Source organism: Salmo salar, chromosome 12 (genome assembly GCF_965601325.2).
Source record: "Salmo salar chromosome 12, fSalSal1, whole genome shotgun sequence".
Taxonomy (NCBI): Eukaryota; Metazoa; Chordata; class Actinopteri; order Salmoniformes; family Salmonidae; genus Salmo; species Salmo salar.
The window spans coordinates 33,200,619-33,312,500 of NC_138302.1; the positions used below are offsets into that span (position 1 = coordinate 33,200,619).

General features: G+C 44.0%; 2 protein-coding genes across 6 annotated transcripts; both read right to left on the reverse strand.

Annotated features, from left to right (window-relative positions):
• Window positions 1-3,857: 3,857 nt before the first annotated feature.
• On the reverse strand, window positions 3,858-71,476 carry LOC106564923 (SEC14-like protein 1). 5 transcript variants are annotated; one of them, XM_014131451.3, is made up of 21 exons: window positions 71,295-71,476; window positions 70,315-70,444; window positions 69,466-69,641; window positions 68,429-68,598; window positions 67,604-67,770; window positions 53,944-54,033; window positions 17,944-18,093; window positions 17,006-17,137; window positions 14,831-14,959; window positions 13,821-14,139; window positions 13,550-13,659; window positions 13,151-13,340; window positions 11,476-11,564; window positions 11,297-11,367; window positions 10,439-10,610; window positions 10,145-10,279; window positions 9,792-9,926; window positions 8,867-9,124; window positions 8,302-8,480; window positions 7,975-8,001; window positions 3,858-6,859 (listed from the first exon to the last, which is right to left on the reverse strand). In XM_014131451.3, exons 6-21 carry the CDS (start codon window positions 54,004-54,006, stop codon window positions 6,754-6,756), a joined length of 2,265 nt encoding a protein of 754 aa, XP_013986926.3. In that variant the 5' UTR covers window positions 54,007-54,033; window positions 67,604-67,770; window positions 68,429-68,598; window positions 69,466-69,641; window positions 70,315-70,444; window positions 71,295-71,476; the 3' UTR covers window positions 3,858-6,753. The 5 variants fall into 5 exon arrangements, with proteins under 5 accessions (XP_013986926.3, XP_013986922.3, XP_013986927.3 ...); XM_014131447.3 differs by having other exon boundaries at window positions 13,151-13,385; XM_014131452.3 differs by lacking the exon at window positions 7,975-8,001.
• Window positions 71,477-78,703: 7,227 nt separating this feature from the next.
• LOC106564927 (immunoglobulin lambda-1 light chain) lies at window positions 78,704-80,865 on the reverse strand. The gene is made up of 3 exons (XM_045692112.2): window positions 80,729-80,865; window positions 80,180-80,526; window positions 78,704-79,460 (listed from the first exon to the last, which is right to left on the reverse strand). The coding sequence occupies exons 1-3, from the start codon at window positions 80,775-80,777 to the stop codon at window positions 79,011-79,013; spliced, it is 846 nt and encodes a 281-aa protein (XP_045548068.1). The 5' UTR covers window positions 80,778-80,865; the 3' UTR covers window positions 78,704-79,010.
• Window positions 80,866-111,882: the final 31,017 nt, after the last annotated feature.

Consider the following 111,882-nt stretch of genomic DNA (forward strand, 5'->3'; position numbering starts at 1 on the left):
GCAATCGCAACAAATAATCTTCTCAGACCCAAAGGAGCATCAAAAGTCATGCTATAAATTCTAAGACAACCCAAAGATTCCTTGATGCCCTTCCAGACTCCCTCTGCCTACCCAAGGACATCAGAGGACAAAAATCAGTTAACCACCTAACTGAGGAACATTTCCGTTCCAGAAAATTGGAACGGAAATGGCGCCACACCAAACTGGAAGTCTTCCGACTAGTTTGGAAAGACAGTACCGTGCAGTATCGAAGAGCCCTCACTGCTGCTCGATCATCCTATTTTTCCAACTTAATTGAGGAAAATAAGAACAATCCTAAATTTATTTTTGATACTGTCGCAAAGCTAACTAAAAAGCACAATTCCCCAAGAGAGGATGGCTTTCACGAACTTCTTTGAGGAAAAGATCATGATCATTAGAAAGCAAATTACGGACTCCTCTTTAAATCTGCGTATTCCTCCAAAGCTCCGTTGTCTTGAGTCTGCACAACTCTGCCAGGACCTAGGATCAAGGGAGACACTAAAGTGTTTTAGTACTATATCTCTTGACACAATGATGAAAATAATCATGGCCTCTAAACCTTCAAGCTGCATACTGGACCCTATTCCAACTAAACTACTGAAAGAGCTGCTTCCTGTTCTTGGCCCTCCTATGTTTAACATAATAAATGGCTCTCTATCCACCGGATGTGTACCAAACTCACTAAAAGTGGCAGTAATAAAGCCTCTCTTGAAAAAGCCAAACCTTGACCCAGAAAATATAAAAAAACTAATCGGCCTATATCGAATCTTCCATTCCTCTCAATTTTTTGGGGAAAAAGCTGTTGCTCAGCAACTCACTGCCTTCCTGAAGACAAACAATGTATATGAAACGCTTCAGTCTGGTTTTAGACCCCATCATAGCACTGAGACTGCGCTTGTGAAGGTGGTAAATGACCTTTTAATGATGTCAGACCGAGGCTCTGCATTTGTCCTCGTGCTCCTAGATCTTAGTGCTGCTTTTGATACCATCGATCACCACATTCTTTTGGAGAGATTGGAAACCCAAATTGCTCTACACGGAAAAGTTCTGGCCTGGTTTAGATCTTATCTGTCGGAAAGATATCAGTTTGTCTCTGTGAATGGTTTGTCCTCTGACAAATCAACTGTAAATTTCGGTGTTCCTCAAGGTTCCGTTTTAGGACCACTATTGTTTTCACTACATATTTTACCTCTTGGGGATGTCATTCGAAAACATAATGTTAAATTTCACTGCTATGCGGATGTCACACAGCTGTACATTTCAATGAAACATGGTGAAGCCCCAAAATTGCCCTCGCTAGAAGCCTGTGTTTCAGACATAAGGAAGTGGATGGCTGCAAACTTTCTACTTTTAAACTCGGACAAAACAGAGATGCTTGTTCTAGGTCCCAAGAAACAAAGACATCTTCTGTTAAATCTGACAATTAATCTTGATGGTTGTACAGTCGTCTCAAATAAAACTGAAGGATCTCGGCGTTACTCTGGACCCTGATCTTTCTTTTGAAGAACATATCAAGACTGTTTCAAGGGCAGCTTTTTTCCATCTACGTAACATTGCAAAAATCAGAAACTTTCTGTCCACAAATGATGCAGAAAAATTAATCCATGCTTTTGTTACTTCTAGGTTGGACTACTGCAATGCTCTACTTTCCGGCTACCCGGATAAAGCACAAAATAAACTTCAGTTAGTGCTAAATACGGCTGCTAGAATCCTGACTAGAACCCCAAAATTTTATCATATTACTCCAGTGCTAGCCTCCCTACACTGGCTTCCTGTTAAGGCAAGGGCTGATTAAGGTTTTACTGCTAACCCACAAAGTATTACATGGGCTTGCTCCTACCTATCTTTACGATTTGGTCCTGCCGTACATACCTACACGTACGCTACGGTCACAAGACGCAGGCCTCCTAATTGTCCCTAGAATTTCTAAGCAAACAGCTGGAGGCAGGGCTTTCTCCTATAGAGCTCCATTTTTATGGAATGGTCTGCCTACCCATGTGAGAGATGCAGACTCGGTCTCAACCGTTGTCTTTACTGAAGACTCATCTCTTCAGTGGGTCCTATGATTGAGTGTAGTCTGGCCCAGGAGTGTGAAGGTGAACGGAAAGGCTCTGGAGCAACGAACCGCCCTTGCTGTCTCTGCCTGGCCGGTTCCCCTCTCTCCACTGGGATTCTCTGCCTCTAACCCTATTACAGGGGCTGAGTCACTGGCTTATTGGTGTTCTTCCATGCCGTCCCTAGGAGGGGTGCGTCACTTGAGTGGGTCGAGTCACTGACGTGGTCTTCCTGTCTGGGTTGGCGCCCTCCCTTGGGTTGTGCCGTGGCGGAGATCTTTGTGGGCTATACTCGGCCTTGTCTCAGGATGGTAAGTTGGTGGTTGAAGATATCCCTCTAGTGGTGTGGGGTCTGTGCTTTGGCAAAGTGGGTGGGGTTATATCCTTCCTGTTTGGCCCTGTCCGGGGGTATCGTCGGATGGGACCACAGTGTCTCCTGACCCCTCCCGTCTCAGCCTCCAGTATTTATGCTGCAGTAGTTTGTGTCGGGGGGCTAGGGTCAGTCTGTTATATCTGGAGTATTTCTCCTGTCTTATCCGGTGTCCTGTGTGAATTTAAGTATGCTCTCTCTCTTGGAGGACCTGAGCCCTAGGACCATGCCTCAGGACTACCTGACATGACTCCTTGCTGTCCACAGTCCATCTGGCTGTGCTGCTGCTCCAGTTTCAACTGTTCTGCCTGCGGCTATGGAACCCTGACCTGTTCACCGGACGTGCTACCTGTCCCAGACCTGCTGTTTTCAACTCTAGAGACAGCAGGAGCAGTAGAGATACTCTCAATGATCGGTTATGAAAAGCCAACTGACATTTACTCTTGAGGTGCTGACTTGTTGCACCCTCGACAACTGTGATTATTATTATTTGACCATGCTGGTCATTTATGAACATTGGAACATCTTGGCCATGTTCTGTTATAATCTCCACCCGTCACAGCCAGAAGAGGACTGGCCACCCCTCATAGCCTGGTTCCTCTCTAGGTTTCTTCCTAGGTTTTGGCCTTTCTAGGGAGTTTTTCCTAGCCACCGTGCTTCTACACCTGCATTGCTTGCTGTTTGGGGTTTTAGGCTGGGTTTCTGTACAGCACTTTGATATATCAGCTGATGTAAGAAGGGCTATATAAATACATTTGATTTGATATGCATAATCACTTTAACTCTACCTACATGTACATATTACCCTGACTAACATGTACCCCACACATTGACTCTGTACCGGTACCCCCTGTATATAGCCTCGCTATTGTTATTTTACTGCTGCTCTTTATTTGTCATTTGTATTTTTTGCTTAAGTAAGCATGTCACTAAGGTCTACTACACCGGTTGTATTCGGCACATGTAACAAATAAAATGTTGATTTGACTGTGCATATTCTGTTTGATTGCCACCTAGTGGGCATTAGGCAGTAGTACCTTGGACAGCTCCTCAATACCCATACAGTAATTAACTATTTTCTTGTTGCCAAGAAAGCACTTTCAAATGAGATTTTAGGCTCCAAACTGTCCCTCAGTGCATACTATCTGCTTGTAATTCAGAGACCATCTTCCATTTCAGTCTAAAAACCCCAGCTTGCATGTAATTCCATCCATCGGTTCACCTATTCATCCACTCAATGTTCAACTCTTTCTGATGATCATTTTGCCTGAGATATCTGTATGTCGGTGACTTGAGCTAACAAAATGTATCCACATTGACACAGTCAAATTGAGTTTAAACTAAGATTGCTGCGTGCATTGCAGTTGAAGCCGGATCAAAAGTAGAAAGATATGTTACACAAACAGGACAACTTTTAATTCTCATAATTCAAGTTTAATGGTTTGAAAAATTGGAAAGGCGCTATTTTATATTAATTCGAAGTTCTCTCTTTAAACATAATTATGAATTTCACGGGAAATAAAGATATGCAACATTATCGTTGTCTTACAGGGAGGCTAGATGAGAGAAATGGAGAAATCAGGATATGGTTGGTGACAAACAAGACAGAAATAGCCCTCATATGTAAATGAGATAAGTAAAAGTGAAGGTTGACAAGTAGAGCAAAGCAGGTTACATAGCAGATACATTTCTGTAGTTGCAGTGACATTATGTTGAGGTCAGTTGATGAAACCGAAAGGTAACTGAAGACATCGGTCTCTGGTTTAAAACAACAGTGAGCCACTTCTAAAGCAGTGTTCCAACTCAGCTAAAGGAAAAACGAACATTGTCTCCTCTCACACGCATGTCGTGTTCAAAGAGATATCCAGGACTGGAACCGTTCTCTAAAGCTTGGTGAACCATTGAGCACGTTACACATTGTGTTGATATTATGTTACACATTGTGGACATTGTGAGTTTCCTTCGATAGAGAGCTGGAAAGTAGGAAACTACACTAGTCTATCTCTAGACATGCTTCAAGGTTAAAATTAGTACAGAAGACAAGTACAACTATACATCCTCAGACCTGATATGGGTGACACCCTTACAGACATTTACTCATTCCATTCATCCATCAACTTAATAAATGAGTTAATTCTGAACAGCTCTCATTCTGAGCGGGTCCTTTCCTCAGTGAGCAAAGCATTTCATGTCATTCCAGTTAGACACACACACACACACACACACTGTACATTATAGACTGTTCACTTTGACCTTGGGTTTCGTTATCATCGTTAAAAAAGTAGCATCTCAAAAAGCTGTTAAAAACAGACATGTGCTGCTAGCCTGATTGGCCGATAATCCTTGGAGTGAGATCCGACGCCCCGTCAACAAACACGTCTTTGGCCCTCTGTAACACCAAGCAGCAGCATGGTGACACTGACCAGGCTGGATGGGCTTACTTGTCTTGAGAGAGACTCAGCTTGTAACGCAAGGCAAATGCTTACCAAACCTTTGAAAATAGCCCGACAGTAATCTGTAGAGAAGTTCAATATCTCTTCCCTGAGCTTGAAGCTCACAAAATATCCCCTAAAACACTCAACTAGTTTGACAAAAAAACAAACATGGAAACTATAAGACGGAACACAGTTTTTTGTTGTTGTCTTTGGTGCTTCAGAAGCACAAGGTGGCTGTCCAGAACATTATTTGCATGGGTACGTTGCATTACAATGGAAACATCGTCCACGTCGCTCAGCCGAGGCAAAGGGGGTGTCCCCTAACCAAGCAGATATATTTCTTATATACATGGTTATTTACAAAGGCTAAAATGGTCCTAACAAATGGCTCATGAGTAGTTACTATGGTAACTCCTAAACTAAAATCATCAAATCAACCATATCCCAATATGAACATGCAGCAACCCACTTCACTTTCACTGAAAACTAACAATCCAACCAGCACTAGCCCCAAGTGCATTTATGCATCAATAATAAGCTTCACCACAAAAAAACATTCACTTCCTCCCTCTCTATATCTAACCCTCTATAAAGAATAGCAGTTTGACCTAAACCTGTGACCCTGACAGTTCGGGGCATTCTATTGGCTAGTAAAAGCTCACCTGACCATCAGTAGCACATTCAAATCAATGACCACCACCACACCTAGCTCTGGGTCGGGTTAATTCCTGCAGACAGGGACAGATGGGAAACACTCATTTTGGGGTGGAATCCATTCAAATTCAAGTCAGAGTAATTGAAATTCAAGAATTTAAAAGTAAATCACTGGTTAAGTGTCTCGTGCCAAAAAGAGACTAGTAGATGTGTAGATGAATTTGCGAACACATTCAAAATGTCTCAAATCAAATTCCATTTGTGAATTCAAATGTAAAAAATAACTGGCAATTTCTTCTGGCTATTTCTCCAAATGAAAGTTTAGCTAAATGAAATGTCTGTCCGTCCATCTAGTCACCCGGGAACTGGAAGGTCACCTATACATTGCACATAGCACCCATGAGGACAAACCTCCATACATAACATTTTCATGATAGAAATGTAATTATTTCAATAATCGATATTCGAACTCTGCTTATTGCTTCTAAACGATACCTCGCTACGACATTACCCCAATCCTGACCTATAAACAATTCACCAGGTAGAGCCAAACCCCACTGGTAATATGGCAAATACTGTGTTTTTCTGCAAGTCATTGCACGTGTGTTTATGGTTTGTGTCAATACAGTATGTGAGTTTGTGTGTCTTCCTATGTTTGAGCGTGTTTGTCTGCAGGTAACAGCACATCCCGTTTCTTCAACCTATAAACAGTGTCCATGTTCTTATGTAACAGCACATCCAGTATCACCAATACCTTGGAAGTGTGCATGTGTGTAAAGTGTTCTAATGCACATAAGTATCAACGCATCCCGTTTTTATCCAGTCCCACAGCTCCTTAAATGAGTGCGACAATTGCTTGATCTGGCATTGCGCTCCGTGGGTGCGACACTTCCCACACCTACCAAAGTCACAGCAAGCACAAAACGTTCTGCCAACGTTCTGTTCAGCAGCCCAGGAGGAAGCTGGGAAGAAATATACATGGCCTACTGCAAGAAAAAAGGAGCCCTTTAAATCACAAATCTTTGTTTTCAGTTTTTCAACCGCCGACATTTTCTTTATCCTCTGTTGTGCAAGCATGCTTCAGTTCCACATTGTGACTGACTAATAGTAGTACAGGTTTGAGGTGGTTAGGGCGGAAAGTGTGGACTGTGAAGGCTGGAGGAGCTGGGACTTGTAGTTCAGCAGAGGGAGAATTGTCCTTGGCAGGAGTTGTAGTCCTCTACCTGGAGATCATGGAGCTGGACTGGGAGTGGTTAGAGGAGGAGGTGGCGTGGCTGAGCTGGGAGAAACCACTGTGACTTGACTCCAAACTGGTCATAGAGCCCCTGAGAGAGAGAAAAAAGGTTAGATTATTTTATTTAAACGTATTGTTGGCCTAACTAAGGTTTTAGAACGACATACTAAATGGGCTTAAAAATCAGACCTCGGTGCAAATACTATTTGAAATCTTTCAATTACTTTGAGCGTTTGCATTAGGAGTGACCAGTGGGAGGGGTTTGCACTTGTGGGACTCTTTTATTGGTTATATTGCAGCAGGAAAGCTCAATCAAGCACAGCTTAAGTATAAACAAAAAATGTTTTCTTGTCACATAGGAAATTATTTCAAATAGTATTTGATCCCTGGTCTGGAATTAATGATGCCCAGCTCAAGCTCAATGCTTTGTCAAGTCTGGTGCCGAATACTGTAGATCATGCAGCAAGTCAAACCAAACGGAGGTGGAGCCACTCTGTGCGACATTCATTCAGCATACTGCACTAAATAGGTGGTCCTTCCAACCCACGGTGACTAAAACATGGCCTCTCATGCTTCAGTGATAGTTTTGAGGGGCATGAATGAAAGACTTCTTATCCTTATCAACCAATTTGCAGAGGCAGAAAAACACAGCAGGGATCATCAGCTACATTCAGCTGTGTGCTGATTTGGTCTGGAGCAGATGGTCAGGGGGCCGGAACATAATTACAAATAATTTGTAGACTGCAAATTGACCGCAAGAAGCCCAAACAGATATCATATTTGGATTAAAACCTATTAATTTTAAATGTACTTCGATTTGTATGACATCACGTGCCTTTTATGTCCAACAGTCTTTTATGTCCAACAGTAAAAAAGAAATAAAACCACCCTCGAGCTGACAGTTGGGGAAACCCTGAAATACAGGTAGCCCTTTGTGGCAAATGAGGAAGGCAACACAAACTAAAAAGGCATGTGTCTGTTAGTCATTCATGCAAGGGTGAGACTAGCTAGCTTAGTGAGTGAGTGGCTTTTCTCTAGCTGAAGCACACAGAGAAAGCCTAGCATTGCTGGTGAGGTAATGCTCAAATAAAGCCATAAGCAAGGGGTCAAGATGCTAGCATATTAGAGCTGTCGCTAACTGCTAAATGGGAGTTCTCATAAGCAACCAAACGCAATGCAAAGCTAAGGGAACACAGGTCCACTTACAAACTTTGAACATCAAAGCAAGCCGTTCTTCACAGGAAGAGACAGAAAGAAGTGGAAGAGGGGTTGGTGAGCGATAAGAGGACAGGAGCGCATTGAAAAGAAAGAGTGGAGGGTAAAAATCTCTCTTTAGGAGGGGACAGACTACACTTGGCACGTCATAATGGATACAATGGACAATGTTAATGTCAATATTGTATACAAAAAATATCAAATGGAAAAAAGTGATGATACAATACAATCATAACACAAAATACAGTATGATTTAAAACAAAATGACATTTACTTTGATGACCCATTAGATATCAGCTCACACACACACACACAAACCTGAAGTCCTCGGAGCCAATGACCTCTGTGTAGTACATGACTTTGCACTTGTGTGAGGAGACCTGCAGGGAGGCGAGGACGTCGTCCACGCGGGGCAGGTTGGTGGAGGCGCTGCCCGGCATGGTGTGGAACTTCCACTGCAGGATGTAGAACCCGGGCCACCTGGTCACGTGGGAACCCTGGGAGAGGGACGGCGAGAGGGGGAGGAGAGGGACGGCGAGAGGGGGAGGAGAGGGACGGCGAGAGGGGGAGGAGAGGGACGGCGAGAGGAGGAGGAGAGGGACGGCGAGAAAGAGAGATGGGGAAGAGAGAGGTGCATTAGATGAGAGGTCTTAATCATTGTCAATCTGAATGTTCTTAACATTAGATTTATTAAGTATCGAAAAGGCATTTAAAATCACACTTAACACTAAACAACTGGTCTCAACATTGGTGTTATACGCAAACCTGTATATTTTAATGAGTCAATCTTAATTCATTAATTCAGGCACTGACAAAGAGCCACCTGCATGTCTCATGTCTTTCTCAATACTATGAACAACTAGTGTGCTGCTCCAGTGCTGACCTGAACACTCTCCCCCTCCTTGCAGGTGAGTGGTGACTCCACCATGCTGTAGTCCAGGCCTAAGGTCCAGGACTTGTCTATGAGCTGGACGTTGTTCCCCCCGGGGGTGGTGATGCTGCTGTGTTGCCCCACTAGGGGGTCCTTGCGGGGGGTTTGAGGGGCGCGCTTGGAGTGGTAGAGGTGGAAGACCACGTCGCCCTTACACACGTCAAAGTCCCAGGTGATCACGGAGGAGGCGTCGATGATCTCGATCACCACCTGGGAGGGAAAGCAGGGAGGAGGGAGAGAAAAAGTAGTGTGTTGAAGAAGAGGGGAGAGAAAAGGAGAAAGCGAGGGAGGGATGAGAAAGGGAAGGATGGGAAAATCAGAAGTGAGAAAAAGAGATGAGAAGAGTAGAAGTAAAAGAGAGATTGAGAAAGAATTAAAGCGAAAAGAACAGATGACAGAGGCAGGTGAGACAGCAGATTTCTACCGAATAGTATCCACATGGCTTCTTTTATAACAGATTATATAATCTATCTACTTTCCTGTAACAGAAACAAAAGAACAAAAGGGTGCAGATTCCTCTCGAAACAACGTTCAAGTTCAATTTGTGACAGAACCGTGGCTAAATGTCTGAAGATCAGTTTCAATGCACTTTCAAGATTTCTCCAGTGGGTGGCAGTGTTGGTCAAGTAACTTCAGCAGACCAACGTTTGGCTTGTTAATTATTTTCCTCTCTCTATCCACATCTTTCTCTCATTCTTCCCATACCTCTATCCCCATCTCTCTCTTTCTCTCCTCCCGCCTATCTGCCCTTCTCGCTCTTTCTTATTTCTCCTTCTCCACAAACGACTTCAAAGCTCCAGCTAAGGCCACAGTCGCCCCGCTCTCCTCGAGTCCTCTCTGCTTGGCCCCACCCGAGGTGCACTGTATTGGGGCTCACCTCGTGGGGCGCTCCCTTGAAGACGCTGGCACTCTGGTAGATAGTCTCTGTCCACAGGCTGATGTCTTCGTTCTCCAGCTCCTCTGCAGTACGGTACAGAGACTTGGGCACCAGGCCTCCCTCTGGGACTTCACACTGCACACAGACACACAAAGAACTAGGCCATAGGAGAACGAAAACTGCGTAGAAAGTACATGTTTGCTAGGATCTTAAATTCAAATTCATAATATCATTTATACGCACGCACAGACATGAAAAAGGGATACAAACGTTATCGTGGCAACCACACGACAATGTGACTATGTTGGGTCATGACACCACACACACACGCGCGCCCCCACACAGTGACTCACCATACACTCTCCTCCCAGGAAGTCAGGGATGACCTCCTTGTCTATGTAGTCCAGCAGGCCGCCGGGGCCCTGGTAGTCATTTCCAGCGTAGATCAGGAACTTCTTACGGGTGTTCTCGTCGATGAACGGGCTCACCTGAACACAGGACAGAGAAGGTGGGACGAGTCAACACCCTACTGCTCCCACCTAAATACATCATGCCTAACTGCAGCTTATCTAGTGCCATATGAGCACTATATAGGGAATAGGGTGCCGTTTAGGAGTCTCCAGCCATAGTATTTCATAGTGTCTCACCAGGGTCCAGAGCACAGGGAAGACTCTAGGAGCCCTCAGTATGAGCAGACGTCCCAGGGTCTCCGGGTAGTTGGCCTCCACCACCTCAATGATTCTCAGAAGGGCCTTAACCCCCGGTCGCCACAGGTGGCGCATGTTTAACCCTTCGAGGTCCACCAGACACGTCCAACAACTAGAGGGAGGAGAGAGAGAGGAGGTAGGAGGGTGAGATGTTAAGTACTCTACACAGATTGTAAGTACAATACACATTACATTTCCAAATACGACCTTATGACGGAAACGGACAGATTCCTCCCACTCTCTCAATCGGGGGCTCTCGCTCCCTGTCTTACGTGAGGGAACTCCATGGCTTTCCACCCTAGCACACTTGAGATAGACTGCTGCATGGCTTCTCTCAACAGTCACGTCCATCTGATAAGCCTGACAGCTGCCAGGTAACACCCCCCATTCTCACCTCTCTTTTTTTCCTTCTCTCCCCTCTCTTTTCCGTTTCTCCTCTCACTCGCTCCATTTCTGTCACTTAATCCATTTCCCTCTCCCTCTCTCTCCCACACCCTTCAGAGAGGAACCCTCCACATTCTTTCCATCTTGCCTAGAGATAACTTTAAAGAGCATCCCCAACACTCAGCACTGTGTTAATAACCCCACTGCACCAAGGCAATTCCCATGATACACATTAGCTTAGCAACAGCTACAGAGGTCCCATAGGACTCATTACTGTTTAGTCCCCCTTCTCCCAGGAACTCGTGTCCTGTAGATCTGAGAGGCCTAGATAGGTGTATGCAATATGGCTTAAACTCCACTTGACCTATCAGAGGGAGTGGTGGAGCTACTACCAAATAGCAACGGTGTGTGTACCTGATTGGTCGGCCAAAGACTTTGGTGTTCTCCTCACAGCGCCTTAAGCCCTCCTCGTTTATGGATAGAACCTGAAGGGTTAAAAAAAAACACCCACACTTAATGTAGGTATGTTTACACACACACACACACACTTTAGTTACCACATGTGTGACTGACAGCAGAAGAGGTCCACTCACGTGTCTGAGTAGAGACTCCTCTCCCAGGGCTCGGACCAGCCCCTTGGTGTCCATCTGTCCCAGACGCAGGATATAGAGAGGACGACCCTCTGGAAGGACACACAGACGCATCATTTGAATAGTCTAGGGATGCAAATTTCGGTCCATTTTTCTGCCAACTAACCAACCCTCATTAACCAGTCAACAAACAAAAAATAAAATATTATGCATGCATACAAGGAATAGACATTTTTCATTATGAGAAACATGCAACAATAGCAAGTCTATCGTTTTCCAGTCAAAAGGCTACATATAATCTATTATTGAACATTCAACTCCTGTAATTAAGCAGCTAATAAAGCATACTTTTCAAACATTTACCAAAATGCAATCTGTGGGGAAAACAGTTATAAAACAGTGCACCTAATGCAAGTGGCTCCATATATGACAGAGATTAAAATCTCTGCTAGAAACGTAGAGGGGGAATCGAATAGCAACAACTAGGATGGGTTGGGTCTTTGGCTTCTGGACAACAAAATAAAGTTGATATGAAAACCAATAGAACAGGTGAGAAATGCTGGTTAAATGGGATGTGTAAGTCTTTATAAAATCATACTGGTTAAAGGGTATGAGGAAGTCTTTATAAAATCATGCTGGTTAAACGGTATGAGGAAGTCTTTATAAAGTCATACTGGTTAAATGGTATGAGGAAGTCTTTATAAAGTCATACTGGTTAAAGGGTATGAGGAAGTCTTTATAAAATCATGCTGGTTAAACGGTATGAGGAAGTCTTTATAAAATAATTGGTTGCACATTTCTATGGATGGATTTTGGCTACGCTAATTTGAAGCAAGGTAAGACATGCCTCATTATTTGAAGTAAAACGTTCAGGTTTCAAACAATTCTGCTGCCTCACGCTCACATTGCAAAGTGGTGTGTGACGCGCTGATAGCCTGCCTACCGCTGACTTTAGCCCATGCACTCGAACGGCGAATGGGAGGGGCGCTTTAATTACGAGTTGAGATTGAGAAATAAACAAAAACAGTAGCTCTTTTTCCAATCGTGGCCATCAAAACAGTTTACACACGATTGCATTTAGAATTGTTATTTGTTGCTTAGAAAAGCACGGAGCTGCTCTCGCGCTGTCTAACAGGTGATAGGCCATTCTGCTCCTCAAACTAGGCTCTTATACATTTAATTGTGTGATGAGGGCAATGCCTTGGGACTGCCGTGAAGACAAGCAATAAACCAGAGCATGCAAATACCCAGGGCAAGTATGAAGTATCAACAATGTATTTGAAATTGGGACTGGTGAATGGCAATGTCAATTCTAAGTTGTATTCCCTCATTGGACGAATATGGTGTATGACAGGAAGTTGTGGCTTAGACTTCTTTTTCTATTACAGTGAAACACAAAGTGATGTTTTGGGAAGTTAGTTCTGTTAACTTCCAAAGAAATAGGACACACACGTTTTTTTTACCATGTGTAAATAATACGAGTACAACAGTGTTTGTGCGGTGTGTGTCTGAGTGAGTAATTCTGAGTGACTACTGTATTTTGTGAACATCATATGACTACCGCTCTACATCAAATCAAGACTTCATGACAATTATTGGCGACTAATTGTGTGTGTGTGTGTGTGTGTGTGTGTGTGTATGCGTGTGCATGCCTGAGCATCTCTCTCGGTGTCCATACCTTTATCATGGTGGTGCCACCCTCCAGTGTAGTAGTCATTGAGGACCTGTGGTGAGGTCCACGTCTCTAACAGATAGTCCACCTGGTGCTGTTTCCTCCATGTTAAGGACTGACACAGGATCTCCCTGGCCTTCTCCATGTTAAAGTCCCTGGCCCGCAGGAAACGAAGGATGTGCTCGTCCTTAGGGATCTGGAAAGGTGGCGAGGAGGGAGAGGAGGGAGTGAGGGTAAGGGTCTCCAAGGGGGGAGGGGTTCAGAGGGGGCAGGGTAAGAGCGTGCGTGTGTGAGCATGTCACGCATGCCTCTATGTTTGTCTCAAGTAGCAGAGTATGATTTTAAAGATAGAATATGCTTTAGTATGTGTGTGTTGAAAGCTGTAAGGGTGTGTGTGTGTCTCACCTTGCCCTTATGGCTCTCCTGCAGCCACTGTCGCAGTCTGATCAGACAGCTCTCCTGCAGAGGCGTCAGGTCTCCCAAGTAGCGCTTGATGTAGTCTGCATCCAACTTGTCTACAACACACACGCACACAATTTAGGGAATTCTCAAGTCAGTCAATTCAATCTCATTCAAAATCAATCACACAGCTAAACGCCACTTAAAAATATTGTTTCCCATTTTCCTAATGTATTGAAACTTTTGAACAGTGTCTAAATCATTCATTAGTACTAACCATCAGGAGTGCCCGTCTGGTTCTCCATCTGGTTCTCAGGTTGGCTAGTGGCATCGTTGCTGGTGGCATCACTTTGGGTGGCATCATTATTGACGGCAGTGGCAATCTCATGGTCATTGGCATCAGTGGACACGGGGATTGAGACGGCGGGCGTGACAGGCAGCTCCAGCTGGAGGAGCTTTGGGGTGGCACAGACAGGTTTGGTGGTGACGGAGGAAGAGGAGGAGGAGGGAGCATCCAGGGAGGGAGTCCAGCGGGGCACGTGGCTTATCCCCTCTTCCTCTAGCTGGTTTAGGTAGAACTCAATTATCTCCTTACCCTGAAGACGAGGGAGGGAGGGAGGGAGGGAGGGAGGGAGGGAGGGAGGGAGGGAGGGAGGGAGGGAGGGAGGGAGGGAGGGAGGGAGGGAGAGCAAGAGAGATGGAGAGAGGGGGGAGGTGGGAGTATGGGGGAGGAGAGAAAGAACGACAGAGTGAGAAAAAGAAGACCGAGTTAGAGTTATTAATATGGAAGGAGGCTAAATAGGGACTAGGAGCTTACCTTTGTTTACATTGGCTCGGCAAATTGGCTTACATTACATAATAAGAGCCACTTAGCACTAGAACTTACCACTCACGGCCCAATGGTATGTCTGCTGTATCAACACTGAATTCCATGGTTGGGCCGGTTCCTTTTCATTTAACTCAATGCAGGAGATGAACTCAATTCCCAATACAATTAGGTTATTTTTTAATTGGAATTTCAATTCACTTATTGAGTTGAAATGAAACCTAGTTGGATTAATAATTTTTTGCATGAGGGGAATGTTTGACCTCTGGTGAATTCTCTAAATATGATACATCTGGGTTGTATTCATTAGGGCGCAACGTACCAACGGTAAACGAAAAGCAACATTTCTTATTGGACAAGGTTCAGGTAGTCCTGCCACCTTTCAGTCTGTTTCTTACTGTTAGTGTCTAATGAATATGACCCTGATCAGATCTGGCTCTCTCGCATACACACACACACACCTTCTTGATACTGCTGGCGTACTGCTTCATGGCCATCTTCTCCACCGTGCTCTCGAAGCCAAAGAACGATTTGATGTCCAGGCTGGCCGACTGCTCGAAACACGTCCAGTCCTCATTCTCAGGGTGGGCCTGCGCACACACAAAAGAGAATATACATGTGTTACCGTGGCAACCACACACACCAATATGACTGCTGACGCACACTACAAGCTACACATCCTCAGCTATGTGTGGGAGTGCGTACCGATGACACACTGTCCACTGGCATTATACCAATACTGACAGGTTGTGCCGTTATATGCCAACAAATATTGATAGGAGGGAATTTTGTGGCGGTATCAAGCACAGACAGCACATTCACACACATCCCGAGATTGTATCAAAATATATTTTGTTGAATGTCAGTGAGTGGAGTGTGTTAGATAGGACTGGGAGTGAGAGTGTTGAATGTCAGTGAGTGGAGTGCGTTAGACAGGACTGGGAGTGAGAGTGTTGAATGTCAGTGAGTGGAGTGCGTTAGACTGGACTGGGAGTGAGAGTGTTGAATGTCAGTGAGTGGAGTGCGTTAGACTGGACTGGGAGTGAGAGTGTTGAATGTCAGTGAGTGGAGTGCGTTAGACTGGAGTGAGAGTGTTGAATGTCAGTGAGTGGAGTGCGTTAGACTGGAGTGAGAGTGTTGAATGTCAGTGAGTGGAGTGCGTTAGACTGGAGTGAGAGTGTTGAATGTCAGTGAGTGGAGTGCGTTAGACTGGAGTGAGAGTGTTGAATGTCAGTGAGTGGAGTGCGTTAGACTGGAGTGAGAGTGTTGAATGTCAGTGAGTGGAGTGCGTTAGACTGGAGTGAGAGTGTTGAATGTCAGTGAGTGGAGTGCGTTAGACTGGAGTGAGAGTGTTGAATGTCAGTGAGTGGAGTGGGTTAGACTGGAGTGAGAGTGTTGAATGTCAGTGAGTGGAGTGTGTTAGACAGGACTGGGAGTGAGAGTGTCGAATGTCAGTGAGTGGAGTGTGTTAGACAGGACTGGGAGTGAGAGTGTTGAATGTCAGTGAGTGGAGTGTGTTAGACTGGAGTGAGAGTGTTGAATGTCAGTGAGTGGAGTGTGTTAGACTGGAGTGAGAGTGTTGAATGTCAGTGAGTGGAGTGTGTTAGACAGGACTGGGAGTGAGAGTGTTGAATGTCAGTGAGTGGAGTGTGTTAGACAGGACTGGGAGTGAGAGTGTTGAATGTCAGTGATTGGAGTGTGTTAGACTGGAGTGAGAGTGTTGAATGTCAGTGAGTGGAGTGTGTTAGACTGGACTGGGAGTGAGAGTGTTGAATGTCAGACACCGCTAGGCAAACCGAGGCAAGTCATACAGTGATCCCTCCGTGACACACGACTTCTGAAAGTGTAGCTCTTCGACTAGCTCTGGCGTTGGATACCTGTTATCTCTGGCTACCAAAATATGTCTGCTTTAGCCGTCTAATTGAGCTACCTAGCCTTGTTAGCATCCACTAGCTAACTGTAACTTTTCTTCATAAGGAAAGCTGCATAACGGACCTAAAATAGGCCCGCTAGCCTCGTTAGACGCTAATGCAATGTGCTTGACCTCATTAACTGAGAGCGCATTCATTCACCACGGGAGCCTGGTGAGAGTAGCACTGAGGTCAGAGTAGGGAGTGCCGCAACACACTGCAGTAGGCCTGGGAGGTGTGAAAGAACTGACTCCAGAACAGTGCGTGAGTGTATTGAGGCGGAGTGCTGCAGGGAACAATGGGAGGTCTGAATTATTCAGTGGGAAGGAAGCAGCATATGAGAGGCTGGTTGGAACACAGCTTTCTCTGCATTGTGACTGCATTGGAGGGAAGGGCTTTCAGACACAAGTGTGCCGTCTACAAATTGCTTTTACAGGGCTGTGTGCGTGTCAGTGTCGTGTGAGGTGATATAAAACTCAGACTGAAGTGACGTGTGTGTAGCTCCATATCAGGAGCTGGTTGGAACACCGCTTGATCCGTCCATTTGAAGAGACATTGTGAATGCACAGGTGTACTGCCGGCAGCTGGCTTCAAAGTGGTTTAACAGGGCTTTGTGAGTGTGTGATTGAGTGCGAGTGTGTGTGCATAAGTTTGACACAATAAAGCCAAGGCTTGAATGTGTATTAGCGAATAGACAGGTAGCTTGTGTGTGTGTGTGTAACACACCGAGTAGCTGCAGAGTTCGTGGATGATGACTCTGTTGGAGAAGGTCTCGTTGTGGGACTCGATATGGAGCGTCCTCTCTCTCTTGTTCAGAGTGTTCTCCTGGCTGAAGTACACATAGTCCACCCCCGCAATCTGCACACAAAGGACACTCATGAAACCAGTTGCAGCAAAACTAAAATGGTCAAAAAGGAAAAACCGATACACTGATTACAAAATGGCCAATGCCTGATTTGCGTGTTACCTAAGGTTTTTTGATTTGTTTTTATTTGTCATGTCAGCTTCGCTTAGAATACAAGCTACGGATGTTTCAAATGCAACTTTATTTAAACTGTCCCCTGAAAATCTCACTTAACAGAATATTAATTTTAACTCGGATACAAATAATGTTGCTGACTCGTCCTCTACTCGTATTTGTGGCCAAAGCATAAATTGGAGAAAAACACCTCAAACTTGTATCTCAAACAGACCGTTAAAAAAATAAATGCTGGCTATTTCCTCATAGAAAATATCATCTTCAATATTTTTAATGACCAGTATACAGCAACACCACTCTTTGGTTGGGGTAAGCCAACACCATTCCAACACAGAAAAGCTAATTTTTAACATACTTAATTAACATTTTTGGAAGGAAAACTATTTCACTCATATTTGAAGTAATTATAGGTCATATTTCACAGAAGTCTGGAAACATTGAGCGGAAACTTTAAACAATACTCAAACACTCATATGGCTTCTGCTTGGCCTTTGGGGTCTAGGCTGTGTTACTGTAAAGCCCTTTGACAAACCCTGACGTACAAAAAGGGCTTTATAAATACATTGGATTGGTTGATTGACTTCAAGTACAAGACTCACATTGACTGACAATTTTTTAAAATAATTACATTTGATTGATTGACTGACAAGACGCAAGAGAGAAGTTGGCGACAAGTTAGCCGTACCCGTTTGAGGAGACGAGGGGCGTCCACGTCCAGTTTGCAGCGGCGCTGGACCTGGTGTATGGCTCCGTCCTCGCTCTCAGTTTCCTCCAACACCTCGCTATCCACAAACATGGGAATCAGGTGACACGTGGGGAATCGCCTCTCGTAGGCCTGCGAGAGAGATGGAAAGAGAAAGGGTTATTAGTGTGGGACTCCTTCATTTTAACAATGCAAACTCCTTCACCTTCCATGTTAATAAACTTGATTCAATTGAGAGAGCGTGAGATGCATCAGACAAGATAGTCTAGCCATTGTATATCCAACAATGACATTTAATTGTTGGATATTCCAGTTCCCAAAATCAATTTTTTTCTGCTGTTTTCATATCTCAAAAAAGTGAGTAAGAGAGAAAGAGATAAAGGTGGGCATGAGAGGTTAGGATAGACAGCGAGAGACAAAACACCCTTCAGGTCTATTCAACTCCCTGACCCGCACATCCCCTCACTATGGTTCTATCGTTGACTCGTATCCAATCATCTCAGCAGCTGGCACACATGCCAACATTACACAATGCATTGTTTCATTATCTAGGATGCAAAATAATAGGCCTTAGTAATAATAGGCCCATTAATGGCACCCCAGGCACAATATATCAGTAGAATTCTGCTCATAAAACACATACCAACTAGGTCGCGACCAAAATGGCACCCTATGGGCCCTGGTCAAAAGTAGTGCACGATGTAGGGAATAGGGTATAATTTCAGACACAGGCCTCGATTTATTGTGCTGCTGAAGGCAGCTGTTACACAACGTAAGGTCCTTGGCACACAATGGGCCTGCATTGCTTTCATAATGTTTGATTACTGATCCTGGACCTGATTGGCAGGGTTACGTAAGCAGCTAGGGGACATGAATCGACAGGTCCCCGATCAGTTTGGAGGTGTGGGAGACAAGGTGATGCTCCAGCCCACCTAAGTGACACTGCGCTCAGTACAGTTAAGAGACTTGTACATTATGACAGTGTCTTTGCTAATTCTAGGCCAAGTCTGTGCCCTGTGTTGTAATGAAGGAACTCATTTTGTCTACTTCTTCCTGGCTGCTCTAGATACCATTATTTATTTCATTTTGTGCTGAATGGGCAGATTCTTATCCTGGCCCAGCTGGAGTATGCAGGAGTATGCGCGAGAGGAAGGAGAGAGCAAGAAAAAGGAGGGAAGTTGCATTGGGGCAATGAGAGGCCACCACCGGGCACAAATCCACCACTTAGTCAAGATGGCTCAGACCGAAAACATACATGTAAAAGAACTCGCTAAAAGTAAGAGAGCGAGAAAGAACAAGCTTCTTTTTTTTTAACTCAAGGTTGGCAGTGTTCACAGCTCGACCATCAGTTATACTGGAGCAAGATGTTCCTGTCCTCTGAAAAGGCTTTGGGTTCAGCTCAGGTCCTCTAAAACCAGTGTTTTGCAATCCTTTTCATACCAGGGATTCGCAAGCTATGGCTTTTTCCTTTTTGGGGCCACGGACTGGAGGTTGAGAAACACCCCTGTAGCCTAGACAACTACCTCATCCCATACTGTATTTATCTATCTTGCACCCCAGTATCTCTACTTGCACATTCATCTTCTGCACATCTACCGGTGTCCTGGGTGAATTCTCTCTCTCTTGACCTCTCTCGACCTCCCTCCCTCTCTCGACCTCCCTCCCTCTCTCGACCTCTCCCTCTCGACCCCTCCCTCTCGACCCCTCCCTCTCGACCTCTCTTGACCTCTCTCTCGACCTCTCTCTCGACCTCTCTCTCGACCTCTCTCGACCTCTCTCTCGATCTCTCTCGACCTCTCTCTCGATCTCTCTCGACCTCTCTCCACCTCTCTCTCTCGACCTCTCCACCTCTCTCTCTCTCGACCTCTCTCCACCTCTCTCTCTCCCCCACCTCTCTCTCTCTCTCCCCACCTCTCTCTCTCCACCTCTCTCTCTCTCTCCACCTCTCTCTCTCTCTCCACCTCTCTCTCTCTCTCCACCTCTCTCTCTCTCTCTCACCTCTCTCTCTCTCTCTCTCCACCTCTCTCTCTCTCTCCACCTCTCTCTCTCTCTCTCTCTCTCTCTCTCTCTCTCTCTCTCTCTCTCTCTCTCTCTCTCTACTCTCTCTCTCTCTCTCTCTCTCTCTCTCTCTCTCTCTCTCTCTCTCTCTCTCCTCTCTCTCTCTCTCCACCTCTCTCTCTCTCCACCTCTCTCTCTCGCTCTCTCTCTCTCTCTCTCCACTCTCTCTCTCTCCACCTCTCTCTCTCTCTCCTCTCTCTCTCTCACCTCTCTCTCTCTCTCTCTCTCCACCTCTCTCTCTCTCTCTCCACCTCTCTCTCTCTCTCTCTCTACTCTCTCTCTCTCTCTCTCTCTCCACCTCTCTCTCTCTCTCTCTCTCTCTCTCTCTCTCTACTCTCTCTCTCTCTCTCTCTCTCTCTCCACCTCTCTCTCTCTCCACCTCTCTCTCTCGCTCCACCTCTCTCTCTCTCTCGCTCCACCTCTCTCTCTCTCGACCTCTCTCTCTCGACCTCTCTCTCTCCGACCTCTCTCTCGACTCTCTCTCGACCTCTCTCTCGACCTCTCTCTCGACCTCTCTCTCTCGACCTCTCTCGACCTCTCTCTCGACCTCTCTCTCGACCTCTCTCTCTCTCTCGACCTCTCTCTCTCGACCTCTCTCGACCTCTCTCGACCCTCTCTCTCTCGACCTCTCTCTCTCGACCTCTCTCTCTCGACCTCTCTCTCTCGTCTCTCTCTCTCGACTCTCTCTCTCGACCTCTCTCCCTCTCTCGACCTCTCTCTCTCGACCTCTCTCTCTCGACCTCTCTCTCTCTCGACCTCTCTCTCTCTCGACTCTCTCTCTCTCGACCTCTCTCTCTCTCGACTCTCTCTCTCTCTCGACTCTCTCTCTCTCTCGACTCTCTCTCTCTCTCGACTCTCTCTCTCTCTCGACCTCTCTCTCTCTCGACCTCTCTCTCTCTCGACCTCTCTCTCTCTCGACCTCTCTCTCTCTCTCGCTCTCTCTCTCTCTCTCGACCTCTCTCTCTCTCGACCTCTCTCTCTCTCGACCTCTCTCTCTCTCGACCTCTCTCTCTCTCGACCTCTCTCTCTCTCGACCTCTCTCTCTCTCGACCTCTCTCTCTCGACCTCTCTCTCTCGACCTCTCTCTCTCGACCTCTCTCGCCTCTCTCTCTCGACCTCTCTCTCTCGACCTCTCTCTCTCTCGACTCTCTCTCTCTCTCGACCTCTCTCTCTCTCTCGACCTCTCTCTCTCTCTCTCGACCTCTCTCTCTCTCGACCTCTCTCTCTCTCGACCTCTCTCTCTCTCGACCTCTCTCTCTCTCGACCTCTCTCTCTCTCTCGACCTCTCTCTCTCTCTCGACCTCTCTCTCTCTCGACCTCTCTCTCTCGACCTCTCTCGACCTCTCTCTCTCTCGACCTCTCTCTCTCTCTCTCGACCTGAGCCCTAGGACCATGCCTCAGGACTACCTGGCATGATGACTCCTTGCTGTCCCCAGTCCACCTGGCTGTGATGCTGCTCCAGTTTCAACTGTTCTGCCTGACGTGCTACCTGTCCCAGACCTACTGTTTTCAATTCTCTAGAGACAGCAGGAGCGGTAGAGATACTCTCAATGATCGGCTATGAAAAGCCAACTGACATTTACTCTTGAGGTGCTGTCTTGTTGCACCCTCGACAACTACTGTGATTATTATTATTTGACCATGCTGATCATTTGAACATCTTGGCCATGTTCTGTTATAATCTCCACCCGGCACAGCTAGAAGAGGACTGGCCACCCCTCATAGCCTGGTTGCTCTCTAGGTTTCTTCCTAGGTTTTGGCCTTTCTAGGGAGTTTTTCCTAGCCACTGTGCTTCTACACCGGCATTACTTGCTGTTTGGGGGTTTAAGGCTGGGTTTCTGTACAGCACTTTGAGATATCAGCTGATGTAAGAAGGTCTATATAAATACATTTGATGATTTACCATTCCAGTGTTTAATTGCTATATTGTAATTACTTCGCCGCCATGGCCTATTTATTGCCTTAACTCTCTTATGTTACCTCCTTTGTACTCACTGTATATAGACTTTGTTTTATTTATTTCTACTGTATTATTGACTGTATGTTTTGTTTATTCCATGTGTAACTCTGTGTTGTTGTATGTGTGGAACTGCTATGCTTCATCTTGGCCAGGTGGCAGTTGTAAATGAGAACGTGTTCTCAACGAGCCTACCTGGTTAGATAAAGGTGAAGGAAAAAAGGGGGAAAGGGCCTTGTCATATAACTGTAATCAGGGCTAGAGCTTACCCTGCTAAAATGGGACCGGTTTTCAGGCCTCGGTGAGAGTCGACGAGCAAACCAGGCTAAGCAGGGGCTTTGGAAATTGGCAATAGCTGCACCCCCCATTCTTTGTAGCTCCAGTCAGCATTGTACCAGACTGCCTAATAACATTGCCAGGGCTGTTGGCTCTGTCCCAAATGGCAACATATTCCCTAAAGTGCTAAAGTAGTGCACTATATAGGCAATAGGGTGCCATTTGGGTCGCAACCATTGAGCTGTGTCCGCTATCATCATGTTGAGTTTGGTTTTTCTCTCTGGTCTAGAACAGAGGCTCTCGGAGGAGTACAGTCAGCACTATGGCAAGAGTAAACAGCCAAAATAATGGCCTTCCCAGCATTTTAATACACGGCCCTAAGCATGACGGGATGTTAATGGCTTAATTAACTTAGGAACCACACCTGTGTGGAACCAACTACTTTTAATATATAGGCCTACTCTGTATCCCTCATTTACTCAAGTGTTTGATTTATTTTGGAGGTTAGATGTACTTAAAGAGTCAACATACACCCAATGCTAAACAAAGGTCACACGACAAGGGAAAACAAAGCCCACAATGAATAGGAAAGCAAAACAGGAAATGTAAAGGCCATGATAGTGACTATTTTTAACAGAGAAACACAACACCATTCAGGCCGGTACTCAGTGTTCTGAGTGAGGGGGGGAAGAGCTGACTCCAGATCAGTGAGGGGAAAACAATGATGGTAACTAGAAATCACATAACCCGCCAAGTGCCTTCTAAACATGGTGCAGTGTGTAATATGTAGCGGTTGTTAGCGGTAGCACAAAGACAATGTACTAGCTTGTTGAGGGTGTCACTTGATGCTCGAGATGCCCATGAGATACACGTCAAATGGATCCAGGATACCTCTTCCAAACAGGAAATGACCTACTTATTACATATTTTCAAACTCCATATCAAAGGCCTGAGTCACATCACTGAAACTCAAATACCACATTTTTAAGCATGACTCATTGCTCGGTCACAGCCGAGCACATGCTCAAACATCAGAAACTCACAAGGGAGACTGGGTCAACATTTAGGCCTTAGGCAGTCTAATATTGACACAAAGCATCATGGTCCTCTTAAAAAGTCAATTCAAGATAAGGGTGTCGGTAAAAGTCATGGAAGAAGTGTCACGCTCGGTGTTGACAGGTGACAAGAGGAAGACATGGTCTCCTTTCTCGTTTCATTCCCATCAGTAATGCTGATCGGTGAAACGGCAGGATGGTTTCCCAACATGCTGCTTTAACTTATCATATCAGAGGTTGTGTATTGTGACGGAAAAGGAAGGAAGAGGGAAACATTTAAGAATATTCAAAAGATGAACGGTAAATTGGGACAAAGGCCTAGTCAGTCACGCGAGCCACCGCCACATTGTCACATGATTCTAACAGAGCTACAGTCAGTCAAATGCAGCAGTTGATCCAACTGATGGAGCTCCACCACAGCACGGCAAATATTGATTTGATTGCCTCCAGCTCAACTCTTCCCCGGAGCAGATTAGGCTAGCTATCAAACAAAACAGAAAGAGAAAACATTTTTCTAAAATTGGCTATATGAGGTTTGCAAATAAGCACGAAAGCATGTGTGTGTGTGTGTGTTTATCTGTGTGTGTGTGTCAGCTCAGGTCTCCATAGCTACAGGATACAGTAAAGGATAGGCAGGCCAACTGTGAGTAACATTCCCAGGAATTTAGCTGGGACGTTTATAGGATCACTTTCCAGACATGCATGGGGTAATGTCAAAACAATACCTAATCCTTTCCAGGAAATAGAAAACAGGCCTTCTTCCTTAAGGAAAGGATAGTAAGACTCTGGGCATGGAAGACTGGAAGAGGAACTATTTCTTAGTGTTTTCAGGAAGGGGAACAGAGGACACTTTGGAATGGAAAGCAAGGAAGTGAAAACAGTGGGAATAAATGAGTTGGGTGGAAAAGGAACCGAAGGATATTATCACGACTATTTCCAGACTAGAGGGGACTAGATGGTGTGTGAGAGTGGCTTTGAAAGAGGCTGGTCTTTAGAAAGGGAAGGACACTGGCCAAGGTCAGGCTGCTGGAGCTGACGTGTGGGCGGGTGACTGCCTCAGTGTTGCTGACGACATTCGTCAGTAGCAGTGATAATGTTTGAGTGTGTGTGTGTGTGTGTAAATGTGTGTGTGTTGCGAAGGGAAATTGACGTGCCCTGCGATGGTCAATGACCACTGGACCGCAGTGTGTTTATGAGACCCGTTCTGCTATGTATGCCTACTGTATGTGTGAAAGAGGTTGGGTAGGGTAGAGACTCATGTAGCTTGGGGCGGAGCAGCCGGTCTGCACGGCACACACACACACACACATATCATCCTCACATCACAACAATTACATCAGCTCTAATTAAGCTAAGGTTTGCTCTGGGATCAGTTCTTCACCCTACCTGGCAATCAGCAGAGATCTAGCCGACACTGAGAACTGACGCTAGATCAGATGACAGAATCTGATTAAGAGCTTTAAAATGGACAATGCAGACAGGCCCAACGACAATCTGAGATCACAGATACCTAGTCCTACACTCTCCCTCCCCCCCCCCCCCCCCCACACACACACACACACACACACACACACACACACACACACACACACACACACACACACACAGGGAATATTGATGTAATTGCACAGTGCTGACGTAGCCTAATGGTTAAATCAATAGTAATGGGGGGGCCCATGGCTTATATCAAAACACTGTTTGTAGTGACAACACTACAGTGCTGGGGTTACACAAAGCAACTTTCACACAGTTTCAAGGGACATCATCTCAAACACAACTGAAATTGCCTGGGACTCCAGTGGACTTCCTAGATGGGTGTGAGTGTCGTCTCGTCTCCGGACTGTATCAACATTGTTGTGTAAGAACAACAGAGCTAAGAGCCAACAGGATGTCAGTCCCTATATTTATAACAGCCGTTTAACGGCGACAAGGAGGACATTTTGGCGAGGGGCCGCTTTTGAGATGAAAACATTTGATGAGGGCTTGGTTGCCACGCAACATCAAAACAAAAGCAAAAAAACAAGGCATTTAGATGTTTGTGATATGGCCGGAATGTTCTTTTTGGTTTTTATGGTTGACAAAACAATTATCTTGTTCGAAAAGACAGATGTTTACCTTAGAATTAAGCTATTTGTACAAAAGAGATTGAGGTATTTGGAGTGTTAGGTTACATACACAGCTCTTTGGTTCAACATAGACCTACACAAGTCTTCAGATGACATTTCATAGTAATATTTGAAATGAGCACAATCCCCTTTTTTACATTCCCTATATACATTATTCCATTTATCTTCTCTTTTTCCAGCACAAAGTGGATTTAATTCAGGGCAGGGCCCACACACACACGCTCACATTGTAAACAGAGGAACAAAAGGAGCATTATTGTGATTGCTTGCAGCACCATTCTGGAAAGTACTGTCCTGCCAATACCTGGCCTGGATGCCAGGGGAATGCAGTGTTGCTGACTATGATGGCAGTGATCAATGGACGCTTTGAGTGTGTCTGAAATGGTACCCTATTCCCTATATAGTGCACTACTTTTGACCAGGGCCCCTATTGAACATGGCCCAGGGTTCCATGGTGGTTCAATATGTTCTTAAGCAGGACTGTAGGGTGAAGGAATGTGTCAGAGTGCCACAGGTGAACGGTACAGGGTTGCTTGGACGTGGTGGCTGTTGATTAGAGTGACTGGGTCGTGTCTACTGACCTAGCTGGCAGAGAGGATGGTGTGTGTGTGTGTGACGTGCGTTGGTCAAATAACCACTTGACCCCAGAGTATATGTGATGCCTGTGGCTGGGTCCTCTGCAGTGGCTGGGTCCTGTGCTGCTGCTATGTAGTCCAAATGGCAATATTTTGGGCACCTCTCCCACTGGCATTTAGGCTGAAATATGAAGCATAATTCCACATCTATTCAAGAGAGATGAAGAGATCTCACACACACACACACACACACACACACACACACACACCTGCTTACACAACTTGATTACAACAAGACTGCATCCATCCTAAAAGGGTCAGGGCAGGCTTTCAGGTGTGCTGCACTCTGCACCAAATGTCATGTGGGGGGAAAAAAAATCCTCATGGTTTCTATTTTCAGAGTTTAGCCAGAAAAGCAGGTCACAGTGGAGTGAGAGAGAGAGAGAGAGAGAGAGAGAGAGAGAGAGAGAGAGAGAGAGAGAGAGAGAGACAGCTGTGTTCCAGACTGTTCTGAACGGTCAAAATGCAAAGAAAATATTGTGGTTTTGTGCAAGTCCAGACTTGGTAAGTTCCACAAAAATAGGTATTAAAAAAAAACAAAAAAAAACACTTGTCTTAATACTCCTGAGTGACTCCCTTTCCTTGTCTCCTTTCCTCAGTGAGTACTGAAAAGGGCTGGATAGATTTCAGAAATGTTAAACCTTCACATCCTTGAGGATTAGGGGATCAATGAAAGGAGATGAGGAAAGAAGCCATTACAAGCTACTGAGTAGAGGTCGACCGATTATGATTTTTCAACGCCGATACCGATTATTGGAGGACCAAAAAAACTGATTACATCGGCCGGTTTAAATTGTTTTTGTTGTAATAATGACAATTACAACAATACTGAATGAACACTTATTTTAACTTAATATAATACATCGATAAAATCTATTTAGCCTCAAATAAATAATGAAACATGTTCAATTTGGTTTAAATAATGCAAAAACAAAGTGCTGGAGAAGAAAGTAAAAGTGCAATATGTGCCATGTAAAAAAGCTAAGGTTTAAGTTCCTTGCTCAGAACATGAGAACATATGAAAGCTGGTGGTTCATTTTAACATGAGTCTTCAATATTCCCAGGTAAGAAGTTTTAGGTTGTAGTTATTATAGGAATTATAGGACTATTTCTCTTTATACGATTTGTATTTCACATACCTTAGACTATTGGATGTTCTTATAGGCACTTTAGTATTGCCAGTGTAACAGTATAGCTTCCGTCCCTCTCCTCGCTCCTAGGAACACATAGAACCAGGAACACATCGACAACAGCCACCCTCGAAGCAGCGTTACCCATGCAGAGCAAGGGGAACAACTACTCCAACTCTCAGAGCGAGTGACGTTTGAAACGCTATTAGCGCGCACCCCGCTAACTAGCTAGCCATTTCACATCAGTTACACCAGCCTAATCTTGGGAGTTGATAGGCTTGAAGTCATAAACAGAGCAATGTTTGAAACACAGTGAAGAGCTGCTGGCAAAATGCACGAAAGTGCTGTTTGAATGAATGCTTACGAGCCTGCTGCTGCCTACCACCGCTCAGTCAGACTGCTCTATCAAATCATAGACTTATTTACAATATAATAAACACAGAAATAGAGCCTTAGGTCATTAATATGGTCGAAACCGGAAACTATCATTTCGAAAACAAAAAGTTTTTCCTTTCAGTGAAATACGGAACCGTTCCGTATTTAATCTAACGGGTGGCATCCCTAAGTCTAAATATTCCTGTTACATTGCACAACCTTCAATGTTATGTCATAATTACGTAAAATTCTGGCAAATTAGTTCGCAACGAGCCAGGCGGCCCAAACTGTTGCATATACCCTGACTCGGCGTGCAATAAACACAAGAGAAGTGACACAATTTCACCTGGTTAATATTGCCTTCTAACCTGGATTTCCTTTAGCCAAATATGCAGGTTTAAAAATATATACTTCTGTGTATTGATTTTAAGAAAGGCATTGATGCTTATGGTTAGGTACAGTCGTGCCTAACGACTGTGCTTTTTTCGCAAATGCGCTTTTGTTAAATCATCCCCCGTTTGGCGAAATCGGCTGTCTTTGTTAGGAAGAAATAGTCTTGACAGTTCGCAACGAGCCAGGCGGCCCAAACTGCTGCATATACCCTGACTCTGTTGCAAGAGAAGTGACACACTTTCCCTAGTTAAAAGAAATTAATGTTAACAGGCAATATTAACTAAATATGCAGGTTTAAAAATATATATACTTGTGTATTGATTTTAAGAAAGACATTGATGTTTATGGTTAGGTACACGTTGGAGCAACGTGTACCTATGTGATTATATGCAACGCAGGACAGGCTAGATAAACTAGTAACATCATCAATCATGTGTAGTTAACAAGTGATTATGATTGATTGATTGTTTTTTATAAGGTAAGTTTAATGCTAGCTAGCAACTTACCTTGGCTTCTTACTGCATTCGAGTAACAGGCAGGCTCCTCGTGGAGTGCAATGTAAAGCAGGTGGTTAGAGCGTTGGACTAGTTAACCGTAAGGTTGCAAGATTGAATCCCCGAGCTGACAAGGTAAAAATCTGTCGTTCTGCCCCTGAACAAGGCAGTTAACCCACCGTTCCTAGACCGTCATTGAAAATAAGAATGTGTTCTTAGCTGACTTGCCTAGTTAAATAAAGGCGTAATAAATAAATACATTTATAAAAAAAAAGCCAAATCGGCATCCAAAAATACCGATTTCCGATTGTTATGAAAACTTTAAATCGGCCCTAATTAATCGTCCATTCCAATTAATCGGTCGACCTCTACTACTGAGACACAGCCTAGGGGCTTTAAGGATCCCTTTGAGTATTCCTAGTATATTTCTATGGTTTGTCCTTTCTGTAGGCAGTGTAGAATAGCCCAAATTCCCTTTAAATGGCAAACTCCTGCCAGGTGAGAACTGCAAAACCTGGACCTGTACAAAATCAGCTGGGCTAGACAATCTGGACCCTCTTTCTAAAATTATCCGCCGCCATTGTTGCAACCGCTATTACCAGTCTGTTCAACCTCTCATTTCATCCGAGATCCCTAAAGATTGGAAAGCTGCCGCGGTCATCCCCCTCTTCAAAGGGGGAGACACTCTAGACCCAAACTGTTACAGACCTATATCCATCCTGCCCTGCCTTTCTAAAGTCTTTGAAAGCCAAGTTAATAAACAGATCACTGACCATTTCAAATCCCACCGTACCTTCTCTGCTGTGCAATCCGGTTTCTGAGCCAGTCACAGGTGCACCTCAGCCACGCTCAAGGTACTAAATGATATAACCGCCATCGATAAAAGACAGTACTGTGCAGCCGTCTTCATCGACCTGGCCAAGGCTTTCGACTGTCAATCACCGTATACTTATCGGCAGACTCAATAGCCTTGGTTTCTCAAATGACTGCCTCGCCTGATTCACCAACTACTTCTCTGATAGAGTTCAGTGTGTAAAATCGGAGGGCCTGTTGTCCGGACCTCTGGCAGTCTATGGGGGTACCACAGGGTTCAATTCTCTGGCCGACTCTTTTCTCTGTATATATATATCAACGATGTCGCTCTTGCTGCGGGTGATTCCCTGATCCACCTCGACACAGACAACACCATTCTGTATACATCTGGCCCTTCTTTGGACACTGTGTTAAACTAACCTCCAAACGAGCTTCAATGCCATACAACACTCCTTCTGTGGCCTCCAACTGCTCTTAAAACGCTAGCAAAACCAAATGCATGCTTTTCAACCGTTCGCTGCCTTCACCCGCCCGCCCGACTAGCATCACTACTCTGGACGGTTCTGACCTAGAACACGTGGACAACTACAAATACCAAGGTGTCTGGCCCAGACTCATATCAAACATCTCCAATCCAAAATCAAAACTAAAATTGGCTTTCTATTTCGCAACAAAGCCTCCTTCACTCACACCGCCAAACTTACCCTAGTAAAACTGACTATCCTACCGATCCTCGACTTCGGCGATGTCATCTACAAAATAGCTTCCAATACTCTACTCAGCAAATTGGATGCAGTCTATCACAGTGCCATCTGTTTTGTTACCAAAGCGCCTTATACCTCCCACCACTGCGACCTGTATGCTCCAGTCGGCTGGCCCTCGCTACATATTCGTTGCCAGACCCACTGGCTCCAGGTCATCTATAAGTCTATGTTAGCCAAAGCTCCGCCTTAGCTCACTGGTGACGAGAACACCCACCCGTAGCACGCGCTCCAGCAGGTATATCTCACTGGTCACCCCCAAAGCCAACACCTCCTTTGGCCGCCATTCGTTCCAGTTCTCTGCTGCCAGTGACTGGAACAAATTGCAAAAATCGCTGAAGCTGGAGACTTACATCTCCCTCACTAACTTTAAACATCAGCTATCTGAGCAGCTAAACGATCATTGCAGCTGTACATAGTCCATCTGTAAATAGCCCACCCAATCTACCTACCTCATCCCAATATTGTTTTTATTTACTTTGCTGCTCTTTTGCACACCAGTATAACTACTTACACACCATCATCTGCTCATCTATCACTCCAGTGTTAACTTCTTTGGGATAGGGGGTGGTATTTTGACGTCCGGATGAAAAGCGTGCCCAAAGTAAACTGCCTGCTACTCAGGCCCAGAAGCTAGGATATGCAAAAATGGTAGATTTAGATAGAAAACACTCTAAAGTTTCTAAAACTGTTAACCTGTTAGGGCTAGGGGGCAGTATTGACACGGCCAGATAAAAAAACGTACCCGATTTAATCTGGTTACTACTCCTGCCCAGTAACTAGAATATGCATATAATTATTGGCTTTGGATAGAAAACACCCTAAAGTTTAAAACTGTTTGAATGGTGTCTGTGAGTATAACATAACTCAAATGACAGGCCAAAACCTGAGAAGATTCCATGCAGGAAGCGGCCTGTCTGACAAGTTGTGTTTCATCTTGGCACTTTTTATTGAAGACTGAGGATCTTTGCTCTAACGTGACACTTCCTACGGCTCCCATAGGCTCTCAGAGCCCGGGAAAAAGCTGAACGATATCGAGGCAGCCTCTGGCTGAAACACATTATCGCTTTTGGCAAGTGGCCGATCAGAGTACTATGGGCTTAGTGCCCGATTCGACCGAATGCTTTATTTTCTTTCGTCTGTTTACCAAACGCAGATTCCCGGTCGGAATATTATCGCTTTTTTATGAGAAAAATGGCATAAACATTTATTTTAAACAGCGGTTGACATGCTTCGAAGTACGGTAATGGAATATTTAGAATTTTTTTGTCACGAATTGCGCCATGCTCGTCACCCTTATTTACCCTTTCGGATAGTGTCTTGAACGCACGAACAAAACGCCGCTGTTTGGATATAACTATGGATTATTTTGAACCAAACCAACATTTGTTATTGAAGTAGAAGTCCTGGGAGTGCATTCTGACGAAGACAGCAAAGGTAATAACATTTTTCTTATAGTAAATCTGACTTTGGTGAGTGCTAAACTTGCTGGGTGTCTAAATAGCTAGCCCTGTGATGCCGGGCTATCTACTGAGAATATTGCAAAATGTGCTTTCACCGAAAAGCTATTTTAAAATCAGACATATCGAGTGCATAGAGGAGTTCTGTATCTATAATTGTTATGCTTTTTGTGAACGTTTATCGTGAGTAATTTAGTAAATTCACCGGCAGTGTTCGGTGGGAATGCTAGTCACATGCTAATGTAAAAAGCTGGTTTTTGATATAAATATGAACTTGATTGAACAAAACATACATGTATTGTATAACATAATGTCCTAGGGTTGTCATCTGATGAAGATCATCAAAGGTTAGTGCTGCATTTAGCTGTGGTTTGGGTTTATGTGACATTATATGCTAGCTTGAAAAATGGGTGTCTGATTATTTCTGGCTGGGTACTCTGCTGACATAATCTAATGTTTTGCTTTCGTTGTAAAGCCTTTTTGAAATCGGACAGTGTGGTTAGATTAACGAGAGTCTTGTCTTTAAAATGCTGTAAAATAGTCATACGTTTGAAAAATTGAAGTTTTTGCATTTGAGGTTTTTGAATAACGCGCCACGGAATTACACTGGCTGTTACGTAGGTGGGACGATTTGGTGCCACCTACACTAGAGACGTTAAAATTATGTCTGAGTATAACAGGACTTATTTGGCAGGCGAAATCCCAAGGACAAACCATCCAGGATTTTTGGTTGTTGTTGAGTAACTGTGTTTTCTATTTGTTTTCTATGGGGAACTAGATTTATGAGGCACTTGGATGCAGTTCCTATGGCTTCCACTAGATGTCAACAGTCTTTAGAAATTGGTTGATGTTTTTCCTTTGAGAAATTAAGAAGTACGGCTATTCAGAATGAGAGTCAAACCAAGTGTACTTTTTTTGTTTGGTGCGAGCGACCTGTAGCTCGCTCCACTTTGATTTTATCCGCTATTGAACACAGTATATTCCGTCTTAAATTTTATTGATTATTTACGTTTTAGGATACCTAAGGATGGATTAGGAAAGTTGTTTGAAATGTTTGGACAAAGTTTACAGGTAACTTATTAGATCATTTGTAGTCATGTTGGGCGAGTTGGAACCGGTGTTTTTCTGAATCAAACACACCAAATAAATGGACATTTTGGGGATATAAAAAAGGAGTTTATTGAACAAAAAGGACCATATGTGATGTTTCTGGGACATATTGGAGTGCCAACAGAAGAAGATCTTCAAAAAGGTAAGGCATGAATTATATCGTTATTTGTGACTTGTGTGTCGCCACCTGCCTGGTTGAAAATGATTGTTATGCATTTGTGTGCTGGGCGCTGTCCTCAGATAATCGCATGGTTTGCTTTCGCCGTAAAGCCTTTTTCAAATCTGACACCGTGGCTGGATTAACAAGAAATTACGTTTTATTTTCACATATTGCATGTGTATTTTCAAGATTGTTAAATATTTACAATTCTGTAGTTTGAATTTGGCGCCCTGCACTTTCACTGGATGTTGGTCAGGTGGGACGATAGGATCCTAGAGAAGTTAATCTGCTAAATTGTAATTACTTTGCTACTATGGCCTATTTATTGCCTTACCTACTCATGCCATTTGCACACATATACATATAGTCTTTATTATTATTTATTTTTTCTCCCTATTGTGTTATTGACTGTACGCTTGTTTATTCCATGTGTAACTCTGTGTTGTTGTTTCTGTCACACTGCTTTGCTTTATCTTGGCCAGGTCGCAGTTGTAAATGAGAACTTGTTCTCAACTGGCTTACCTGGTTAAATAAAAAAATTAAAAAGGTGTCATAGCCTCCATTTGAACAAGTCTTTTCACTTCTCATCAAAACCGGTTTCCTTATCCTGCCCAGTCCCTCACCTCTCCTGTTTAATAGGATAATAGCTATTGACTGAGTGTTGAACGGGGAATAGTTCATGTGGACTGGAGTAGGTGGAACCGCGCCGTTGGGAGTCCTTGGGTAACACACAGGCCTGTCACTCCTGCTCAAAACAGAGCATAGGCTAACAGGTTATACAGCTTTAAAGTGGGGCATATCAGGATGCAATGGCTTCCCTGTTATATGTTACACAGAGTACAAATCATTAGGAACACCAACATCCACTTCACATCAGTGTAGATGAAGGGGAGGAGACATGTAAAAGAAAGATTTTTAAGCCTAAAACAATTGAGATATGGATTGTGTATGCGACATTCTGAGAGTGAATGAGTAAGACAAAAGATTGAAGTGCCTTTGAACGGGGTATGGTAGTAGTTGCCAGGCGCACAGGTTTGAGTGTGTCAAGAACTGCAACGCTGCTGGGTTTTTCACGCTCAACAGTTTCCTGTGTGCATCAAGAATGGTCCACCACCCAAAGGACATCCAGCCAACTTGACACAACTGTGGGAAGCATTGGAGTCAACATGGGCCAGCATCCCTGTGGAACGCTTCGACACCTTGCCCTGCCGAACTGCAGCTGTTCTGAGGGCAAAAGGGAGTGCAACTCAATATTAGGAAGGTGTTCCTAATGTTTTGTACATTGTGTATGGGCTATTTTATTGTTCATATCCTGGTTGTTTCCACACGCAATCTCAACGCTAAGTAGCTACAGAGTTTAACTGCAGTATTCAGTTTGGTGCACAAGCATCATGACTGTACAGCACACTCAAACAGATTGTGTTTCGGTGGGGAGGTGTGTAGGGGTGACAACTATTAGAACTATTTGAATAGCTACATAGCTAGCCTAAGCTCTGTATAGGGCAGCTACTTAGTACCCACCACCACCCACTCTACAGCTCTCATCAACCCAGAGGGTATTGTCAGGGCAGAATTCTTGGCTCTGCCAAGGACGGTAGTGGGCATGAGCCCCCTTTCTGGGAATGCAGTCGGCATGAGATGGTGTGTGTATGTGTGAGAGAGAGGACTGAGGAGAGCAGAGGAAGCCCATCTGTCAGCTGTCAAACACTCTTGCCATCAAAACAGGAAATGCTGAGCTAAAAGTACACACTCACCGTGCCACGGCCACACAGGCATTTAGAGAGGCCACTGCCAACGTGACTTACACAAAGCTAATGTGTTGCCCTGTAATGATACACATGGTTCTACCTCTGCAACATAAAGTAGTCCTTATATTTAACCAATCGAGTTAGGCTACTTGAAAAAGAGGTGTCAAATGTAGATCCAAGTACAGAACGAGGCGGTCACAGGGCAGAACGAGGCGGTCACAGGGCAGAACGAGGCGGTCACAGGGCAGAACGAGGCGGTCACAATTGAAACAGTTGTTTCATTGGCTACATTTTGTCTGCTCTCACAGCATTTCCTGATGTCGACTACTGCATTAAACATACCAGTCTGGTTGTTGGTATTAGGCTACAAGGCATGTCATTGACTGGAAATTCCTGGAATGGGAAACTTGCATCTTCATCAACTAATATTTAAAAACTGCCATCTTCATTGACTTTTAAAAGTAGACTGTATCATATCCTCAGTGACTGTAAAGGGAACATTGGCATCTTGTATGAGCAGTGCTGCAGGTTCATTGATTGTATTGGGAAATACTGTCGGTATCAAATCTTCATTGCCTGGCTATGGACTCATTGACTAGTGCTGCACCATCATTGACTGTTACAAGAAACCTTTGCATCTACATTGATGTTTATGAGAAATAAATGTCTTCCTACTGCCCTTGACTATATACAGTGCCTTCGGAAAGTATTCAGACCCCTTGACTTTTTCTACATTTTGTTATGTTTTATTCTAAAACTGATTAAATCAAAAATGTCAAATCCTCTACACACAATACCCCATAATGACAAAGCGAAAACAGGTTCAGAATGTTTTTGCAAATGTCAAAAAAAAAAAAAAAAAAAGGAAATACCTTATTTGCACAAGTATTCAGGCCATTTGCTATGAGACTTGAAATTGAGCTCAGGTGCATCCTGTTTCCATTGATCATCCTTGAGATGTTTCTACAACTTGGAGTCCACCTGTGGTAAATTCAATTGATTGGACATGATTTGGAAAGGCACACACGTCTATATAAGGTCACACAGTTGAAAGTACATGTCAGAGCAAAAACAAAGCCATGAGATCGAAGGAATTGTCCGTAGAGCTCCGAGACAGGATTGTGTCGAAGCACAGATCTGGGGAAGGGTACCAAAAATGTCTGCAGCATTGAAGGTCCCCAAGAACACAGTGGCCTTTATATTTCTTAAAATGGAAGAAGTTTGGAACCGCCAAGACTCTTCCTAGAGCTGGCCCGCCCGGCCAAACTGAGAAATCGGGGGAGAAGAGCCTTGGTCAGGGAGGTGACCAAGAACCCGTTGGTCACTGACAGAGCTCCTCTGTGGAGATGGGAGAACCTTCTAGAAGGACAACCATCTCTGCAGGACCCCACCCATCAGGCCTTTATGCTAGAGTGGCCAGACGGAAGCCACTCCTCAGGAATAAGGCACATGACAGCCCGCTTGGAGTTTGCCAAAAGGCACCTAAAGACTCTCAGACCAATCGGAAACAATCTTCTCTGGTCTGGTGAAACCAAGATTGAACTCTTTGGCCTGAATGCCAAGCGTCACATCTGGAATAAACCTGGCACCATCCCTACAGTGATGCATGGTGGTGGCAGCATCATGCTGTTGGGGTGTTTTTCAGCAGTAGGGACTGGGAGACTAGTCAGGATCGAGGGAAAGCTGAACGGAGCAAAGTACAGAGAGATCCTTGATGAAAACCTGCTCCAGAGCACTCAGGACCTCAGGCTGGGGCAAAGGTTCACCTTCCAACAGGACAACGACCCTAAGCACACAGCCAAGACAGCGCAGGAATGGCTTCGGGACAACTCTCTGAATATCGTGAATATCCTTGAGTGGCCCAGCCAGAGCCTTGAACCCAATTGAGCATCTCTGGAGATACCTGAAAATAGATGTGCAGCAACGCTCCCCATCCAACCTGACAGAGCTTGGGAGAATCTCCCCAAATACACGTGTGCCAAGCTTGTAGCGACATACCCAAGAAAACTGGGGCGGCAGGTAGCCTAGTGGTTAGAGCTTTGGACTATTAACCGAAAGGTTGCAAGATCGAATCCCCGAGCTGACAAGGTATAAAAATAAAAATAATATTATTTTAATATATATATATTTTGTTTATATATATATATATATATATTTTTTAAATCGGTCGTTCTGCCCCTGAACAAGGCAATTATCCCTCTGTTCCTAGGCCATCATTAAAAAAAAAAAAAATCTTAACTGACCTGCCTAGTTTTTTTAATCATTTTATTTTAGACTCATGGCTGTAATTGCTGCCAAAAGTGCTTAAACACTGTGAGTAAAGAGTCTGAATAATTATGTAAATGTCATATTTTTTTATAAATTAGCAAAAACAAAAAAAAAATGTTGCTTTGTTATGATGGGGTAGTGTGTAGATTGATGAGGGGAAAAAACTATTTAATCAATTTTAGAATAAGGCTGTAACCTAACAAAATGTGGGAAAAGTCAAGGGGTCTGAATACTTTCCGAAGGCACCACCATTGACTTACAAGAAACGCATAACCCTGGCATCTTTATTGATGGCTGTGGGAAATTGGCAATCTATAACAGCTTCCCAAATTCCAAGCATCTGCCTCTAACCCTAGGAAGCTCTTTGCCACCTTCTCCTCCCTCCTGAATCCTCCTCTCCCCCCTCCCCCTCCTCCCTCTCTGCGGATGACTTCGTCAACCATTTTGAAAAGAAGGTCGACGACATCCGATCCTCGTTTGCTAAGTCAAACGACACCGCTGGTCCTGCTCACACTGCCCTACCCTGTGCTTTGACCTCTTTCTCCCCTCTCTCTCCAGATGAAATCTCGCGTCTTGTGACGGCCGGCCGCCCAACAACCTGTCCGCTTGACCCTATCCCCTCCTCTCTTCTCCAGACCATTTCCGGAGAGCTTCTCCCTTACCTCACCTCGCTCATCAACTCATCCTTGACCGCTGGCTACGTCCCTCCCGTCTTCAAGAGAGCGAGAGTTGCACCCCTTCTGAAAAAACCTACACTCGATCCCTCCGATGTCAACAACTACAGACCAGTATCCCTTCTTCCTTTTTCTCCAAAACTCTTGAACGTGCCGTCCTTGGCCAGCTCTCCTGCTATCTCTCTCAGAATGACCTTCTCGATCCAAATCAGTCAGGTTTCAAGACTGGTCATTCAACTGAGACTGCTCTTCTGTGTCACGGAGGCTCTCCGCACTGCTAAAGCTAACTCTCTCTCCTCTGCTCTCATCCTCCTAGACCTATCTGCTGCGTTTGATACGGTGAACCATCAGATCCTCCTCTCCACCCTCTCCGAGTTGGGCATCTCCGGCGCGGCCCACGCTTGGATTGCGTCCTACCTGACAGGTCGCTCCTACCAGGTGGCGTGGCGAGAATCTGTCTCCGCACCAGGGCTCTGTTCTAGGCCCTCTCCTATTCTCGCTATACACCAAGTCACTTGGCTCTGTCATATCCTCACATGGTCTCTCCTACCATTGCTATGCAGACGACACACAATTAATCTTCTCCTTTCCCCCTTCTGATAACCAGGTGGCGAATCGCATCTCTGCATGTCTGGCAGACATCACTGTGGATGACGGATCACCACCTCAAGCTGAACCTCGGCAAGACGGAGCTGCTCTTCCTCCCGGGGAAGGACTGCCCATTCCATGATCTCGCCATCACGGTTGACAACTCCATTGTGTCCTCCTCCCAGAGTGCTAAGAACCTTGGAGTGACCCTGGACAACACCCTGTCGTTCTCTACTAACATCAAGGCGGTGACCCGATCCTGTAGGTTCATGCTCTACAACATTCGCAGAGTACGACCCTGCCTCACACAGGAAGCGGCGCAGGTCCTAATCCAGGCACTTGTCATCTCCCGTCTGGATTACTGCAACTCGCTGTTGGCTGGGCTCCCTGCCTGTGCCATTAAACCCCTACAACTCATCCAGAACGCCGCAGCCCATCTGGTGTTCAACCTTCCCAAGTTCTCTCACGTCACCCCGCTCCTCCGCTCTCTCCACTGGCTTCCTGTTGAAGCTCGCATCCGCTACAAGACCATGGTGCTTGCCTACGGAACTGTGAAGGGAACGGCACCTCCGTACCTTCAGGCTCTGATCAGGCCCTAAACCCAAACAAGGGCACTGCGTTCATCCACCTCTGGCCTGCTGGCCCCCCTACCTCTGAGGAAGCACAGTTCCCGCTCAGCCCAGTCAAAACTGTTCGCTGCTCTGGCACCCCAATGGTGGAACAAGCTCCCTCACGACGCCAGGACAGCGGAGTCAATCACTACCTTCCGGAGACACCTGAAACCCCACCTCTTTAAGGAATACCTAGGATAGGATAAAGTAATCCTTCTACCCCCCCCCCCCTAAAGATTTAGATGCACTATTGTAAAGTGGTTGTTCCACTGGATATCATAAGGTGAATCCACCAATTTGTAAGTCGCTCTGGATAAGAGCGTCTGCTAAATGACTTAAATGTAAAAGGTCCTCTTTTCATAATGTCTTCCCATCCTCACTGGCTGTGGTGCACCTCCATTGTCTGTATTAGTGAATGGTGCAGAGGCTGCGTTGAGCGTGTCATCGCTTCCTGGCAATAGCGCCTGCTGTGTCAGGAGGCTATGGGCCGTGAAGCGTGGGACAACAAGGAAGACAGGGGGAGCAGGGCGCAGGTGATTTGTGGTGTACTGCGTCAGAGACAAATAACAGCACAGAAGGAGAGTATGTGTTATTGTGTTTGTGTAAGTGAAGACGCAGCATGGGGGAGGGACTCACACACTGTACATATAGCCTACATACTGGTATACAATACATATGTACACACAAACATTACACTGTACGGGAATATGTAGGTCAATCATATTCCTATTAACGTCACACTGGCTCCCTACGTCTGTAGTGAGTCACATTGACTGCAGCTTGGCTCTACGTAGACTGCACCATGTTGGTGCAGAAGAATACGCCAACGGTCAATTATGTGACGTGTGTGTGTGTGTGTGTGCTACTGCTGGTAGAGCGAGGCGTTGGAGTGGGGGAGGGCGGTCGTCGATTAGTCGTCGCAGCATCTCGACCTTGCAATGAGGAGTCCTATGATAAGTGAAACAGATCAGGATAATTCTCACAGGCCCAGAGTCAGTTGGTAGAAACCGATACTCTTATTTATACAGGTTACTCGCACATAGCAGGCCAAGAGTCAGTCTTTCATCAATGCTGCCTCACAGAGCAGAGCGCTTCTCTAGGGGCTATAACCAGTCTCTGGCAGACGCGGAACTGTATCCGATGAAGTGAATTACACTCCGCAGGCGGATGCTGCTCGCTGACAGACTCATTCACAAAGTGTGTGGAGGAATAATTCTGAACCAAAATATTTTGGCATGACGCCAGCCACAGGGGAGAAGGCAACTCTCTGCATAATGCATAAACAACTCGCATCACAGAGAATGGAAATAATACTGTAGGCAATATGTAATGAGTTCCCATGTTTCCAAAACCTCAATTAAAAAGACCTCTAGCCTGACCCAAAAGAATGGAAAAATGGCTCCGTCTTGTATAAAATTCTCATTAGCACAGTAAGTGCACCTGAATTCCCAATAGCTCACTTGGTTAACATAGGAATGAATCAGCTGTACTTAGCCTACTACTGTTTAAATCCTAATGACAAAAGCCTGAAAGGTGACTCGCTGGACAGGATGGATTGAGAGAGTGGACAATCCCCAGGCTTAGGGGCCTATAGGAGATGGTAAGGAGATTAGAAGAACAATACAGCTAGAGACGGAGATGAAGAGAGAAACTATAACACTTCAGGTGAGAATGTTGCGAGAGCTGAAATAGCCTAGATCTGGGATGGAGGAAGTGGGATGAAGGAAGTGGGCCAGGATGAGGATGAGGGATGGGATGAGATGGCTGCCAGGTCATACTGGAGTTGTTCTTCTACACTGGGCCAGAGACAGACTACTAGACAGAGCCAAACGGAGACAGAGCACAGCTAGTCAAGTCAGCAAGCTAGTTTAGAAATTGGAGGTAAGCAGATCTACCTGTAAATCAAATCAAATTGGTCACATACACATGGTTAGCAGATGTTTATGCGAGTGTAGCAAAATGCTTGTGCTTCTAGTTCTGAAAGTGCAGTAATATCTAACAAGTAATCTAACAATTTCACAACAACTACCTTAGAAGTGTAAAGGAATGAATAAGAATATGTACATATAAATATATGGCTGAGCGATGGCCGTACGGCATAGGCAAGATGCAGTAGATGGTATAGAGTACAGTATATACATATGAGATAAGTAATGTAGAGTATGTAAACTTTATATAAAGTGGCATTGTTTAAAGTGACTAGTGATACATTTATTACATCCAATTTTTTAAGTGGCTAGAGATTTGAGTCAGTATGTTGGCAGCAGCCACTCAATGGCCTTGAGATAGACTGAAAAACAGCTTCTCTCAGTCCCAGCTTTGATGCACCTGTACTGACCTCGCCTTCTGAATGATAGCGGGGTGAACAGGCAGTGGATCGGGTGGTTGTTGTCCTTGATGTTGACCTTTTTGGCCTTCCTGTGGTGTAGGTGTCCTGGAGGGCAGGTAGTTTGCCCCCGGTGATGCGCTGTGCAGACCTCACTCCCTCTGGAGAGCCTTACGGTTGTGGGCGGAGCAGTTGCCGTACCAGGCAGGACGCTCTCGATTGTGCATCTGTAAAAGGTTTGTGAGTGTTTTCGGTGACAAGTCAAATTTCTTCAGCCTCCTGACTTTGAAGTGGCGCTGTTGCGCCTTCTTCGCCACCCTGTCTGTGTGGGTGAACCATTTCAGTTTGTCCATGATGTGAATGGCCACGCAGTCATGGGTGAACAGGGAGTGCAGGAGAGGGCTGAGAATGCACCCTTGTGGGGCCCCAGTGTTGAGGTTCAGCAGGGTGGAGATGTTTCCTACCCTCACCACCTGGGGGCGGCCCATCAGAAAGACCCAGTTGCACGGGCGGGGTCGAGGCCCAGGTTCTCGAGCTTAATGACGAGTTTGGAGGGTACTATGGTGTTAAATGCTGAGCTGTAATCGATGAACAGCATTCTTACATAGGTATTCCTCTTGTCCAGATGGGTTAGGGTAGTGTGCAGTGCGATTGCGTTGTCAGTGGACCTATTGGGGCGGTAAGCAAATTGGACTGGGTCTAGGGTGGAAGTGATATGATCCTTGACTAGTCTCTCAAAGCACTTCATGATGACGGAAATGAGTGCTACGGGTGATAGTCGTTTATCTCAGTTACCTTAGCTTTCTTGGGAACAGGAACAATGGTGGCCCTCTTGAAGCATGTGGGAACAGCAGACTGGCATAGGGATTGATTGAATATGTCCATAAACACACCAGCCAGCTGGCTAGGGATGCCGTCTGGGTCGGCAGTTTAGTTTCTGACTATAGGCTGGGAGCAACAAAATGGAGTCGTGGTCAGATTTGCCAAAAGTAGGGCGAAGGAGGGCTTTGTATGCGTAACGGAAGTTATAGTAGCAATGATCCAGCCCGGGTCGCTCATTCGATATGCTGATAAAATTTAGGGAGCCTTGTTTTCAGATTAGCTTTGTTAAAACTCCCAGCTACAATAAATGCAGCCTCAGGATATGTGGTTTCCAACTTACAGAGTCCAATGAAGTTCTTTCAGTGCTGTCGAGGTGTCTGCTTGGGGGGGATATACACGGCTGTGATTATAATCGAAGAGAATTCTCTTGGTAGATAATGCGGTCGACATTTGATTGTAAGGAATTCTTGGTCAGGTGAACAAAAGGACTTGAGTTCCTGTATGTTGCTATGATCACACCACGACTCGTTAATCATAAGGCATAAACCCCCGCCCTTCTTCTTAGCAGAGAGATGTTTGTTTCTGTCGGTGCGATGCGTGAAGAAACCAGGTGGCTGTACCGACTCCGATAACGTATCCCGAGTGAGCCATGTTTCCATGAAACAGAGAAAGTTACAATCTCCGTCTCTCTGGAAGGCAACCCTTGCTCGAATTTCGTCTACCTTGTTGTCAAGAGAGAGACTGTAGATTGGCGAGTAGTATACTGGGGAGCGGTGAGCCCGTCTACAGAGCCTGACCAGAAGACCGCTCCATCTACCCCTTCTACGGCGTCGTTGTTTTGGGTAGTAGTGAGTAAAGAAGAAAGGACAGGTAGTGACGTTAACTCAATCTAGTCCGACTGGTCTTCAGGTTTCAAATTATATTTCCATTGGGCTGGGGAGATGTGCGTTTGGTGGATCTGCAATAATCTGCTTGATTTAATTACATTTGTTTGTGTGATCATATCCAATTCTCCAATGTTTCTTCTCCTTGGCTGTAGTTTCATCCCTGAAAGGATGAGATGAGGCTTTGAAAATGCAGTACACAGCGAAAACAATACTCTAGTCAGTCCCTGCAGGATTCCGCGATCGCATAATTCAATGCAAAAATCAACCAATTAGCTCAGATTACACGAGAGCTCGTAATTTTGACCATTCCCCGCACTTTGAGCACAAAAGGGTCCAATCAAAAGCGGGTTCGTAATTTTGACCAATTACTGCACTGTGTCATGACGTTGGCCTCTTTTGGTACAGGGAGAACAGTTGACCCCCTCCCTTCTGCAAAACCACCCCCTACCTTCCCCCCAATCCACCCTGTGTGTAAAGGGTCGTAAAAACTCTAAAATTCCATGAGAGTCTCTGGCCACATGGCCCATAGAGAGACACAGGAAATTCTTCCAACTCATAGAATTGGAGAGCCAAGCGACATTTTGTGTTCTGGAGAAGGTATCGAAGATTGGTGAAGAAATCCAGCTACGAACTGATCCGCTTGGTACAATTTTGTGATACTCAGAAGAGACAATATAGCCCTATTACCATAAAACTGTTTATATAATAGCATCATAATGGTTGTATAGAATGTATTAATAAGGATAAAGCTTTTGTAAGACATTGAGATGCTATGTACTGATGTAATGTGATAGATTTGGTTACAGAAATACAATTCTAACTCAGTCATAGGCACGCCCCCAGGGACCCATACAGGACCAGGCGTCATTTGACAAGCTGTTCTATGGGCACTATAAAACACCCCCTGATTTACATTTCTTCAGACCAGGCCCCCACTCCATTGCGAGAAGTGGGTCAATAGGTTGACCATCCAAGTATTCTACTGAAAGTGAACCATACCACGTGGTTAACTTTTAGACTATTGATACCGACAGAATAAGAACAAGTCTTTGATATTAATTATTAGTCTGCAGCTAAGTAAATTATATCATCGAACACGAAGACCAACGAAACAACCATTCGATGACGACATTAATGAATGTCGCTCTGAAAGATCCATTCTAACCGAGAGAGAGAACGGGGACAAAACTCCCCAACAGAACAGAACTCTCGAACAAGGATCACGACGACACATGAGCGTAAATATATATTGATTGCAATTGTTCCCGAATGAGTGAGCCTTCAATTGTCAATATTAATGAACTCTGTGCAACTGCCACAGCTGACCTTTTATGATCCATTGTTCAACAGGCCGACCAGCCTGTTTAGCCCACAAGGGCACATTCCTATACCAATCCTTTGTGACGATAATTACTGTTTGTATGTTTTTCTGTTAATTACTTAGTGTAGTAAATAAATGATTTTAAGACAATTGATGTATGGATGATTTTAGTAAAGACTGGGTTCGTGCAGATACAACAATTTACGACGTTTGGAATGAGACTGGACTAGAGGTAAATACACCATTTAAACTAGAAGATAATCGGCCTATACTATAATAGAATATAATATTATAGTACAGGAAAGTTATATTAGGAAAATTATAGCTTTGTAATCTGAATATTCTCCTTGGTGCCCCGATCTCCTAGTTAATTACAATTAATCAGTTTAATCGCGTGATAATAATTACAGGGAGCTAATTGATAAACATATCTTCAGTTTAATGGTACCCCCAAAGACACGACAACTGTTACTGTGGAAAATGGCCCAATCCAAAAACACATCAACAAAAGTTTTCCCTCTTGCCTGTCAGCATATTCACATGCTAAGATGATGGGTGATTGTTGATGGCTGACAGGCAGTAGAATGAACAGAAGTAAATCTAATTTGCCAACAAAAATATCAGCTAACGACCGTGCAAAACAATTTCCAAATGTTTTTGTCGACAATCAACAGTCACTTGGAATCAGCAAAGCGTATGAGAATGTCAGAACAGTTCCCACAGCAGCGACAGATCACCATGGCTGAAGTGGTAGCAGGGAAGACTGTGGCAAGTGCTGAAAGAATCAAGGTGAGTGGTGTTTAACTCAAACTTTTACTCCACTAACCTTGGCTTAAGTAGGGTGGTCAGCACTCTGCTCTCCCCAGTCTGTCTAGGGAGAGCGCTGCTCAAAGCACTGAGTGTAATTTGTCCGATGTTTCTAATTGTTTTTGTATTATGCATTCTGCTTAAAATTGTCCTAAAACTGAGTACATTGCTTTATATGAAATGAACTTAGAAAAAAAATAGAAAAAATAAATAAATAAAACATCGCAAAATGTATCGCAGAATTTCAGAAAAGCTGCCGCGAAATCAAGCATTTTTGGCTGCAGATATCACAAAAACATTTTGCGAAATCCTGGAGGGACTGTATAGTGCGAGAAGATCAGAGGGACAACCAAGCGTGGCATCAAACAGGCCTATTTGATTAAGCTGGTCATAGGCCTGACCTGCTGCACTGTTGGCACACCTTTACACTAAAGCCAAACACCCCACAGAGAGAAAGTGAGAAAAGTGGAGAGAGAGAGGGAAACAGAGGAGTGAGAAACAGAAATGACAAGGAGAGGGAGGAAAGTAAGAAAGAAAAAAGGTTAACCGGCCAGCTGACTACACACTGCACAGAGATTGGGAGAGAGAAACAGAGAGAAAGTGAAAAGGAGAGAGGTTCCACGGAGAAAGGACAAAGAGGAAAGATGGAGCGAATTGGAACCAGTTGACTACGGTCTAGTTGACCGACATCAGCTCTGTCCAGCGGTTGCCAAGAGTAGTTGTTATCCTCATAATGAGCTGGTTAGACACATAGTTACTGCAGATATAGACTCTTCGTAGCCAATACAACACCCAGTGCTGCCTTGGCCCAAGGGGAGTCATGTACCCTCAAACCTCAAGTGAAATCTAAACCCTCTCCACAAAGGTCTTTATATTTCACAATATATAGGCCTAGACATTGCCTCTACCTAAAGATTCCACATGTATGTATAAATTCAGAATCCTCATTTTGTGAGGTAGAGGGGTTGGAAGTCTTGCCAAATGGACATAATCTAGTTTAAATTATATCATAATTCTATAGGTTCTGAGGTTTCTACAGCCAAGCCTCTAATGTGATTCTCAGTGTAGAATCATAGTGGAGAGAAGGCTACAGTGCCTTCAGAAACTATTCATACTACAGCCTGAATTCAAAATGGATTAAAACAAAAAACATTCTCACCCTTCTACACACAAAAGCCCATAATGACAAAGTGAAAACATGTTTTATAGATTTTTGCAAATGTATTGAAAATGAAATATAAAATATGTAATGTACATAAGTATTCACACTCCTGAATCATTACTTTGTATAAGCATATTTGGCAGTGATTACAGTCTTTCTGGGTAAGTCTCAAAGTTCTTCCACACCTGGAATGTACAACATTTGCCCATTATTCTTTTCAAAATTCTTCAAGTACTGTTAAAATTGGTTGTTGATCATTGCTAGACAACCATTTTTCAGGTGTTGCAATAGATTTTTAAGTAGATTTAAGTTAAAACTGTAACTTGGCCCCTCAGGAACATTCTCCGTCCAAGCAACTCAGTGTAGATTTCGCCATGTGTTTTAGGTTACTGTCCTGCTAAAAGGTGAAATCATCTCCCAGTGTCTGGTGGAAAGCAGACAGAACCCGGTTTTTCTCCAGAATTTTCCCTGTGCTTAGCTCCATTCTGTTTAGTTTTTAGCCTGAAAATCACCCCAGGCTCATAAGCATTCATTCAAACTTTACTCCGTTTGCCAGCAATGCTTGAAGCACAGCGCCGTTTATGACTTCAAGCCTATCAACTCCTGAGATTAGGCTGGCAATACTAAAGTGCCTATAAGAACATCCAATAGTCAAAGGTATATGAAATACAAATGGTTTTGAGAGAAATAGTCGACACTTCATAATTCCTATAATAACTACAACCTAAAACTTCTTAACTGGGAATATTGAACCACCAGCTTTCATATGTTCTGAGCAAGGAACTTAAACGTTAGCTTTTTTACATGGCACATATTGCACTTTTACTTTCTTCTCCAACACAGTGTTTTTGCATTATTTAAACCAAATTGAGCATGTTTCATTATTTGAGACCAAATTGATTTTATTTAAGTTAAAATAAGTGTTCATTCCATATTGTTGTAATTGTCATTATTACATACATACATATATATATATATATATATATATATATATATATATATATATACACACACACACACACACACACACACACACACACATACATACATAAAAAAATAAGAATAAAAATATATAAAAAAATAATAAAAATATTGGCCGATTAATCGGTCTTTTTTGGTCCTCCAATAAATCGGTATTGGCGTTGAAAAATCATATTCGATTGGCCTCTAGGAAGGACACCTGTATCTTTGTAGTGACTGGGTGTATTGATACACCATCCAAAGTGTAATTAATAATTTTACCATGCTCAAAGGGATATTCAATGTCTGATTTTATTTTTTTACCCTTCTACCAATAGGTGCCCTTCTTTGCGAGGCATTGGAAAACCTCCCTGGTCTTTGTGGTTGAATCTGTATTTGAAATTCTCTGCTCGACTGAGGAACCTTACAGATAATTGTATGTGTGGGGTACAGGGATGAGGTAGTCATTCATCAAACATGTTAAACATTATTATTTCAAACAGTGAGTCCATGCAACTTATTACGTGACTTGTTAAGAACATTTTTACTCCTGAATATATTTAAGCTTGCCATAACAAAAAAGGTTGAATACTTATTGACTCAAGACATTTCAACTTTTCATTTTTAATTAATTATTAGTAAAAATTCCACTTTGACCTTGTGGTATTGTTTTGTAGGCCAGTGACAATTTTTTTATCCATTTAAATTCAGGCTGTAACACATCAAAATTTGGAAAAAGTCAAGGGGTGTGAATACTTTCTGAAGACACGGTATAATACGGAATGCAAAGCTTTCGTAGAGAGATTCGAGGTGAGAAAAGTTCTAAATTCTGAGATGACATTTAAAATGTGTTGTTCTACCAGACGAATTATATCGAAAGAGAGTAAAGAGTCTACCAACAACAGGGCCCCACAAGGTTAAAATTACATGCAGAAATTCTTGGAATCTGGCCCGAAAATCCACTCATCAGGACCACACAGACAAACATAGGCTACTCTCTCCTCCCTTCCGTCTCTCACGCCATCTGCATAAACGTGATGCTGTCTGATACAGTATCAGAGCTCCAACCCAAGCCTTATTAGCCAATAGGCTACTATCCACAAGCATACAACCATCCGCCCAATGACATCAATTAGTGGAAAAGCTACTTAATTCACTAGTGCCATGGAAATCGCATCAGTAATCTATGCCACACAGATGCTTGGCTGATGGCAAAACACAGACATTTCCATTAAATATTAATTGAGATTACCCTATCCTAGCCTCTCTCTATCCGCTAGTGTGCGGAGGTAGCCAGGCTGCAACCCAAAGAGGATTTGACTAAAAAGAGGACACTTCCGCTTCTCAAACGGTGCACAGATGTGCAACTGCCACAGCAGGCTGGCAATGGACACACTGTTCAATCCCAAGGTCTGAGGCGTTTTGTCCTAGCGGATTAGCCTAGCCCAACACTCCACTAATAAAATGGGCATGCTAGACTAGGCTAGGCTTACGGCCACTCTAAAAATCACCTTTCTGACCGTGCCCAGATGTGCAGCAGGCTGGCATGGGACACTCTGTTCCTTCCCTGATGACCCGGTGGTGCTTTGTCCTAATCTAGTGGATTAGTGCATCCCCCTGTCGGTTGTGGCTCAGTTGGTAAGAGCGTGGCATTAGCAATCCAAAGGACGTGGATTCAATTCCTGCAGGGATCACAAACACATAGGCTAGACCGACTAACAATGTATGTACTCTAAGTTGCTTTTGGTGTCGTCTGCTAAATATTGAGCCACGCTATTCTAATTCATCTGGACACTATTGGAGTCTGAGGCAGAGGGAGGGAGGGGTGGGGGTTGGTTGCTTCAAATCAGAACAGAGCCTCTCTTCACCTGAAACAACAAACAGTGTTCATCTCTCGCCTACTTTGGGAACACAATTTCCCCCAAAGGGCAAAACTTCAAAAACTCATATAGTTCGTAGGGGAAAGAGCAGTTGTTTGTTTCAAGGAGGACACAGAGTCCTCTAACCTGGAACAACAAGTCTCTCGACATCCCCCTCTCCTCCCATTGGGAACACCATCTCAAATCAAATGTTATTGGTCGCATACACATATTTAGCAAACGTTCTTGCGGGTGGAGCGAAATGCTTGTGAAGTGCTCATGGGCTCCATGAACCTGCGCGGCGTGCTAATAGCAACAATAACATCGACTACACTTCCTGTTATTGCGGAGAAGGCACACACACGAGTCGGGAGTGTATGCTGAAGGGAGGCTATGGACCACTACTGTGTTTCTGTAGCTATTGTTGTTTTTTTTCCTTCCAAAGCCCTTCCTCTAGAGAAATATTACACGGGTGAAAGCTGGACGGTATGCGTGCGACCACATGCATATGCACGTGTCCAGATTACTGAAGCACACTAGTTAGCTGCTGCAGTAGCAGCCCATGGCCTCTTCCTTCCGAGAGACTCCGCTGACAGTGTTATCTAGCCTAGTTAAAGAGGAAGTTGCGTTTTTCATTGCTGGGCTGCTGGGGTCGGTGTTTCTCAGCAATTCCCTGTCCTTATCAGTCACTTTCACAGGAGTCCTGAGCAATTATTTCCTGACTCACCATAAAAACATTTCTTTTTTTAAACTGTAAATTTGGAAAATGACAAATCGTTCAAGTTAGCGGTCTTATCTTTTTGAATTAATGTTCAGTGTTTCCGCTATTTCTTAGGAGGGGCGCAAAGGCAAACTAATTGGAGTCATATTGTATAACAGTATGCTACATAGGCCAAATCGGCCCCTAATACATGCCACCAGCACAGGAGGTTGGTGGCACCTTATTGGGGAGGATGGGCTCGTGGTAATGGCTGGAGCGGAATGGTATCAAATACATCAAACACATGCTTTTTCATTTTAAAAAGCGATTTAATGCAACGTAGGCCTACTTTAACTAAACTCCTCTCAAATTGCCCAAGTCAAAGCGGGATAGAACCATTTTAATATAAGAAAATAGACAGCTGCAAGGCAAGAACGGGCTAAGGACTTCATGATGCTGTTAATACATTCCTTTGAGCCTAATGGCAACATTGCTAGAGGTGGAAACATTTTGCTTCAATCCTGTCATTGCCTTGAGTGGGTAGTTGAGGCACAGCAAAGAAAGAGGCTGTATTTCTTCTAGAAGGAATGTGTTTAAAAAGGTAATTGACAGACAGTCAGAGGAATGTAGAGCTTTAGTTCTCTCCTTCCAGAGATGGTAAGAGGGTGTTTCAGAAGACTGACAGTTTCCAAACAGAGAAGTGGACAGGGAGAGAAAGAGACATGCAGCATTCCTCAAAGCAAAATGCCAAATAAAATCCCTTGAAAGAATGAAAAGCCATGTTTGCCAACGTTCAAGTCTGTTGAAAGACGAACTGCAAGCCTAGTCATAACAAACAGAATCTGATGACAACACAGCACGGTTTATAAACACACACGACGACATATCAAATCACACGCACCCTGCAAAAACACCTAAAAAACATGTATATTCTCGTGCGATGCACGCCCACAGCTATGCTGCATGAAGGTGTGGCACAAAGTACAACACGCTGCCTCCCTACTAGGGACACTCAAATAGGTGCAGTCAAGGCGTTAGACAGCTTGCATGGCTTTGTGATCTCACTAGGGCATCAATAACACCAGGGCAATGTCCTGTTCAGTAAGGCACACTGTTGCAAAACTTTTTTCCCCCTCGGTCTCTCGTCGCCATGGCAGAATATTTAGAGTTGCAGGAAATTGCTTTAAACCTGCAACAATCTCTCAGCTCGATGGAGAAATCTGTATAATTGCAGGAAATTGTCTTAAAAATGCTAACATTTCTCTACGCCACCCAGATGGGGGACCACCATCTACGGCCCTTTTTTGATAAAGAAAATACCCTGAGTGTCTGCCAATTTGTAATTTCCCCGTGGAGAGAGAATATATCAAACTGCCCCTTCAAACGCAACAGCTTTAGAAGGGGCCATATCAGTCAGTGTAAATGTACCACTCACATCAATAAAGAAAAGAACAGACAATAGGCTGGAGAATACGTGGCATAATGAACCACCTCTCTTCTACTAGGCTACATAATTCTGACAACTGAGTCAGGCCGAACTGTTAAGAGATACCAAATCAAAAAAAGACAGGACAGACAGACCATGACGACGCACAGTGAACCACTTGTATCTGCACACAAACGTGTGCATCGTTCAACCATTGTGCAACCATTTTTCCTGTCAAATAACCCTATGCCTTGATTCCTCAGCTTCTTATGTTGGTTCTCTACCCCTCTGCTACTGCCTCAGATTAACAGAACCCGTCCCATCCCATCTGACTCTAAAGGCGTCCGCATTCTTCCCATTCGACAGTTCGTGCTTATATCATGATATTTTGTGAATTTTTTTTGGTCTTCGGCAAGGTTTTTTGGGGGGGGCTGTTCGTGCGCACACAAACATTTCTCGAGGCAAGCCGAAGACGGTAGTGAAGTCTTGGCATCTTCGTCGATGTTTGGTCAACAGTAGGGATTATTCAATCAAGTGTTTGTTGTCATTCAAGGAGACACAAATCATTTTCATGCTATTTTTTTCACTTGAGACATACTGCGCCAAACAAAGTTGCACGACAGATCTCCTCGGGAAAAATGTCAAAATGAATGACAGATCTCTTGCGTTACATTAATTCGGACTATTTTGAGGAAGTGTACACTGGCTACAGCGTCTCAAGATGGACAAACAGTACTATTGCAGCTTATTTCTCGTTTTTCAAGTGAAGGTCTTTTAAGAGTGCATGCGAGCACCATCAAATCGTTTCACCTAGCTGAACCGAAGCCTTAAGGCAGCTCATCCCAGCTTGGATGCCCCTCAGGCAGCCCAATGTGGTTTTCCTGCCATTTCAGTCCAGCCCCCCTCCCCTCCTCCTCCCCTGCTGTCCCCCAGGTGTAGCGTTCGAGCAGCCTCCACTCACCAACTATTTATAGCCCCCTGTCCAGTGCTTGCCCACCATTCCCAAGCCCAGCGCTAAGGAGATTTGCCTCGTCTTCGCTTTAGTGGAGAAAGCTGATTTGAGGCAGCAAATAAAACCCGCATGCATGGCTACAATAGCCAAACTCAAAATAGTTTATTGAATCAAATTCAATTGAAGCGCAGTTAAATTGGATTGAACAAAAAACAATGCTTTGATTGCATGTCTTCTGGAAATAGTTACAAGTCTTGAAGTGGGCCAACCTTGATTTTCCAATGAAAACTGAGTAACATCACCTATTAAGTAAAGCAAGATGAGGTGGTTAACCAAAATGATGAAAACATGTCGTCCTCCTCCTAGCTATTTGAAACAGGGTCATGAAGTAACACTACTAAGTTACCACAGAGAATTATTCTGATGATAACCCACCATCACACAGTTTAACGTAGTGTACATGCGCCTCTCGGCCTGTAGCCACTGTGCTGTGGTACTGTGGAGAGGCTGAATAAGCCAGTGTTTTTCCACTGCTCATCTGCCACTGAACCGTTTACTCAGTGAACCCTCTGTGACAGCCCTGCCTGACAGTCCTGTCCTCTAGCTCTGGAGGCTGAGCAGAGAGCGATAGAGAGAGAGAGAGAGAGAGAGAGGGGGGGAGGAAGAGAGGTGCCAAAAGAGGGAGAAAGATGGAGCGAAAGAGAGAATGAAAAAGAGAAGGACAGCGAGTGCGTTAACGTGTACAGTAATAATTTGATATTAAACTGGTTAAGGCAGTAGGCATATTATGCAATAGCCATGTAAACACCTTACGTCGGCGTGAGGTCAAAATATATGTACGCATACGCTGATTACAACACCTGGTTTTAAATCAGCGTTCCAGCTGTGCGTTTGCTCTGCGCATGTGCCAGCACCAGCCGAGTCAGAGTCCCTTTTCAGCGCGAGTGAAGTGTGTTTGGAACAGCTGAATGTATGCAAAGTCGTTTTCAGAATTAAATATGCTTCCCGGAAAATAACATGGTCGCTGTGGTAGAATGTTTATTTTGGATTTCCTGCATTTATCAGAGTGCCATCAGGTAGCCCAAATTCAGATGTCTCCATGGAAACAAGATTATTAAGGAAATTGTTCTTGCAAAGCATGTAAACGTTTTAACCAAACTATTATATTAATCTGACTATCCACAATAGGTCGCATTATTGTGTGAATGTAACCATATTCATTGAGGCAGAGAGAGTGGAGCAGAGAGAGAAAGTGATAGAGACAGACCGAGGCAGACGCTCCGTCTAATACTTCCAGGTTGTGTACTGCACGCATCCACTCATCTTATCTGAGTGAGTGAGTACAACTCAAGCATACTATAGGACCCAGAAGACACTCACTCACCAAAAGCCTGCACAGGTTCTGCATTTAACAGAGGAAGCAGACCAGCAACCAATTCAGCAGTGGTACTTCTGTTCAACATAACAGTGCCCATCATTTTCTATTCAGATATTAAAAGGGTTGATGCACGGACATGGCCTGAGATGGTGTGGAGGTTTGAGTTGGCTACATACCAGATGGACTAGAAGTGATTTGTGCATCCCAGACTGGACTTCGCTGGACAATTCTTAAGTGGTCTACTTGGTACATTACACAAATGATCAGTCGAAGACCATCACAGTATTATGACTGCTAGTGCATGTTAGACCCAAGCAGCTAGATCGTACGCCACAGTGCAACACGATCACACATCATGTGGCTCACATGTTCAATATGAAGCCAAGGTTGCCCTAATGTACTTCACCAACCATTCCCTCAAGGTGGTCTTGTGGACCCATTCATTACCATTACATAACCCAACCACTACTGCCTGGGTATTTGTTAGACCTAGGCTACATCTCAAACAACCATGTTGTCAAGTTCAAGTCAATCATATGAAGGACAAGGTTGCCCTAACATCCTTACCCACCATTTCCTAGAGGTGGTCTTGGGGACCCATTCATTACCGTTGCATAACCACTACAGTACATCTAATATTCATGTGGAGCGTCAATGGAGGTCAAGAGTCTAGGGCAGTGTAACACTTACCTCCATCACCAGCTCAAAAGGCTGCTTGTACACCCTGATGGGTGACTGATACTTCTGCACCATGGTGGGAACGACTGTGGTGCCAACGACCTGAGAGAAAACAATCTGATATTAGAGCTTAAATAACCAACATCATAGATTTGTCTTGGTGACAGAAGACAAACATGGGCCAGACTGCATTAGACTGGATGCGTAACACACAAAGAAAATAGTGCTTGAGTTGGTAAAATGGCAGTATAGTTCTGGATGGCCCCGCTGGAGGCATCTGACATGTCATTAAGTAAGCCAGGTTTGTTTGTGTGTGTGTGTGTGTGTAGCAGCTGGCGGGGAGCCCGGAGTACTTGGCAGTTTGTCTGCAGTGATTGCCTGCAGGAAGGCACTTTGCTCTGCCGTGGGTGAGGAAGCGCGTCTCATTGAACTGATCAATGAATGCAGCGTTTCGCACCATACATCACACATTCAGGAACTGAAGTGCATAGGGAACGGAGATAGACATGGCCAAATACTGGAAAGTCAGGGACTGCTAAGTGCCAACTAGTCACAACCGCATGACTGATAAACTATTCAGGTAGACCTACATTGATGCGTATGTAAATATTATGTGGAGCTAGCGGTAGAGCTGAAAGCTTGGGAGTCATTAATACTGCACTACAGCCTACGTAAATGCATGAATGGGTGGCTGGCCGTACAGAACTGATGAATTAATGCATCCTCTGTGATGTAAAATGTAAGCAGCGCATTCCAAGAACTTAGTGGTGGTAACCACCACAGTGCAGACGATGGCAAATACAGTAGGACTAGGCTATGGTCCTGATAGAGCCAACAGATGTGGACCCTGAAAACGCTGGAACGTTCCTCTGCATGTTATTTGGATTGGTTGAAATGTTAAAATGTGTATTTTTCAATATATAGGACACACCCTGTGTTTTAATAAAACCAACTATATATGCATTGAGCGTGTCTGATGCCTTAAGCATACGTTTGATGAAATAAGACAAATGACTCAAGAGGGAGCCAGAGATCAAGATAACAAAAAACTCAAACTTAACCTGACCATTCTCCTCCCACTTCTACTGGCTTTCGCAGTTTCTGCCATTACTCTCCCGAAGTTGCCTATAATAGGCTACACGAGGAGTCGGCAACCTTTCTCACGTGGAATGCCAATTTATCTTACCATTTCTACCGATCTGCGTGCCAGTTAAAGTTTGTGCATATTTTCGTGAAACTGTTTCATCTCATTTATAATAACGTCTTCGTATATCAAAATCATTGTCATGTGGTTAATCTAAATTATATCCAAATGAAAATGATACAATTCTAAAAAGTTACTTATATTGCTATTGCCAACTATGTAAAAATTGCCTATAAAGCCAACAAATAAAAACATTGTAGCCTGCAGGTAGAAAATATCCTGATAATAATAAATATCCTATGAATCCCATTGTCTGCAACGAACTTGAAATGTATCAACTATTAACATTGGACATATGAAATGATTCTGGGCCTTCAGAGTTTCCTGTGCCAATGAACTCGGGACAGAAACTGCTGTAGGCTATTTGCGCAACGGATAAGAAGTAATTAAGTAGTCCCATTGTATGACATTTCCACTGGATCAGAGCATGACATTTTTCCCATTCACGCTGAGTGGTTATCGAAAGGGAGAAACCTGGAAAGATTTTTCAAATACTTTTAGGAACTATTGTCATTCTCAATTAATGTAAAAACACTCTTTGCTTGCTGTCTGATGTGAAGAAAACATTACTTTGAGAAGCTCCACAGCTCATTAGTGGTGGTGCGTTTAAGCCAATCAGAAATACAATCAGATCCCCAAAATGGACACATTTATATGCCTACATTTGCACGCAGGCCGGTAATTGTACTACTGGTGATCTACTGTATGTAATGGGGAATTGATACACTAACAATCAAACGCAAACAACTCACACACTGAAGTTATGAAACAATGAATGTGCACAAATTAGCGGGAGACACCACATTCTGGAGAAAGACGTGCATTGTGCATTCTGCATGGTCAATCCAACGTCTGCATTGGCCATGCAACTTTTACGGTGATACGGCATCTGCAGAAGTCAGGGTATTCATACTTCTCGTGCTTCGCGGAGCAGCGCAGAGCTGTTGTGAAGGAAGTTGTCAAGGATGTGAGTTTGTGTTTATTAAGGATCTCCCGCCCTAACATAACCGAGCCCTAATCTAGTAGAATTCAGTCATCTTTTCTGACTCACGTGTCTAACAGCTGATAAGCAGATAAATTGACAAGCTGTACCAAAATAAAGTCAACGCAATTGCAACACATTCGGAGTGCTTAAAAATGTCACATACTATAACTAGTAATGCAACACTAGTGATGCACCGATATGACCTTGATGTCCGATATTTTCCTTGCCAACAAAAAAAACGATACCCGATATATACATTTTTTGCAGCCTTTGAACTATTTAACTGTACTAGAATGCTTAACACACACACGGCCGCAGCGGTCTAAGGCACTGCATCTCAGTGCAAGAGGAGTAACAGTCCCTGGTTCGAATCCAGGCTGTATCACATCTGGCTGTGATTGGGAGTCCCATAGGGAGGCGCACAATTGGCCCAGCGTCGTCCGGGTTTGGCCGGGGTAGGCCGTCATTGTAAATAAGAATTTGTTCTTAACTGACTGCCTAGTTAAATAAAGGTTACACACACTGACCAAAATGTTATTTTGTTGGCATTACGCATGTCCCCATTACCAGTAAAACATAATCAAAACCTATTTCTTTCACTTACTTGCTGTGCTGTTTCGTTGTTCATTTGTTCAGTCATTTCATTCTCAACCAGGATTTCTATGGAACGCCGTTTGGGTCTTTGCGTGTCAAAAAAGATACGTCAAATAACACTTTGACCAATCAGGACCTGAATATGACTGCACGTCAAATAATAATTTTACGCGTTTATAAATGTTTTATGTAGTTATTACACATTGATTACACTTACATGTTAAATGTCACAACGATTCATCGATACGTATGCTATGATGCTGGTAAAGTTGTCTCACGCATCTACAGTACTGGTCATAAAAAAAAAAGCTATCTAGCTCATGGATGCAAACAATGTTCTTCCCAAAAACATAGCAAAACGACATCTGTTTCAGTAGTTAGCTAGCTAACTATATAGCTAGGTGTCATCTAAAATAAACCTAATTTATAAGACAGCTCTTACTTGATTAATGGTGGTCGGACCCATCTATGTGAAGCTAGCCACAATAAGATTTAGCCACAATAGTGGACTTTGCGGTTAGCCTTCAAAATAAAGGTATGGCATAATTGTACTATTTGTATTAATTTGCATCACTGTCAATGGCATAATTTTATTTTGAAGGCAAACCGCAAATTCCACTATTGTGCCTAATCCTTATTGTGAAGCTAGCTGGCTACTTAAAACATTAGCTTTGGGCAACAGGGTTAAGTAGCTGACTAGCTATTTATTTTCATGAACTGAAGTTCAATTTCAATAGGCGAACAACAAGTGGCAACCTAGCTAATACTTACAAGGATTCCTAAATCATTGCTAAGAATAATGAAAACGACTGCAGTTTCTACTGGTCATTGTTTTCAGGCTGGTTGTATTGGTGCTAGCTAGGTACAAAGGTAAAGCTAGCTACCCCAGAAGTTACAGTCGAACAAATTATGCTTTATTACCAAAGCGGTATTGTAAACACATGTTTGCAGACTTCTTTGTACAGCTTTGACAGTGCTACTGTATCTTTTTTGACACGCAAAGACCCAAACTGCCTTCCATAGTATGTATGTTGTGAAGCGAATAACAGTGACGCTATTACTGTGTATCTCCGGTAGGGCAACATCTGACAAATAGCGCACTTGGTAGTGTGTACCGGTGCTCGACCAGTCGGTGAAAGCCAACATCACCCACGGCAGAACGGTTGATTTTCAAGGGCAATGAATACTATTATCTTGGCTTTAAAGGACTTTGCCTTTGAGTTGTCTCGCTGAAATCTTCTTACTCTTTCAAATGACTGCTCGACTTGTTGACTGCTCGATCCACACAGCAGACATTGTGGGCTAGTTTAGGAACGCTGTGTTGCACGTATAGCGCAAAATTTTACTTGCCGTCTTTATGTCATGTACCTTCATTAAAAAAGTATGAACAAACTTTGACATCGGTTTTGCACATCGACATTAAACTAGACATTGGGCCGATACCGATAAGTTCACCGATATATCGTGCATCCCTAACAAAAACACTTTCTTTTTACGCATACTATTTAGTACGCTAGTATGGCTATTTGGGCACAGACATTATGTTGTACGGTTCACAGCTCATAGGGTCTTACAGGAGGAATGTAGGCCCTATAGTCTAAAAAGGTCTAAAATTGCCACTTTCTCTAATGGTTTGTGATACAAATGTAAAAAGCATTTCAAACATTCTTCCTCCCAAAGTTTCTATGTGAGAATTGCCAGACCAATCTGAGATACGTGAAATATATCCGGGCTGTCCAGGCGTGGAATTGCCCTGTTGTCAAACAGCTATTGGGTAAGCCTTGGATGTGTTTATTAGGGGCACAACGAGCACTTCTTACTGGACAGGTTCAGATTGTACTACCTCCCTGTTTCAGACCATTTTCTTATGCTTTGTGCCTACTGAACACACCCCAGATGTACAAGATCTCAAAACAAAAATCACATTGTAAAATGTAAGTGTTGCTGTAAACCTGTTCCGACAAGGACATGTAAAGACAGGCGGAGTACCTGCCCAGTCTTAGCACATGGCATACCTTACTTGTTCAGTGTTGTTGATTTATTTAACTTGCAGATACATGTTCCTAAGCAAGTGTTGCTTGACTTTTTCAGCAGCCGTGCGGCAAGGAAGGGACATTGTGTGATGAGGTGTTAACACTTGCTACACAGCACTACTTCTGGTAGGTCTGATCCATCCAGGGCGTTACGTTCGGCTTGAGCCTCCAACATTTAAGGCATAAGCCGCACGTAACGCACTGGACCAGAGCTATACTTCTGAGGGATATGGGGCTTTTCAACTAAAACGTCACACTAACCTGGGCGTCAGCCTGTTTTTTTTTTTAATGAAATTTGGCATGACAATTTCATAGGAGTTGGCAAGAGAGCAGACGACCGGCACCAAGCTACATCTATGCTACTGTCTGTAAAAGCTAATCATATTCTACTAAAGTGAAACTAGGCTAAGCCTTTCCATTTAGCCAACTATAGGGGTTATTTAGGCTACTTAAAACAGGTGAACAATTGTTACCGTCATGTATTAGAGAGAGATGATACTTCCCTGTTGAACAAAAGATGAAAGTCAAGGGGAAAATGACAGGTGACATTTCAGAAACCAAACCAGAATACAATACAGGTTCTTTGTTCACTGTTAACCAATACGCCATAGCGATGGCCAGCAGCACTGTAATCTACTGTACAAACAAGCTGTGCCAGTGCCACTCAAACACCTATAGCTGAGCCCTTCAGAAATCAAGAACACTCACTCAGTGATGCTCAGTGAGTGACACTCTCTCACACACACACACACCCTATATAGCTATAACATGTAGAAGCCTATGTGAAGTCGTTAAAAGCATGGTTTAGGCTATTTAGCCTACATTAGCTAGTCATCACTGTACACAATCACTACAGGCATGTGCCTGGCAGGTAATACGAATTCACGCATGTACAACGTTAACTTAACAAATATAAATGACACTCACCAATGAATTATCGGAATTTCTTTAACAATTATCTGCTTCTTTCGATATATTTGTCTCGTATTGTTTTGACTTAACAGGAAACTCAAGTACAGTTATACTGTTAATCCATAGCCTTATTCGGTTCCTTTTTCGCCGGTCCTGTGATGAACGAGTGCTTAACATTAGCTAGCTGTTTTGCTAGCCAATTAGCCATCGCCCTGATAGCTAGCTATGCCTTTTTTAAATGCTGTGGTCGCTAACAGGTTCAGGATTGGGTTTCCATAGCGAAAAGACTCCAGATGCAGCTAGCGAGCTAAAGACAGCCAGCTGAAGGTTTGAGCCTTGAGGACTGGAGAGAATGAATGTATTTGAAAGCTGGAGCTTCTCATTGACAGTTTCGCCCCTCCCCGTTGGTACAGACAGAGCTCAGCAGTGCCGCGGTGTGGTGCATATGCGGTTACAATAGAAATCATGGACTATAAATCCGTTTCTAAATCAATATGTAAGGCCTGTCAGGGACATAATAGTTGAGTGATGGGACAGAATATTAGGAGACATGACAGATGAGCTGGCATTCGGTGCTTGAAAATGACATTTTTTATGCTTCCAGCTCAGCTGTCATACGATTAATGTCAAATGTTCTTTAAACTGTGACGAGCGACAGAGGATAACGCTACATATGAGTAACGCAGTCATCTTCACTGCGCAGAGAACTGTGCGCCTGCACATTTGAAAAAAGTTACTTCATGACCATGCATCAATTCATGATATTGACAATATGCCCATGTGACGTGTTAATTGGTCTCTTTCACCATACTTCTGTTTTCAAAATGAGTAATTTACTGTGTGGATCCCCTAAAATCCATACATTTATAAAATATTTTCCTAATTCTGCACTTAAATATAATCTAAATCCCTCAATCTTGCATCATTTAAGAGGGCTTTATCTATTTAAAATACAGCATGACATGCACTTCACAACTCAGTCTCTAGAAACCATTTACTGGATTTCAGCTTAGTTCTCCTAAAGTCCATGTGCTCGTGCCAGTCTTTCAAAAAAGTGTGTGGCATAAATTGGCAGCACAGTTGATGATAAGCATGAGTTGAAGGGTCCCCCAAAATTATTAGGTTATGGTTACTGTATAAGATACGATTGCATGAGGAATATTTTCAGTAGCCTGCATTGAGTCAACATTGGGAATTCAAACCAGTGTACTGTACAGCAAAATGAGTCATGGGATACAAAGGATGAACCATTTGACAAGAGTTTCAGGATTTCCATCCAACATGAAAATGTATTTGACTTTGTTTTACTTGACTGAACTGGTAATGACATTTTCAATACTAACCTCATTAGCCATGTAATATCTGCTTCCACCGCTGCAATGCCTTTAACAACATTCCATTGATTCAATTTGATAAAGTTAGGACATTATGGCACAGGGGGACTGTTGTGTAAGGCTTAGCCTTGTGTCCTCAAATGTTTTACATGTGGAGGTTTCACAATTACCCACTTCCCCTAGGGCAGGGTTCCTGTTGGATAACCATTGGAGAACGCCAAATCCCAGCAGGGAAATTAAGAGTTAAGAATAATTTGCATTCAGCTGCAATATGGAAACATTTCACATGGCTGTGGAATCATGCACATATCTGCAGAGTTTAGATATTAGATCTAAGTAGAACTAAGATAATCCTCTTTCAGATCCACACCGGGCAATGTCAGTCTATCCTCACCATTCTAAGCACATGTGCGTGTCAAACATAGGGATTTTAGCTCATATTTCATAACAGTGCCATCAATGACAAGACCTTCTGGGCATAAGCAGCAGCCTTGGGACGAAGCTTATTCTTCAGGCCATGGAATTACACACTAAGTATGCAAAACATTTAGCACAGATGGCTAGTGCTGACAGAATGCAGTCAACTACATTTCAAAGGCAAACAAGTAACCTGACATCCAATCAGTGCCAAACCAAGGTCTACCGTCAATCCCACCAAGGTTAAAACTACAGTAAGTGGTGCAAACACCTTCATTTGGTTACATTTTTACTGCATTAAAAAAAGAATAGATTGACATGGAAAAAATGAATTTGTTTACTAGTTTTATTGATGAGTCATGAACAATTGTAAGGCAAAACCACAGTTCTGACATCATGCCACATTAGTTTACACCACCAAGAGAACAGCATGTTCCAGAAATACATTCACACAAATGTCATATGGTCTTGGCTGAGAGTCAATTTGTTAGAGCCCCCTGCAAGGTCATTGCAATAACATTGTCATGAACACATTTTTCATGGTTGTAGCGTTTGTTGCTTGCCACCTTCTCCTTGAGGAAGTGGATAATAACATACATCACTGAATCTTTGACAAATGGTTCTCCTGATGACAATACATAACATTTAATCTAGTTCTATGAATAGACATCAGTCAAAACATCAACAGTTAGTTTGATTCTGCTCCTTCACTCCATCAGGACAAGTGTTGGAACCAGGAAGTGGTACAAAACCTAAACACAAGAGAGGAAGTGCATCAACTGACCAGTCTGAACCCACTGGGCTGAAGAGGGGCACAGCAGGGCATCACCTCATTGGGGGGGGGTCAAACAGATGGGTTAGGAAACTTTATTCCAGGGGTCTCCAACAATTGTGAAAATGCTTGCTTTTATTTTTTGGCATTCTATCGCAAACGGTCATAAACAAAGCTCCCGGCTGCTATCCAATCAACACCACAGTGCCATTATCCCACCCCTGGTTAGCAACCATCGGCTTAAAAAGAGAAACGTAACAATATCTGCCAATTCATTTCCAGCAATATTGCCCCAGTCTGTCTGTCTTGTGCGTGCATTCATCTAGCACTCCGTATATATCCAGAAACATAGCCAGACTGACATTCCTTTCTTGCTTAATGCATAATTAAAGGAGAATTAAACTCAAATGTTAGGTTATCCCCAGACCTCAATTTATCTGATTTAAACATTGACTCAATTTTTCATTGTTTCTCAATGCATACTATTGAGTAACATTTAAAAAAATAAAATGTACAGAATACATTTTAATGGGGCCCCCTTAGTTCATTAACCATTATTTGACCAGTTATATAGACAAACAAATCTCTTATATACACCAAGGACCCGTGGAAGAGTTGCAGGAGAATGTGCCCATTCGAAAGCTATAAAAAAATACATTTTTAGTAGCTCTCATTAGTGATGCACCGATGACATTTTGCCGATACCCAATACTTTCCTTGCCAAAAAAAATATACATTTTTTTAAGGGGCTTTAAAGCATTCTAGTACATTTAAATAGTTACACAGCGGTCTAAGGCACTGCATCTCAATGCAAGAGGCGTCACTACAGTCCTTGGTTCGAATCCAGGCTGTATCACATCCGGCCGTGATTGAGAGTCCCATATGGTGGCGCACAATTGGCCCAGCATCGTCCGTGTTTGTCCAGAGTACGCATTCATTGTAAATAAGAATTGGTTCTTAACAGACTTACCTAGTTAAATAAAAGGTTACACACACACTGACCAAAATGTTATTTTGTTGGCATTTACATATGTCCCCATTACCAGTAAAACATAATCAAAACCCATTTCTTTCACTTACATGCTGTGCTGTTTCGTTGTTCAGCAACACTGAGGCATGCATGAGAGTATCAGCTGTTACGGACGACTGTGATCACGCTCTCCGTAGCCGACGTGAGTAAGACCTTTAAACAGGTCAACATACACAAGGCTGCAGGGCCAGACGGATTACCAGGATGTGTGCTCCGGGCATGTGCTGACCAACTGGCAGGTGTCTTCACTGACATTTTCAACATGTCCCTGATTGAGTCTGTAATACCATGTTCCAAGCAGACCACCATAGTCCCTGTGCCCAAGAACACAAAGGCAAACTGCCTAAATGACTACAGACCCGTAGCACTCAAGTGCGTTGAAAGGTTGGTAATGGCTCACATCAACACCATTATCCCAGAAACCCTAGACCCACTCCAATTTGCATACCACCCAAACAGAGCCACAAATGATGCAATCTCTATTGCATTCCACACTGCCCTTTCCCACCTGGACAAAAGGAACACTTGTGAGAATGCTAGTCATTGACTACAGCTCAGCGTTCAACACCATAGTACCCTGGATCAACTGGATCCTGGACTTCCTGACGGGCCACCCCCAGGTGGTGAGGGTAGGTAGCAACATATCTGCCACACTGACCCTCAACAGTGGAGCTCCCCGGGGGTGCGTGCTCAGTCCCCTCCTGTACTCATTGTTCACCCACGACTGCATGGCCAGGCACGACTCCAACACCATCATTAAGTTTGCAGACGACAACAGTGGTAGGCCTGATCACAGACAACGACAAGACAGCCTATAGGGAGGTCAGAGACCAGGCCGGGTGGTGCCAGAATAACAACCTATCCCTCAACGTAACCAAGACTAAGGAGATGATTGTGGAGTACAGGAAAAGGAGGACCGAGCACGCCCCCCATTCTCATCGACGGGGCTGCAGTGGAGCAGGTTGAGAGCTTCAAGTTCCTTGGTGTCCACATCAACAACAAATTAGAATGGTCCAAACACACCAAGACAGTCGTGAAGAGGGCACGACAAAGCCTATTCCCCCTCAGGAAACAAAGACTTGGCATTGGTCCTGAGATCCTCAAAGGTTCTAAAGCTGCAACATCGAGAGCATCCTGACTGGTTGCATCACTGCCCGGTACGGCAATTGCTCGGCCTCTGACCGCAAGGCACTACAAAGGGTAGTACGTAAAGCCCAGTACATCACTGGGGCAAAGCTGCCTGCCATCCAGGACCTTTACACCAGGCGGAGTCAGAGGAAGGCCCTAAAAATTGTCAAAGACCCCAGCCACCCCAGTCACAGACTGTTGTTCTCTCCACTACCGCATGGCAAGCAGTACCTGAGTGCCAAGTCTAGGACAAAAAGGCTTCAACAGTTTTTACCCCAAGCCATAAGACTCCTGAACAGGTAATCCAATGGCTACCCGGACTATTTGCATTGTGTGCCCCCCCCCCCCCCAACCCTTCTTTTTACACTGCTGCTACTCTGTTTAACATATATGCACAGTCACTTAAACTATACATTCATGTACATACTACCCCAATTGGGCTGACCAACCAGTGCTCTGGCTAACCGGGCTATCTGCATTGTGTCCCACCCCCCAACCCCTCTTTTACGCTGCTGCTACTCTTTGTTTATCATATATGCATAGTCACTTTAACCATACCTACATGTACATACTACCTCAATCAGCCTGACTAACCGGTGTCTGTATGCAGCCTCGCTACTGTATATAGCCTGTCTTTTTACTGTTTTATTTCTTTACCTACCTATTGTTCACCTAATACCTTTTTTGCACTATTGGTTAGAGCCTGTAAGTAAGCATTTCACTGTAAGGTCTACACCTGTTGTATTCGGCACACGTGACAAATAAACTTTGATTTGATTAGCCACAATAGTGGACTTTACGGTTAGCCTCCAAAATAAAAGTATGGCATAATTCTACTTTGTATTCATTTGCATCACTGTCAATGACATACTTTTATTTAGAAGGCAAACCGCAAATTCCACTATTGTGTCTAATCCTTATTGTGGTTAGCTTCAGAACATAACCCGGTCCTGTCGAGCATCACTAGCCAGATGAAGCTCGCTGGCTGCCTATAACGTTAGCTTTGGGCAACAAGGTTAAGTAGATGGCTAGCTATTTAATTTCATGAACTGAAGTTCAATTTCAATAGGTGAACAACACTTAAGGGTTGCTAAATTATTGCAAAGAATAATGAAAATGACTGCAGTTTCTACTGGTCATTGTTTTCAGGCTGTTATATTGGTGCTAGCTAGGTACCAAGCTAAAGCTAGCTACCCCAGAAGTTGCAGTCAAACAAATGATGCTTTATTACCAACGCGGTACTGTAAACACATCGTTTGTGGCCGGTGTTTGCAGACTTCTTTGTACAGCTTTGACAGTGCTACTGCATCTTTTTTGACACGCAAAGACCCAAACTGCCTTCCATAGTATGCATGTCGTGAGGCTAATAGCAGTGACGCTATTACTGTGTAACTCCGGTAGGGCAACATCTGAAAAATAGCGCACTTGGTAGTGTGTACCGGTGCTCGACCAGTCGGCGAAAGCCAACATCACCCACGACAGAACGGTTGATTTTCAAGGGCAATGAATTCCATTATCTTGGCTTTAATGGATTTTGCCTTTGAGTTGTCTCGCTGAAATTTTCTTACTCTTTCAAATGACTGCTCGATCCACACAGCAGACATGGGCTAGGTTAGGAATGCTGCGTTGCATGTGTAGCCAACATTTTACGTGTCGCCATTACGTCATGTACCTACGTTATATAGGTATGCACAAACTTTGACATCGGTTTTGCACATCAGTGTTAAACTAGACAGACATCGGGCTGATACCGATGTTGGCATTTTTAGCTAATATCGGCCGATTCTGATATGTTCACTGATATCGTGCATCCCTAGCTATCATGCTAGAAAAGGATGGAGACCCCTACTTTATACCATGGCATTGTTAAATACTCATTTCGGTAAGGCTTGAAGGGCATTCTAGAGCATGCGTTATTTCCCTTTAACGCCACGTAAGAATTTGTTCTTAACTGACTTGCATAGTTAAAGGTTAAATAAAAATATAACGCAAAGTATATCAGCACAGTAGAATTCAATGGCTAGAGTTCATTCTTCCATGTTTGAACACAAAAGTCAAATTGAAAACATTTTCATAATAGCAAAATAGGACTGCTGGTTTGGTCAGATACTTTTGAGGAGAAGGGGAAATTCCATTGGAATTGTATTAACAGCCATTGTGTAAGTTGCCCGTGTGTCGTCAACGGGCCATGCTGTACATTCTGGGACAAAGAAAGCTTTCCTTCAAGGAGTGAAGGGGGGTTAATGTTGACGAAAACATTAGTATGAATTTCATCAACAACATAACATGTTTCTCGAGATTATTAACTTGTTCTCAGTGACATTATGTACTGTTGAGGAAAATTGCAGGTTTCTCAACCCATACCCCGACTGAGAATCATGATGATTAGCTTAAAAACCGCGTGATGCTGCATGACAATGTGAAGATGATTGGGTGACAATCTGCTGACCGAGGAGTTATACATTCCTCCATTGCCCACTGGGAGTCTTCTTTGGTTTGGTAAGCTAAATAAGCAAGTCTGTTTGGTTACTAAGGCGACTACTGTAGCTATCAATTAAACTTGCTAGCTACTTCAGTGGATTTGGAACATGTCTCCTGGTAATTGTGTCAAATTATAGCCATGATACAAAAGGGATAACCAACGCTGGGGTTCTATGCGTTCTCTGGAAAATAATGCAACTCCCTGGGAGCTAAGTTCCACTCCGCTAGCGCGTCGTAGAACATTCCTTCCACGTCGTTCATCATTTCCCACAGAACACATAGCTCCTTGATTATCCCTTATGTAATTGACAAATCTTTACACAAGTTGAAAATGGTGGGCGTAGCCTACGAAGCATGACACACGCAATGAGGAAATTGAGGCTAGGAGTTGCACAATACACCTACAGCATTTAACCACCATAAAATATATAAGGAAGGCATACATCTGTTTTCTAAAGACATTTGTCTGCAGTATCATACATGAGCATCAAACTGCTGTATACATGCTCACACCTGCAACTGCCAGAGAAGGCTTCACAGAACCCCCTGTTATAGTCTAGGTCCAACAAGGCACGCTGCAGCATACAGCCATGATGGCTACACTGCAGCACCTGCCCAAGACCAGATTATCAAAAGCATGCACGTCCAGAATGACACACCATTCCCTATATAGTTCACTAACGTCTGACCAGAGCCATATGGGCCCAGGTCAAAAGTACTGCATTAAATAGGGAGTCATTTGGGACAGATATACTATAGGCCAAGCCATGTAGCCTACTTACCAGGTAGGCCAATTACAGCAGAGGTGAGAGGGATCCATGGATCTTGGCGCCACGGAAATAGAATCTGTGTCATTCTATTTCTATGCTTTGGCCTTTCATGCATCTGGTCTCTATGCCGCACATCATGTGACTTCAAGGACATTGACTTGTTAAAATATCCTGAACCACTACAGGTGGGAAAGATTAGAGAAGTGTTTTAGTATGCAGTTTATTGTTGAGATTATAAACATTAGATCCATATATTAGACAGTTCAATTTAGAAAAGAGAATATTTAATCTGTCCCTCATGACTGATATTATCCTGGTATGCCTCACTGGAAGGGGAAATCTTTCTGGGCCTAGACTACTAGCTAAGCCTGTGTACGCTTTTCACGACAGTAGGCCTTTGCCACTAAAGTTAACTAGCTGGATAAAAACCTAGTTTCATTGAATTGCAAAGACGTCTACAGCATTTGATTTATTTCAACACAAAAAGATAGAAGGGACACTTCTGTTATCTAAAGACAAAGTTTGTCTGCAGTATCATACATGAGCATCAAACTGCTGTATACATGCTCACACCTGCAACTGCCAGGGCAGCTTCACAGAACCCCCTGTTATAGTCTAGGTCCAACAAGGCACGCTGCAGCATACAGCCATGATGGCTACACTGCAGCACCTGCCCAAGACCAGATTATTTACTCAGTGATTCCCTAATGGCACCCTAGTACCTATATAGTGCACTACGTTGACCAAATCCCTGGACAAAAGTAGTGCACTAAGTTGGGAATAGTCGGCCATTTGGGACAAACACAGACTATAGGCCAAGCCATGTAGTCTACTTACCCAGCAGGCCAATTACAGCAGAGGTAAGAGGGACCCATTTCTAACAGAAATCGAATCTGTTAATATATTTCTATGCTTTGCCCCTTCATTGTCATCAGGCATCTGGTCTCAATAGATGCCCCATCATGTGAGTTCATCAAGGACATCGGACACAATGAGATGCCGACCAACTACAGGTGAGAAACAGAAGATACGTTTTTAGTACAGTAGTTTGCCGATCTGATAAACACTGGTTTCATATGTGGGACAGTTCAATTTAAGAACATTTGATCGGCTCCTCATGAGGTTATTTATCTTATCCAAAGTATGCCCTCTACTGGACAACGTTATCACCAACAGGGAAATCTTTGTCACTAGACCACGTCTCAAACTCATTCAGTGGAGGGACGAGTGACTGCGGGTTTTCGCTCCTCCCTCGTACTTGCGTGATCAATTCAGCTCATTAATTAGTTGGAAACTCCAGTCACCTGGTTCTTTAAGTCTTTATTACACACAAATTGAAAGGAAATAAAAAGGCAGCATACAGTCGGCCCTCCATTAAATGAGTTTGACACCGCTGCACTAGACTACTAAACCTGTATACTCTTCTACAGTACCCCTTTCCCAATAAAGTTAGTTGGCGAAAACCAATCTAGTTTAATTGAATTGTAAATACATCTACAGCATTATTTCAACACAAAAAGATAGCAGAGACACTTCTGTTATCTAAAGACAAAGTTTGTCTGCAGTATCATACATGAGCATCAAACTGCTGTATACATGCTCACACCTGCAACTGCCAGGGCAGCTTCACAGAACCCCATGTTATAGTCTAGGTCCAACAAGGCACGCTGCAGCATACAGCCATGATGGCTACACTGCAGCACCTGCCCAAGACCAGATTATCTAAAGCCTGCACGTCCAGAATGACATACCATTCCCTATATAGTTCACTAACTTCTGACCAGAGCCATATGGGCCCAGGTCAAAAGTACTGCATTAAAAAGGGAGTAAATTGGGACAGATATACTATAGGCCAAGCCATGTAGCCTACTTACCAGGTAGGCCAATTACAGCAGAGGTGAGAGGGATCCATGGATCTTGGCGTCACGGAAATAGACTCTATATCATTCTATTTCTATGCTTTGCCGCTTCATTGTCATCATGCATCTGGTCTCAATGGCGCCCATCATGTGACTTCAAGGACATTGACCTGTTAAAATATCCTGAACCACTACAGGTGGGAAAGATTAGAGAAGTGTTTTAGTATGCAGTTTATTGTTGAGATTATAAACATTAGATCCATATGACAGACAGTTAAATTTATAAAAGAGAATATTTGATCTGTCCCTCATGACTATTGATATTATCCTGGTATGCCTCACTTGAAGATGTGTATCATTATCACCAACAGGGAAATCTTTCTAGGCCTAGACTACTAGCTAAAGCCTGTGTACCCTTTTCACGACAGTACACCTTTGCCACTAAAATTAACTAGCTGGTAAAATCTAGTTTAATTGAATTGTAAATACATCTACAGCATTATTTCAACACAAAAAGATAAGGGACACTTCTGTTACCTAAAGACAAAGTTTGTCTGCAGTATCATACATGAGCATCAAACTGCTGTATACATGCTCACACCTGCAACTGCCAGGGCAGCTTCACAGAACCCCCTGTTATAGTCTAGGTCCAACAAGGCACGCTGCAGCATACAGCCATGATGGCTACACTGCAGCACCTGCCCAAGACCAGATTTACACAGTGATTCCCTAATGACACCCTAGTATCTATATAGTGCACTACTTCGACCAAATCCCTGGACAAAAGTAGTGCACTAAATAGGGAATAGTGTGCCATTTAGGGGAAAAAGCCAGACTATAGGCCAAGCCTTGTAGTCTACTTACCCAGTAGGCCAATTACAGCAGAGGTGAGAGGGATCCATGATCTTGGCACCACAGACATATGTGTACCTTAATTGTCAGCATGCATCTCTTGACTTCAAGGACAACCGACTCGTTGAGATATGCTGAACCACTACAGATGGGAAACATAGGAGATTAGTGTTTTAGTAGAGCAGTTTATTGTTGAGATGATAAAGATTGGTTTGTACCGGTACTAGCCAAACCTATACTATTTTCTATAGTACCCCTTTGCCACTAAATTAGATAGCTGGCTAGTAAAAATGAATCTAGTTCAATTGAATACATTACAGAACTTTAGATTAACAAAAAAAAAATTAAGGGAAGGGACCAACGTATGTTTTCTAAAGACAAAGGTTTGTGTACAGCATCATGAGCGTCAAACTGCTGTATACATGCTCACAACTGCCGGGCTTCACAGACCCCACTGCTATAGTATACGGGTATCTGCCAAAATAATGGAAACGCTTGAGTAAATAAGATACAACGTATATTGAACGCTTCCACACGTGTGGTTTCTGAATTCATCAAGCAATTAACATTCCATAATGTTTTGGGTCATGTATAAAAATCAAAGTCGCCTATTATTTTCATTACCATGGCTAAAAGAGATTTGCATCTTTGAAATAGGGGTCTCAAATGAGGATAGGTGGTTTAAAGTGTGTACGTCAGTCACCAGATTTTAACACGCTACAGCCTACGGCCATGATGGCTACACTGCAGCACCTGCCCAAAATCAGATTAGCTACCGAGTACCTGGTCAAAAATAGTGAATACGGTGACATTTAGGACAGATACATGTTATAAATACAACAGTTACAAGAAACAAGTTCCCGTTTAGAAAATGTGACCACCGTCATCGTCCTAGCTAACGTTAGACTTGTTTGGCCTGGTTGGACGTTTAACAAATGTAGCTAGCTAACGTTAGCTTTTCGATGGCAGGTTAGCAAGGACACATTTCTTACCATGTTCAATGTGTTTTGGTCATGTCCATCCATTCGAATCATCTCCTTTCCTCAATACATAACAAAATGTAAAGTTTTTAAAAAGGTTTTTAAAAAAATGAGCCCTACTTTGCTAGCTTGCCGCCTCAGACGAGGACAAAAATACTTCTTCTTTGGGATTGTGTTGGCGGATCGCATCCAATTTAAGATGCATACCCCGCCACCTACTGGAGAGTGAGGCCATTCAAGACCTATCCTATACTGAACAAAAATATAATCGCAACATGTAAAGTGTTGGTCCCATGTTTCATGAACTGAAATAAAATATCTCAGAATTGTTCCATACGCACCAAAAGCTTATTTCTCTCAAATGTTGTGCACTAATTTGTTTACATCCCTGTAAGTGAGCATTTCTCCTATGCCAAGTTAATGCATCCACTTGACAGGTGTGGCATATCAAGAAGCTGAGTAAAAAGCACCGTCATTACACAGGTGCACCTTGTGCTGCGGACAATAAAAGGCCACTCTAGAATGTGCAGTTCTGTCATACAACACAATGCCACAGATGTCTCAAGTTTTGAGGGAGTGTGCAATTGGCATATTGACTGCAGGAATGTCTACAGGAATGTTGACAGATATTTAAATATTAATAATGTTAGAAAATTTTTGCAGTACGTCCAACCGACCTCACAACTGCAGTTCACATGTAACCACGCCAGCCCAGGACCTCCACATCCGGCTTCTTCACCTGCAGGATCGTCTGAGACCAGCCACCCGGACAGCTGACAAAACTGAGGAGTATTTCTGTTTGTAATAATGCCCTTTTGTGGAGAAAAAACGAATTCTGATTGGCTGGGCCTAGCTCCCCAAGGTTGAGCCTGGCTCCCAAGGCCCACCCATGGCTGCACCCCTGCCCAGTCATGTGAAAACAATAGATTAGGGCCTAATGAATTTATTTAAATTCACTGATTTCCTTATAATCAAATGTTATTGGTCACATAAGTGTTTAGCAGATGTTATTGTGGGTGTGGCGAAATGCTTGTGTAACTCTGTTTATATTTTTGTTCAGTATACATTCAATTCTTTGTGATACAGTACTATAACATTTGGGGAAATGAAAAATCACTCTGCCAGCTATTAGCTCTTTCTTTAAAAGAAAATAACTATTTACCCTATCTAATGCACAAATTGGTTTATTAATACATTTTCAAGTTCATAACTGTGCATTCTCCTCAAACAATAGCATGGTATTATTTCACTGTAATAGCTACTGTAAATTGGACAGTGCAGTTAGATTAACAAAAATGTAAGCTTTCTGCCAATATCAAATATGTCTATGTCCCGGGAAATGTACTTGTTACTTACAACCTCAAGCTGATCGCATTAGCCTATGTTAGCTCAACCATCTCGCGGGGGACCCACCGATCCTGTAGAGGTTTTAAACAAATGTGGTTTCTAATGACAATTGAGATAAACGAACTATGGCATAAGGGGACGACAAATGGATAAGAGGCGATCTGTAATTTTGATTAAGACAATGAGCAAGCTAGGACGGACGTAACGTTATTTAATATAACTATTTGTTTAGCACTTTTGAAATGTACAGCGACAGAATTCAGAACAAGGGCGGTTCTTACAGTGCTCTCCTTGTACACCAAGTTAGAACCGTACGATAAATAAAGGGGGCATATAAGCAGACAATGAAAGCTCTTACAATATTCGATGATTACATTTCTCTAAAACAGGTTATAGGCTACAGTAGAACAGTCAGAACAGTAGCCGAAATTAAGAGGGGTAAATAGACCAAATTATTAGGGTGAGGCACATGGGCTACTAACATCTTACTACACAACATACACTTAATATTACTTTCTTAGCTACAGTATACATATCTCCCTGGCATATTACATCATTTATGAAGCAGCATACATTATCTTTTTGGACTCACATTGTTGTGCTCGGCTTACTTTAACAGGAAGGTGGAGCGGCGGTCCTCCAAGTTAACAGTTGTTTTGAGCACGGCACTGATCATACTTCACTGACAGCATTGCCAATGTTGAATGTTTATCATTTTAAACTCGGAAAATAGCCCCTTAATCACAGATTTGGGCCCACACAGCCACTGTCACTGATTCCTTCCAAACCACTTGTTGAATTTCCAATTTGTAACTTGTTGTGTAGTATTTATTTCCAATAGCCGATGAGCACCGATACATTTTATCTATAATTTCTCTTCATTATTTCTCTTCAAGAATTAAAAAGGATTTGCCTGTAGATTGTCGACTTGATTCATGATGACGACTGCTAGCTAAGATTTTAAAAGTATGACGTTGACATGATCAGTCCAATTAAAGCTACTTTACATATAACGTGATATGATGTCATTTTATCTGTGGCCACTGACCTTGAGCCTTCTTGGATGGGCACTTCTATGGCAGCAGCCGAAGGGCTAGAATTTTCAACGTCTCCTCTTACACTTGGCAGTGATGTGAAGTTTTCATGAGTGATAGTGTGAGTTCCGGAACTCCAATTTGAGCAGCAGCAGCTGAAAAATGAGCTCCTACAAATATTGAAATTTACATGGTTTTTAGAGTGAAGTACATCGGAAAAAAGCAAAAGAAAACTGCAAGACTGAATAGGAGAAAAAACAAGCAACAAACAAAGAAGATAGTTATTTTTCAAAAGCCTATTTTTCATAAAATTGTAGTTATCTTAGCAAACTGAATTGTTTACCAGTTGCTAAGCAGTTGCTAGGGACTCTTTTGGAAGAAGCTAGCTAGCTAACAAAGAACAACAAAGAATATCTAGTTAACAGAAGAAAAGAAAGAGAAAATCAGGACAGAAGAAAAAGGATATCAAAGTGAAACAGTTCTCTAAAGACACAGGAGACAATAATACAAGAAACAACACTTCTGTAGCTTGTCAACTATGTGTCTGTCTATCCCTGTTCTCTCCTCTCTGCACAGGCCATACAAACGCTTCACACCGCGTGGCCGCTGCCACTCTAACCTGGTGGTCCCAGCGCGCACGACCCACGTGGAGTTCCAGGTCTCCGGCAGCCTCTGGAACTGCCGGTCTGCAGCCAACAAGGCTGAGTTCATCTCAGCCTATGCTACCCTCCAGTCCCTAGACTTCCTGGCGCTGACGGAAACATGGATTACCACAGATAACACTGCTACTCCTACTGCTCTCTCTTCGTCTGCCCACGTGTTCTCGCATACCCCTAGAGCATCGAGCCAGCGGGGTGGTGGCACTGGAATCCTCATCTCTCCCAAGTGGACATTCTCTCTTTCTCCCCTGACCCATCTGTCTATCTCCTCATTTGAATTCCATGCTGTCACAGTTACCAGCCCTTTCAAGCTTAACATCCTTATCATTTATCGCCCTCCAGGTTCCCTTGGAGAGTTCATCAATGAGCTTGACGCCTTGATAAGTTCCTTTCCTGAGGATGGCTCACCTCTCACAGTTCTGGGTGACTTTAACCTCCCCACGTCTACCTTTGACTCATTCCTCTCTGCCTCCTTCTTTCCACTCCTCTCCTCTTTTGACCTCACCCTCTCACCTTCCCCCCCTACTCACAAGGCAGGCAATACGCTTGACCTCATCTTTACTAGATGCTGTTCTTCCACTAATCTCATTGCAACTCCCCTCCAAATCTCCGACCACTACCTTGTATCCTTTTCCGTCTTGCTCTCATCCAACACTTCTCACTCTGCCCCTACTTGGATGGTATTGCGCCGTCCCAACCTTCGCTCTCTCTCTCCCGCTACTCTCTCCTCTTCCATCCTATCATCTCTTCCCTCTGCTCAAACCTTCTCCAACCTATCTCCTGATTCTGCCTCCTCAACCCTCCTCTCCTCCCTTTCTGCATCCTTTGATTTTCTCTGTCCCCTATCCTCCAGGCCGGCTCGGTCCTCCACTCCTGCTCCGTGGCTCGACGACTCACTACGAGCTCACAGAACAAGGCTCCGGGCAGCCGAGCGGAAATGGAGGAAAACTCGCCTCCCTGCGGACCTGGCATCCTTTCACTCACTCCTCTCTACATTCTCCTCTTCTGTCTCTGCTGCTAAAGCCACTTTCTACCACTCTAAATTCCAAGCATCTGCCTCTAACCCTAGGAAGCTCTTTGCTACCTTCTCCTCCCTCCTGAATCCTCCTCCCCCTCCCCCCCCCCTCCTCCCTCTCTGCGGATGACTTCGTCAACCATTTTGAAAAGAAGGTTGACGATATCCGATCCTCGTTTGCTAAGTCAAACGACACCGCTGGTCCTGCTCACACTGCCCTACCCTGTGCTTTGACCTCTTTCTCCCCTCTCTCTCCAGATGAAATCTCGCGTCTTGTGACGGCCGGCCGCCCAACAACCTGCCCACTTGACCCTATCCCCTCCTCTCTTCTCCAGACCATTTCCGGAGACCTTCTCCCCTTCCTCACCTCGCTCATCAACTCATCCTTGACCGCTGGCTACGTCCCTTCCGTCTTCAAGAGAGCGAGAGTTGCACCCCTTCTGAAAAAACCTACACTCGATCCCTCCGATGTCAACAACTACAGACCAGTATCCCTTCTTTCTTTTCTCTCCAAAACTCTTGAACGTGCCGTCCTTGGCCAGCTCTCCTGCTATCTCTCTCAGAATGACCTTCTTGATCCTAATCAGTCAGGTGTCAAGACTGGGCATTCAACTGAGACTGCTCTTCTCTGTGTCACGGAGGCTCTCCGCACTGCTAAAGCTAACTCTCTCTCCTCTGCTCTCATCCTTCTAGACCTATCTGCTGCCTTTGATACTGTGAACCATCAGATCCTCCTCTCCACCCTCTCCGAGTTGGGCATCTCCGGCGCGGCCCACGCTTGGATTGCGTCCTACCTGACAGGTCGCTCCTACCAGGTGGCGTGGCGAGAATCTGTCTCCGCACCATGCGCTCTCACCACTGGTGTCCCCCAGGGCTCTGTTCTAGGCCCTCTCCTATTCTCGCTATACACCAAGTCACTTGGCTCTGTCATATCCTCACATGGTCTCTCCTATCATTGCTATGCAGACGACACACAATTAATCTTCTCCTTTCCCCCTTCTGATAACCAGGCGGCGAATCGCATCTCTGCATGTCTGTCAGACATATCAGTGTGGATGACGGATCACCAGCTCAAGCTGAACCTCGGCAAGACGGAGCTGCTCTTCCTCCCGGGGAAGGACTGCCCGTTCCATGATCTCGCCATCACGGTTGACAACTCCCTTGTGTCCTCCTCCCAGAGTGCTAAGAACCTTGGCGTGATCCTGGACAACACCCTGTCGTTCTCCACTAACATCAAGGCGGTGACCCGATCCTGTAGGTTCATGCTCTACAACATTCGCAGAGTACGACCCTGCCTCACACAGGAAGCGGCGCAGGTCCTAATCCAGGCACTTGTCATCTCCCGTCTGGATTACTGCAACTCGCTGTTGGCTGGGCTCCCTGCCTGTGCCATTAAACCCCTACAACTCATCCAGAACGCTGCAGCCCGTCTGGTGTTCAACCTTCCCAAGTTCTCTCACGTCACCCCGCTCCTCTGCTCTCTCCACTGGCTTCCAGTTGAAGCTCGCATCCGCTACAAGACCATGGTGATTGCCTACGGAGCTGTGAAGGGAACGGCACCTCCATACCTTCAGGCTCTGATCAGGCCCTACACCCAAATAAGGGCACTGCGTTCATCCACCACTGGCCTGCTGGCCCCCCTACCTCTGAGGAAGCACAGTTCCCGCTCAGCCCAGTCAAAACTGTTCGCTGCTCTGGCACCCCAATGGTGGAACAAGCTCCCTCACGACGCCAGGACAGCGGAGTCAATCACCACCTTCCGGAGACACCTGAAACCCCACCTCTTTAAGGAATACCTAGGATAGGATAAAGTAATCCTTCTAACCCCCCCCCCCCCCCTTAAAAGATTTAGATGCACTATTGTAAAGTGGTTGTTCCACTGGATATCATAAGGTGAATGCACCATTTTGTAAGTCGCTCTGGATAAGAGCGTCTGCTAAATGACTTAAATGTAAATGTAAATGTAAATGATAGAACACTAAGCCAATCATGGCGCAACACTCCATATTTTCTCCTGGCTTCGACACCACCACAGAAAACACTGAGCTAGGCTGAAACACCTGCATTTTGGAGATGCTTTACTCGAGAAAGCAGAGACCATGTTTGTACGTGGCTTTATTAACTCAATGATATATATTCTTTTTTTAACATTGTTTGCAAACTGATGTGACACGTATTAATGCCAAAATAACATGCAAAACAAGCAAGCCCACCAAAATATTAATGACAGGTCGCTACTGTCTGTAATATGTTTCCTGACTGTCACCCCACCTTCCTGTAATACGTTTCCTGAATGCCCCCTCCCCCCCACACACATTCCTGCACTACAAATGCTGACCCAGTACATCCTGTCATTGGGTCTTTTGAACCATCTGTGTAAATGGCAACAAAATCCTGATACACAGTATCCAGACATCTATTAAACAAACCAGATGGATCAACACCCTCCCTGTCTTTCTGTAGTCTCTCCAACACTTTTGGATCAACTACTTCCGAACTCTGGTGCGTTTACACCCTTACTTCGGTTCGTTTGGACTGGTGTGAACATTCTCTATCCGCACCCGGGGGCGCAGTCCGGACTAAACACAGGAAAAGAACCAGAGTTGCACAATATTGTGGTTGTTTGAAAGCGAGCATTTGATGAAATATTTAGTTCGTTTGTAACCGTCGATATCTGATTCGAAATAAAGCTCAAAACTAGGCTGTGTGAAAACGCCAAGGCAGGGATCATCAACTAGATTCAACCGCATGCCGAATTTTTTTCTTTAGCAGATGGTCAGGGTACCGGAACATAATTACAAATAATTTGTAGACTGCAACCATATAATATATGTATGACTATATAATATATGACTAAAACATAATTTAAAACCTTGCTTACATTTGTATATGATCACATGTATCTGTTATGCATTGAGGAACCGTGCTCTCGGGGCTCTGTTCAAGCTGTAAAACTGAAGCGTTACAAGAGTCGGCGATAGAAATGTAATTTCCGATTGAACCGATATATGAAGCGTTTACCGTGAATGCAGTGTTTTAACATTGCATTTAAATTTCAATCACGCTGTAAAGTTGGACTTCCGCGATGCGGACTGAATGTACCCCCAAAATGAATTGCCACTCATGCAGTATAAAGCATTCGTTGACGCACACCCCAAAATGTTGGAGAGATGCTGACTAACGGAATAGTAAACTTGTGTAAAACATTCATAAAGATACCCTCACAACTGGATACACGCTAAATATGGTCCCAATAAATTCATGGGTTAACACCAACCCTGAAGAAATGTATGGCAAATGTCTACTTTAAAGCCTTTGCAAAATGGCTTTCATTATTGAAATGTCAAATAGAGGCAACATATCATGAAAGGCTTTATTCAACTCATCACATCAATATGCAGAAATTCCTCAGATTACTTCACAAGCAATACAGCATTCATCATCAGAGGTCCCTATTCAAAAAAGAGACAATGAAAAAACTAAACTTCAATAACTTCTAAAGCAAGTTGCCAATCTATTAAAATATGTGAAGCGCACAAACTGCCGCTCACGGGGGAAATTTGCCCTAGGTACAGTTCTAGGATCAGCTTCTCCTCCCTCAATCCTAATCTTAACCATTAGTGGGGGAAATGCAAAACTAACCCAAGTTCAACGTCTATGGACTAACTTCACCTTACACCGAACATTGCCTGTTGTTAACACTCCTGCTCAGTGGGTTGGTCAGTGCTGAGTGGCTCAGGTGACAAGTGAAGGTCTGTCCAGAGCTCCAGCTTGTGGAGGGCAGACTAAGGAGGCTGCTCAGGGCGTACGTGCCGTCAGGCTGGCGCTGAGACTCGCCCTTCTGGTCCTCAGCACCCGTCAGAGAGCCACTGTCATCAGACCAGGACAGGGAGGCACCGTCAGGGTGGAAGCCCTGCACCAGGCACACCAGGGTGGTCTTGTCCCCAGAGGGAAGGGCTGGGGCCATCAGGACCAGAGAAGGGGGTGATGGAGGGCGGGCTGACAGGGGAGGACACAAAAGATAGACTGCAACAGTGAGATGGATCAAGATTCTCTCATTGAAAACAATAAGAATGGAATTTAACCTAAAGTACACTGTAATTGTTTCAAATTCAGTCAAAATTAAAACAGTTCATTATTTATCTTTGAACATAGATGTAATATCCTAGTGTTAAACTTTGAACTGCCTCAGTAGTCTCTTTATATTTTCCAGAATATCACTTATAATCCTGAAACCAAAAAAATACACGTTTTCCTCTTTCTTGTAAGATTGGTGTACTTGACTTGAAAGGGACTATTCACATTGATCAAGAGCATCTCCGTTAACCAGCTGGCAAATGATCCTCTGTAGTCCCCGCTACCATAAATTAAATAAATGAATGTACAGTGTGATTTTAATGAATATATTACCTCAACAATTAGTGTTCATTATTATTGACAATGTATATTTGGGTTTTATATATGAATCAACACATACTGAAGATTTGAAAATATATTCTAACCATTACATACAGTACAACCTAAGAAAGGTACAAATACAGATTTGTTGATTAAAGAAAGCACATCACATAATTATATTTTACAACGGATTTTACTCACCAATGATGACTGCAGTTCCTTGTCCAAACGTGGCACTAAAGCCCACAGTGATACATCTTCATACAAAAACCTGTGTTGAAGACCGTTCTTCATGCTCTTCATTGTCAAGCCTCCATTCATCAAGATGTAAAAATCCATGAAAAATTCAGCAAAGGACTTAATTATATAGTGAAGTGTTCTCCAATGCAATCCCCTTTTAGACACCATGGCATTCAGTGACCTGTTCATATGTAATTATTTTCCAATCCGAAGCCCTGTTGGGTTTTTGTACGAGCAGTCTATTGAACTGTATCGTTGTGGTACGTCGCCACATTTATTACCAACGCAAGCACAGATATACACTGCCTCATCCTCTGCCGTGATTCCGTTAATGTGCAGATACTCAGTAGAGCCAGATTCAGAATATTTGAACCTGCCTGGAAGCCCAGTTGCTCTATTGGCGTCAGCAAGCAAAAAACGTGGGCCACCTCCGGCCTTCTGTTGGTACCATGAAATCCAGGTCTGAGTGCCAACAACACAGGAGACTTTCACATTATCTCCCAGGTTCACAGAGAGGGACTTTTCCTGGGTCAGTACCAGAGCTTCCATACCTGCAGAAATGTAGAAACATTTTGTTGTGGATAAAATACATCATGATCCTACAATACAAGCCCATTGTGCCTCCTAGTGATTGCAGAGTATATCAATGGATCTGGTATTAATACTTCTGGAAGTAATAATCTCCATATTTACAATATAATCTATAGTCAGGGATTTCACTTTACTGTAGTTAGTCAGTTAAATCAGCCTTACCAGACAGAGTGAGCAGCAGGGCTGTAATAGAAGCAGTAAAAAGGAACATGGTGATCTCTTCTGTTGGAACCAGAGGTGGTATCAGAGAAAGAGATGTCTTCACACACTTCTGTCTTCACTTCAGTGCAGCTCTGACACTCCCAATGCCTCCTATAAAGAGTAGCTTACTGTACTTAAACCGTCAGCCAGCCCCACTCCCCCTTCGAAAACCAGCCACCCATAAACCCACACACTTCCTCTACCATTTGCATAGTCAATGAACAGTTTAGAAATTATATTTTTTTGTAGCTTTTGAGTTCAATAAGAACTCTATGATTTCTCATGATGAAAAAGGGGTATGAACACAAATAACCTTTGATTGAATTGTGATATCATTAAAAGGCCTTGAATGTCTTCTCATGGGTTCAACAGGCCCTAACACAGTGGCATATATGGCCTTAGAGACACAAACCAAAAACGAATGTTTTTGGACAAAATGAATTGCTGGGTCTCAGGAGAATATATCCACTAGGTATGGTATGGCATGGCGTCTTCTTTTCCTCTCAGAAGCATCTTCTGTCTGTCTGGTATCTATTTAAGCAATAAGGCACGAGGGGGTATATATACCAAAATACCACAGCTTTCTTGCTTCAGGTCCTGAGCTACAGACAGTTAGATTTGGGTATGTCATTTTAGGCGAAAATTGAAAAAAAGGGTCCGATCCTTAAGAGGATATATACACCAATATACCACGGCTTTCAGCCAATCAGCATTCAGGGCTCGAACCACCCAGTTTATAATATAACATAATGCATAGAGGTCATAAAACAGGTCGCAGAAAACCTTTGTGTTTTAATTTTCAAAGTGGACTCATGAGTAAGCTGAATCATGATCTGGAGTAGAAAATCACAGACCACTTTTATCATCACCTCCCTGTGTCATATATCTGAATGTTTATGCATCTCAAATGGCCTATTCCCAATATAGTGCACTACTTTTGACCAAGGCTCTGGTCAGAAGTAGTGTACTATAAAGGGTAGAGGGTATCATTTGGGACGCAGATATGTTTGTAAAAGAATGTGGGTGTGTATGTGCACTGACTTGTGGTTTGAGACCACATTTCGGTTCCCCTTCTTCTGTATCACTGTGCAGCTATTTTGAAAAAATATCAGAGTACGATTATCCTGAATACATCTTGTGTTTATTCATTTTTGAAGATGCTGTTTCATAATATGCCTTGAACGTTTCAACGATGCCTTTTAAGATGCTGTTCATGATCATGCCTCGAGACCTCCTTCTGTTTTTGGGGTTAGACGATTGAAAAAGAAAAGTCAATTACTACATGAGAAGAAAAGCAAACCGTTATCTTCTTCATAACAAATACAAGGTCAAGAAATGAAGATACTGACTGATAATGTGTTGTTTGAGATGTTCATTACCAGGTATAAAGCTGTGTAACATGGTGGCTGACAGTATTGGAGTTGAAACCACATGTTGACTAAAACAATCACCTGCTCTCATAGAGTACATACATGTCGACTCCTTTAGGAGAGCCAGCAGAGTCCCCATTCCTCCAATGAAAGAGTCGGCCGAACCACCCCTCAGTCTTTGGGGCAAATGAGCTGGCGTCATTGGGAGGTGGGGCGTCAACTTTTAGGGACTGCCTAATGGCAATGGAGGGAGCAATAGCCTGGGACATAGGCTCCACCTCATCGGCCATGGGTGGAATTGTGATGGTCTGGCAGGAGTAATGGAAGGGTCGCATCTCACGCCAAACCTTGTCCCTTGTTGAAATGGGATCTTCATCCTCCATTGTATCGTTAGCTTTGGTTGTGTTGTCCTGGCCATCGACATGGGTGGAGGTCTGTACCTCACCCCAAACCTTACCCTGTGAAATGGGCTCCTCAACATCTGTGGGGACATGGTTGGATGTCTGTGTGTTGTCCATAGGAAAGTAGCTTACTGGCTTTTTCTCCTTCTTCCTCTTCTCTCTCTTCTCCTTATTATCCCCAGGTGTGTGCAAGGGCATGTGAAGGCGAGGGGAGGGTGGCTGGGCTGACAGTAGACTGCTTGCACCTTCCCTCCGCATGTCCTCCTGGATCTGCCTCAAGGCGTTTTCCCAGCAGTACTGAGTACAGTACTTCTGTCTCTTTCACTCATCTGACAGGGCTGTAGCTTGTCCACGCAGGCTCCGCACCCACTGACACTGCTGCTCGTCGACGAGGGGTGTGCCGTTGATCTGTGAGGACACCTGCAGGTCACGGAGGGGAGTAGTATCACCCTCTAGAGTCCTTCACATCTTCGAGTTCGAGTGGTTTTTCATTCCCCCTAGGGAAGGCCTGTATGTTGTCATATAGGGTTGGTTCATTGTCAGGTGGGCTATTGATAAGTTTGTCGTCCAGGGGTTTGGCTTAACCCTCCGTATAGGTCTGTAAGACATCATCGCTGGATGGAGTATTCATCTCCTGAGAGGGATGGTTCAGGTTCTTCTCAGGAGTACTTTGAACCACCGGGAGGACCTGCACATTATCCAAGATGTACACAGCATACTCTGTAATCATCATCATTTTCATCATGAACCAATACTTGGCTGACGATACTTTAACGTGGACGCAGAAGAATGCAATAAACTGCCACAGGATGCAGCCAAGGAGGAAACTTCCTCTAGGTAACATCCTTTAAGGCGGTCTCATATCTAGAGAAGAGAAAACACATGTTTTTTAACAGACTGAGGAGAAAAAGGGAGGCTTCACAGTCACACCATGGCCTATTGAGCAGCTTTAGGATTTGATTGGAGCATCTTTAGGATTATAGAAGATTTCTCCTCCTAATTAGTGACTGTCAACAAACTGAATCGCAGCTCCTCACACCCGCTACCTGTGGTTACCTGGCGACCATCCCCTCTGCGGTCCCGGCATTTGCCGGCTGCCCAGCTGCTTAGTCCAAGCCTGTTCCTGCATTTCCTGGTCCCGCATTTCCACGGTGGCCTCCACTCCATCAGCTGGTCAGTCAATGTAGCGGTCTGAGTTCCACCGTGGATACACAGAAACCTATCATGTCATTCATGGTCATTCTCACTGACTTTAACTTGTTACTCTGCAGAATCAAGTCATTCATAGACACTTTTGCAGAAAACGTGTTATTCTAACAAATAGCATGTGAATTATGGACATTCCAATGGACGCTTAAAATGTTTCATATAGATACTGTACCTGATATTGTAGCATATTTACTGCTGACTGTCTACTATCTATACTGACTGTTTTTATTGTGTTGTGGCCATGTATTTCTGTCCCGTTGTTTTGTGATATCTGTTCTCCTTGTGCTGTAACTGTTCTGTATTGACTTTTGTGTTTGTCATATGTCCCTGTCCTTCTGTCTGTCTTGTCCTGTGATTTCAATGTTGTTTTGTTATTTTATGTATTGCTCTGCACTTCCCAGCTGTCAGTGGCCAGGCTGTCATTGTAAATAAGAATTTGTTCTTAATTAACTCGCCTGAACCATCTAACATGGAGTAGTAAAATACTGAACTTCCTTCCTCTTTAAATACACCATTGGAAAAACCATCCACCAGGTTGGCAAAAAAAATCTAACGTAACGTGTCACGCCCTGATTTGTTTCGCCTGTCCTTGTGTTTGTCTCCTCCCCCCTCCAGGTGTCGCCCACCTTCCCCATTATCCCCTGAGTACTTACACCTGTGTTCTTTGTTTGTCTGTTGCCAGTTTGTCTTGTTTGGTCAAGTCAACCAGTGGTTTGTCTCAGCTCCTGCTTTTTCCCCCCAAGTCGTTATTTTTCCTCGCCCGTCTGGTTTTGACCCTTGCCTGTCCTGACTCGGAGCCCGGCTGCCATCCTGTGCCTTTGTCCCTACTCTGGATTACCGATCTCTGCCTGGGCCTGCCTGCCGTCCTCTACCTTTGCCCCACTACTCTGGATTATTGACCCCTGCCTGCTTTGACCTGTTTGCCTGCCCCTGTTATTGCAATAAACATTGTTACTTCAATACAGTCTGCACCTGGGTCTTATCTGAAATCTGATGGTAATGTGTATTCTAACTTTTTATATATATTTTTACATTAGCTACAGTATTGTAGGGAATAAATGCCCAATAGAAAACACTTCATTCATTTGCTAAACATTAGGAAAACATTCCATGACAGACTGACAAGGTGAATCCAGGTGAAAGCTAAGATCCCTTACTGATGTCACTTGTTAAATCCACTTCAATTAGTGTGGATGAAGGGGAGACAGGTTAAAGAAGGATTTTTAAGCCTTGAGACAATTGAGAGATTATGTATGTGTGCCATTGAGGGTGAATATTTAAGAATCTTTGAACGGGGTATGCCAGGTGCTCTGGTTTGAGTGGGTCAAGAACTGCAACGCTGGTGTTTTTTTGTTGTAATTATATATATTGTTTAATGCTCAACAGTTTCCCACGTGTATCAAGAATGGTCCGCCATCCAGCCAACTTGACACAACTGTGAAGCTTTGGAGTCAACATGGGTCAGCATCCCTGTGGAACGCTTTCGACACCTTATAGAGTCCATGCCTCAACGAACTGAGGCTGTTCTGAGGGCAAAAGGGGGTGTAACTAAACATTAGGAAGGTGTCCCTAATCTTTAGTGCAGATGCGCACACCAGACGCTATGTTCCTACAACAAACATAAACCATCCCTCTGCTGATGGCCAGTGCACAGCCCAGCCAGTACTGAAAAGACATCAAACCACATCTGGAGGTGATAGCAAAACTTCTCAAACATGATAAGTTGACACACATAGCACTTTGTTATACGTTATAAGGAATGTCAAAGGAATGTACTGTACTGAATAACCAACACTTACAATAGACCCCCCCTCACACCCACCACACCCCTTTCTAATGCTGACTTTGCTGATAACTACTTTATTGAGGAAATGTGTACTTACTATTCCTGTGATATGTGATTGTCCCACCTAGCTATGAATGCACTAACTGTAAGTCGCTATTGATAAGAGCATCTGCGAAATTACTAAAATGTAATTCTATAAACTAGTATACAATAGATTCTATCAGCGAGGTATATAAGCTAGCTGTATAAGATCGGTTTACTTACATTTTTTCTCAATCGCGTACAGTCCTTTTTAGGATCTGTGTTGAAACGTATCTATAGCAGAACACCAACGATAAAATGTTCAAATACATTTTTTGGGGAGCTGCAGAACGTCAAGGACAGCCTGAAGAGAAGCTAGCTCCGTGGGGCCATGCAGCAGGGAACCATTAAGGAGCAGCAGAGGAAGTTGGATGAGCCTTGTGGATGGAGAGAGGCCTTGAAGAGACATCTCATCAACTGAAGGATGAACAGGGCCTCCCAGCTGGAGAAGGAGATGGCAGATATGGAGGCCAGACTGCAGGACGAGGAGAGCAGGGCCTCAGCTGGCCAGAGCTTCGAATGAGGAGAAGAACACCTGTGACGAGCTAAGGAGTGAGCCAGGGAAAATGGTGGAGAAGAAGAGTGAGCTGGAGAACAACTTGACTGAAAGGGAAACAGTCTCGACTATCTGCACCCAGCTGAGGAGGGAGATCCAGGCTAATGTGGCCAAAGTGTAGCAATGGCGGGCGAAGAGGATTTCCTTTGAGCAACTCAACTCTGAGCTGGAGGGCAAGATGTCAATAATGAAGAGAGGCATTCTGAAAAATAGCCTGGGGCCAGCAATGAGCTGGCCTCAAAGCTGGTGAAAGCAGAGAAGGAGAGCAGCAGGCTGCAGAGGAGAAATCACTGCTTTAAAGATTTGATTGAGATAAACCAAAGTAATTTGTTACGTAAAGAGTTAGCCTGTTTATGTTAATTGTGCCACAAGCCAATGTGTGATTATAATGTTTTATACTGTCTTTCAGATGCTCAACAATAAGAGGGGGTGTTGCTCCCTTCAGAAGAGGAAACATTAAAGGCCCAATGCAGTCGAGAACTAACATTTCTTGTGTTTTATATATATTTCCACACTGAGGTTAAAATAATAATGTGAAATTGTGAAAATAATAATAATGTCCTTTTAGTGTAAGAGCTGTTTGAAAAGGCTGCCTGAAATTCCAGCCTGTTTTGGTAGAATGGAATTTTGGCCTGGAGGTAAATTAGGTCATAGACCAATAAGAAAGAGTTACAAACTTCTCTGACAATAACAGCTTTTTCTCCCCTTCCATACTCAGACCACTCCCAGAAAAAATTCTTACTTGAGACATTGCTCTTTGCTAAGAATATATTTTTGTATATAACAGTGACCGCGGGCCATCTCTAGAACATTAGGTCATCAATAGAACGTTATGGCCTAGGCTACTTCTTAGGAATCCAAATGGAATTCTAAATTCTATGTTTGCTACACACTCTGGCCATAAGAAAAATGGAGAGAAAGCTATTTTCATTGGTTAGGATTTAGAATATCCAGTTATATAACACCCTCTTTATTCCGGCACTCAGAGAGATCATGCGTGGAAGCGTAGCACGTGCACAAGGGTAGCCTATTGCGTTGTGTATATTTGATCCATTTGTCATGTCGTCTATGAAATTCAATTAAAATAGTAACTATATCTTCCTGTAAGGGAACTTCTTTAGTTGAGTGCGTCATACAGCAGTCACAGCGCACATCCATATCATGTAAGCTATTGTGAGTAAAACTCATGCCAAAAATAGATCACTGTTCATTGAACTTCTGTCTCCTGTTTCTTTAAAAAAAAAAAAGAGCCACTAGATGGAGCCATACGCCATTTTATGAAGAGAACTTGTAAATGAAAAAGTCCTTCTGAAGACAGCTGTTTTGGTGATGGGCGGTTGGACCATTGAAAATGTTGTCCCTCTAGATCACGCGATGCCATAAGATAGACTACATGGAACTACTACCGTCCCAAGACGATTGCCAGTTCTGAGATCAGCAGCACTAGCCCTGCTTCATCATCATCATCATCATCACCACCAACATTTACCTTACATTCCCTCTGTTCAACAATCATATCAATAATACTTAAGCCCCACAGCATCCCAGAATCCCTTTAATAAGGTAAACTTTGGAGTGAAAATAAAAAGGATCAACACAATGATGTTCCCCAATGTCAAGAGTCGCCGACTAAACTAGAGCAAAGCCAGAGCACAGCTCCGTTGATTACCAAGGTGCATTGCATGCCTCTCCTCTCCTTTCCAACTTAACTCCAATCATCAGCGGAGCTATGTGTGAGAGGGGGGGTTGTGGTGGAGCTGTTTACTCTCGGCTGAAAGTTTTGGGGCTAACTGGGTGTCTGTCTGTCTGCCTGTAGCTGAGAGCGCTCTCCCTCCCTCTGTGGAGGCCAATCACCAGTGAGTGAGTGACGAGGAGCGTCCCTCTTTTGATCCCTGTTTTATTCCGGGCACGGGGCACCCCCTCCTGTCTGCCATTACTCCTGTCCTGCTGATTAGAACATTAGAACAGATCAGAAACCTTCTGGAGCAGACTGGGCCTGAGGGAGGTTGATAAAGGCCACTGGGAGGGTAGGATCTTTCCCAGCATGGACAGGGAGGGGGGTTTGTCGTGTAGCTGTAAACCCCATGGAACCTCGGGCTAGTTTCTATAGCTAGAAAGGACTAACTAGAATGAGCCACTGGTTCCGTTGGACCAAACAAGTTACCTGCGTAGCTAGCTGATCAAGTGAATGTCCTGGGCCGCAGTTGATATAGCATTGCTGGTTGCTGCGCACTGGTCTGAGATGTGTTGTAGGATGGCCATAGTCATGGTGACACACCCTGCCCATTTGTTTGTTTTTCTAAATGAGCTATCTGATTGGGGCAGAGAGCTTAGCTTGGACCGCCACACTACGGTAACACGCTACCCGGACTATTTGCAATGACCACCCTCCCCCTTTTTTTACACTACTGCTACTCTTTTTATTATCTATGCATAATCACTTTAGCCCTACCAACATGTACCCCTGCCCATTGACTCTGTACCGGTACCCCCTGATTATAGCCTTGTCAATGTATTGTGTTTCTATTTATTTCATTTTTTTACTTTATTATTTATTAAAAGTAAATAAATATTTTCAATATTTTCTTAAAACTGTATTGTTGGTTAAGGGCTTGTAAGTAAGCATTTCACGGTAACACTGTTGTATTCGGCACATTTGATTTGATTTGATTCTCATGAAAGGTTATAGGGCAGGGTTGTAATACTAATTGGGGGGTGCTTTTATTTGTCCTGTTACACACTTGTACAAGTGCGTAATGAAAATGTGTTTCTTGCATATCCCAACTCCCCCTGAGACACCTGCAGGGACTGGGGTCATAGCCAGAGTCACCATTGTCCTGCACCCCTGGAGCAATTGGGGTTAAGTGCTTTTCTCAAGGGTGCAGTGACACATTTTTCACCTTGTCAGCGCCATAATTCGAACCAGAAACCTATCAGTTACTGGCCCAATGCTCTAACCTCGAGGCTACCTGTATGTGTTTGTGTGTCTCAGCAGAGAGAGAAAGTGTGGTTGTAAAGTTATTCACTTTTGATAGGACAGATGGCACAGTGATAAATAATTGTGGTGCAGCATGTCAAAGAGGAGGCTCTGGGGAGGGAGGGAGGCAGAGAGAGAGCGAGAGAGAGAGAGAAATAGATAAATGAGAGGAGAAAGAGAGGAGTGGGTAGAGACAGAGAGAGACACATAAGAGATAACCCAGCTAGCATATAACGTTCTGAGAACCATATATAACTTAGAGCTTGGTGAGAGTGTGGTTGTCTTATGGTTATTTTGCATACAACCTTCCCACAACTTTCTGGGAATGGTGCAGGATAGTTGCTTGGCTTTGGAACACTCTCAGCACATTTAAGGATTGGCCCCTTTTTTTCCAATTTTTGCCAAAAATAACATACCCAAATCTAACTGCCTGTAGCTCAGGCCCTGAAGCAATGATATGCATTTTCTTGGTACCATTTGAAAGGAAACACTTTGAAGTGTGTGGAAATGCGAAAGGAATGTAAGAGAATATAACACATTAGATCTGGTAAAAGATAATACAAAGAAAAAACCAACCGTTTTTTGTATTTTTTGTGTACATCATCTTTGAAATGCAAGAGAAAGGCCATAATGTTATTTATTCCAGCCCAGGTGCAATTTAGACATTAGCCACTAGATGTCAGCAGTGTATGTGCAAAGTTTTAGTCTGATCCAATGAACCATTGCATTTCTGTTGTGTCAAGACTGCCCAAATGTGCCTAATTTGTTTATTAATAACTTTTCATGTTCAAAACTGTGCACTCTCATCAAACAATAGCATGGTATTATTTCACTGTAATAGCTCTGTTAATTGGACAGTGCAGTTAGATTAAATATTTAAGCTTTCTGCCAATATCAGATATGTCTATGTCCTGGGAAATGTTCTTGTTACTTACAACCTCATGCTAATCGCATTAGCCTACGTTAGCGCAACCGTCCCGCAGGGGACCCACCGATCCTGAAGAAGTTCTAACAGAACGTTTCCTGAAAGTTCAAACATGTTACATTTAATTTCAATTTTGGTAATGTTCTACAAACGTTCTCCAACTGGTTTGACATTGGAATGTTGTTAAATAGTTCAGAGAACGTTAAGAAACAACATTCTTCTGTGGGAATTTTAGTGCTTCAGCATAACGTTTCCTACAAGTTTCCATATGGTTCTTTCTATTTAAAGTCATGTTCTCACATTGTTCAGAGAACGTTAAGAAAACTTTTCATAAAAACCACAAGAAAACTTTAGTAACTTTCAGAGAACGTTCTAAGAATGTTATTGAAAACATATACATTCCGTTGTCAGCATCAACAAAACTCTCTATCTAGCCATGGAATTAGTCCAAAAACAGAAGAGCATAGCTTAGAAATTCACAGATGCTGTGCCACAATAAAAAAATATTTGCATGATTAATGCCTAAGCAAATCAATTTCTAACTGTGCTTGGAGTTCAAAATAGTTAACCCAAACTAAGCTAGCATTGTTATCAAAAAACATGTTTTCAGAACATCATTTTTATTACCTTCAAATAACCTATCATTTACATTCAAAGACATTTTCAGTGAACCATAGTAAAACGTTCTCAGATCCTCCCTGCGACCTAAACATTAAGGTTCCCAGAACAGGGAACTGTAATTCACTTCTCAGAAAGTTGAAAAAACGTTACGTTTTACCAGTCAGGAAACGTATGGCTTTGTACCCAGAACCAATGAAAAACCAAAAACGTACTTTCCCACAACTTCTAAAGAACCAAATGTTCTAGCTGGGAGCACCCCCGCCCCCACAACATACTCCACCCCTCTCCTCTCTCCGTTCTTCTGTCCCTCCATATCCCAGGCTGTATGGGAAAATCTATATTAGTAATCTCGGGAGCTGACATGTCTCATGTCTCAAGCTCCCAGCTCACACGGCAATCTCAGTCACAGCCATTTATAGATAACCTGCATCCTCCTTTCTTCCCTCCACCTCCTCCTCCTCTCCATTCGACCCTCACGGAGTGGGAGGCTGATGAAGACAAACGACGCCTTTCAGTTTTCCATCACCATCTGCTTCCCAGGAACAGATGAGGCAGAAAATCCCTGGGAATTTCTTCCCGGTATTCTGTATGGGTCTCGCTCCTGCAAGCCTGGAATTGGATGGGATTACAAATGGTGTAGGAAAGCTGCGCAGGCAGATAGAGGGATATCACTCATGGTCGTGCTTCTAAAGTCCAATGCTCAGTGGATTTCAATTGCAGATGAAGCAAACTGAGAGAATTAGATAAGTCATTTGACAGAAGGGTTAGAAGGTAATTTTGGTTCTATGACACCAAGATGACAAGGCTGATAATAAAGGATTGGTAAAGCATCAAGAGTCCCATGCACTCCCCACTGGTTAGATACAGATGTCATTTCAACGTCTAGTTTTGATTTAACTTTGGTTGAGTTGTCAACCAGCGTCAAATTAACCAAATATTTCACCATGTCACAGGATTTAGGTAAAACAATTGGATGAAAAAAAAAATCCCATACATTGATGACTTTTTGCAAATTCAATCAGTTTTCCACGCTGATTCAACTTCATCGCAAATCCTTTTGTTGAAATGACGATGAAATGACGTGGAAAAAACATTCATTCGATCATTTTTTTTTTCTCAGTGGGTCTGCTTTTGAACAGCAGAGGTTCTTACTCTAGCTGAACATATAAATACATGAATGAATTAAACTAACTTCACCAGTGATGGGACAATTTTAAAAGAATCCCCTGTACGAGGCTTCACATGTAACTTTCAATGTATAGCAGTCTGTGTTACTTCACATATCACACATACTGATACTTGTAAAGTACACGCATGGAAGGAATACAAAACAAGAGAAGCGTCTAACAAGGAAATATAAACAATACTACCTGATGACTGACAGAAATAGAGTGCTAGATGAATGGTAAGTAATCAAGGTAGTAATGATGATGGGGTGCAGGTATGCGTAGTGATGGGTTGCCAGGTGTCCGTAATGATGGGTTGCCAGGTCTGGTGTTTAGTAAACCGGCAACGTTGAGCGCCAGAGCGGGGCATTGGGAGTAGACGTGACAATACTGTACAGATTGACATAATGTTCCATTGATACACTGCAGTATTCATGGCTAACTCATACTAGTTATTTTGCGGAAATACAGCCATACAAGCACAGAGGGTCCTAGTCAAAATCAGTGCACTTTATAGGGAATAGGGTGTCATTTTGGATTCTACAGGTTTCATGCAGTACAGTTTGTCTTTGGGATGCTCTGTGTGTGTGTGTGTTTATGTTTATGACTTTTATCAGCACCCCACATCCTTTCAAGTCTACGGGTACCATAAACCGGCCTCTCAAACGCTCTCTGATCTGTGTGACCTGGGCCCTGATTGGTTGCCTGCGGCAGTCGCTAGGACACCGTTCTACTCTTCAGGTCAGACACACTTCAGTCTCCTCCAAGCAGTGACAGAGAGAGCAGCAAGGCCCCTCTGGTCCGCACAGCAACATCTGGACTCGTAGATCTGGACTGGTGGGATGGTGGGCGTGTCCAAAGTGAGTTGTGTGACATTTGTATATTGTTCTTCATAGTTAGTTACCACTATGGCCTATTGTAGGTTGCCTCTGTGTGTTTACTGTGTTCTGTAATATGTGCAGGTAGCATATCCATGTATACAGTCCTTCCTTTGCTAATAGCTTTGTGACTCTACTTGTGCTATTAGTTATTGTATTGTGTACAGTGTATTCATTACCCCTGTTTCCTGTCCATTATAGAACCACTACCATTCCACCACCATTTAATTCCTGTGTGTGTCAATCAAGTATCCTTGTGTGGAACTCTGAGGTTGCCTCATTCCCCTCTCACCAGGGGAGGTGCTAACGGGTCACAGATCAGCCCAGAGAGTCGTTCTCTTTCATTAAGTGTGTGTGTGTGTGTGTGTGTGTGCTTAGTTACACCTCTATATGAGGACAGAATGCCCTTCAAAGAAAGCAGTCTATTTCACTTAGCTAGGCACCTTGAGCCACTAACACAGGCAGCAGCCCTGAAACACAGCAACCAAGCCAGTAATTACTGCTTCACTCCTCTCTCGGTCATTCCGCTCTCTTTCCTTCCTCTCTTTGTGTGGTGGTACGGTCTCAACACAAGAGGAGTAGCTCGGGGAAAACAACCCGGCCTTGTATCATGTAAGTTAGCTTAGAAAGGAATGAGAGAGACAGGGTTCCAAATGAAATAAATGAGGTACGGATTTGCAGTTATGTTGAGCTGAGCAACATTTATCAAATGATGCATCTCACACAAAGACCGAGACGCAGGTGTCTACACAGAACACACCTTACCCTTTCAATTAGGCATAGGCGTTTGGCTTAGCAGGCCAATGAACTTTTCATGAGACATGGGTTCGAACCCTGTCAGTGTCTCACACACGCACGACAGAGCAGATGCTTAGAGGGTGTGTCGATGATCCCCAGAAGTAGAGCTAATTGGAACAGGCTTGGGTGGTGGGATAAGCTGTTGTTCCAGAAGACCAGGCTAAATAACACTGTAGAACACAGCTGGGATGGAGAGAGAGAGCATGGAGAGAGAGGGAGTTAGATAGAGAAAGAGAGAGATGGTGGAGTGAAACGAAGAGAGAGAACGAGACAGAGAGACAGAAAGAGCGACAGAGAGAGAGAGAGAGACAGAAACAGACAGAGAGAGAGAATGAGACAGACAGACAGAGACAGAGAGAGCGAGAGAGAGAGAAAGAGAGAGCGAGAGCGAGAAAGAGAGAGAGACAGATCGAGATGGTGGAGAAAGAGAGGGAGGGAGAGAGACAGATATAGAGACAGACAGAGGGAGATGGTGGAGAGAGAGAGATGGAGATGGAGAGAGTGAGAGAAGAGAGAGAGAGAGAGAGAGAGAGAGAGAGAGAGAGAGAGAGAGAGAGAGAGAGAGAGAGAGAGAGAGAGCCCATGCTGAGACACTGCCAAGTGGGCCAGTGCAGTTAACTAGGCTGGGCTTCTTTCTCTGTCAGCACTGAATGAACCTCGGCAGCAGAATCTGTGTCAGGCTTCTTCATGCAGATTTAATATTGTAATATCCCATACAATTCTCAACATGAGGTAATTCATGTCTTTTTGTCTCAGGTGGGTGCTGATGTTGACTTATTTTGTTTGCCTTTCATTGTGTCTCTTTGTAGCATACAAAGTAACTACAGGATTCTCAAATGGTCCAATCACACTGTCACGACTTCCGCCGAAGTCGGTCCCTCTCCTTGTTCGGGCGGCGTTCGGCGGTCGACATCACCAGTCCTCTAGCCATCGCCGCTCCACCTTTCATTTTCCATTTGTTTTGTCTTGTTTTCCCACACACCTGGTTCACATTCCCTCATCAGACTAAATGTATATTATTACCCTCTGTTTCCCCCATGTCTGTGTGTGGAATTGTTATTTGTGTAGGGTGTTACGCTACAGGCTGGCTTGTGCTAGGTTTGTTTCAAACCTAGGTTTGTTTGTTTTGTTTATCCGGTACATGTTACCGTGGCTGTGCTTTGTGCTGCCTCGCCTGTGCCTTTGGGCCAGGGTGTTCTCCTGTTATCACCCATCTCTGCTCTCCTGCGCCTGACTTCCCGGCAACCAGTCACTCACCCCGTTACACACACTCACCAAACAATATAGCCAGTTAGAGAAAGACACCTGACTTCCTGAAAGATTGCACTTGAGACATGCCGTCTCAAATGCTTCTGTTATTATCTGATGTTGATCACACAGTAAGAGCACAAATGTACTGAATGGAGCTGTAGAGAATCAAAAAGAACATCTCAGGGATACACCAGTGAAAATGCTTTTGTATCAGACAATCTGGAGGACAAAGGACACTTGCATAAATAAGACATAGATTTGTCTCTTCCTGCCGGCCTGCGTATAAAGTCTCACCGACCACAGATGAGTAATGTTCTGTTTATTCCAAGGTAAAATTCAACTCTTCACTGTTGGACTTTCTCTCTCTGGAAGTGTGAAGGAGTGGAAATTCCGCCCTGACTGGGGTGCGAACTCACAACCCTCCGCACTGCAACACAACAAACTCCTGAATCATCGTCTATAGCACTGTCCCTGAAAAGCATTTCTCTAACCTGGGTGACAGTACTTCTAGGTCTCAGGAAGGATGCAGCACTGGCTGGTTCCACTGGCTGGTTTGGGATGCAGGGACTTTTTACTACATCCACACTATACACATCCTGTATCTCAAAGGCATAGCCAAAACATAAGCTCACCTTACTCCTATTCTGGCAGTACTTTTAAAGGGAGGCAGCCAATGGGGTGATCTAGAATAATTCAGTGATCCTGCGCTACAAATGCACCTGGGAGACGATGTAATAGACAGCCGCCTCCTGCCACAGACTGCTGTTTAATTGGTTGGTCTCCCTCGGCAGACGACATATGCTTCAACACCACGAGATGTAGCGCGGTGTTACCAGTTCCCTAGCCCCTAGCCACATTACCTGATCTGACACCGTCGTAGAGCAATTATACAACTAGAAAGCAGAACTAAAAATGTACATTCTCATAGGAATGTCACATTCTCATAGGAATATCACCTTCTCATAGGAAAAACTATTCACTTTGATTGTGGCGGTGAACAATAATTGATTGACAGGTAGAGAATGCTGCCCATGGACATCGCCTTCAACTTGTGAGACATTTTAATTATGGGGGTAAAAATTTTGATTGACAGGTAGAATATGCCCGCACATGAACATTGCCTTTAAAACACGATCCAGTCCCATGATTGACTGCAATGAGGAGTGAAGAAGCCGTAAAAATGTGTATTCTATGTTAGTGTCAAGTTCTGGGAGGAGGAAACTCCTGGCAGTTCTTCACTCCACTGGGCAGATATGAGATTCATGAGAAGGACCAGAGATGGACGCACACATAACCCAGCATAATGGCTGGGTGTTATACTGCACAGAAACAGTATTGCCTGGGGCAGGATGGGAGAGGGATAGGTGATCTCTCTCCCTGAAAACTGTCAATCAAAGATCTGTAGGATCAGATATAAATCTCTCCAAATCGATGAACGAGGGTTAAAAATCTGCCTGGCTTTGGTGGGATACAGCTGCTGCATTACAAGTAGTGTGTGAGTGTGAGTGTGTGTGTGTGTGTGTGTGTGTGTGTGCGTGTGTGTGTGTGTGTGTGTGTGTGTGTGTGTGTGTGTGTGTGTGTGTGTGTGTGTTGGGGTGCTGTAGTCCCGCCTTCCGAGCATCTGTCTGGTTCTTTGATAGAAAGAAATGCTAGTACAGAGGTACACCCCCCTACATTGTTATTTGGGCAGTGAAACTAAAACTTTTATTTTGGTATTTGAGATCAAATGTTTTATGAGGTGGATGTACAAAATGTTTATTTGAGGGTATTTTCATACATTTGTTTTGCCGTTTCGAAATGAATGCACTTTATGTATGAGTGTTTCAGTGAATGGTTAGTGAGGGAGGCCCTGCGCTCTCGCTTCTCCAGTTGTTTAGTTAATTTTCATTCCAATCTCCTTTGCATTAGCGTAGCCTCTCCTGTAGCCTGTCAGCTATGTGTCTGTCTATCCCTATTCTCTCCTCTCTGCACAGGCCACACAAACGCCTCACACCGCGTGGCCGTTGCCACTCTAACGTGGTGGTCCCAGTGCGCACGACCCACGTGGATTTCCAGGTCTCCGGCAGCCTCTGGAACTGCCGGTCTGCGGCCAACAAGGCAGAGTTCATCTCAGCCTATGCTACCCTCCAGTCCCTCGACTTCTTGGCGCTGACGGAAACATGGATTACCACAGAAAACACTGCTACTCCTACTGCTCTCTCCTCTTCTGACCACGTGTTCTCGCATACCCCTAGAGCATCTGGTCAGCGGGGTGGTGGCACTGGAATCCTCATCTCTCCCAAGTGGACATTCTCTCTTTCTCCCCTGACCCATCTGTCTATCTCCTCATTTGAATTCCATGCTGTCACAGTCACTAGCCCATTCAAGCTTAACATCCTTATCATTTATCGCCCTCCAGGTTCCCTTGGAGAGTTCATCAATGAGCTTGACGCCTTGATAAGTTCCTTTCCTGAGGATGGCTCAGCCCTCACAGTTCTGGGTGACTTTAACCTCCCTACGTCTACCTTTGACTCATTTCTCTCTGCCTCCTTATTTCCACTCCTCTCCTCTTTTGATCTCACCCTCTCACCGTCCCCCCCTACTCACAAGGCAGGCAATACACTTGACCTCAACTTTACTAGATGCTGTTCTTCTACTAATCTCACTGCAACTCCCCTCCAAGTCTCCGACCACTACCTTGTATCCTTTTCCCTCTCGCTCTCCTCCAACACTACTCACTCTGCCTCAACTCAGATGGTATTGCGCCGTCGCAACCTTCGCACTCTCTCTCCTGCTACTCTCTCCTCTTCCATCCTATCATCTCTTCCCTCTGCTCCATCCTTCTCCAACCAATCTCCTGATTCTGCTTCCTCAACCCTCCTCTCCTCCCTTTCTGCATCCTTTGACTCTCTATGTCCCCTATCTTTCTGGCCGGCTCAGTCCTCCCCTCCTGCTCCGTGGCTTGACGACTCATTGTGAGCTCACAGAACAGGGCTCCGGGCAGCCGAGCGGAAATGGAGGAAAACTAGCCTCCCTGCGGACCTGGCATCTTTTCACTCCCTCCTCTCTACATTTTCTTCCTCTGTTTCTGCTGCTAAAGCCACTTTCTACCACTCTAAGTTCCAAGCATCTGCCTCTAACCCTAGGAAGCTCTTTGCCACCTCCTTCTCCCTCCTGAATCCCCCCCCCTTTCTGCAGATGACTTTGTCAAACATTTTGAAAAGAAGGTTGACGACATTCGATCCTCGTTTGTTAAGTCAAACGACACCGCTGGTCCTGCTCACGTTGCCCTACCCTATGCTTTGACCTCTTTCTCCCCTCTCTCTCCAGATGAAATCTTGCGACTTGTGACGGCCGGCCGCCCAACAACCTGCCCGCTTGACCCTATCTCCTCCTCTCTTCTCCAGACCATTTCCGGAGACCTTCTCCCCTACCTCACTCATCAACTCATCCTTGACCGCTGGCTACATTCCTTCCATCTTCAAGAGAGCGAGAGTTGCACCCCTTCTCAATAAACCTACACTCGATCCCTCTGATGTCAACAACTACAGACCAGTATCCCTTCTTTCTTTTCTCTCCAAAACTCTTGAGCGTGCAGTCCTTGGCCAGCTCTCTTGCTATCTCTCTCAGAATGACCTTCTTGATCCAAATCAGTCAGGTTTCAAGACTGGTCATTCAACTGAGACTGCTCTTCTCTGTGTCACGGAGGCTCTCCGTGCTGCTAAAGCTAACTCTCTCTCCTCTGCTCTCATCCTTCTAGACCTATCTGCTGCCTTTGATACTGTGAACCATCAGATCCTCCTCTCCACCCTCTCCGAGTTGGGCATCTCCAGCGTGGCTCACTCTTGGATTGCGTCCTACCTGACAGGTCGCTCCTACCAGGTGGCGTGGCGAGAATCCATCTCCGCACCATGTGCTCTCACCACTGGTGTCCCCCAGGGCTCAGTTCTAGGCCCTCTCCTATTCTCGCTATAGACCAAGTCACTTGGCTCTGTCATATCCTCACATGGTCTCTCCTATCATTGCTACGCAGACGACACACAATTAATCTTCTCCTTTCCCGCTTCTGATAACCAGGTGGCGAATCGCATCTCTGCATGTCTGGCAGACATATCAGTGTGGATGACGGATCACCACCTCAAGCTGAACCTCGGCAAGACGGAGCTGCTCTTCCTCCCGGGGAAGACTGCCCGTTCCATGATCTTGCCATCACGGTTGACAACTCCATTGTGTCCTCCTCCCAGAGTGCTAAGAGCCTTGGCGTGGACAACACCCTGTCGTTCTCCGCTAACATCAAGGCGGTGACCCGATCCTGAAAGGTTCATACTCTACAACAGCAGAGTACGACCCTGCCTTACACAGGAAGCGGCGCAGGTCCTAATCCAGGCACTTGTCATCTCCCGTCTGGATTACTGCAACTCGCTGCTGGCGGGGCTCCCTGCCTGTGCCATTAAACCCCTACAACTCATCCAGAACGCCGCAGCCAACGGTAAAATAGATATGTATGAAGATATGTATGAAAATACCCTCAAATAAAAGGTGACATTCTATACTGTCGCCTCATATGAAACGTTTGATCTCAAATCCAAATTGCTGGGGTATAGAGACACATTTACCAACGTTAGTTTCACTGTCTAAATAAATACGTAGGAGAGTAAATGTTGATAAAAATGATAGCCATATGCTTGGGTGACTGATTGTACATAGTGATTGTGTTATTGGGTTTAACTTTAAAGCACTTTGAAGCACACTTTCAAAGTGAGTGTGTGCTTCTTCTGCCCATTTGTACTCAAAATGAAAAGAAAACTCTGTTATTCCACTTCAGTGGAATACAACATGTTCCATTTGAAAGCTCCAAGTCTAGACTGTGTCTGTCCAATCCAATGTTGATTACAGTCAAATAGTGTTTATATTCATGGAGAAACATTTGAAAGATTTATTTGATTAATTTCTCTGTAGTGTAATCTGTTTGAACAAAGGCACCCCGGAGTCCCTAGTGACAGGCTTGTCGGCAATGAAACGAGTGGGTAGGAACCTTTTTTTTGACGCCTTTGTTCACAGGCATAAATAGAAGAGAAACACCTGACCTTCTCTCCACTCAATAATTTATGGACCTGGTCAAATTGGATGTTGCCGAGGTGCCTTTGATAGTCAGTGCGTCTCCGAAAGTGTGTGTGTGTGTGTGTGTGTGTGTGTGTGTGTGTGTGTGTGTGTGTGTGTGTGTGTGTGTGTGTGTGTGTGTGTGTGTGTGTGTGTGTGCACATGCAGATCTCTCACACACTCTCAGAGACACACACATGCATGTACACACATATGTGCTCTTCATTCACACACACAAACACACACCTGCCCTTTAAACTCACATGATAAGTATTATTTTGAGCATTACCCCTCAGCACATGCGCACATACACACACGCACATGCACATGCAGACATACACCCTCACACGAACACACACCTGTTCTTTAACCTCACATGCGAAGTGCCTGTGCCATTCAAGGATATCTCCTCAGCCCCAGTCAGACTTGTCATTTAGAAAAACAAACAAATGGCCAGGGTATGGTATGTCACCATTGTAACAGTGACAGTGATGGCTAATGGGATTCTTCCTGCCTGGCAGTTATACCACTGTGATGGACAAAGCAGGTGCAAAGAAATTAAAGGTCCAGGGCCTGTATTGGCAAAGTGTCTCAGACTAGGAGTGCTGATCTATGATCAGATCCTACCAGTCCATATAATCTTGAACATTATGATCTAAAAGTGAAAACTGATTCTAGATAAACCCTTTTACTCTGAGACGCTTTGTGATTACAGGCCCAGAAGAAAAACTCTCCACTTTTGATTCTGTTTTGACGCGAAACGATCCATTTCACTAATACATACAGTATCATCTGCAACTGGGACCGTCCATCAAATCGACCTTTGAAAAATATACATTATTTTGCATAATTGAACATATAGTACAGGACTAACTACTTGAATTGCCAACAACTAAAAATCCCCGTAGAGTTGTCTGGTCGTGGTTGGTATGGCAACATCAAATCAAATTAGTGGGGCACTTTAATAATCAGATTGCAGTAAGGCTTCGGGCAGCCACTCTAGTATAATTAAAGAATATTTGAATTTATTACAACCAGTGAGCCACTCAGATACAAGAAGAACTAGTGAGGGCGGACTTCTAATCTTGACTAACAGTGTAAAGTTAATGGATTATCCAACCTTTTCAAATAATATAAATGTTTCTAATGCTAAGGTCTCCTTGTGTGTTGGCCTAACCGTCAGAGTTTGTTGCCTTGGCAATCACATCAGGTTGGCGTTGCAGCAGCACCCGCTGTGAGGCACACCTCCTGTCTAATAACCTCATGAAAGAGGTGCAGAGGTCTCCGATTGGTTGATTCAGCACTGAATAGCGTTCTGCTGCCTCCTTCTGCCCACCTACTGGGTTTGATAATCACTAAGTGTACTCAGGTCCGTTCTGTAAGGGAAGGAGTACAGCAGTGAGGTGCAACCTGTTCCTATTAGCCCCTGCTCTCCGTTGGACCCTCGGTCGTAACCTGTTGTTCACCTCCAATGTGTTCGTGTCAAAGACGCTGTTAGCTATTAGCACCCCGGCGGCTACTTCATTTGACACGGTGAATACAGAACCCGACACGCTAGTAATGGAAATGCACAAGCAGTCGTAATTGGCTCATATTCAGCCTCGCTGTCAGAACGGTATTTTTCTGGGGAAGTACGTATTAGAGCCTAATAGCAAAGGCATACTGTATGCTGCTTATATGAATATCATAAAGCAGACATAATCGCTTACCTCCAATGACTCACAGTAAAGTTAAACCTAAAAGAGGAACAGTGCTGTGTTGAAAGTAATATAGCTCTCATTGAAAAGTTGTACGAGCTTGTACTGTACAGTGTGTGTACTTTTTCACTGTCTGTAGGAACATTTTCACAAGATAGGGCATGTTTAAATTAAAATGGTGGATTTGTATCATCATTATTAAAATGTTATTAGAATTTGAGAGGAAACCATTTTGGACTATTGAGATGCACCCTATCCTCTTCCCAGTCACCGATGGAGGAGGACAGGTCAGTACAAGGCTCTCTGCAGAACTCCTGAGCTTGTGCCCATGTTTTGTCAAACATAGATGTGCTTCTCAGACACCAAAGAATTTGGATTGTCCCAAGATGAGTCTTTCATTAGTTTTTTCTCAAATACCCCTCACACACTGGACATGAGGAGCACTGTGGAGATGTTTTCATTGTCATTTTTTGTTTAACCTTTATTTAACCAGGCAAGTCAGTTAAGAACAAATTCTTATTTTAAGAATTTAAGATGGTCTTCTCCATTGCGAATTTTAGAGAAAAGCATTTTGGACTATTGAGAAGTGCCCAAGGAGATTCTCAGGTCCCTCTACCCTAATAAGGTCTCAGTCTCTAGTAGCAGATAAAGTTGAGTCCCTTCTAGCAATCCTTGGCCTCCCACCCTGCCTCTGCTGCAATTGCCCCACAAAGAAGGTTCCAGGCGGAGGCACTGATGCTGTCCACCCTGGAGCCTCGCCCTCCAGGGGATCCCCTTTCACCCACAGCCAGCGGTCGGCCAAATAGCGCAGGCCCGTCCACACGTGGGCCGTGGTGGTCTGGGCCTCCCTGCTCTCCCTCGGGGCCAGAAGCAGCTCCGTCTCAGACACCAGGCTGGTGAGGTCTGTGTGCTTCTCCCTACAGTACTCCAGAGCCTCCTCCCACGTCTTGCTCTCCCTCACCACAATCAGCTCAGAGCAGAAGAAGGGGGATGGAACATTCTCATAGTTATCATGCCCCCCATCACAATAGAGATAACCATCGTTTTTCAAGAGACCGTTGTTTGGTTGTCCGGGTGTACAGGTCCCAAGGTAGGTTGCATATCCACCTCCTGATCACCTCCAGCCTGTTAGGTTGTAAGGCTCTCTGTACAGACCAATGCAGATCCAATGGTACAACCAACCACCTGCAACAATTAGCTGTTCCTCTTCCCACTCACTGCTGATGGAGGACAGGTCAGTATAATGATCTCTGCAGAACTTCTGAGCTTGTGCCCAAGTTTTGTCGACATAAACATAATGTGCTTCCCAGATACCAAATAATTTGGATTGTCCCAAAATTACTTTTTCATCAGTCTCTTCCCAAACACCCCCACACACACTGGACATGAGGAGCACTGTAGAGATTGTCTTCTCCATTGCGGTGTTGTGTTCAGATGTGAGGTGTGAAGTAAAGTGTGCCTGTTCTGCTGTGTCTGATCCGTCTGATGAGTGATGAGGATGAGGCTGGTCTGTTTGGAGGCACAATGGACATTTCTTAGGTGTTTTTGAGATGAAAGGCCAGTTCCTTTGCATGCTCATTCAAACATGCGACAAGCAAATCTAGAAACGCAAATGGTGTTTTTTTTTCCCCAAACAAATTCCCTGTCCGATGTCTGGAAACGTGACGGATGCAGTGGGTAGGAAAGTTTGAACAGGTGTGTGCAAATGAAGTGCATCATTTTGATTGAGGAGCAACAGTCATGTCTTTTCATGTGTCTTCCTCCAAAACAAAATTGTATGGAAAACCTGGCACATGCAAAAGTGGTTTGAAAAAGTGTTCTGAAAGTTACACAGGTGAACTAGCTCAATGTGTCACGACTATCTTAGGTAGCAGGAAAGGGGCAGAGTCAAGTGCAGGAGACTGAGGTCCGGTAACACAGATGTTTATTACACCGTTGAATAAGGTAGCCGCAAGGCAGGGTGCGCACAACACCCAAAAGGAGAATAGCTCCAAAAACGAAAACGCACGGGGCGCAGCCCGGCAATACAAAATGACTGATCCAAAAACACGCTGTGAGACAAAGGCAGTGCAAAATACCACCTGCTTTCTTACATGACAATGAAAACAATCCCGCACGAATTCCTGAACAAAAAAGGACAAACTAAATAACCCCCCCCCCCCCCCCCCCCCACTAATGACAAAGAAGGAACAGGTGCGGACCTAGACAGACAAAACCAAAAGACACAGAAACATAGATCGGTGGCAGCTAGTAGGCCGGCGACGACGGCCACCGAGCACCGCCTGACCGGGGAGGGGCGCCACCTTCTGTGCATACTGTGACACAATGATAGTTTAATTTAAAGACATTCTGACCCAGCCAGGTTAGCTCTTTCAACAGAAGGCAAACAAAATGGGGTAGCTAAGTGGTAAATAATAACTAGTGTTGACATAACAGTGGAAACCCAGATTGGACACATGTAGAAAAACTTGAAGCGTCTGCTAGGGGCATCCAATCATGACCAAATATGGTGATGAGAGGAAGTGTAGTGGCAAGGCAGAGGCAGAAGATTAAGCTGGGCTGACATTCTGCAAATGTTCTCATTAATGACATACCATCTCAGTACAGTTTTCTGTTCAAAACTCAAATCTGGTAGTAGAGCGCACCAAGTTTTATAGACTTGACCCTTTGCTAGTGCTGAACGATTAACCAAATATATATTTATTTCACATTTCCATTGAACAAAAATATAAATGCAACATGTAAAGTGTTGATCCCATGTTTCATGAGCTGAAATAAAATATGACTGCAGGAATGTCCACAAGAGCTATTTATGTTCATTTCTCTGCCATAAGCCTCCTCCGATGTTGTTTTAGAGAATTTGGCAGTATGTCCAACCACAGACCACGTTTGTGTATGGCATCATGTGGGCGAACAGGGCGCCCCATGGTGGCGGAGGGGTTATGGTGTGGGCAGGCATAAGCTACAGACAACGAACACAATTGCATTTTATAAATGGTGATTTGAATGCACAGAGATACCGTGACGAGATCCATTGTCATGCAATTCATCCGCTGCCATCACATCTCATGTTTCAGCATGATAATGCCCCATGTCGCAAGGATCTGTACAAAATTCCTGGAAGCTGAAAATGTCCTAGTTCTTCCATGGCCTGCATGCTCACCAGACATATCACCCATTGAGCATGTTTGGGATGATCTGGATCGACATGTACGACAGTCTGTTCCAGTTCCTGCCAATATCCAGCAACTTCACACTGCCATTGAAGAGGAGTGGGACAACATTCCACAGGCCACAATCAACAGCCTGATCAACTCTATGAGAAGGAGATGTGTCACGCTGCATGAAGAAAATCTTGATCACATCAGATACTGACTGATTTTGTGATCCACGACCCTACCTTATTTTTTAAGGGTTCTGTGACCAACAAGTGCATATCTGTAATCCCAGTCATGTGAAATCCATAGATTAGGGCCTAATAGATCTTTTCAATTGACTGATTTCTTTTTACGAACTGTAACTCAGTAAAATCTTTGAAATTGTTGCATGTTGAAAGTGAGCTGAACGTGCCGTTTCTCTAAAGAGAAATCATATCAAACACGAGATCAAGAATCAAATCAAGAACGAACTGTGGGAAGCTGTAGGGAGTTGTAGTTTTCAATAGGCAAATATTCAACCTAGGTCAGTGCAGAAAATGTGGCAATTAACTACAATCACTAGAATCCCTTGTGCCTATTCTTCTTGGCCCCGTGCACAGACCGCATGAGAGCGAGATGAATGTACAAAACACAGCGACGAGAGGGATAGAGACAGTTCGTGAGGTAGCTCTACCCAATTGACAGTTGTAGCAATCTTGATAATATGCCTTATCCACTTTGAAGAAATACTTACATAGGGATTTGGTCAGACAGCTGTGCAGCATGGGATTTTAAAGCCACTTTAAGTCAAAACTGTAACTAGGCCACAGGAACTTTCAATGTCATCTTGGTAAGATACTCCAATGTATATTTGGCCTTGTATTTTAGGTTATTGTCCTGCTGAAAGGTGAGTTCATCTCCCAGTGTCTGGTGGAAAGCAGACTGAACCAGGATTTTTGCTCTAGGATTTTGACTGTGCTTAGCTCTATTACGTTTCTTTTTATTTAAAAAAAACCTCCCTAGTCCTTGACGATGACAAGCAAACTCATAACATGATGAAGCCATCACCAGGCTTGAAAATAGGAACCATTGTACTCAGTGATGTGTTGTGTTGGATTTGCCCTAAACATAACGCTTTGTATTCAGGACATAAAGTTAATTTCTTTGCCACATTTTTTGCAGTTTTACTTTGGTGCCTTATTGCAAACAGGATGCATGTTATGGAATATGTTGTATTCTGTACAGGCTTCCTTCTTTTCACTGTCATTTAAGTATTGTGGAGTAACTACATTGTTGTTGCGCTATCCTCAGTTTTATCCTACCACAGCCATTAAACTCAGTTTTAACTGTTTTAAAGTCACCGTTGGCCTCATGGTTAATAACTTCATTCACCATGCTCAAAGGGATATTTAGGCTGTTCTGGACCGGTTCCCACTGACATTTTGGTGTACAAAGCGCTCTGTGAACATCGCAGGATCCAGTGCCTTGAAGTGCCAGAAAGCCCCATCTGTCTACTTTCTGCTGTCAGCGTAGCTAACTTGAAGTGTCAGGTTTCACACCAAACATTTGCATAGGGAGTGACGTGTCACAATTTCTGGCCCCAAGTTGACAAAGAATCAATTGAATCTGCCTCTGAGCGACGGAGCCCAGCCTGGGAGACGGCAATTGTGGTTTCATCTCTCTGTGTTATTCTCAGACAAGTTTAGAGCTCTCAACATGAAGAAATACAAAATCATTTTAAAGAAATGAAACACACCCACTTTCTCTTGGTCACAGAGGGTCACTTCGTGAGTAAACCGTATGAACCTTAAAAAACACTAATCGCTCAACTCTTCCCTTTGCCAGATTTTCTAAAATTGTTGTTGTTTAGAAGGAATCCAAGGGCGAATTCAAGTTCTTGCACACACGCACTTCAGAGACGTTCCCTAACGGAAATATGCTAATACAGTACATGCTAGAATGTGCCAATTGGATTTCGCTAACTCTTGCTTGGCTCTGCCTACCTCCTTGGTTGTTTTGCCCACTGTGTGGTCCCCACTGTAAAAGGCCCATCTGTCCCATCTTGAGTTAGTTAAAAGTCAATTTGTCGATTGAAAGTAATTAAAAAGCGTGAATACAATTACATTTTCCTCTAAATCAGATCCTATTTTGTTATGATTCTAGGCTATTTTGCACAGGTAGCCGGGCAGGGAGGAACTGGCCGGGGTGTCCAGGGAAGACACTCCAAAAGCAGTGGCGCTAAACTAACAACTGTTACTCCTCATTCAAAGTTATACATGTTATTTGCACAGACCTCAACCTTTTCCATCCATTTTCTACGAGCAACCTTTTCATGTGTGAGAGAATTTGTTTGACTGGTAGAGACACAACGACCAGGCAGACAACTTTGGCCCCTCATTCAAAGTTCTACGTGTCACTTGCTGACTCCTGTTAAACTTGTTCCACCCATCTTCAATGAGCCCCCCGAAGAGACATCATTTGTATATTAGATTTGCCTTCCTTATGTTTGTACAGGTGAGCATATTTGCAAAACAAAAATGTAAAATGTAAAGCCCTTCTATCGGTCCATCGTGCCTCAAAACAGACCAGCGTCATCAGTCAGAGCATCAGACAGAGCAGCAACAGCAGAAGAGACACACTTCACCTCAAATCGCAAACAACACTGTCATGGAGAAGACCGTTTGCACAGCACTCCTCTTGTCCAATGTGTTGGGGCAATTTTGGAATATGGGATACGGGGGGAATCCACCATACATCTCTGTGTCTGGGAAGCACGTCTATGTTCATGACCAAAAAAGGTGGTTAGAAGCTCAGAAGTTCTGCAAAGAACATTACACCGACCTGTCCTCCATCAGCAGTGTGTGGGAACAGCAGCAGCTACAAAGGCGGGGAGATTGGTGGATTAATTATTCCACCTGGATTGGTCTGTACAGAGAGCCCAACAACATAACAGGCTGGAGGTGGTCGGGAGGTGGATACGCAACCTACCTTGGTACCTGGGACAGGAATCAACCAAACAACGACAATGGAAAAGACTATGGTATGATTATGGGAAATACATGGCATAATGCGGATGAAGACCTTCAGATACCCTTCTTCTGCTTGAAGCTGATTGTGGTGAGGGAGAGCAAGACGTGGGAGGAGGCTCTGGAGTACTGTAGGGAGAAGCACATAGACCTCACCAGCCTGGTATCTGAGACGGAGCTGCTTCTGGCCCAGAGGGAGAGCAGGGAGGCCCAGACCACAACAACCCACTTGTGGACGGGCCTGCGTTACCTGGCCAACCGCTGGTTGTGGGTGAACGGGGACCCACTGGAGTACGAGGCCTGGCCCCAGGGTGGACTGCATCAATGCCCCGCCTGGAACCTCCGCTGTGGAGCCATGGCAACAGAGGGAGCATGGGAAGCCCGGGACTGCCAGGAGAGCCTCAACTTTATCTGCTACTGAAGACTAATTCCAAATTGAAAGATAACCTTTACTCCCTATATCCTTGATAGATTTAGCGTTCTCTCTTTATTTCTACATTGTTCATTGTTTTGCATATGGGATTTCTGCTAAAACTTGTATAAATACTTTTCCTACTATGTATATTGTCCTTATAATTGTTGAATCCCTTAATCAATTGATAATAATTTTAGTTGTGAATAGGCCTTTCCTAACTTTATAATCTAATTTCTTTATTAAAATGTTGACTTCAATCAACTTTTTAAACAATTCACTATGATTTCCACTGATATGTAAGTTGGTCTTCATCTCTGAAAAGAGGGTACCAACTACAGTGCCATAAAGGACTTATTTTAGTCGGGCACCAAACAGACTAAAACAGGGAAGGACTACCTGGATTTTTCCAATAAGAACCTCTTGTTTTCATGTTCTGTTGAAACATCGTTTTTTTTTGTCCAAAATGGTACCACTTGTTTCATTTCACGCTGAAAAGCGTTTTGCTACAGTGTGCCCCAATTAATACGACCCAGATGATTGCAGGCCATAGAAGGACCGATGACTAGAACCCATAATTTTGTTTATTTATTTTCCCTTTTGTACTTGAACTATTTGCACGTCGTTACAACATTATACTGTTTATAGACATAATATGACATTTGAAATGTCTTTAATCTTTTGGATTTAAAAAATGTTTATTGTTTATTTCACTTTTGTTAATTATCTATTTCATTTGTTTTGGCAATGTTAACATATGTCTCCCATGCCAATAAAGCCCCTTAAATTGAATTTAAATTAAATTGGTACCCAGGCTAAGGGTATAAATCAACCAACCAGCCTCACTAAAGGTCCCGCTAGATACAAGTTAAACAATAAGCTCCGGTCATTTCCCCTTCTGATTATACACTGGCTAGAGCAGTGTTTCCCAACTCCAATCCTCCAGTACCCCCAACAGCACACATTTGAGTTGTAGCCCCGGACAAACTCACCTGATTCAACTCCGTGAGGGCTTGATGATTAGTTGATAAGTTGAATCAGGTGTGCTTGTCTGGGTCTACAAAAACAATGTATTGCTGGGGGTATTGAGGAGTTGTGAACCACTGGGCTAGATAAAATGTAATGATCATTTCCCAAAGGCAGCCATTTAAATTCACAGTAGGGGAGCTCTCACCATAATAAAGAGGATAATCACATTTCAGAGCACAGTGTGATAGAGATGATGTATTCACTTTAGCTAGGAGGTACTCTCCTGGGTCATGTTCATTAGGCACGGAAAAGAAGAAAACAGACTGAAACAGGAATGGACTAACTATCTATCCAATAAGAAATGCACATTTTTGGTTTCCGTTTTGCAACGATGTGCCCTAATGAACACAGACGTGCTTTTTCTAACAAAGACTAGAATAGAAACAGGGCAGACAGCTTCGGGGTGCAACGAAAACAACTTACTTAACGACATCCATTCCCAGGGCATAAACAAGATAACTAAACCAGCAGCCTTTGGTGCTGAGGCTGTTTTTCTAACTATCCACGTGTGTGGTTGCCTTGGGAAGAATTACTGTTGAAGTTGATTCACTGATGTGTTATAGGTGGCAGGGGCAGGAGATTGATGCGCCGTTGTTCGATGATGAAACGATGATGACAAATGTCCTCTTTTTTTCCCCTCAGAGGGGGAAAATAAATGTGTGTTGCAAATTGCATTACAATGGCAAATTAAACGTGAGATTGAATTCTCCAATAGGAGTCTGTTGTCAATGAGGGATAAATGAGGGATATTTAATGGGAAAACGTCATATGCAAATACTCCCCCTTAGTAACTCACATTGGATACTACCATAGATGCTCATTCAGACAAGTCTAATTGTTACTAAGCATTATATACAAGTTAATGATTTTTCATCTTGGCCGTATCTGAATCAAGTGTATCTGAATTAAAAAAATAAATCACATAAAGTAAAGCCCCATCAAACAGTTGGGAGGTCAGGAGGTCATGTGGGGGTCAGATATCAAGCACGCCAACCCGGGGGGTCAACGCCAACGGACGCATGTGCCTCATGGCGTCCTCTTCCCAGGGCAGTCAGTCAGTCACGCAGAACACACACATGCGCACACGCACACAGCCAGTCACAGAGAAAAACAAACAATTTAACTATGCTAATCCAGGTTATGCTAATCACACACTAATTAGAGTAAAAGAGACTGCCTGCTGTAACATGAGTCATCTCTCTGGGAGGGAAAGACCTTCAAACAATAAAAACAGAACTGCACTGCCGAAGGTTGAGGTAAATAATCAAGGAGATAAACAGAACACGATACATTTCCCCGCTTCCTTTTGCGTCTCCCCAGGTGCACCGGAGCAGAGCTAACCAAAATAGTGGGGCAGTGTGTGTGTGCGTGTGCGTGTGCGTGTGTGTGTGTGTGTGTGTGTGTGTGTGTGTGTGTGTGTGTGTGTGTGTGTGTGTGTGTGTGTGTGTGTGTGTGTGTGTGTGTGTGTAAAAACAGCAGAGTTGCAGGACTGTGTGCTTCGTACATGCATATATTTGCTAGTGTGTCTAAATAGCAGATGAGTGTTTGCGTGTGTGTGTGTGTGTGTGTGTGTGTGTGTGTGTGTGTGTGTGTGTGTGTGTGTGTGTGTGTGTGTGTGTGTGTGTGTGTGTGTGTGTGTGCGTGTGTGTATATGTGTGTCTAAATAGGAGCTGTGTGTGTATGAGTAAAGAGAGAGATAGTGGGACACACACACACCTCACTGCCTGAAGCCACTGATACAGCTTAACCTTCAAAACTACAAAGGCTAATGTATTGCATAAACTGACCCAGGAGAGTCAGACCCAGATTGCCTCATGCCACACAATAGAAGGGCACAGTGGTACAGACTGGTTTGCCAATGAGGATGCAGCACAGTGGGGGATGAATGGGGGAGCTTGGTTCAAAAGTGACTGATTCCTGGATCATATTACAGTATAGCAAAGGAAAGCAAATGCACTACCAACGTTTGGTGAACAGTGTAAATATGTAGGTGGGAACACAAACAGGCTTAAAAGACTATGGCTCTACACAGCACAAGGCCCAGTGAAGTCATTCTTTCTGTCCCATTGAGGCCAAGGCATCTTTCACAAGGGAGCCCTACATATACACAAGTCATACTATTTACACAATGTAGACTATTTACAACATAATAAAAACATACAAGATCTACAAACCATTCAAGGAAAACGATCACGTCCCTCAGCAAAGAGGTCTCTAATGAACAAGTTGAACTGCCTCAGGGACACCAGAACGTCAGGTTACAGGGAGACTTGTAGATTGTTCCATACATGAGGTGCAAAAAAACTAAAAGCAGATTTATCTAAGTCAGCGGAGACGGAAGGGATCTCTAGAGTTAGCCAATCATGAGACCGGGTCTGGTAGCTCGCACGTCTGTAGGTTAACCAGGAAGTAACGTAGGGCTGAAGTTTCTGATACAGAATGCAGTGATGTGTACTGAACCTGTCGTCCGTCATGCTTATAGAACCACATCAGCCTCTTTAGAGTGGATCTTTCAGTGTGTGCCTGTCAGGGGCTGGCTGGAGGCATGTTTGTGGTCGGGGTTATGCCACACACACACACACACACACACACACACACACACACACACACACACACACACACACACACACACACACACACACACACACACACACACACACACACACACACACACACACCACACACACACACACACACACACACACACACACAGCAG

Excerpts from the sequence above, each read along its gene's own strand:
- LOC106564927 (XM_045692112.2), bottom strand. The coding sequence starts at position 80,777 with ATGTTCCTTTTTACTGCTTCTATTACAGCCCTGCTGCTCACTCTGTCT. Across the intron at positions 80,527-80,728 it reads CCTGCTGCTCACTCTGTCTG|GTATGGAAGCTCTGGTACTG; the intron begins GTAAGGCTGATT and ends ACATTTCTGCAG. Across the intron at positions 79,461-80,179 it reads ACCCAACAGGGCTTCGGATT|ATTTTGACTGAATTTGAAAC; the intron begins GGAAAATAATTA and ends TGAACTGTTTTA.
- LOC106564923 (XM_014131447.3), bottom strand. The coding sequence starts at position 54,006 with ATGGTGCAGAAGTATCAGTCACCCATCAGGGTGTACAAGCAGCCTTTT. Across the intron at positions 14,960-17,005 it reads ACGAACTCTGCAGCTACTCG|GCCCACCCTGAGAATGAGGA; the intron begins GTGTGTTACACA and ends GTGTGTGCGCAG. Across the intron at positions 13,386-13,549 it reads AGGAGAGCCATAAGGGCAAG|ACCCTTACCCTCACTCCCTC; the intron begins GTGAGACACACA and ends CCCCCCTTGGAG.